Below are 144,179 nucleotides of genomic sequence, written 5' to 3'. Positions count from 1 at the left end.
TTCACGCTGTGGAACTTTTTTGAGGTCACCTAATGTTATCAACAACAAAACAGTGGTGATTTCGCGTAACAAGGTATTTACATGTAGATGTTATTTACAAACGCAGATTATTCATCATCAAATATTTGTTTTGTTTTTTTATCACTACATACATATAATTAGACATCGGATTTTGCATATTTGCATATTTTGCATATGCACAAAATATGCAAAAAAAATATGCAAAATATGCAAAAAAAATATGCAAAATATGCAAAAAAATATGCAAAAAATATTCAAAATATGCAAAATATGCAAAAAATATGCAGAATATGCAAAAAATATGCAAACAGATTTTGATCGGAAATCGTCATAAAAGTTGTAAAATTGTCATTTAAAGTTGGAAAAACCATCAAAAAATACATAACAGTGTTCTTAACTAAGAGTGTTAACCGTTTAACGTCGATTTTTTCAGCAGATTATTATGTCATTGAGACCATTTATGACAGTGTGGATAGGGTATAAAAATATGGTATCGTAATACCATTTTTTTTATTATTAAACTATGTAAAAACATAAAATTTGATAAAATATCAAACGTTTTATGTAAAATTCAATATTTTCTTTGTCTTCATTTGTAGCATTGGGCTGGTTTTAACTCGAAGGATCAAATCGATCTCGGATTTTTTTAGCCAGGGAGCCGCTCAAACCTTTAGTATTGTTAGATTTTAAGATTGCCTAAGTTTGAGCACAATTGGAATATGTTAAAACGTGCTACTGGGGCCTCGAAGTTATGAAAATCCCATTTTTTTGCTATTTGGCGACTTCGACGACCCATATATGTGGAACGGTTAAAGCTATTTGCCCGTATTATGCGTTCAATTAAAGGCCATTCTGTTCTTTACATTTCTTGCTGAACAACAAAGTACGTAAGTGTTCTGAATTCGAGATAATAAAGCCAATGTCCCGAAAAAGGCCTTAGGGCAAAAATGGAGTCTATTAAAAAAAATTCTTCATATATTATCAATTTTTGGGAGTGAAAACGAATATATTTTACTTTATTTGAAAATGTTGTCTATTAGGGCGAATATCTGTTTTAATTTTAATTTATTTCACGTTGGAGTCGAGCTTAATGACCGGTGATGTTTGCAAGTGAAAAAGGAAAGCCGAATATTCGAACCCACACAACCACCATGTTTCGCCTTTGTAGAGACTCATCAGACATATCGGCCGTGGAATGGCTTCGCTATCCATCAAACATTTCCTTTTTCAAATGCAATTTTGTTTTTACAAAGATGGACATTTGTACATTCATTGTATGGCCTCAATGACAAACGCTTACATTTTGTTCATACATATTTAAATTTACATAAGGGACTGACATAATGTGGGTTTGGAGCCATCTGGGTACTGATGACAACTTGGTGATGAACTCGACTCCTTGCTATGTCGCTCACAATTTTCAAGTGTTTTTTTTTTTTTTTGTATTAAACTCAATCTATTGTATCTATTTCTTTTCAACCTATTGATAATGTTTACCCAATATAACCTATATTATCTATATTAATAAAAGAGTAGAGTGACTGATTCACTGACTGACTGACTGACTGATTGACTGATTGATTCATCAACGCCCAGACGAAACGGCTGAAGCTAGAATCATGAAATTTTGGGTGAGGGTCACTCTTGGTCCGAAGGTGACAGATAAGGCTTGGTTTTTGGAAATTCGAACTGGAAGGGTACTAAAAGTACTAAAAGGTACTAAATATGGTACCGTTTGTATTTGGCGAACCGGTAAAGCTAGAACTTTGAAATTTGGAATGAAGGTCACTGATGGAGAGTTAGAAAGGTGTACCAAAGGGTTTTTAGAAATTCGAACTATAAGTGTACGAAAAGTACTAAAGTGTACTAAATTTGGTGCCAATTCGTACTTTGCGAACGGATAAAGGTTATAGGTTGAAATTTGGTGTGAGAATCAAGGTTAAAAGGTACGGTTGACATAAGGAGGTGGTTTAGGAAAAGTGTACACATGTGTACGAAAAGTACTAAATGGAACTAAATTTGGTACAATTATGATTTGTGCGAACGGATAGAGCTGGAATCCTGAAATTTTGAATTAAGGCTACTGTTGGAGAGTAGAATGGACGTAGTTTTGAAAATTCGTACTTATGGGTGCGAAAAGTACTACATGGTACTAAATTTGGTACCCTTATGATTTGGGCGAACGGATAGAGTTGGAATCCTAAAATTTTGAACTAAGGTTACTGTTGCAGAGTAAAATGGAAGTAGTTTTGAACATTCGTACTTATGGGTACGAAAAGTACTAAAGGGTACTAAATTTGGTACAATTTGGATAAAGGTTGAACGGATAGAGCTGGAATCCTGAAATTTTGAATTAAGGCTACTGTTGGAGAGTAGAATGGACGTAGTTTTGAAAATTCGTACTTATGGGTGCGAAAAGTACTAAATGGTACTAAATTTGGTACCCTTATGATTTGGGCGAACGGATAGAGTTGGAATCCTGAAATTTTGAACTAAGGTTACTGTTGGAGAGTAAAATGGAAGTAGTTTTGAACATTCGTACTTATGGGTACGAAAAGTACTAAAGGGTACTAAATTTGGTACAATTTGGATAAAGGTTGAACGGATAGAGCTGGAATCCTGAAATTTTTGAATTAAGGCTACAGTTGGAGGGTAGCATGGAAGTAGTTTTGAAAATTCGTACTTATGGTTACGAAAAGTACTAAATTGTACTACATTTGGTACAATTACGACGTGGGCGAACGGATGGAGCTGGAATCCTGAAATTTTGAACTAAGGCTACTGTTAGAGGGTAGAATGGACGTTGTTTTGAAAATTCGTACATATGGGTACGAAAAGTACTAAATGGTACTAAATTTGGTACATTTATGATTTGGGCGAACGGATAGAGTTGGAATCCTGAAATTTTGAACTAATTTGGAGAGTAAAATGGAAGTAGTTTTGAACATTCGTACTTATGGGTACGAAAAGTACTAAAGGGTACTCAATTTGGTACAATTTGGATATAGGTTGAACGGATAGAGCTGGAATCCTGAAATGTTTGAATTAAGGCTACAGTTGGAGGGTAGCATGGAAGTAGTTTTGAAAATTCGTACTTATGGGTACGAAAAGTACTAAATTGTACTAAATTTGGTACAATTACGACGTGGGCGAACGGATGGAGGTGGAATCCTGAAATTTTGAACTAAGGCTACTGTTAGAGGGTAGAATGGACGTAGTTTTGAAAATTCGTACATATGGGCACGAAAAGTACTAAACGGTACTAAATTTGGTACACTTATGATTTGGGCGAACGGATAGAGTTGGAATCCTGAAATTTTGAACTAAGGCTACTGTTCGAGAGTAAAATGGAAGTAGTTTGAAAATTCGTACTTATGGGTACAAAAAGTACTAAATGGTACTAAATTTGGTACAATTTGGATATAGGTTGAACGGATACAGCTGGAATCCTAAAATTTTTGAATTAAAGCTACAGTTGGAGGGTAGCATGGGAGTAGTTTTGAAAATTCGTACTTATGGGTACGAAAAGTACTAAAGGGTACAAAATTTGGTACAATTTGGATATAGGCTGAACGGATATAGTTGGAATCCTGAAATTTGAATTAAGGCTGCTGTTAGAGAGTAGAATGGAAGCAGTTTTGAAAATTCGTACTTATGTGTACGACAAGTACTAAATGGTACTAAATTTTGTACAATTTGGATTTAGGCTGAGCGGATAGAGCTGCAATCCTGAAATTTTGAATTAAGGCTGCAGTTGGAGGGTTAAATTGAAGTAGTTTTGAAAATTCGTACTCATGGGTATGAAAAGTACTAAATGGTACTAAATTTGGTACAATTACGATTTGGGCGAACGGATAGAGCTGGAATCCTGAAACTTTGAACTAAGGTTACTGTTGGTGAGTAGAATGGAAGTAGTTTTGAAAATTCGTACTTATGGGTACGCAATGTACTAAATGATACTAAATTTAGTACAATTATGATTTAAGCGAACGGATAGTGCTGGAATCCTGAAATTTTGGATTAAAGATATAGTTGGAGGGTAGAATGGAAGTAGTTTTTAAAATTCGTTCTTATGGGTACGAAAAGTACTAAATTTGGTACAATTACGATTTGGGCGAACGGATGGAGCTGGAATCCTGAAATTTTGACCTAGGCTACTGTTGGAGAGTAGAACGAAAGTAGTTTTGAAAATTCGTACTTATGGGTACGAAAATTACTATATGGTACTGCATTTGGTACAATTACGATTTGGGCGAATAGATAGAGCTGCAATCCTAAAATTTTGAAATAAGGCTACTGTTGGAGAGTAGCATGAAAGAAGTTTTGAAAATTCGTACTTATGGATACGAAAAGTACTAAATGATACTAAATTTGGAACAATTACGATTTAGGCGAACGGATAGAGCTGGAATCCTGAAATTTGAATTAAGGCTGCTATTAGAGAGTGGAACGGAAGTAGTTTTGAAAATTCGTATTTATGGGTACGAAAAGTACTAAATGATACTAAGTTTGGTACAATTACGATTTGGGCGAACGGATGGAGCTGGAATCCTGAAATTTTGAACTAAGGCTATTCTTGGAGAGTAGAACGAAAGTAGTTTTGAATATTCGTACTTATGGGTACGAAAAGTACTAAATGATACTAAATTTGGAACAATTACGATTTAGGCGAACGGATAGAGCTGGAATCCTGAAATTTGAATTAAGGCTGATGTTAGAGAATAGAATGGAAATAGTTTTGAAAATTCGTACTTATGGGTACGAAAAGTACTAAGTGGTACTAAATTTGGTACAATTACGATTTGGGTGAACAGATAGAGTTGGAATCTCGAAATTTGAAGTTGAGACTACTGGTGGAGTGTAGGATTGAGGAAGTTTTGGAAATTCGTACTTATGTGTACGAACAGTACTAAGTGGTAGTAAATTTAGTACAATTTGTATTTGGGTGAACGGATAGAGCTTGATTCCTCAAATTTAGACTGAGTGTCGCTGATGAAGTAACCAAAGTACTAAATGGTACAAAATTTGGTTCGATGGTGATTTGAGTGAACGAATCCTGAATTCGTAATTGAGATTATTGTTGAAGTATAGAATTGAGGTACTCTTGGAAATTTTTACTTATGTGTACGAACAGTGCTAAATGGTACTATATATAGTACAAATTGGATTTGGGTGAACGGATAGAGCTGGAATCCTCAAATTCGGAATTGACATTACTGTTGCAGTGTAGAACTAAGGAGTTTTGGAAATTCGTACTTAGAGTACAAAAAGTACTAAATGGTACTAAATTTTGTACAATGGGGATTTGGGTGAATGGATAAAACTGGAATCCTGAAATGTGGAATTGAGATTTTTGTTGGAGTGTAGGATTGTGGTTGTTTTGGAAATTCGTACTTATGAGAACGAAAAGTATTAAATTTCGTACAATTGGGATTTGGAATCTGGAATCCTGAAATTTGGAATTGAGATTATTGTTGAAGAGTAGGATTGAGGTAGTTTTGGAAATTCGTACTTATGGGTACGAAGAGTACTTAATGGCACTCAATTTGTTGTTGGGTGTAGAGACAGTGCTGAAATCTGTATTCTTTGGATTTAGGGTGAGTATTGGTGTGCAAAGTTGGTATCGCTGTTAATATGTAAGGGTGAGATACTGCTGATCTTTTTCAAATCGAACTAAAGAGGATTCGAACAGTACTAAAATAACAATAAATATTGATTAAAATTGGTATTAGTGCAATAAAATTTTCAGTGTTCGCCATTTTCATATTTTATACTGTTTATTTGTTTTTTATATCCTTTCCGCATACGAAGTAGCGGGCACTTTGCTAGTATCTATATAAACATTATCTTGTTCATTATACGTTTAGTAAAATCAATAACCCAAACTCTCACTTATAACACTCAGTTGTTGTCGTGTGGGATACCAAATAAATAAATAAAATAGAAAAAACATTCTAGGGGCATTAAACCAGTCTCGAACGATTTAAACGCAATGTGCTTCCCTCTCAACAATTTTTCTAACAAGTTTGTACAGTGGTACAGAAGTTCTCGACCTAATATCTGCTTGAGCTGTTGAGACCCCATTATTCTAGGCATCTGTACACTGCTAGTTCTTGTTTCTCCCACGAGCTACTGTCAGTTTCAGGAACGCCTAGGAGTTGTTCTTTACCTCCATGTGATACCAGAACAGCAACCAGTTTTTTCTTCTCTGTTTTGAGAATATCTGGTAATAGTTTTCCATGCCAGTGCACGCCTCGTTCCTTGAAGTTGTTGCGTGTATTTTTCACGGTTTATACTCCGCTGTTCACGGATGAAGCTTATAGAGATCTTATATTTGTAGGATCCTCTCCGATCGCTTCTACTGTTGCCAAAATGATACTAGTAACGTTCCTGTACACCTTACAGGGGTTCAGCATAGTCACGTTTTTCGGGACATTGCACAGTATATCCACTTCCATGGAGAAAGTGGCCAAAAATATTTAGATTGTAAAAATCAAGCCATTGTACCGGTTACAGCTTTGTGCTGCTGCGAAGAGTGTTTTAAGAAACCACGAGCGTGGCATTCTCCCCCCTTTCCCCTCTGGAGGAGGTATACGGTAAGAATTGTTTTATGTTATTAATACAAAATGACACGAACAAAGGTCCCGATTATCTTATGATGCAACAATAGGCTTGGGGAAACAAAACAATCTCCAAAACAACATAAAATCCAACCAATTTAGCGGATTAATTGCTAAAATTTTTAATATAGATCTTATAGCGTTCTTCCTGGAAGGCACGCAAGACTAATTCGGAAGAAGATTTCTTCATCCTGGCACTGATGCCAATTACGTTTATGTAAGTTATCACATAACAGAGTTATACGCTAATATATCTATTGAAACCTTATTCTAAGGCAGCTTTAGTCAGCGACCCACCATTTATAGTCTGGCACTAGACTGATTTTAATACAGAATAATCTTAAACCCATGACCTACTTTGGAAAATTATTCCCGAGAGGAATCATGACTAAAACCTTAGGTCAAATTTAAGTATATGATCGAATTGGCACTACAAAATACACTAAGAAAATATGCAGCTAACTAGAATGAAAATTAAGCTATTGCCTCCTCCCTCCAAATCCACTATAATATTTTGCAATACGTATTAGTTTTGTGATATTTTTAATCTACATATTTACTTGCACTTAAAATATTGGTTGCACTCACAACAAAGAATATTAGTCAAATTTTCCGACGTTTGAAGCTATTCTTAAGAAGATCGCGTTCAAATGAAGCAAAAACTAAAATATTTTTAAAAAGGTCCATGTAATAGCTGTCAGAGTTGCCAAATGTTATACCAAAATTTGACATTAATTTTTTTAGTTTTGGCTAATGGGTGGATCCACTGTGCATTGGCTTTATTATCTCGAATTCAGTAATACTTAATTAGTTTGTTGTTCAGCAGGAAATGTTAAGAACAGAATGGCCTTTTATTTAATGCTTAATACGGACTAAAAGTTTTAACCATTCCAGAGAAATGGCTCGCCGAAAATAGCCAAAAAATCGAGATTGTCATAACTTCGAGGCTCAGTGGCGCGTGTTAACATATTTCAATTGTGCTCAAACTTTGACAGTCTTAAAATCTGACCAAACTAAAAACTTTATGCGGGTGTCGTCTTAAAAATCCGACATCGATTTGTTTCCTTTGAACAATAACCAGCCCAATGCTACAAATTATGACAAAGAAAATATTGAAGTTTACATAGAACGTTTGATATTTTATCAAATATTATATTTTTACATAGTTTAATAATAAAAAATGGTATTACGATACCATATTTTTATACCCTACACCACACTGTCGTAAATGACCTCAATAAAATAATAATCTGCTAAAAACATCGACGTTAAACGGCCAACAGTCTTAATTTAGAACACTGTTATGTATTTTTTGATGGTTTTTCCAACTTTAAATGACAATTTTACGACTTTTATGACGATTTTCGGCCAAAATCTGTTTGCATATTTAGCATATTTTTTGCATATTCTGCATATTTTTTGCATATTTTGCATATTTTTTGCATATTTTGCATATTTTTTGCATATTTTGCATATTTTCTGCATATTTTGCATATTTTTTGGCATATTTTTTGCATATTTTTTGCATATATTTTGCATATTTTTTGCATATTTATACCCTCCACCATATGGAGGGTATAATTAAATTTGTCATTCCGTTTGTAACACATCGAAATATTCGTCGGAGACCCTATAAAGTATATATATTATTGATCAGCATAAAATTCTATGTCGATTTGACCATGTCCGTCTGTCCGTCCGTCTGTCTGTTGAAATCAAGATACAGCTCGCAATTTTAAAGATAGAGAGTCAAAATTTGGTACAGAAGTTGCTATTACTTGCAGGATGGTTGGTATTGAAAATGGGATATATCGGTCCACGCTTTGATATAGCCCCCATAGAACGGTACCTCCCGATTTTCGGTATTTTTAAGGTTTTAGCTTCATTATCACACCGAAATGGCTGAAATTTGGTACGTAGTCTCCTTTAGGGGTACAAAACTTTCTCCCAGAATTTTGTTGGTGTCGGTCCTTACCTTCATATAGCCCCCATAGAACGGTACCTCCCGTTTTTCGGTATTTTGAAGGTTTTCGCTTCATTATCACACCGAAATGGCTGAAATTTGGTACGTAGTCTTCTTTAGGGGTATACAACTTTCCCCTAGAATTTTGTCGGTGTCGGTCCACACCTTCATATAGCCCCCATAGAACGGTACCTCCCGATTTTCGGTATTTTGAAGGTTTTAGCTTCATTATCCTACCAAAATGGCTGAAATTTGGTACGTAGTCTTCTTTAGGGGTACAAAACTTTCTCCCAGAATTTTGTCGGTATCGGTCCATGTCTTCATATAGCCCCCATAGGACGGTACCTCCCGATTTTCGGTATTTTGAACGTTGTGGCCTCAATATTCCACCGAAATGGCTGAAATTTGGTATTTAGACTTCGTTGGAGGTACTCAAACTTCCCCTTTAAATTTGTCGGTATAGGTTCACGCCTTTATATAGCCCCCATGGAAAGGTACCTCCCGATTTTTCGTGTTTTGAAGGTTGTGTCTTCAATATTCCACCAAAATGGCTGAAATTTGGTATTTAGTCTTCAATGTGATATAAAACTGTTCGCCAGAAATATGTCTGTACAGGTCCACTCTTTCATATTGCCCTATTTCTGACTAAAATTCGTCGGTATAGGTCCACGTTTCGATATAGCCCCCATAGAACGGTACCTCCCGATTTTCGTAATACTGAAGACTGCGACGTCAATATCCAACCAAAATGGCTGAAATTCGTTATTTCGTCTTCCAAGAGTAATATATCCTCATAGAAGCGTACTTCTTGATTTTCGGTATTTTTTAAGTTTTAGGCACATTCTCATACCGAAATATAGGAAATTTGGTATTTATCTTCTTTGAGCCTAAAAACTTTCCGTAAGAAATTTGTCGGTATAGATCGACGTTTTGAAATAGCCCTCATAGAATGGTGCCTCACATTGTTATACCGAAATTGCTGAAATTTAGTATTAAGTCTTCTTCACACACGAAAGGAAACAAATTATTCCATTTTACTTCAATACAACTGGTGGTGGAGGGTATAACAAGTTCGGCCCGGCCGAACTTAACGCCGTTCTTACTTGTTTTTGCATGTTTTTGATATGACCCCAAATATCGAAAAATTGACCCTTAAAACGCCTAGATCCAAAATTTGAGTCCAATCGAATGAGAAATAAAAAACATGCAAAAATCCGATATCTACATACAATATTTTCATTGGTGAGCCCACGAAATTTGATGTTATCGACAAGTGACAATTTTAAAAATTAAGTTTCTATTAGAAAATCAACAATAAACAATCAATGGTTCTGGGTACATATATTTTAAATATCAAATCGGTTTTAGTTAACAACTTTGGTCGTTGTCGAAAAACATGCAGCAGTTTTAATTATAAAAAAATTTTAAAAAATTTCAGCTTAATATTATACACAATATTGTTTGATTATGAATAATGGAATTTGAATTCTTTGCGTAGATCAGCCAAGATTATCCATATACGTTAACGTGACTGCAACAACAACATATGTTCTCTTTATTCTCATCTGTCGCGGTTTGGCAAAGGAGAGACTCGCTCAGAGATACTAATGCACAAAATATTTTGAGGACCACCGGCGTAGATGCAAAAGTATTCCTAAAATGTCTTAATGGATTTTCAAAAGTAAAAATCTCCAGACGTATACGAACTTCTTCGAAACGAGTTTTCCTATCTTTATGTTTTAATATTCTTTATCTATGGTTAAATAGTAAAATAAAACTGCTAATGCATTTTGTCCAATCTTTACTATTTTATTTATATGAGTGAAAGACAAAAAAAAAAATAGTTTCCATGAAGCCAAGATTTGTACTATTATAATACGCGAACTATTGTAGTTTAGCACCGTTGAAGCTAACTAGGGTTTTTACGTTGCTTTTAGATTACTGGTTAAACCATTCAAATGACGGACATCTGTCCAAAGTAAAAGTAGAAGAATACAAAATGAAGATTACAATTCTAATGTATCACTTTTCAAAATATCCACTGCATCCACCTTTTATGGATGCTGACATTTTGGTGTTTTTTGTATTTTTGATTTAACTGGGATGCGCATTCGTATTTCATATTTCGAAAAAACCATAATAGGATTAAAGTACTCGCGATTACGCATAATTTGATATGTATATTAACTATGTAGCCCACACAGCATTACAGTAATCTACTGCCAAAATCCAAAATTTAGTGCGATATTTTTTCTAAAAACCCTATTTTTTGGGTATAATGTTAACAATATCCTTTTGAGTGTGCTGGTACCCGCGATATTTTAGTTTTTCGAAGGTCCGGATCATACAAATCATAGATCGTGAAAAACCACCCACTAAAACGGCGGAAACGGCTACTGCAAAAATTTAAAAATATGCGAAAAAGTGTTTTTGAAAATATCGCGAATTAATTCACGTTATCTACACGGTTCTTGATGGATTTTATTTATGTATTTATCGACGTATTGCTCTATGTATTTTTTCACGGTTGACCAGATGCGCATTAAAAAATGTATGCACTTTGTGCAAGTTATATGAGTTATACAGGATTTTGCACACTTAACTGTAGACGATGCTACATCGCAGCCGCCAAAGTAAATATTGGTAAATGTATACAAAAATATACAAAGAAAACAATTCGTTGTATCGGGAAACCGCACACGCATCAAGTGATTTTGAGGATTTCGCGATTTACACGCATTTCAAAATGTATATTACGAGATACAGTATTCCTTTAAAATGATTCCCCACTTAAAGGAACCCAAAATTTATTTGAAACTCTTCCGTATCTTCCGCAAGATGTTGGCGTGGATTCGGGAAGTGATTACGATAATAAATGTGCGTCTTCGCGTGAATTTTACTTAAAATAGATGAATAACTCGGACCTATTTTTCCTACATTTTCTTCAACTAACTCACCAAATAAATTAAAAAAAAAAAATATTTTTCATGAAGACATTTTTTAAATTTGCTCGATATATTTTTGTTTTTGCTATAATATGCGACAAGTTGCAAACTACCAATTTTTTTATAGTTCTTTCTCATTATCCGCGCAAATTTAAAACTTTTGTACTAAAGCTGTGGGACCTCAGTAATCATATAGTACGTAGGAAGCCATTACGAGTAATTAACAGTGTTTCTAAATATAATGAGTAGCGTTTTTAAAGATGTTGTTCTTATTATCAGAATTGATACCACTATAACATTTGCGCACGATAACCGAAAATCGTATCTCTAACAGATTTGAGAATGGGATTTTCTTTTCATTCCATGTACCAAAAATCTTTGATGTAGCTTAAATTTTTTTAATTTTTTTCCGATGGAAAAAAACTCTCGAACAGTTGAAATATATAATATGTTTTGAACATATTTAGGTAAAATAAAGTGTTTTAGCACGATTCCATCGATGGATTTGCATTTAATAGTATCATTCGCTATGTTTATGGCTTGCGTAGAACTCAGCATATATCGCAATATAGTAACTCGCTTTATGGCATCAGTTTAAACTCTCTTCTCCATGTGAAAGCCTTAATATTTCTCCAGAAAGTTATATATAAAAAAACACCTAAATATATTTTTGAACGGCTTAATTTTTTTAGATCTGACAGAGGAAAAAATATTATAAACTTGAGACGGCAGAGCCAGGCATCAAATTGGCATTTCTTTATAAGTACTAAACGTCTCTGGAATTCTCTTCCACACGAATTGCAAAGCATCAGTAACGAACATACGTTTAAATATAAAATTACTAACTATTTTCAGAATTTGGAAGCGATTTCACAAGTGTAACCGTTAAATTTTTTATCTTCTTTATCACATATATATTCTTTTTTTTCTTTTTTTAAACATTGTTTCACTAACTTTTTATGTTGCATCAAAATCAATTACTGTCTAATATTTCATTTGTTAAACACATACAAATGTAAACCCTTAATTTTAAGATGGATATGTTTTCTCACTATATAATCCTGCACTCTAACTTATAAGATTTAAATCTTGTTGTGTAGGAATCAAAATAAAAATAAATAAATAAATACGCTTACTATATATTTCTTAAAATAATAATTAAAGCGGAAGCTGTGGTCGTATTAATGTAAAAAATATGAACAATTCGCTGAAAGAAATGAATTTTTATGCTGATTTCTAATTAGTTGTTTTACAACTCAAAGAACATGTTAAAGAATATACTTCAAAGATAAAATGTCTAATGTATAAATTATTAATACACCTACACGGAGGAAAAACGCCTCTCTAACTTATGTCCCAATCATATTTTGCAGCAAACATATATTTTTTTGCAATCAGTCCCAAACATAATAAATTTTTGGGTAATGCCAACAAATATATGTTTGAGTGCAAACAAATTGTATGTGTGGGTACAAACAAACGCAAACCCAAAAGCCACAAAAAAAAAAACAAACAAGCACATGTACCAGTGCGCGCTTTCTGAGAGCAAGGGAGCGTAAATGTCAATATGAAACACACTGAAATGTATGCTCACTTGCTTTCAGTAAGCACTCACTGGCTATCTCTTACATATATAGTGGGCGCCTTCTGAGAGCAAGGGAGCGTAAATGTCAATATGAAACACATTAAAACAGGGGTGAGCTCGCCTGTGTGCTAGCACACAGCCAAATTGTGAAAACGTACTCTTAGTTTTTCGTGAACCATTAACAATTAAAAGTTTATGCAATTTTTTATTTATATTTTTTAATAATTTGCATTGTGGACGATTTTAGACAACATTAATGTTTAAAAAATGTTGAAATAAGTAATGAAACACCAAGAAAAATTAAATATTAATTCTCTCTTAAATTTCCCTCTCTCTCCATTTTGCTCAGCCCTACATTAAAATGTATGCTCACCTGCTCTCAGTAAGCGCTCACTGACTATCCCTAATATATACATACATTTATAAATTCCAAAAGCATCAACAGAGACATACATAGGTACATAAAAAATTCCAAAGAAATACATAACGGACTTTAAAAGAAAAACTGAATGAAATAATTTATAAAAAGTCGCACTTAAAAAAAAAAAAAAAACATTATGTAGAAACATCGTATAAGGCTTCTCCTTAGTTTTGAAATAAAACAAAACAAAGTTTAAATCATCGGCGGGAAATCGGAATCAGAAATCAAATGATTATATAATGTATTAAATAGGTACATCCATATTTCAAATATACATTTGTATGTATGTATGTATGTATATGAAAAATGAATTGATGTAATTACCACTATTAAATGCGATTTCTTCCTTGTCAAATAAAATATTTTCATTCACCTTTTTTATTCAATTATAAAATGTATTGGACATTAAATTTACCAAAAAGCACCATTTCTTCAAGAAGAGATAAAACATTGATTTATTCACTCACTTTACCGTCTTTACTTAATGATTATACTTAGAAGACTGAAGAAAAAAGAACAACGTAATTAATACCATTTTTTCTTTTCCTCTTCGCTTGCTTCGTTGGTTAACAACAACAAAGCACGAAACACACGTGTGCATACACAAAACCAAAGCTTCTGCGTCTCCTATTACACCATACACACAGCTCTTTAGAGAGAGCCCTGTTGTTACTCTCTTTGACGAAAATCCTCTTTCCACCCATAAAAATATGTTCTAACATAAAAAATATGTTGGTTCCCAAACAAATAAAATTGAAATATGTTAAAAAATTTTGCAAACACATATTTTTTGGACACAAACAAATTATGTTTGGATCCAATTGGATCCTCAGCATTTATGCTATATACACTTTCATACGGGTAAAATGTGCCTCATCGAAATAATGGTTTTAGACCCCAAGTATGTTTGGACGAAATGTGTTTTAGACAATTTGGAGTCGATTGAGCAATGCCCGTCCGTCTGTCTGGCTGGCTGGAGCCGATTCGGTTCAAATTTTGGCTCTCGTAATACTTTGTCCAAACTTAGTTTAAGTTCGAAGATGGGTTATATCGTTCCACTCCTTCCGATACCTCCCCCACAAAAGTTCGAAAATGTTCCGAAAATTTGTGCGCACGATAACTCTTGAAGGGAGTAACCGATTTGGTCCATACTTTGCTCGTCGTGAAATATGTACCAGACTTAGATAAGATTTCAATATGGTCTCAATCGGTCCACTCCTTCGGGTACCTCCCACACAAAATTTCGGAAAAAATTAGTATACGGTCATCTCGGCCTCCATACGACGGTACAAGTTTCATCAGGGGCAAGTCCATACTTCCTGAGAAAATAGCCTGAAAGTTGCAAAAAACCCTATGACACCGTGTGAGGTGGTTGGATCGCAAAATTTGGCCTTAGTAATATTTTTTTCAAATATAGTTTATGTTCGAAGATAAGCTATATCGGTCCACTCATTCAGGTACCTCCCCACAAAAGTTCAAAAATGTTCGGACAAATTTTTCGTACTGTAACTCTTGAAGGGAGTGGCCGAATTGGTCCATACACATCCTAATATATCTACCAGATATAGATCAATTTCAAATATGGACTATATTTGTCCACTCCATCCGGTACCTCCCTGATATGGCATCACTTTGATTTTTGTTGAAGCAACTTGCATTCGCTGCCTCAATTACGGTGGTAAAAGTTTTTTCAGGGGCAAGTCCATACTTCTTGAGCAAACAGCCCGAAGGATGTAAAAACCCCCTATGGCACTATATGTAGTTGCTGGAGATCCATCCTTTTTAGTATCTTCTCCGCAAAACTTTTGATCTGTTATCCTAATCAACATTTTTGTCGGTTCAAACGCCCCAAATTTTTAAAACCCCCTAAATACAAATGTTTCAATATACACAGGCTGAGGGTGTATCTCTGTCGGCAAAGCCGACTGATACTTTTTTACTTGTTTTACGTTCTGAATCTAATAAGCCATGGAGCGTCTAAACCCATCCTCTACGTCGACGGATATGATACCCCTAAAATTTCGAATATCTGCAATTTTTTTGAAAATATCGAGTATTTAAACGTATGTTGTATGTATCATTTCTACTTAAATAAACAGAGCTATACGTAGAGATGGTATTTACCGGGTAAATACCCATTTGTGGGTATTTATTTGGGTATTTACTATATTGAATCGCCAATACAACATCTTACACCCTATCTTTGGGTTTAGGTTGTGAAATCGTTTCAAAATGGATAGTTTTACAATACTTTAAACAAGTGGGTAAATACTTGGGTAAATACCCGAGTATTTACCCAAATCTTGGGTAAAAACCCTTTAACTACCGAACCACTTGACGCAGCCTGACGAAATTTGGCTCAGATCTTACTTATATCAAGACAACATCTGGTATTGAAAATGGTACCGTACCTCCCGATTTAAGGTATTTTTCACCTATTAGCCGCATTTTACAACCAAATTGGCTGTAATTTGGCACAGTGAGTCTTCAATGAGTATAAAATATCTTTGCAAAATTTTGTCAACGTAGGTTCACGTTTTCATATAGCGCCCATATTAGGGTACACCTATTTCGAGTATTTACCCAAACCTTGGGTAAAAACTCTTTAACTGCCGAACCAATTGACGTAGGCTGACGAAAATTGGCTCATATCTTACTTATATCAAGGCAACATCTGGTATTGAAAATGGGGTCTCTGGGTCCATGTTTTGATGTAGCCCCCATACAACCGTACCTCCCGATTTAAGGTATTTTTACCTATTAGCCACCCAATTTACCGGGTATTTACCCACTGTCCATCTCTAGCTATACGCCTGTATAGAATGAGCGAAAAGGGATATATAAAAACTATCGCAAATTCGGAAGTATTTTTTCTCAAAACTGAGTGCGATGCTACGGCTAAAGCGGCATAAAATGATGTATTTTTTAAAGGTGATCATTGAAATCGAATTATATGCATTTTAAGTGTTGCAATATTTAATATAACTTTATTTTTAATTTAATACCCCAATTGGAAATCCTTATGATTTCATATAACCCTGCATTTACAAATGCCAGTATTGGCAACACAATAGCAAAATTACAAACCTCTTTCACAAATACATTTATAAATTTTTAATATGTAAGAGAAAAGTATGAATGCATTGGTGAAAATGGTTTGTAACTTTGCTATTGTCTTGCCAATACTGTCTATGTGTAAACGCCTAGTAACGATATACGTAAAAATGTTCGCCAATAGGAAAACTATAAGGCAATATTTGGATGCAACGGAATTTCTTCACTATTGTGAGAAATTTTTAAGAAAAAGCGAAAAACTCAAATATTTACCAAGCATAAAAAATAAAATTAAAAAATTGAATTTTTATTTTTTTCCCTCATATTTTCTTCGTATTTTTGCAAATAACATGAATATTATAGCTTCATATATTATTTGAAATTCGGTTCTTCCCGAATCAATTGAGACATTTCAGAATTATTTTCCATCATCGCAAAAATTACAAATTCTCTAAACGGTTAAAGGATATAACAGCGGTTTAATATACAAAAACTGATTTGGAATGACGATTTTTTTCTTAATCTACGAGTATGTACCAAAAATCATACATGTGGCATCTGAAAAGAAAATTACGTTTTGGAAATTTTTCTTGATATAGGAGTTATATTTATTATAGATGCTTCAACTACAGGTAGTTATCAATATTACTCTAACAACTTCGGCGATTTTTTTTTGTTTCTTGATATTTCTCATCTATGAGCATTGTAGTTTCAGAATCTGCAAAAACTACCCAGGTGTAAGCACCTTCCATTTAAAATTAGTTAAGGCTCACCGTGTGCAATTTTTGCGATTTAATATTTGAAATCATTTTTTATCAATGATTGTACTCTTCGATTTTCTTGAAATTTTTTGTATTAAACTACGGTTATTTACAAAAGTTGTTAGTCCTATTCGGTAGTGGGTTCGAATTTTTAATTTTTTAAATTTAATTTTTCTAATTTTTTAAAACTTGTCAACAAAGTTCATCTTTTTTGTAATTAATCGTACTTTAATACATAAAAATTTCAAGAAAATCGAAGAAATTGTCGTCCAAGATCTCTGTAAATTTGTTATACCCTCCACCATAATATGGAGGGTATAATTAAATTTGTTATTCCGTTTGTAACACATCAAAATATTCATCGGAGACCCTATAAAGTACATATATATATTCTTGATCAGGGTAAAATTCTAAGTCGATATAACCATGTCCGTCCGTCCGTCTGTTGAAATCAAGATACAGCTCGCAATTTTTAAGATAGAGCTTTGTAATTTGGGATAGAACTTTCTATAGGATGTTTGGTATTGCAAATATGCTAAATCGTTCCAGGGACGTACGCAGGGCCGGTTCCCCTCCATATTATTGTGGAGAGTATAAACATGTTTGAATTGTTTTTCCAATAAATAGCAAAAACGGTGTCTAGCAAGGTTTTTAATATCACCGAGTCCAAAAACTCGTATAATTAAGAAATTAATATCGCTTCTTCTGAAACATTATACCAGAAGTAGACAATGCTGTCTGAATAAAAATCATGGAGTTTTTAACTTGCAGTATTTTGTCAGTACTTAGCAAAAAGGTTTTGAAAGTAGGTTTCTGAATTTTTTTCTGAGATATTTGTTCAACCATGTTTTGGCAAAGGCTCAAACAGTAATGCGAGTAGGATTCGGAATCTATGAACCAATAGTCTGTATCTCCCGACTCCATGTATAAACGCTTTCCTATTTTCTTAATGTAAAGTTCTGCATTTTTTAGGTGGCTTGCACGGACTTTATCAATTCTGGTAAAATATCAACGTTTTAATGTTTTGACGACACAAAAGAGTATTATTTTATTTTATCAACACACTAGCTGGATTGGAAATATTCGACTTGTACAATCTGCATTGGCGAAATCAAATTATCTTTTTGGAGGTATCTAATTCAAAGAAGTCGTCTAGGTTGCACTCAGGGATTAAGGAAAACCATTCAGATAAATATTATAAAAGTACCCAGTGGGAAAATTGGGAACATATTACATTGAAAATATATTAATTAACACATTATAGGCAATACGTTCCAAAACGTATCCGTAAGAATCGAGAAAAGAATATAATTGGACAAAAAGTTAAATTATTAAATATATTATAGAAGATACGTTATATAATATACCGTAAAGAATCGAACGAGTAATTCCACTTGACAAAAAATTCATATTAATTACCTCTTACATTCCCACTGGATACGACAAGGGAATGCAATGTTTCTTTTTGTATATTTTTTTTTATCCCGTTATCTGCAGACGCCTTTAAGTCGCAGCATAAATTTGCCAGTTTTGTTTGTGTCGTGTTACAATAAAGACGTAATTTTGTAAAAAAAAATGTAATGAACTATTTTAATTTCGGGTTTTAATGAATGAATATTCTTTTTTTGTATTCTATGAATACTTTTTTAAGTACATAAAATCCTTATATTTCTAAATATAAATAAAAAAAGAATTAAAATTAATGGTTTTCTATTTTAATCCAATAAATTACTTAAGACATACGGGGGAATAAATTACTTATAAAAAGAGAATACATACATAATACGATGCATTCCAGTATATGAATTCCATTATATATTACTAAAGAACTATAAAAGAATATACCCATTGATTACACGATGCTTTCTATGGATACTATAAAGGAATATATTATTTTCCTAGGACATGCACCGTGTTACGAATAATGTATTCGGTAATCAATAAAACATAGTGGCTCTGTATTACCCGTTCGATTCCCATCGATTACATTTTCCCACTGGGTAGTTTATAGAGAGAAAAATACTGTGTTAATAAAATATCACGACAGATTGCTGTATACCGAATACCATTCAAAGGTTTATAAGATGTAATCAAGGTTAAACAGTGGTGGATATGAAATTCTTAAGTTCGACTCAAATTGTAGGGTAATCAGCTTTAGGGCCATACAGCAAATTTCTCATTTTGTTTAATTTGCTGGATGGGCTTATTGACCTGTTTATCGATACAGAGTCGTCGGAAAAGGGAACTGATGAAGTTGTTTGGTGACAACTGAAACTATAGTATCCTCCGCCCACAACTAATCAATTTCATATCCACTTTAAAACATTTTGTTGTTACTCAAATACAACAAAATATGGACTCAAGCTGAAATAAACACAAAAATCTAAAGGTTAAATATTAAAGATTTATTCAATTAAAAACATTTTGAAATATGGGACTGAAGTTAGAGTGTGATAACTGGATGTAAACTTTAAAGAACAGAACAACGTTATGTTCAGACCGAACTTTTCATAACAACCACGACATTTGTGAATGGAATTATATAGGAATTACATTGAGGTTCTGCAAACCGAAAGAAATCCCAAAAACCAGCCGATGTTCTTAAAAATAGGCTAAGATCTTCGAAATACTCAAAATCTTGCAATAGCGAAAACAAAGACAATTCACCGCCGAAAATAGAACATAAAATGAACATAAAGGACTATACCTTGTCCGGTATGGTTCAATTTCATTTGGTGCTATGTTCCATTTATTAAAATTGTATCTGAAATATTGTGAACTTTCTCTATTGCATTTATAAACTTTGTGTCAATAATTCATATAAAATCAACTAACTATACCTTAATGTAGCTTTACGTAACGTTACACAACATTTTAAAATTTCATGATTTTTGGTCAAGTTAAAACTTCCCATATGCAATTTGTCGGTATAGGTCCAGCCTTCATATAGCCCCATAGAATTGTACCTCCCGATTTTCGGTATTTTGAAGGTTGTGGCTACAACAACCCATCGAAAGGGATGAGATTTGGTATTTAGTCTACGTTGGAAGTAAAAACCCCAATAGAGAGGTACCTCCCGATTTTCGTAATTGTGAAAGATGTGACGTCAATATCCCACCGAAATGACTGAAATTTGATATTTAGTATTTAATGGGGTTATAAAATGTTCCAGAAAAAATTAGCATTATTGGTCCATGTCTTCCTATATTCCCCATAGAAGCATAGCTCTCGATTTGCGGTATTTTTTAGGTTTTAACCACATTATCTTACTGAAATATCCAAAATGTGGTATTTAGTCTTCTTTGAGTCCAAAAACTTTCGCCAGAAATTTGTCGGTACAGATCGACGTTTTGATATAGCCCCCATAGAACGGTACCTCCCGAATTTCTGTATTGAAGGTTAACGACATTGTTTTACCGAAATTGCGGAAATTTGGTTTTAAGTCTTCATAAACGAAAGGAAACTAATTTTTCCATTTTACTTCAATACCACCCGTAGGGTGGGTATAACAAGTTCGGCTCGGCCGAACTTAAAGCCGTTCTTACTTGTTTCTATTTTTATTAGTAAGCTTATAAAAGAACAAAATAAACAAAAACTATTTTTTACTAATATTAAAGACGTTATGAGTAATTCTTTGCACACAGTTTTTACAGAATTAGACTTCTTCAAGGCGCGATATCTCTGGAACCCTTAGTCAAAAAAATGAGAATATACTGAAATGTTTTGCATCAACACAGTAAAGAGTAAATGAAATCAAAAACCACTTTTTGAAAAAGTGTCCGATTTTACTAAGAAATCCCCATATACCCTAAATCGTCTGATTTAGAAAAACATGTAGTTTATTTGACCCATGTATACTTAACGGAATTGTTAATTTAAATGATATACTCATATACAAAATGAGTCGTAATAATTGCAATTTTTAAAAAAAATCAAAACTTAAGGACTCCTTAAAGAAACCTAAGATATGTTAATTTTTCGCAAATATTTAGTAAACAGTAGCTGTTTGACTATGTCTATTTTCACCTATCCAATAATGAGAAACGATCTGGCACATAAAGTATAATCGTCCAGGTATAGGTACGAAAGACTTCTATAATGGGTTCCATTTCTAACATGTGGTAACGTTCTGTTTTAAGCGATGTGAAACTTCTGAATGTCACGTTTGAACTAGCAGCTCCAGTAACTCAGTTCATCTATCTTCTTATGTATCTTATCTTTCCCTATTGCTGAATGTTAAATAGAGATTGCATTTCCTCAGAGTGTCTCAGTCTCCTTCACTTTGCCGTAACCCATGTGTGTAAATTTGCAAAATGTATGATAGATAGAAGTTAAAAAAATAAACATTTGAAAAAAGCCTCAACAGTTATGAAGTCCCTAAGTGTTGCTATTTCAACTCCTTAATACCGATACAAATTCCCTAAGACAGTAAATTAAATTATAATTATTTGTAGATTAATAACTAAACTCAATCAATAAATGATAAATCGTATAAAAACAAATACGTATTTCTTGTTTTTATTACTATATTTAAACTTAAAAATCAATTAAACGGGCATTATAAAGATAACTTATTGGAGATACGCAAAAAACCTTAGACATGTTCAAAAACGTTTTTTTCACATTTTTGAATCCACAGAACATTTGAACGTGCTTGATAAACTATCATCACTCGTTATCAATGTCAATAAACAGAAAAACTACGAAATGAGATAACCAAAAAATAAAAAAGCTCTCTTGGGATTGGATATCTGATTTTCCAATGTTTGTCATAACATTATTCTAAAGGAAATTTCCAACCCAAGAAGAAATTAAATGTGAAAAATTTCACTTACACACAGCCAAAATTTCAAAAGAGGCCTATTTATTATGACATTGTCGATTAATTGAAGTAATATCCGCCTTGAAGTCTGTAATATGGCCGACAATAACACTTTCAAATAAGTGTGGTTGCCTGGGTAACAACAAACAAAAATAATTGAAATCTTATCGCTGATATTCGAACGAGACGTAACTTTTGAACGTCGTTCAGTGAAAGTTCATAGTGTAATTACAAATGTTAAAATGTCTTTCAAAGTCATTTGGGAAGTGTTCAATAAGATACATATGTATGTATATCCATTGCATTATACATTTATATTTTAAATACATAAACGAACAAATTCAACGAAATACGTTACCAAAATGAGGTACTTTATTGAACATTTCTTGCAACGTGTCTAAGAAAAAGAAATGTTAAACTGCAACTAAGATGAATTGAGGTTTTAAAAAGGTATATATTTTATATTATTCTAGATCTCTAGAACGTTACTATAACCACATCAAAACTTCAAGAAAAACTTGGCATCACTTCGATATTTTCATGTGATTGTAGTTCCAACGCATTAACGCGACGCTCAACGGATTGCGTTTGACACATAAGATCCTGATTTTTTATGTCATTAATATCTGCAACATCTTGTTGCATCTAAAAAGGTACTGTAACAAAAGATCGAAAATTACTTAGTCTCAATATCCATTGGAAACGTAACTAAACGTCTTCAAATCTGAAGGTATGTTATTATGGAACTGTGTTAAAGCGAGTGCCTACAATGGCAAGCATTGTTGGAAGAATGTTGTTATTTTTTTTTTTTTTTTTTTTTTTGAAATATTGTAAAATTTACTAATTTCGTGTGACACGTCCGAGTTACAAAAATTGATTTGTAATGAGTATTTTTTCCTAAAGGTCATTTAAAAACAGTAGAAATGTGTTCATTCTATTCTCGTCTTGGGGATATACGAACTATGTCGTAACTGGTATAAAATCACATTACTGGAAACAAGAAAGCACCCAAAATGGCATATGTTATTTTTTTTAAATCACAGTTCTATAATTATTGAAAAACGTATGCGACTATTCAGATCATCAAGAAAATGTGAATTTGAATGTTGATATGTACCTATGTAGAATTAAATTTCCTCACGTTCTACGTGTGGTAAAGCCCATCTCCGGTTTTCAATAACCACCATCCCTTAAAGTAGTATGTGTCGTCGCTCCAAAAGGAAATTGAAAAAATACCTTTTATTAAGATATCAGTAGTCGATAACACGAGCAAATAATAAAGGTGAAACAACGATTAAATTTCATACGCTTCTTTGGTTCGACAATAAAATATAACTACATTCATATACCATTCATGGTACTGAACTTGAACTGAATTTAAAGCGCTTTATTGAAATGCGCGTACGTATGTATCTATTTGCACATACGGTATTCGATTGAGTTTCATTAAATTGTTTGTTGATTGCTTGAAGAGAACACTTTTGAAAACAAAGGTGTTTTTAAACATTTGGAGTGTTGTGTTGAAAATTATGTAAAAAAAAGTAACAATTCAAACATGCACATACTGTGGTAAATGTATATATGAAATATTATAAATTAATTAGTAAATTCGTTAAACAAATAACAAATGTTCTCATGTGCAACGATGGAAATAAACCATGAAATTGGTGCATGAACGCACTCCTATATGTACAGTTACACTGTTGGAACAATGTACCTAAGTGTTATTGATGTTTACAGACACACGGTATGTATTTAGATATTGTTGTTTCAACTCGCAGCCATGTACTGTATGTAGGTTTTGTAAGCAACAAACGGTGGCATCAAGTGCACTTAAATAGATCTAGGAAATCATAAAACATTCTTATCGTCTACGTGTTGCCGGTCGGTAAATATATTAAGACTTTTGCAGAAAAAATTCAGACGTACGATTACTTTATCAATACGTTTGACACCTTTATAGCTTTGTCAAATGTTAATGCCACCTCACCTATTATTGTTATTATTTATATTTGAACCAAAAGTTCGTTAACTCTTTGTTTATACTGTTTATAGATAGTATAGTGTTTTTTATGTTACGTATCTAGGAGTTTCCAAAAATTCTACAACTTTGTGCTTAGTTATATTCATATTTTTTATCAAATTTTTCCTGGCTGATTTCAATAGAAAATATTTATGTACAGTGTAAATCAGGATTAGAGATGGACAGTGGGTAAATATCCAATGGGTAAATATCCGGTAAATTGGGTAAATACCCATTTGTGGGTATTTATTTGGATATTTACTATATTTCTGGGTTTAGTTGTGAAATCGTTTCAAAATAGATAGTTTTATAATACTTTAAACAAATGGGTAAATACTTGGGTAAATACCGCCAATAGGTAAAAAATACCTTAAATCGGGAGGTACGCCTATACGGGGGCTGTATCAAAACATGGAACCAGGGACTCCATTTTCAATACCTTTAATACCATTGATATAAGAAAGTTTTGAGCCAAATTTTGTCAGCCTACGTCAAGTGGTTCGGCAGATGAAGAGTTTTTACCCTATATTTGGGTAAATAATCGAAATCGGGTTACCCATATGTGGGGGCTACACGAAAACGTGGACCTACGTTGACAATTGTTTGAAAGGATATATAATACTCATTGAGGACTCACTGCGCCATTACAGCCAATTTGGTTATAAAATGTGGCTAATAGATGAAAAATACCTTAAATCGGGAGGTTAGGCTATATGGGGGCTATACCAAAACATGGACCCAGGGACCATTTTCAATACTAGATATTCTCTTGATATAAGTAAGATTTGAGCTAAATTTCGTCAGCCTGCGCCAATTGGTTCGGCAGTTTAAGAGTTTTTACCCAACATTTGGGTAAATACTCGGGTATTTACCCAAGTATTTACCCACTTGTTTAAAGTATTGTAAAACTATACATTTTGAAACGATTTCACAACCTTAACCCAGAAATAGAGTGTAAGATGTTGTATTGGCGATTGAATATAGCAATACCCAAATAAATACCCACAAATGGGTATTTACCCACCGTGTGGATGAAATTGAAAACAGCTTTGTAGGTACATTGTATATTGAAGATCTGTGGTGCACCAGAACATCATATTTTAGGCCACTTTATAAATGTTAGAAACATTTTCCGAGTACACCAAGATCTTGCTTTGCGTCATCAATACGTTCCAAAAACGCGACACAAAACGAATTATTATTTTCAATGGAAACCCATGTAAAGTTCGAAAAACGGTTCCAGGGTAAAGAAAACGGTACTTCTTTAAAAAAGAAAGTTACTGCGGTAGTATGTCAGTTTTCATTCACTATAGCAATAATATTTTGTATCTACTGATTGATATTTGTATCTACTGCCGGGAAACCCTATTCTCAGTCTGCATCGATTTTGTACTCTCAGCCTAACAAGGGCTGACGAGGGTTTGTAAACTTTGACACGACCAAAAATGTGCGTTATCGAAATGATGGTTTCAGGTTAGAGCTCACCAACAACTACAAATGCAACCGCTCCGTTTGTGTTGGGCACACACACGAGATTATCTCTCCCTCTCTCGATAAACATCGTGGGCGTTAATTCATTGCTTACTTGTTAGAAAACAAAAAAGATGATAGGTGGTGAGATTTACGTTGAAACTCACTACAAATGAGATTGTGTGTTCACACAGCAAGAGAAAAATATTGTTTTAGACCCCAAGTATTTTTGGACGAAATTCGTCCGTCTGCCTGTTATATCGGTCCACGCCAATGGGTACTTCACCCACAAAACTTCTAAATTTGTCTGTAAAATGGTGTGAACGATAACTCTCGAAGGGAGCAAGGTTTACATAAAATTTGGTCTCGCCTCGGAACTATTTACAATTTTTTGAGAAGGTAGTTTCCACGGTGCCTATAACAACTTTACAATTTTTTCCGGAATAAGTCCATACTCCCTGACATAACGGTCCAAAAGCTCCAGAAATCCTGCCGCACATACTAAAAATTTTTAAAAATTTGTTCCAAACTTAGTTTAACGTAATTTAATATTTTGAGTTTTCTAAGAATCAGGCGTTAGCTTACAAAACATTTTTGGTACATGTCAATGATTTAGTATAACCCCATAATACGGTACCTACAGATTCAACGTATTTTGAGGCAAATTCGTGATACAATATCAATATATTTTATATATCCAGCTGAGAGTATATCTCCAATTAGCACAGCGCACTGATACTTTCTTAGGTGTTTTGTTACAAATCCAGTCAATAAAATAACCCGCTTTGAAATTATGTTTGGAGGTTAAATTTTGTTCATTGTTCATTTTGTTATGTACGGTTATATGCTAGTATTTTTGACATTTTAAAAATTGCAGAAAAGTTATAACCCTAATGTTCACCTCAAATTCGATTTTAGAAGCTAGCTAACAGTTGAAAAAAGTGATTTTTTGTATTTTAAGATGGTTGAATTTTATATAAATTCCTGTTGCGTCTGTATGTTGTATCCAATTGAAATATCACGGTAATACCCCTATGTGTCAACTGATTTTCCTTAAATTTCATATTTAGCGGTTTGGGAGTGTAAAAAACTAGTCTGTATAATATTTATAAAAAAAAATCAAATGTCGTTCTATCAGTTGAGAACGGCTGGACCGATTTGCATATATTTTATATTTGTTCGTCATAAAAAGTTGGTATGAAACCAACTTGGGTTTTTATGTATAGAAAATGGAGACTGCATAGCAGAGCAGGTGTATTTTTGATATTTGCAAAAATTGCCAATAAGTTATATCCCTAATGTGTATACATATGTAAATGGTTGAAAGTGAAATGTTTGCTATTTTTAAATCAATCTAAAAAAAATCCTTTGAGACCAGTAAAAAATATTTTGATTTTGCCGGTTTAGATTCTTAATTAAAAAATACGCGTTCTTGCGAATATCTGTATAAATAGAAATCAAATGTCGTTCGTTGGTAATGACATCAGTTGGCTGGACCGACTTGGATAATTCTTTTTTCGAAATGTTCGTCATAACCCATCTTAGGTACTTATGCCCACTTTTACGCACACTTTTTCAATTTTCAATTTTAATTTTTCTACAAAAACAACTGAACCTATTTTTGCAATTGTCAGCGAATTTACAGGGATGGCCCCCGGTGAAAATATGCTACATATTGTGTTGAATTTCGGATGGGGCGGGGTATTAAATATGTTAGTTATATATACAAAACTACTGAACCGATTTTAAAATTTTCAGGCAATGTACAAGGCCCTTGTAAGAATATGCTGCATATTTTGTTAAATATTAAAAAACGCTACATTTGCAAAAATAACGATTGTATCGGTTAGAAAATTTACGAATTATTCGAGAATATAGGTACTTCTTTGGAGCTTAAAGATCCGACCACACCTACTTTTTTAATTTGCACAAATGCTCAACGTTTACCGTTATAATGTATGTATATTTTATGAATTTCTTTTTAATGCTATATGTATATGGTAATAACCAAAATTCCTTTGCAATTCCATTTGAAAAAAATTGAAAAAATTTTTGGTGAGCACATCTACGAGGTTAAGAAAAAATTTGATATCAAATCCGTTCGCGTTCACAAAATTGGCCAATGCGCGCAGAAGTTATAGCGGTTTTTATTCTCATATAAAGAAAACATATTTAAAAATGTCTTATTTTTTCTTATGAGAAAATATATGCATATATCGATAACAGCATTCCATATCTATTCTATATGTTTAAAAATGTACAACATTTATTTTTATTTTCGCGGAAAATCAACAAATAACACTGTGCAACATTTTTGAGGTAATCGCGTGCAAACAACTTCTGTCGAGAATTTTTTGAAAGTAGAGGACCAATAGGCAAAAACCATATTTGGGTTTTGTATTCTTAGATCGGGTTCGGATTTTATGGCCTCATCTAAACATGGTTAAATATCGACTTTTTAACGCAAATCGCGGCTGTATCTCAGAAACCAATACGAATCTTGTTTTGACCACTGCAGCAAACTCGTGGATAAGAGCAGGAAGAAAATATTTTGAGGAATAAACAACTCCAAAAACTGCATTTATTGCCTCAAATTTTATAATATATCTAAAAATTACATCATTTGTATATATTTCGCAGCGTATCTCCAAAACTGTTAAATTTTTCTTAATGTTATCTTTGGGAAAAATATTCGCTGAAATGTAATACACAACTCTTCAAAACATTTCATTGTTGCGTTCTATTGCGTTCTTTCTTGCATAGTTTACAACTACAATTTGATAAATATTTCAACAATACATTGAAATCTCAAATATGAGAATAAACTGGTTGTATGAACATTGTTTGAAATATGTTTTGTAGAAGGTATGTTATTAAATACCGCGTAAACAACGTGAAATAATCATTTTAGGGTTTCAGAATGTTCTAAAGAATTGGTGGGCACATTATTTGAAATATTTTGCGAAAGGTTACTTGGTTCAACTCCCAACACTTTAGCTGCTACTGACCAGAATTTCAGAAATTGTGTAAACTTTTATATATTTTAACGATTTTGATGCGCTAGATGCAGTTTTTCGAAGATTACCTACTTTACACATAAATTCTACTACTTTACGGTTACAATAGTGCTAAAGACTGCAAAGTAAAATTCTTATTATTTTCTGAGATAAAACCCAGACCAATGGAAAAAAGTGTCGTTTTAGCCCGGTTTAGATGAGGCCATAAAATCCAAACCCGATCTAAAAACCCGAAACCCAAATAGGGGTTTTGTAGTCTTAATATGTACTTTCAGAAAATGCCCATTAGAAGTTGTTTGCATTTTCAGTGTTGCACAGTGTAATAAAAAAATCTTGAAGTAAATCCAAAGTATCCTGCCCCAGAGTCCGCACAAAGCTTAAAAAATAAATTAAAAATTTCTACAGAATCTAGACAATGCGTAGAAAAATATGAAACCAAATTTATAGAGATTGGGTGTATAAATTGCATATTATAGCAAAAACAAAAGAGAAACACTTATTGTTTATATATTACCAGTGGACCCGGCGAACTTCGTCTCGCAGTCATTAAAGGTACATTGAAGTTGATTATTTGCCCTGCAATTCATTTATACTTAAATTCGAATACATTTTATATTTGTTGTTATGTATGTATAAATTTTTTTTTATATATTTAAGCACAATGGAGATGGAGGGTATAATTAAAGTTGTATTCCGTTTGTAGTCCGTTGTAACGGGTGCCACCGTGGTGCAATGGTATGCACACCCGCCTTGTACGCAGAAGGTCAGTGGTTCGATTCCCCGGCCAGGCAACATCAAACATTTTTCAACGGTGGCAAAATACCCCTCAGTAATGTTGGCGACATTTCCTGAGTATATCAGCCTTGAAAAACTTCTCTAAAAGTGGTGTCTTAAGGCACGCCATTGAGCTAATATGAATCGGGGTGCACTCATTGATATGAGAGAAGTCTCCCTTGTCCCGTATGGGATGTTGTGGAACAATGTCTTTTTTTTTTTTTTTTTTTTTGTTATTCCGTTTGTAACACTTCGAAATATTCTTCGGAGACCGTACAAAGTATATATTATTGATCAGCATAAAATTTTTAGTCGAAATAGCCGTTTGAAATTAAGAAACAGCTCTCACCGAACCGGCTTAAAAAATTCGTATTAAGTCTTCTTTGGAGCTACATAATGTTTCCCCATAAACTTTTCAGTATAGATCCACGTTTTGATATAGCCTCCATAGAAGGTACCTCCCGATTTTCAGTATTTTGAAGATTTAACCACAATATCCTACCGAAATGACTGAAGTTTGGCATTTAGTGTTCGATATGGGTAATAATTCATACCGAGTATTGTAGGTATAGGTAGTGGGTATAGGTCCCATAGAAGAGGTACATTCGATTTTGAAGCTTTTGACAAACATTATTCATTTTAATACACTCCACCATAAGATGTTTGCCATTCCGTTCATTCATTCATTACAGCACTACATTTTGTCTGAGAATAAAGTATATACATTAGGGCTATAACCCAAAAAATACCACCACATAGCCGTGTAGAGCATGGAAAACTATTATGAAATATGGCGTCAATTTTTCTCTATCGCGAAAAAAGTTTCCGCACCAAATGCATTGAAGTTCAGTAATGCATTTTTTAATTTTAGCTGTTATGACAACATATTTGCTTTTAATTAAAATTTTTATTTTTTTGTAATCTAATTTAAAATCATTATCAAAGCGTTCTGGACCAATTTGTTCTCAAATCGCGCCATTTCGGAGCATATTAGGAACTTTTGATACTATTGCAATTTTTGCTTTTTCTTTATAAACTCGTGAATTTTATGTTTATATTTTTTGTACCTACCGGACAAAAGAATATGGGGTCATTTGCAACGAAGTCGCGAAAGTTACAGGCTGTTTTTGTTGACTTTGCCTGTGAGAATCGTATATGTTTTTTAAAAAAATGCAACACCACTACCACGTGGGGAATTTTGTACTAATAATGAAAACGCTTTTCTAAGATCGATTCGGTGAAAAAAGTTTCCGCGCCGACTGTAATTACTAAATCTCTTTTGGTATTTTTTCTACTTATAATTTTAAATTTGCTTTGTTTGAATAAATATTTATAGACAAAAATATATTTCTCACAGGCAAAGTCATTAAAAACTGTCTGTAACTTTCGCGAATTTGTTGCAAATGACACCATATTCTCTTGTCCAATAGGTACAATAAATATAAACATAAAATTCGCGAGTTTATAAAGAAAAATCAAAAATTGCAATAGTGTCAAAAATTCCTAAAATGCTCCGAAATGGCGCGATTTGAGAACAAATTGGTCCAGAAGGCTTTGATAATGATTTTAAATTAGATTACAAAAAAATAAAAATTTTAATTAAAAGCAAATATGTTGTCATAACAGCTAAAATTAAAAAATGCATTACTGAACTTCAATGCATTTGGTGCGGAAACTTTTTTCGCGATAGAAAAAAATTGACGCCGTATTTCATACTAGTTTTCCATGCTCTACACGGCTATGTGGTGGTATTTTTGATATTTGCAAAAAAGTGCAAAAAGTTATAACCCTAATATACATATGTATATTTTTGATCAGCATACACTTCTAATTCGATTTAACTATGTCCGTCTATCGGTCTGATGAAATGAACATAGAACTCACAACGAATTAAATTTTATTTAGTCATTTGTAGTAATCCTAAGATAATTTTCTAACTGAATTAGCTTTAATCTCACATTTAAAGTTTCCAGTTATCAGAAAACTCCACGAAAATTTGTTGGCATACATCCCCATTTCGGTATACCCTAAACATTTGTTTAAAAAATTTTAGACATTGGTCCATATTTTCTTCTGACCGAAAGTGCAGTAATTTGGTATTGTGGGTTGTCAGATTGGAAGGTACAACCATGCCGGTCGATGCGATTCTCAGTGGGTAGAAAACCTCGACACAGAAAATGATCAACATAGGTTCTTATTTTCGTATATATCCCAATTGAAGGAACCTCCAGTTTTTATGACCTTTGAAGGTTGTACGCGCATCGTCCAAATGGAATGAACGTAACATGGTATTTCGGATTCAGAATGCGTAGAAAATATTGGTGTCTCCTTCGTATTAAACCTGGTTTAAAAGAAAGTTAGCAGTTAGCATATTCCACGGCTCCTGGAAATAAGCCGTAGAGTTTAGTATTTTCAGAATCGAACAGAAACTAATGGTTCCGTTTTATTAAGGTACAACTCGTGGTGGTGGGTATAAAAAATTAGGCCCAGCCGAACTTGCTTCCTTTGGTTTAAAGTACCATAATGAAGAGAATTTAAGGCATGCATTGATCTAATCAAAAGCTTTGGAAAGTGATGTACATTGGACGGTTTTCTCAAAAACATCCGATCACAGAATGGACATACCTTCAACCAACCTTTTGCATTTATTATCTGTCTTCATAACCACCTCGGATTCGAATATCGTTATTCATATTAAATATGGATGCTTCGATTACGCACGAACTCTATGTATTGATGTGAATAATGCAAGTTGTTGAGTTGATGAAAATAAAAATGTGGTAACAAAGATCCAATTCGATGGTAAATTTGGCCGTGGGTATGTGGGGTCGATGACAACGAACACAACAATCAATTTTAGGTTACGTAGATAATTATAACCACATCAATAGAATGGCCAGTTAATGTCAGGTTCAATCCGCGTTCTTCAATAATATTAACTGCCAGCGTTCCAGCGTACTTCCTATTAGATATTCCAAAAATAACAATCCAGAGAATGGTAACATCAATTGAAGCTGCTAATAACCTCTTAAAATTTTCGCAATTAATTTGCACAAAGAATTGTTTGAATAAAATGAAAACTGACATTTATTGAATTAAATAAAACAATTTTTTAGAAAAATTGACATAGAGATCTTTTAAAAAGTCAATAGCATGTGGTGCATTTTCGCCAAAAAACTGTAAAAAAGTGACACGATATAATCCGAACGCAAAAGCTGGAGAGAAATGTGTGGAAAAATTGACATTCTTCAAAAAATATTTTTGCACATTTTTCGCAGATTTTCGCGATTTTTTTAGGTTTTATCCTTTTCTGCCATGAGACCATTCCGAATTGGTGCGAATTGTCAAAATCTGTTCAGCCGTTCTTTAGTTATAAGCGTAGTAACTAACATCATTCTTTTATATATATATATACTAGTAGACCCGGCGAACTTCGTCTCGCAGTCATTAAAGGTACATTGAAGTTGATTATTTGCCTTGCAATTCATTTATTGTCGTGGTTATTGCGAGCCGAATTTGAAATGAAAATACTTAAATTCGAATACATTTTATATTTGTTGTTATGTATGTATAAATTTTTTTTATATATTCAAGCAAAATGGAGGGTATAATTAAAGTTGTATTCCGTTTGTAACACTTCGAAATATATTTCGGAGACCGTACAAAGTATATACTGTTGATCAGCATAAAATTTTTAGTCGAAATAGCCGTTTGAAATTAAGAAACAGCTCGCAGAGCTTTTATTTTGGTACAGAAGTTTATATTACTCCTAGGATGTTGATATAACACATTTTCAAGGCTAAATCGATCCATGTTTTGATATAGCCCTCATAGAACGCCACCTCCCGATTTTAGGTGTTTTTAAGGATTTTAGTCACATTTTCTCACCGAACCGGCTTAAAAATTTCGTATTAAGTCTTCTTTGGAGCTACATAATGTTTCCCCATAAACTTTTCAGTATAGATCCACGTTTTGATATAGCCTCCATAGAAGGTACCTCCCGATTTTCAGTATTTTGAAGATTTTAGCCACATTATCCTACCGAAATGACTGAAGTTTGGTATTTAGTGTTCGATATGGGTAATAATTCATACCGAGTATTGTAGGTATAGGTAGTGGGTATAGGTCCCATAGAAGAGGTACATTCGATTTTGAAGCTTTTGACAAACATTATTCATTTTAATACACTCCACCATAAGATGTTTGCCATTCCGTTCATTCATTCATTCATTACAGCACTACATTTTGTCTGAGAATAAAGTATATACCAAGCTTTTTGTAGAAAATTAACTTATGTTGAAACTGAGGTATGGGGTATTGTAACTCGCGATCAGTTTTACTATACCATAACTTTTGACCGCATTTCGGTAAAATAAACTGTTTTAGCCCGATTCACCGAGGGGTTTCTTAAAACAATAATTTGAGCGGAAGCTGTGGTCGTACTAATGTAAAAAAATCGGAAAAAATCGTTGAAAAAAACGAGTTTCATTATGTTATTTTCCAATTAGTGGTTTTACAACACAATGTAGAGCTTAATGCTCAAAGGAGAAGTTAAAGAGTACACTTCAGAGTTGAAGTTTCTAATGTATGATTTTTTAATATATCCACTGTATCTACCTCAAACGGATGCTGACATTTTGAAACCAGAAAAATGGGGTTTTTTGAATTTTTGCTCTAATCGGGACGCGCAGCTGGATTTCCCTAAAAGCATATTATTTGATTATAATACTCGCGATGTCGCATTTTTTAATGTATAACATGAGGGTGTAGCCCTCACAGGATCACAGTCATCTGCGCCCAAACACGAAATTTTTGTGCGTAAATTTTTCTCAAAAACCTATTTTTTTGGTTTAAAATTTACAAACGTCAATCGATTTCCGTGGAAACCCGCGTAAATTTAGTTTTTTTGCGTTCTGAATCTAACAAGCCACGACGCGTAAAAATCCACCCACAAGATCGGCGGATATGATACCCCTCAAATTTCGAAAAATTGCAAAAAAATATTTTGAAAATATCGCATAATAAAACGCGTTTTGGATGTGTCAGTTCTACTCAAATAAATAGATCGATACGCGTGTTTAAACAGTGCGAAAACAGATATTTTAAAACTCTCGTAAATCCAGAGATATAATAGATTTCTTCTAAAAATTGAGTGCGATTGAAACGGCATAGAATGATGTATTTTTTAATGGTGATTATTGAAATCGGATGCGCATAAAATGTAAATGAACTTCGCGGAAATTATGACCATTTTACTGTGTTTTGCACCCTAATATGCAGCAGATGCTACATCGTGGTCGCCAAATAGAATTTGACAAACTGTACATCAAATAAGAGGGATTGATTCGCTGTGCTGGAAAATGGGATGCGCATCATGTCATTTTCATAATTGCGCGGTTTATATGCATCTCAAATGTTGTAATATTCAATATAACATTATTTTAACGTTATGCCACCATTGGAATTCCTTGTGATTCGATATAAGGTTCTAATAATATTATCCAATAGGAAAACTATAAGCGAAAAATTTGTTACAACGAAATATCATCATTATTGCGAGAAATTTTGACGAAAATGTCGAAGAACTCAAACATTTTTTCTCCAACTTTTCCTAGAAAACCATAAAAAAATAAAATTAGAATAATATGATTTTAATTTTTTCGTAATATTTTCTTCGTATTTTTGCAAATAACTTGAATACTAAAGTTCCAACCTTCACAACTTAGGTTTCATTTTACTCCTCAAAATGTCTGGATGCTGTTATAATTTTTTTATATATTTTTCGTAAGTATGAGCACTATTGTTTCAAAAATATGTTTGTAAATACGTGAAATTATTTAACAAATTTGATTTTTCGCGAATCCATTGAGACTTTGCGATTATTTTTTTGCATCATCGCAAAGGTTACTAATTCAGTTCACGATAATAGGATATAACAGCTAACAATATTAAGCCGCGATTTTTTTAGAATTTTTTCTAATTATCATAATTAAAACAGTCATATCTTTTGCGCGCAACGATCAAAGTTAGTAACGAAAACAGATTTGGAATGCTGATTTTTTTCTTAATCTATGTACCAAAAATTATTGATGTAGTATCAAAAATTTTTTTTTGGATTTTTTTGAAATGAAAAAGACAATTTTAGACATTTTTCCTGATACATATGTATATTTTTGATCAGCATACACTTCTAATTTGATTTAACTATGTCCGTCTATCGGTCTGATGAAATGAACATAGAACTCACAACGAATTAAATTTTATTTAGTCATTTGTAGTAATCCTAAGATAATTTTCTAACTGAATTAGCTTTAATCTCACATTTAAAGTTTCCAGTTGTCAGAAAACTCCACGAAAATTTGTTGGCATACATCCCCATTTCGGGTATACCCTAAACATTTGTTTAAAAAATTTTAGACATTGGTCCATATTTTCTTCTGACCGAAAGTGCAGTAATTTGGTATTGTGGGTTGTCAGATTGGAAGGTACAACCATGCCGGTCGATGCGATCTCAGTGGGTAGAAAACCTCGACACAGAAAATGATCAATATAGGTTCTTATTTTCGTATATATCCCAATTAAAGGAACCTCCAGTTTTTATGACCTTTGAAGGTTGTACGCGCATCGTCCAAATGGAATGAACGTAACATGGTATTTCGGATTCAGAATGCGTAGAAAGTATTGGTGTCTCCTTCGTATTAAACCTGGATTAAAAGAAAGTTAGCAGTTAGCATATTCCACGGCTCCTGGAAATAAGCCGTAGAGTTTAGTATTTTCAGAATCGAACAGAAACTAATGGTTCCGTTTTATTAAGGTACAACTCGTGGTGGTGGGTATAAAAAATTAGGCCCAGCCGAACTTGCTTCTTTTGGTTGATGAGAATTTGAGGCATGCATTGATCTAATCAAAAGCTTTGGAAAGTGATGTACATTGGACGGTTTTCTCAAAAACATACGATCACAGAATGGACATACCTTCAACCAACCTTTTGCATTTATTATCTGTCTTCATAACCACCTCGGATTCGCATATCGTTATTCATATTAAATATGGATGCCTCGATTACGCACGAACTCTATGTATTGATGTGAATAATGCAAGTTGTTGAGTTTATGAAAATAAAAATGTGGTAACAAAGATCCAATTCGATGGTAAATTTGGCCGTGGGTATGTGGGGTCGATGACAACGAACACAACAATCAATTTTAGGTTACGTAGATTACATCAATAGAACGGCCAGTTAATGTCAGGTTCAATCCGCGTTCTTCAATAATATTAACTGCCAGCGTTCCAGCGTACTTCCTATTAGATATTCCAAAAATAACAATCCAGAGAATGGTAACATCAATTGAAGCTGCTAATAACCTCTTAAAATTAAATTAAAATTTTCGCAATTAATTTGCACAAAGAATTGTTTGCATAAAATGAAAACTGACATTTATTGAATTAAATAAAACAATTTTTTAGAAAAATTTACATAGAGATCTTTTAAAAAGTCAATAGCATGTGGTGCATTTTCGCCAAAAAACTGTAAAAAAGTGACACGATATAATCCGAACGCAAAAGCTGGAGAGAAATGTGTGGAAAAAATTGACATTCTTCAAAAAATATTTTGCACATTTTTCGCAGATTTTCGCGATTTTTTTAGGTTTTATCCTTTTCTGCCATGATACCATTCCGAATTGGTGCGAATTGTCAAAATCTGTTCAGCCGTTCTTTAGTTATAAGCGTAGTAACTAACATCATTCTTTTTTATATATATATATATATATATATATATATATATAGATTCCAAATATATATCTTTTGGTTTGATTAGAATAAAATATTTGGGAGTTCTCGAAATATTTCGAAAAAATCCCACACAATAATTAATGTATCCTTTTAACGCTTCATTAGGAAATATAGTTTACCATAGCGAAAGCTTAGTTGCTTACTGAAATAACTTATAAAGATAGGAAAATAAGATTAATATTGAAATTACAATCATTCAAAATATATGAACATTAAAAATCCTGTTATTCGCGAATTAGTTAAAGTCAGTTGATGCGCATCCGATTTTGGATACAGCGAATCAATCTCTTTCAATATTTATGCATATTTCGATGTTTCACTCAGCGACCATTGGCTGCCGTCAGTTGCATCTCACAATGCCAAAAACCTTAAAGTGGGTGTTTAAACTACGTTAAAACTTATAATAATATAAGAATTTCCAACCCTGTACATTTATTTTAAATTTGGCATCATTGTACACTTATTGCTCTATTCTTTGATCTATCTGTCACTTTTTGTAAACATCAAATGTAACGTAATAAAAATCGGCCTCTTTTACTCACGGCCACCGAAGGAACCACATCTCAGCTCAAAGGAAAGTAATAAAACACTAATACAAAACTTACTTGGTATTTCTTTTTGTTCAACCCCGCTAAGGTAATCATTAGCCACACTTCGATGGCTTTTGTAGTGATTCTCCTATCTCTGGAAATTGCGTGCCTACTCTTCTCTCTACCAGGTTTTAAAGTTTTCAAACAGTACCAGAAAGTACCCTGCAACTTTCTTCATGGTCCTTCGAGCCCTCCTTGAAACAGCCCGTGGTGACACATCCTTCCAAAAAAGGTGCTGTGGTGGGTAATTGAGCAAAACCCCAAAATTTACATAACTCAATGTAAATATCTCAAAAAAAAAAAAAAAAAAAAAATACAGTCCACTCTCAACTCTGTGCAAAAATTCAAACAAAAAAGTGCAAAACAAATTAATCAAAAAGTGCAGTGCTAAAAATAACTAAACTTTTCTCTAATTTCTTTAAACCCGCATACATTAATCTCAAAAACCACAAATTGCAATGGTATTACTCACCGCATACGTAAGCCGGTGGTGCAGTGCAAGCATCTTGGATTCCCAGTCATAAGGACCGGGGTTCAATTCCTATCTCCGCTCAATTTTTTTCAAATATTATTTTTTCCCCTTAAAACAATGCAAAAAATGCAATAATAACTAAAATGCCGTAGTTTTTTTCTCAAAAACAACAACAAAAACCTATTTTTTGACCTGGTGTTTAACAAAAGTGAAAATTAAGCAAATTCTCAAAAAAAAAAAAATCAACAAAAAATCTGCACTAATAATGTTCAAACTCACAAATAAATCGTTGGCACCATGGATATGTCGAACATTCCGGGTCATAAGGACCGCGGTTCGACTCCCGTCTGCATCGAGTTTTTTTCTTTTTTCGACAAATATTTTTTTCTTTTTTCAAAAAAGTCAAAAAATACTTAACCAAACACAAGCCCAATTTTTATACAAAACAATCACAAATATCTCTCAAAATTACAAATGCAACAGTTTCAGTTCTCACGTGCTTAAGTGTTAGCTCCAAGCTAGCGTTCCCGATTTCTAAGCGTAAGGACTGGGGTTCAATTCCCGTGGGCATCAGTTTTTTTTTTCAAAAAATAAAAACAATTTTTTTTTCTTTTTCTTTGCAAATATTTTCCTTTTTTAGGAAAAAGCAAAAAGAAATACATAACCCAGTCATGTTCTCAAAAAATAGAAAACAAAAAACAACTAAAACAAGAAAGAATCTCCTTTCTCCCAAAATTGTGGTTAGCATGCGGCTAACGTAGTTAACTATCAAGCACTAGTTCGGGGGTTCAATCCCGGGGTCCGCAAAATTTTAAAAAAGTGACTTTTCTGAATTCTTATTAAAATTTTGTTGGAATGTGATTACAAAAATTAACGAAAAGAAATGCGAAATAACATATAACTGTTATCTTCTCCCCTTGTTCGGAAAGAACAACCGTAAAAGTTAAACATACAAAAAAATTCTACAGACACGAAAATATATAATTATTGTTGTTTCCTTCCAATTGAAGTGTAATTAAAATATACAAAAGCCACTCCCTATGGACAAGCATACTCAACTAATAATAGAGCTACCGATTCCGACATATGGTTGTAGCCTAAAGGATGTGTTTCAGGTTTCCATAACCGAGGTTCGTGGTTCAACCCCTGCAGCTATAGAATCTCGCTTTGAATTTTTCTGTGGAAAATTGTTAATATAATTCGAAGAAAACTTAAAGTTCTAAAATTAGAACAAAGTAATAACCAACGGCCTAATAATTACAAAGTGAAACATCATCACATCCTCCGTCTTCTATAATCCTATCTTTCCTCACACGAAAGATCCCGTCTCGTCTCATTCAAAATGCACAAACCCATCTCGTCTCATTCAACTCAAACTTGTTGGCCCCCGGAGGGTTTGCTGCATTTCACACAGCAAAATCAGTTCAATTACAACATTAATAACAATAAAATAAACACAAACAAAAATATTGTCTCTTTTCTCATTTCTCCCAGCACCGAAATAGGCAAATGGAAACACATTAAATGCTGGCTTGCTGTATCGTATACGTCCATCCTATGGTCGGACCAGGTCATCGCATTAAGTAAATGGAAGCACCTTCTCTTGTTTTGGGTCCCAGTATCAACATCAGCTGTGACGAGCCTTTGGATAATAAACTTCACCATAAATAAACTTCAGTAATTGGATTCCTCTGTAATCTTTCATGCATCTACATCTACTACATAACATATATATTGTCCATTCTGGCCAAGGCGGGGAGCATGTTTAAACTACGTTAAAACTTATAATAATATAAGAATTTCCAACCCTGTACATTTATTTTAAATTTGGCATCATTGTACACTTATTGCTCTATTCTTTGATCTATCTGTCACTTTTTGTAAACATCAAATGTAACGTAATAAAAATCGGCCTCTTTTACTCACGGCCACCGAAGGAACCACATCTCAGCTCAAAGGAAAGTAATAAAACACTAATACAAAACTTACTTGGTATTTCTTTTTGTTCAACCCCGCTAAGGTAATCATTAGCCACACTTCGATGGCTTTTGTAGTGATTCTCCTATCTCTGGAAATTGCGTGCCTACTCTTCTCTCTACCAGGTTTTAAAGTTTTCAAACAGTACCAGAAAGTACCCTGCAACTTTCTTCAGTGGGTAAAAGTCGCGCAATGTGCATAAGATTTTGATGCGCATTCGGTTTCATTAGCGCCCATCAAAAATACGTCAATATTCACCTATTTCAAATAGATTCTTTAAGAAACGCGGATGTGCCTCCTCATTCTAGTTTGCGTAAAAAACCATATTACTCGCATCTCTGTAATTTATGACACGCGTTTTCGCAAATAATCGCGTGTAAAGGATTCCATTTATGTAAAAATTTTTAAAGAAAATCGCGGTTTAGTACTCGGATTTGTCAAAATATATTTTTACGGATTTTCCTTTTTTCAAGTTATCTATATCCGCGGTTTTAGTGGATGGATTCGATCTCATTAGATCCATCGCGTAAAAACACTAAATTCTTGCGGGGTTCAAAGGAAGTAGAATGACACTTGTAAATTTTAAACACAAAAAATAGGTTTATTAAGAAAATTCACGCATCAAATTTTGGCCTTAGGCTCCAATTACTAGGATTCTGTAAGGAGAGTTCTATAATCCTGTTATGAATTTGGAATATCATCTTGTTGCGCGTCCGAAGTTCCGGCCCCGAAGTTCCGGCTTCTAAATGTCTACATCAATTTTAGGTGGAAGCAGTGGATATATCGAAAAATCATACACTAGAATCATGTATTCTGTCATTCTTTCTTTGGGCATAGGCCTATAAAATGTGAGGTTAAGCTAGAAATCGGAAGGGAACATAAAAAACTTGTTGGCTTCAACCCATTTTTACCAATTTTTCTACGTTGATGCCAACACAGCTTCCACGAAAATTAATTTTTATGATTTATATTAAAGATTTTCTGTCATACTATATAGAATATATTAACAGTTTGCGAATTCTGAATGGGTGAAACTCGGATTCATTGATTGTAAAACATTTTTAGTTTTTACCATATGCCAAACTTATGAGTATATCGGTTTCAGCATTAATTTGGGAGACAATGGGATTGTGTCTCTGACCGTAGGTATATATTTAGAGCCAAAATACCAGTCCACGCCCACTTTTTTATATGTTATTTCTTAAAAACTTATGACCACTCCCACTCTTTTCAATATATTATTTTTCCAAAACAAATGAACCTAATTTCATGAAACTTTCAGAACATGTTCAGGAATATCCCGTGCTATATGAAATGAATTTCAGGGTCTTATTGTTTTATAATCGCCATATTGCTTAAACTTATGAATTTCAAATTAATTTTCGAGACAACGGTGGTGGCGTCCCCGACAAAATTTTCTTTCTTGGTGCCCAACGCCACGACCACTGCCCTTAAAGTATGTTATATCCCGAAAACAACCGAACCGATTTTCATGAAATTTTTTGGAATGTGCGGTGGTATAGGTAGGCATGAATTTCGGAGGTGGCACGGTATCTCCCCTATTAAAAAAAATCGATATATTTACAAATGTCCTTAAATGGTGAGGTTCATCGGTCCATCAGCCATGAAAAACTAAAACATATGTATAAGTCTCAATAATCGGGAGAATTCGACTTTACCATTTTATAACTTTTAAAATTAGATCGCTTTACGATAAAGATAGGGGACATGGGCGATAACAAATCATAAAGAGCATCAATGGGCGAATAAATCCGACAAAGTCCGTAAGAGAAATGAAAGGTTACAGACAAAATCTATTGATAAATTTAAAATCCTCAATCAATAACTCGGTTCGAATTGTAAAGCATAAAGTCTATAAGAAGTTGATATAAAAACTCAATTCGACGGGCCAGGAACGCGGACCAGAGTCTGCCAGTTTTTTGTATAAAACCTTTTGTCGTAGCCCCACTTAACGGTATCGGCCGATTTTATATATTTTGGGAGTTTAGAGACACTTTATAACCGATACGGCTATAGTTCGGTATTTCGACGCCTTGAAAGGTAAGAATCATTCGTACACAAAATGTTTAAAATAAGTCAATGTTTTGGTTTTGACACCATACAACGGTAAATAAAATTACACATCTAATATTATAAAAGAGTTCAGTAATGATGACTGACTCACTGTCTGACTGATAATCAACGCCCATGATAAACGGCTAAAGCTAGAATCTTGAAATTTTGGGTGAGGGTCACTCATGGTCCGAAGGTGTCAGATAAGGCTGGGTTTTTGAAAATTCGAACTAGAAGGGTACGAAAAGTCCTAAACGACGAACCGGTAGAGTTAGAATTCTGAAATTTGGAATGAGGGTCACTGATGGCATATACGATAAACGTACCGAACGGTTTTCAAAAATGAAAATGTACTAAATTTAGTACCGTTTGGTATTATCTGAACTGATAGAGCTAGAAGCTTGAAATTTGGAATGAAAATCAAGGTTGAGAAGTTAGGTTGATACAAGGAGATGCTTTTGGAAATGTGCACTTATTTGTACGAAAAGTACTGAATGGTACTAAATTTGGTACAATTTTTTTTTAGAAATTCGTACTTATGTGTACGTAAAGTACTAAATGGTACTAAAGGTGGTACAATAGGGATTTGGGTAAACGAATATATTTGGAATTGAGATTACTGTTAGAGTGTAGGATTGGGGAAGTTTTGAAAATTCGTACTTATGTTTATGAAAAGTACTAAGTGGTACTAAATTTAGTACAATGGGGATTTGGGTGAACGCATAGACCAAGGATCCTGATTTCGTAATTGAGATTACTGTTGAAGTGTAGGATTGAGGTAGTTTTGGAAATTCGTACTTCTGGGAACAAAAAGTTCAAAATGGTACTAAATTTGGCACAATGGGGATTTGGGTGAACAGATAGAGCTGGAATCCTGAAATGTGGAATTGGGATTTCTGTGTAGGATTGAGGTAGTTTTGGAAATTCGTACTTATGGGAACAAAAAGTTCAAAATGGTACTAATTTTGGTAAAATGGGCATTTGGGTGAACGTATAGAGCTGGAATCTCGAAATTTGGAATTAAGATTACTGTTGGACTGTAGAATTGAGGTAGTTTTGGAAATTCGCACTTGTGTATACGAAAAGTACTAAATTTGGTACAATGGGGATTTGGAATCTGAAATCCTGAAATTTGGACTTGAGATTATTGTTGAAGTGTAGGATTGAGGTAGTTTTGAAAATTCATACTTATGGGTACGAAAAGTAATAAATGGTACTAAATATGGTACAATTTGGATTTGAGTGTACGAATAGACCTGGAATCCTTAAATTTGGAATTGAGATTACTGTTGGAATGTAGGATTAACGTGGTTTTGAAACTTAGTACTTATGGGTACTAAATGGTACTAAATTTGGTACAATTTGAATTTGGGTGAACGGATAGCGCTTGAGTCCTGAAATTTGAAATTAGGATTACTGTTGGAGTGTAGGACTGAGGTAGTTTTGGAAATTCATAGTTATGGATACGAAAAGTACTAAGTGGTACTACATTTGGTACAATTTGGATTTGGAGGAAAGGATAGAGCTGGAATCCTGGAATTTGGTAAGACTAATGTTGGAGTGTAGGATTGAGACATGGAGGTAGTTTTTGAAATTCGTACTTATGGGCACGAAATGTACCAAATGGTACAATTTGGATTTGGATGAACGCATAGAGCTGGAATCCTGAAATATGGAATAAAGATTACTGTTGGACTGTAGAATTGAGGTAGTTTTGGAAATTCGTATGCATGGGTATGGAAAGCGCTAAATGGTACTAAATTAAATAACAAACAACAAAACATTGTTCCACAACATCCCATACGGGACAAGGGAGACTTCTCTCATAGCAATGAGTGCACCCCGATTAATATTAGCTCAATGATATGGGACCTACAGTTTATCGCCGGGTCCGAACGGCGTGTCCTACGACACCACTTGTAGAGAAGGTTTACATGGCTGAAATACTCAGGAAATGTCCCCAACATTACTGAGGGGTATTTTGCCACCGTTGAAAATTTGATGTTCCCTAGTCGGGAAATCGAACCCACGACCTTCTGCGTGCAAGGCGAGCGTGCATACCATTGCACCACGGTGGCACCCACTAAATTAGATACAACTTGGATTAGGGTGAACGAATAGAACTGGAATCCGGAAGTTTTGAATTAAAGTTACTGTTGGAGTGTGGGATTGCGGATGTTTTGGAAATTCGTACCTATGGGTACGAACAATACTAAATTTGGTACAATTAGGATTTGAGTGAATGTATCGAGCTGGACTGCTGAAATTTGGAACTAAGATTACCCTTGGGCTGTAGGTTTCAGGAAGTTTTGAAAATTCGTACTTGTGTGTACGAACACTACTAAATTTGGTACAATTTGGATTTGAGTGAACAGATAGAGCTGAGGGAGTTGTGAAAATTCATACTTATGGGAACGGAAAGTACTAAATTTGGTACAGTTTTGATTTTAGTAAACGGATTGAGTTGGAATTCTGAATTAAGGTAACTGATGGAGTTTAGGATTGAGGAAGTTTCGTACCTATGGGTAAGAGAAATACTAAATGGTACTAAATATGGTACAATATGGATTTGGGTGAACGGATAGAGCTGGAATTCTGAAATTTGTAATTAATATTACTGTAGAAGTGTATGATTCAGGTATTTTTGGATAGTCGCACAAAAGTACTAAATGGTACTTAATTTGGTTCAATTTGGATTTCGGTAAATTAATAGAATCCTGAAATTTGGAATTACGGAAGAGTACGATTCGGATAGTTTTGAAAAATCGTAATTATGGATAGGAAAAGTACTAAATGGTAATAATTTTGGTACAATTTGGATTTAGGTGAACGGGTAGCGGTGGAATCCTGCAATTTGAAATTATGATTATTGTAGGCATGTTGAATTGAGGAAGGAAAATTCGTACTTAATGGTACGAAAGTTCTAAATTGTTTTAAATTTGTTACAAATTATATTTGGTTTAATGGATAGAGCTGGAGTCCTGAAATTTGGAATCAAGATTACTGTTAAAGTGAATGATTGAGGTAGTTTTCGAAAATATTATTTATGGGTACGAAGAGTACGAAAGGGTACTATGTTTAGTACAATTTGGAATTGGACGAACTGCTACAGCTAGAATCTCGATATTTGGAATTACGTTTACTGTTATTATTTCGTATTATTTTCAGTGTGGGGTTGAGATATTTGTCGAAATACGTACCATAACTATACGAAAAGTACTTAATGGTGGACAGTGCTGGAATATAATTTTTTGGATTTAGGGTGAGTATTGGTGTGCAAAGTTGGTCTCGCTGTTAATGTGTAAGGGTGGGATACGGCTGATCTTTTTGAAAATCGAACTAAAGCGGTACAAACATTACTAAAAAAAATTAAATATTAATTAAAATTGGTATTAGTGCAACAAAATTTTCATATTGTATATTTTTTATTTGTTTTTTATACCCTTTCCGTATACGAAGTAGCGGGCACTTTGCTAGTTAATTATAAATAATAACGTTGAATGATTTCGGCCAGAAAATTTAGATTTGAGACAGAAGTGGTATGGAAGGAAAATGTAGTTCTTTACACACGAACAGAAAATAATGAAACGCACTTATATATTATATAGTAATTCCGTTAACTAACCGTTTTGTTACTGTAATGTACAGCAAGGGAAAGATCGAGCATTTTTATACCATATATAATTTACTTTGCCGAAATATGTCCTGCCTAAATTAAAATATGGGCCGAAAATGTAATTTACCGAATTCAGTCCCATATTCCAAATTTCGTCAAAATCGGACATAGCGTGTTTCGTGCAGCAAATACGTGAAATCGGCCCAAAAGATATATGGGAGCTATATCCAAATCTTAACCCATTTCGATGCAATTTGAGCCTATTTCGATTTCAGTCACACATTCCAAATTTCATCGAAACGGGACATATATAGCGTGTTGAGTGCAGCAAATACGTGAAGTCCGGCGAAAATATATATGGGAGCTATATAAATCTGAACCTATTTCGATATAATTGTGAACATTTATTTCTAGACCGAATTCAGTCACATATTTAAAATTTCATCAAAAACTGACACATATAAGGGCCTATATAATCTTTCTGTGTTGGGGCCCTTTACAGCTTTAAACATATAAAAACTGACACATATAACGTGTTTAATGCAGCAAATACTTGATATAGGCCGAAAATATTTAACCAGTAGTGCAATTCTCTAACACATTTTTTGAGTTACCGACAAAAATCGGTAAAATGAAAACGCAAAATTATGAATGAAAAGTTCAAATAAAAGTTGACAACACTCTTGCTATCGGTAGAACTTTACGACTACTTTCTCTTGGTAGCTAAATTACCGAAAAATATCGTTAATTACCGAATTTATAATCATTTTAATTTTACCGACAACTGTCGGTAACTCAAAAAATGAGTTAGAGAATCGCACTACAGGTCCGTTGAATTCCAGATACAGCTCTCAATATTTAATATGGAGCTTTTTTATTTGGTACAGAAGCTTCAATTACTCTATCTCTATCGGTTCACGTTTTGATATAGCTCCCACACAACGGTACCTCCCGATTTTCGGTATTTTGAAGGTTTGAGCCACATTATCATACCAAAATTGTTGAAATTTGGTATTTAGTCTTCGTTGGGGCTACAAAACCCTCTTCCAGAAATTTGTCAGTGCGGGTCCACGTTCTGATATAGCCCCCATAGAACGGTATTTTAAAATTTTAGCCTCATTATCCCATCGAAATACCTGAAAATTGATACTTTGTATTCGATATGGATATAAAACATTCCTATAGAGAATGTGGGTATAGATGGACGTTTTAAATGGCCTAGAGCTGGCAAACTATCGTTAGTTCGACTATAGTTTTGATCGCTGTGGTAAAGCCTTGTTTATATTGAACTCTAAACAAATTATTTTTTAAATAGTTCGTGACAAATAGTCCAAAACAAGTGTTGGTGGCCGATATAAACTTTGTTTTTTGTCAGTAATCAAAACAATAGTCAGACTGTCGTTGGTTTTGTAGCACCATATGGCCCCCATAGAAGAGGTATTGCAGATTCTCATATTGGAATGTACTTCGATACCGCTCGATGTGAAGTCTTTTAAATGATTAGCCTACCGTTGTGACTGTAACTTGATATTTTGGATTCTCAAAGGGTGGAAGAACTCCACAAAGAAAATTGTCAATATATTTTGGTATGTTCCCAACATATATCCAGATTTTTAAAATTTCTAGTAAACTTATCTTGAATTTACCATTTTTAGTTCCACATAAAATTTCTCTAGACTATAGCATGGAAATGGTACTTAATTGGCCGCGGGGGTACTTCTGTACTTTTTATAGTGAAATGGTACTGTAAAAAGTACTATTGTACTGAATTTTCCATCCCTGGCGTAGCTTAAGCTTAACTCTAAACGAGAAAATTAATAAAAATCATTAAAAATGATCTTCGCCCTAACAGGCAAAAATTCAAAAAAATAACAAAACAGGCTGAGACCGGCTGGGATTTGAACCCACGTCCTTGAAAACATATCAAAAATTTTTGTCACGGCGTGTTAGCGTTCAAAGCCAAACTCATAACTTCAAAGGCAGCGCAAAATAGCGTTTGTCATGAAGAAATACATTTCAACGGCCAAATATCCGTTAATGTATAAAAACACATTTGCATTTAAAAAACGAAAAGTTCTAAGACAGAGAAGCCATTCGACAGTCGATACGTCTGAAAAGCTGCTTAACCAACAGCGAAACCAGGTAACGTAATTTGGTGACTGTGTGGGTTCGAGTCCTTGGCTTTCCTTTTTCACTTGCAAAAAATTTTCCGATCATCAAGCTTAACTCTAAACGAAAAAATTAATTAAAATCAAATCAGTTTCAAAATCATTTTTATGCAATAATAATTAAAATATATTGGAGAACGCCGAAATTAAATGCAACATGTTTGTCAGATAGCAAATTTTCTATAGAAAATCTGTTAGAATCCTCATTTTACAATTCATGCAAAGCAATTTACTTAATTCTTGTACAAAAGATGATTTCAAACAATTTGTTTTACAATAAAAAAAAATATTTGTATGCATATATATGTATATGTATATATGTATATATATATATATATATATATATATATATATATATATATATATATATATATATATATATATATTTTTATACCCTATACCACAATGTGGAAAAGAGTATTATAAGTTTGTTTTGGTAAAAATTCATGTAACACCGCGAAATATTCGTCGGAGACCCCCAATGTCATATACCAATCTTCATATCTCGACGAGATAAAGCGATTTTGAGATGTGTGTCCGTCCGTCAGTCCGTCCGTCTGTCCATTATAAATTGTAAACACGCTCCAGGCCGCAATTATGGACTGATCGTCACGAAATTTTGTATGGAGGTCGGGTTCAGACCAGAATAGATCCCTATTATTATTATTGGTGATGATCGTGAAGTATTTAGCGTGTGAAATGGATCAAAAACATAATATTTATCCAATTTTCTAGCGGCTCTGTAGGTCTCAATAATAGTCCAATCAACACGTAATTTTAAATAAGGTAAGAGTATATCACAAAGGAGAAGCTTGCAATTTGAGATGGCGATCGGATAATATTTAGAGGGTTAAATGGACCAAAACTTTTGTGTGAAAATTGTGAAAATTTTTAATATACAGCTTATATCTTAATTCCTGGAAGTGACATTCCGGACAAGTGAGATATACTTGAAAGTGGAACGCTTGACCTTTCAATTGATGCCAATTATGTTGGTGTGCATGATCAGATAACAGAGTTACAGCCTAATATATTCCGTTATTAGTTTGTAGTGTAATAATAAACTCGCTAGAAGTCGCAATTATACATAAATAGTCACGAAATTTTGCACCCGGTAAGAGTATAGGTCGAAAAAGATGCCTACAATTTTGAATGATGATCTGATATTCGTTAGCGGGTGAAATGGACCATTACTTTTGTATGAAAAATATAAAAATTTTATTTTTGGTCGATATTTTAATTCCTTGAGGACTACTGACCTTTCCTCTGATGTAAATTGCAATAAAGTGTTTGCTAGATAACGAGCCTACTGTAGAGAACCACATTTTTATCCCATGCTACATATTTTCTCTCCAAAAGTTTATGTAACACCACGAAATATTTGTCCTAGACCCCTTATTTGGTATGCCAAAATTCATATCTCGACGAGATAAAGCGATTTAGCGATGTGTGTCCGTCCATTAAAAATTGCAAACAAGCTGAAAGCCACAATTATGGACCGATTGTAACGAATTTTTTAAAGAGGTTGGGTTCGGGCCAAAATAGAAATGATTAGTTTTTGGTGCTGATCGTGAAATGTTCAGGGGATGAAATGGACCAAAAACTAAATTTTAACCAATTTTGTAGCGGCTCTGAAGGTCAAAATAATAACCCGCAAAATCTTAAACAAAGTTTGAGTTTATGGTGAAGAAGAAGCGTACAAACCAACGTGAAGATCAGATAATACTTAGCGGGTTAAATGGACTGAAACTTTTGTGTGAAATTGGTAAAAATTTTAATAACGTTGCGGTTAAACAACGGAAGTAGTAGTACTACATAAGTGGGTTTCATTACATTTTAGTTTGTGTGAACTAAATTTTCCTTTCCTGCTACAAAAATGTCTTTGTCATGCTAGATAACTTTTTGGTTTTGGTCATAAGTATTATACATTACATCTCTGATATTTGATAATTAAATTTTCACAATCATTGAAAAGAAGTGGTATAGGGTATCCCATGGTCGGCTCCGTCCGACTATAGACTTTTCTTACTTGTTTTTTTTTTTAATTTTGTATAAGAAAAAATTGTCGTTGTCGTAAATGTTACGTGGCCTGTTCGGTTCGAAAAAAGGATAAAAATCTAATATTTTCAAAAGTATTTGGATATTTTCGCATTTAAGAACCGTTCATAGACATTTCGTATGTTCCAGAAAGCTGTTTGCTGGTATCTTTGCCACATTATTGTGGTTTATTGTTTTCTTGAATTTTAAACGGTTTAGTATCTATGGAGCGGAAACCGAGAAAAGTGGATAAAAATCGCATTTGTTTTGCTATTTTTGGCCATTAAGAACCGTTGATACAGAGTTCGTATGTTCTAAAAAGTCGTTTATTGAGATCTAAGAATTATTTTTCTAGTTGGTTGTTTACTTCAATTGTGATCGCTTAGATATCTGCAGACTAAAATGAGAGAAAAAATTATAATGGAAATTTGACCTTGACGATTTTGACCTTGAAGATGAAGTTGAATGGCTTTTATATGTTCACAACTATTATACTTTAGAACGAGAGCTACAACTTTTCTTTCACGAGTAAACCAAATTCTAAAGCGGTGTAGAAGATATGTGCCTTTTGACATCGAAGCCTCAGGTCTTTGGGGGCCCATATCTTCTATCACGCTGCGGTTTCAAAATATGGTTAACAATTTTCGTGTCGCATAGTGTATTAGAATCAATTCCATGAATGCGAAGTACAATTTCGATAAGAATAACTTTGTTGTTTATATTTGTTATGTTTATACCCTCATCATTTATGCTAACGAAGGTATATCGTCACCATAAATGCCCGAAGTAGAGATAGAGTCAAAATGAGTTTTTTGATTGAATCTAATACATAAGACTAAAATACATGCTCTTGCAAAATTTCAAGCTTCTGCGTTAAAATATAACGATCCTATTCAAGAAAAGGCATTTGGGAAAATGGTATAACAGATTTTGTTGTAATGACGGATCCCAAAACCAAGCGTTTCCTCCGTATATTATTCACCTTCATAAGATTAATATTGCATAAAACTGTTTTCATTTTATAACGTTTTTTGCTTCTCCTGAAAATTATTATTTTGTTAGTTACGACTTTTGGCATTTATGGTGACGATATACACTTTCATACGGACAAAATGTGCCTCATCGAAATAATAGTTTTAGACCACAAGTATGTTTGGACGAAATCCGTTTCAGACAATTTGGAGTTGATTTATCCATGTCCGTCTGGCTGGCTGGGTCGCACGATAACTCTCGAACGGATCAACCGATTTGAACAATACTTTGCACATCGTGAAGTTTCTACCAGTCTTAGATTAAGTTCCAATATGAACTCAATCGGTCCACTCCTTCGGGTACCTCCCACACAAAATTTCGGAAAAGTTTAGTTTAGGGCCTGCTCTTGAATCGCGTTGATTTTTGTTGTATCAACTTGTATTCACTGTCCCCTATACGACGGTACAAGTTTCATCAGGGGCAAGTCCATGTTTACTGAGAAAATAGCCTGAAAGGTGCAAAAACAACCAACCCCTATGACATCGTCTGTTGTGGTTGGAGCGCAAGATAACTCTCGGACGGATCTGCCGATTCAGTCCAAAATTTGGCCTTTGTAATATTTTGTCCAAACTTAGTTTCAGTTCGTAGATGGGCAATACCGGTCCACAACTTTCGGTACTTGCCACCCCCCCCCAATATTTAAAAAAAAAATCACTAAATGGTATGCCCGATATCTCTTAAACGGAGCAACAAATTTGGTTCAAACTTTGGATCTCCTAATATTGTGTCCAAATTTAGTTTAATTTATAAAATGGTCAATATCGGTCCTCTTCTTAGGGTACCTCCCCCACTAAAGCTCAACATTTGTGTCTAAGTGCGGTTTATGGTCTGTTCGAAGATCCTTTGGAAATGTATACCGATGCTGTTCGTTGTGGTCCTGATTGGTCCGAAATATTTATAGCTTCAGCCAGAAAATATTCTGAACTTAAATATAATAATTAGTTTTCTTTCTGTTACGAAAGTAGCAAATTTTAGGAAAACATTTCTTCCAAGAAACGACATTATTTTTCACAGGAATCTTGCCAAAAAAAAAAAAAATGGTAAAAATGTTTGGAATTGTTTTTGGAATTAATCTTTAAGTTTTATGACTCGAATAAATCGGCTTGGTGACCAGGACAGAAATGGTACTGGAGGCCTGATATGCAGATATTTATTAGATTCAAGAACTAAGCGAACTTATAACATGTCGAAATTGCACCATGTATATACCAAATGTGTCGTTTTACAGGGTATATTGGTATAATACAGGGTATATTGGTATAATACATATGTATGTATGTATTTATAAGTTTTAATGTCACGTGAGAATTTAAAGGCCTTGAACTTTATACCAAAACAAATTGTTCAAAAATACCACCTACATGAGCACCGACACCATTCGCCTTGTCTTTGAATGATGAATGAGATGAATTTCTTTTCGTCGTAAAAATAATGCTCACTATTTATGGTTTGTTTTTATAGAACAGTTGCACTTTTATTTCTGTGTGTTGGTTTATTTTTGTTTCGTTATAGTTTAAAACTTATTGACAGTGTTGCCTGACGTTTTTAAATTTTGTGCATTGAAATTCGTTATCTTGTGTTCTTTTGTTTTTATTTTTAGAAATGGAAACAGCGGAAAAAATGGTAAAAGTGGTGAACTGTTTTCATATAAATTTTATGCTTTTTAAATAAGGAGACACATTGCGGGTGAAAAGTGGAAAAAACTGGAAGACTCAGGCACGTAAAGGAACAGAGCAAAAGCGTTTCGAGCGTAAAACTAACATTTCAAGTATTTTAAAATATTATAAGGTCGGAAAATCTTTCTTTATAGTTATCATATGCGCCCTCGTTTTGCTAAAAGTCTCATAAAAATGACTCTCAATGCTTTTGAGATTTTTGAACGCTTTTTTCACAAATCAACTTCACAATTTTTCGAAATCGAAGAGTTTTGGTTGGGATCGTTCTCGTTGGGATTTCCAATGCATATGTGGGTTAAGAGGGCTGTTTTTGCATAAAATGAATCTTAACATGGAATAACTCTACTAAACATGCTCCGATTTGGTTGGAATTTCTTTTTCGCTCCTCAAGGAAAAAATATATTTGTTGGGGGACAGACCCGGTTGCTGCGGTAATTTTAGATGTTTCACCTGAATATATGCGTATTTCCCTTATAAGTGCATATAAATGATGTATTTTTTCGGACAGCTATATCTCAAGAATGGTTCCTTCTAGAAAAAAATTATAAAGACCAAAGAGAATTTTACTGTCTACAATATTCGATCAAGTCACTTTTTGACTAGACCCACCGTTTTCAGGAAAAAAATCGAAAACCTAAAAATCCCTAAATTTTGACCTTTGACCCCGAATAACTGTTTTTGCATACATGAGATTGATGGGGACTTTTAGGACATTGCATCTAATGACAAACCACAGTTTATACAGTTGGCCATTCAGAGTTCTGTTAACAACTTTTGACAATAAACATAATAGATTGTTCATTATTGTGATTTGATTTCCTTTGTATTTTATGTCACAATAATGTATTTGACAGCAAACTAAATAGTCAGGGCTAACTAGTTTGGGCTGAATGGCCAACTGTATAAACTGTGTGACAAACGCTAGTTCTCCAGCAAAATTCAGCTTTGTAGGAATTTTTGCTCTTTCAATGTCTATTTCGACTGGACTAATAACTGAAATTTTTGTAGAGAACAAATGAATAATCAGTTTTTAAAATCAATATTTAATAAATAAATTAACTTCAAAAATGACCGTAACATAGATATTATAAAATTAGAAATCACGATAAAAAATATATTTTATGGCAACCCTAAATACCACCCACCCTACAACTACACAACTACAGCTAACTTGAATACAATTTTCTCTTTGGTGAGAAATTTATATTGCATGTGATAAGCAAACGAATACGTTAGCCGAACGATAATGCGGGCGATCAAACTGAGGGGTTTTCAATGCTTGTCAGAGGAAGTAGGCGAAACAAAAAACACTTCGTCTTTCCAAGAGGCATTTGTACTCACTCAGTAGGAAATGTGAACGCACCCGAGAGTGATCACCCATTTGAACTTCTTTTGTTGTAAATCGTTAAAGTACAACAAAACAAATGTAAATAAATAAATCGGCACGATTAGGTGATAAACACGTCTGCTAACAATTGAATAAGCGGGCGCTTAGTGATCGACAAAAACAAAACTCGGTGGTAATCTACAGTGATGACGATTAGAACACTATTTATGTGATATTGTGCGTAAACTATGAAAAATGTTATGCTTCGCAGTATAACGGCCGTGTATTCATATGAAAGGTGATAAAAGAAAACATACACTAGCCAACAAAAAAAATAAGTGAAATGTATTAATATATCCATATTTGTTTTTAATTACAATATAATATATGACATGGGAGTGATGACCAGTAACAAAAAGTTAATCAAATTCGCTGACAAACTTAATTGTCGTACGAAATCAAAAACCTGTATTTTAGAAGAAAAAACAAACATTTTGAATAATCACAACAGTCCAACAATTACAAATTGAGTTACAAGCTACTGATGTTAAATTTTATAACAACCAAAAAGTGTTTAATCAGAAAATTGTTTGTATTATGGTTTTCTACAAAAACCTCAATTTGAAAAACGAAAAAATGTAATTAGGTGTTTCTGTTTCTTTGATGAGATAATTCCAAAAGTTACCCAGATATGTAAACTGGTGTTTGTGTGCTTTCCTTCAATTCAAAGTTATGAATATTTATAAATGAGTGTTTCAAACTGAGAAAAAGCACCAAACAACTACTGTTGTTACATGATAATAACTCTATGTGAAGCAACAATAGTTTTAAAAATAATTTTCAGCAAAATAAATGAAATTATATTTTAAATAACATGCAATAAAAGAAAATAATTCCAGGAGATGGATTAACAAAACGAGTACGTACATATAAAGGCATATAAAGTCGAAAGAGTATTATTGTAATAAGAAAGCTAAAAGGTTCAAATATTTTAATAAAACCAAAAATTGGGAAAATGTTTTATTAAATATTTTCGTTCAAAGTGAAATTTATGTTTTAATTATATTTCGAGTACATTTCGATAATTACAAAAGAGCACCTCAGGTAGTCCCTGATGCTATAACAAAAAGTTAGAGAAATGGAACAGTTCCGTATCAAGTATTGGTATTTATACTTATTCTCCTGTTAGAACTCAGTAAATAATTAAATTAAAATTTAAAATGCTGTAGAACGCATTTATAACAACTCATAGTTACTATGAATATCGATAAAAAACGAAGGCGACAGGCTAATGTATTTTTATTTTAATACAAAATTTGAATAAAATACCAATTTTTTTACTTATTTTAAGCTTAAAAAAATGTTTCTAAAGGATTCGTTATATTCATGTTTGACTGTACATTGTGTTCTGGTGAATTAGCAATAAAAAATAACAATAATTTATAACAACGAATGTACGAAAAAAGTTCCTATGAATAATAAATTAATGAATTTAATGACAACACGGTTAAACACCATACAACAACAAACAGAGTGTACAACAACTTTATAAATATAATTGTGAAAAATGATAAAATAAAGAAAACAAAAGCCAACCAAAATTTATTAACTTGCCGATAAATTGCCAGTGTAAATTAATAAAATTGTTAATGTCAATAAATAAATAAATGAAAAAAAAAACACGAAACATTCAGGCATTTACAACATCTCTAACTAGAACATCGGAATTGTGGATCAACAACTACAACACGCAATCATGTCAAAGTACCAGAAATTAACAAACAACGATTCTACGGCAACACTAACTGACGATGAAAACTTTGCCATATTCCCCACAGATGACGACGATGATCATCATCATCGTAGTCGTCACAACGATGACAACAACTATTATCAGGTGGTAGATCTCATTCAGTATACCGACAACGATGTAATGGAACGTAATGCAAACAACCTGACCAACAGTACAAACACTAGACACCCCAAACCCAACAACAACGATAACAACCGCATGAATGGAATCAGCAGCACCTATAGGCAGCACAAAAATATTAATGATGGCGGGGAGAACAGCAACGGTAGTAGTAGTAATTTAATTATATCAGGTCTCGACTTTGATGACAGTACTATGGAAATTCCGTTACTGCAGCGCGGCAATGGCGACGCTAACGGCTGTATCAACAATAATCATTTCGAAAGCTTTATTAAAAAGGTAAATAAATAACATAAATAAAAATATGTACAAAAGTATGTATGTATGTATGTACACTGCCGCTCACTTGAATAGAACCCACTACAAATTTTTTTAACCTTAATTTTTTTTTCGAATAATACAAGATATGAAGTGTTTAAGTTTTGTTATACTTTGCTTCATGTGTTTGGAGTAAACTTAGTCTTTCATTTGCATTCAAACCCAACTTATATAAGAATTATACAACGAAAACAAAATAAAGTCAAACATTGAAGTAAAAAATTTGGCTCATTTGAATAAAACCCCTCTTTAAAACTTGGGAATACATAAAGATTGTATTAGAATATCGATGCATATTCACTCTATATTAAAAACGAAGTCCTTTCAGTAATATTCAGTAAAAGTATATCATTCCTGATTAAGGATACACCCGTATATCCGGCTTTGTCACGAATTCTTTTAATAATCAAGTGTAATGCCTAACTTGGAATACAAGTTTTAAAGGGTGGTTCTATTCAAATCAGCCAAATTTTTTAATTAAATTTTTGACTTTATTTTGTTTTCGTTGTATAATTCTTATATAAATTGGACTTTAATGCAAATGAATGACTAAGTTTACTCCAAACACATGAATCAAAATATGTTAAAACTTAAATATATCTTTTAAAATTCGGAAAAAATGTAGGTTGAATAAATTTTGTAAGGGGGTTCTATTCAAGTGAGCGGCAGTGTATGGGGACGTGAGTAAAGTTTATGCATCATTCATAAATAAGTTTCATTTAAGGAATTCAATTATTCGCTGGAATTTATTTAATTTAATTTTAACTATTATTTTTTATTGGAAACTTCAGAAGCTTTACTATAATAGCTATGTCTGATTACTGGTAGTTTTTAATTGAAAATGTCTTCCAGTAAGAGCTAGAATTTATTATTATTTTCAGGCAATTGGTAATGCAGAAGGTTGCTTAATTATTTCTTACTTAATGAAATTTGTCCGGTAAAATTTGAAAATGTTACTACACTTTTCAAAGTACCAACTTTAACCAACTGTAATAAAACGTGCACATATGGGTTATAACAAAAAATAGCACTGCTTAAATCGACTCAAAAAGTTATTCAATGTATATCCCTAAAATAAACTTTGGGTCTATCTCGATTCCTTATGTATGTTACATACAAATACACAAAGACATAATTAAATGTCTACGAATAATTTTCCGTTTATTTTGGGCGAATAAAATATCGAATCAAGATCTGTGGAACAAAAAAAAAAACGAAGAATCCATTAGGCGTCAAAGCAACAGGAGAAAATGGAAATAGATCGGGCACACCCTACGAAAAGGTCCCGAAAGCATTGCCAAAATCGCTCTAGATTGGAATCCTCAAGGCTCCAGAAGACCAGGTTGTTCTAGAAATACGTCACGCAGAACCGTATCCCCAGAAATAACATATTTATATAAATCATGGGAAGAGATTAAAACTATTTGTCATAATAGAGTAGAATTGAATTTTCTTGCAAATGCCCTGTGGAATAAATAAAGGAAAAAATCTATAGAGAAATGTCAAATTACAACTAATTCGGATGTAAATCCGAATTTACCGTTATGTGGAAGCTGTATCAAAACGTGGACTGATATGGTCCATCTTCGTACTTTAAATAAGTTGGGAATATATCAGGGTTTCGGAGTCAGAGTCTACGAGTCGGAGTCGAGCAATTTTGCTGGAGTCGGAGTCTGAGTCAGAAAAAATAACTCGTCTCCGACTCCGGGCAAAATTTTTTCAACGTTATAGAAAGATAACATTAAATTCGACATACCAACTTCAAACAGCATTACTTATTTTAAAAGAAAGCTAAAAGAAAGCATAAGTACAACGGTAAATTATAGTAAGTTAGAGGACAATTCACAGGATATTTACTTTCCTCTGAAGTCTATTCATCCCTATTAGTTGGTCCAATTGATCCTTTAATTTTTTTCAAACAAAGGTAGAGTTCTTTGACAATCGAAATAAGATTAGACCTTTAACCTCTTTCCAGAAGACTAACTGGTCTTCTGATCTTGTTTTTTACGATAAGTCATCCTTGCATTCTATTAAAGACTTTGTGGTCTCTATGGGAAATCCTACTGAATACCCTGTGACACATAAAGCCAGTCAAGGAAGGTCTATGGGTGGAAAATTCCCTTTCGGAATGAGAGCCCTATTGAGTATATTAAAAACCCCAAAGGATAACATAGCTGAAATTTCTGAGTTATGTCGCAAGGTATTTTTGATTGACCCCAACAATGATTGAAAAAATAGCTTTATATCTTTGTTTGTTTGTTTGTTTGTTTTGACATCCTTGGGCATTTCTTATACCAACTAACATTTGATATTACGTGAACACCTGGCCACAAAACTGGATTTTTCTCGCTAGATCCAGCAAAATTTGGCAATCACTGAAAAAAGGCTCTTGTGGATTGGTGCAAAGAAATTGTGAATAAAAACAATCGCAGTGCTTCAACGACATTTATAAGATCGTCACAGACGGCGAATCTTGGATCTATGCTTAGGAGTTCGAAACAAGACAGGAATCGACCGTTTGGGTCTTCGAAAGCGAGCCAAATCCAACGAAAGCTGTTAATGGAAGAAGACCTTAGAAGCAAATGGTCGTCTGTTTCTTCGGCAAAACTGAACATACGGCTTGAGAAATATAGGACGGTTGATTCTGAGTTTTACACTACAATTTGTTTGCCTGAAATCTCCTGAGGAAATCGAAAAACTAACAAGAGAAGAATAACACTATGCAACACTGAAAATGCAAACAACTTCTAGTATTTATTTTTTGAAAGTACATATAGAGACTACAAAAATCCTAGTAGGGCTTTGTCCTGTCAGATCCAGTTGGGATTTTATGGCCTCATCTAAACCGGGCTAAAACTACAGTTTTTTTGCATTTATTGGGCCTTTATCTCAGAAACTAATTGGAATTCGACCTTGACTAGTAGAACTTCCCAGTTGAACAAACTACATGGGAAACCAATTTTACATAATTGCTGAAATTCTGGTCAATATCAGCTAAACTATTGAGAGTTGAACCAAGTACCCATTGCAAAAACCTTCTAAATAAAGTTCTCAGCAATTCTTCAGAACATTCTAAAACTCTAAAATGCTTACAGTGGTATTTTGCATCATATCTTTTACAAGACGTATCAAATCAAACACAGTTCACACCAACAGTTTATTCTCGCATTTCGGATTGACCACATTAATGACATATTTATTAAATCGTCGTTAAAAAATGTACTGAAGACAACGCGATAGAGGCATTTTACAACAATGGCATGTTCTGAAGAGTTGTGTATTACATTCCAAAAGAAAACATTAAGAACAAATTAACAAAACCCAACTAGGATTTTTGTCGTTTGGGTCTGTACTTTCAAAAAATACCTAACTCAAATTGTTAGCACGAGATTACCTAAAAAATGTTGCACAGTGTAATCGTTTTACATCATGACAAATCGACTCAAACCAGCGCCTCATTGACCTGACAAACGTGAAATTGATAAGTCGTGAAATTGATAAGTCATGTGCCGTATAACCCTGACTGGGGATCCAATGACTTCATCAGATTTCAGCACATCAAGAAAAAATGGCGTGGTCAACGATTTTCGTCGCCAGTAGATGCTGTAAAAGCGTTCAAAAACCATGTTTGGAGGTGTCTCAATCAAGCCACAGTAAACAACCCAACACATGGTCGTATGTCAAATTGTTCTGAGCCTAAGCGTAGGTCAAAAACTGACAAACTTTCAAAAATAAATGTCATGTGACTCCTGGCCACACTGCGTTTTGCCTAGACAGGAAGGTGTTTAGTGCCCCTCGTAGCATAGAATATGTGGTTAAATTATCAAGTTGATTGCAATAATATTGCCTTACATATAAGCGTTGGAAGGGAAAATGTTTTGTATTTTGTGTGCAGCATATAAACTAAAAACGTGTTTTTCTCGAAATTACATTCAGAAATCGGCCACAAACATATATGACAATCGGTTTATTAGTTTTCGTGCTAGAGATGGCATTGCAAAACGCTTTAATAAAAACAGTGTTTCGTAGAGGGTCATTTGTCACAAAGCTTCGTAATATTTTTCTCTTTCAGATGAAGAAATAAATCTACCAAAAAAGTTTCGTAGTTTTCTCGGAAACAATTCATAAAAAATGGCTTTTATTGGGCTTCACAACTGTGGGCCTCCCTTTAAGGCTAATCACATTGGCGTACATCCAGTTTAAAACTTGGCCATGAGTTGCTTATAATTTTTATCGAATGTTGTCCTTACGATTAGTATTGCCAACCCATTTTCATATATTTTTAAAGCTTAAGCATGAAGAATTCCGTCCAGAATACTGTATTTTGTTGTATTTTTCAAATGTAAGATTCAACAACCATATATGTATATAGTTGCGGACAGCTAATAAGGGACTATATATTCAGTTTTATAGATTACCCGATTACATTTATAAATATGTAGGTTTTGATGAAATAAATTTTGCATATAAGGTATTGCTAGAAGCACTATCGAGTGATGTAAAAACGTACCGAGATTAACCAGATGTGGGGGAAGTACAACCCACGGCATGGAATAAAATTTGTGTGTACCATTTTAAAACTATTCAAATAACACCAACTGTTTCTTTATACGCATCGGATAATTTTTGCACCAACATAAATCTATTTGCTCCCAAAAATGAGTAGTATCTATTGATTTCGATGTGAAAATGTACTTTGTTCCATACAAAAGCTAACTCAAGGATCCCTAGGGCTGCCATCAATGCTGCGTGTTTTTCAGCCTTTTTAAAAATTGTGTATGTAAATAATACCTCATCTAAATTCTGCTCAATTTTATAGGTAGCGGAAAAATATTTTTTTACATTATGCCGGCATACTAATAACCATATTACCACATTTTGTTGACTTAAAAATGCCTCATAACTAAGCCTAAAAATATGATTTTCACCTTATTGACTTAACCAAATTGGTGCATAAGTAATTTAAGGATAAATTTACACCCAGTATGGAGCGGCTATTGAAGTGTATGGTTCGGAATGATGTCTTGGGTTAATAAAAATATAATTTCTGTTATAAAGAGCCAAATAAATATGCATATTTTTGGTGCATAATCGGAAAATAATGTCTAAAGCATATTATTAGGGATTATAGTAATACTTCGGCTCCTTTAAGGACTTGCGGTGGGGATAAAGCATGAACTCAGTGGAATACACTAATACGAGTTATTCTTGTATAAAAAAGTGCATCAATTAACCTTAAAGTTGATTTTACTACTAATGTCCCTAATTAGCTGGCCAGGCTAATATGGACCATTTTTAGAAAAGTGGGCTGTACTTGCCCCAAATAAGGAGAATTTCCGTACGTTTTGACATCACTCGATAGTGCTTATACCAATACCTTATATGCAAAATTTATTTCATCAAAATCTTCTCATTTTTAAATGTAATCGAGTAATCTATTAAACTGAAATTTATCGTCCCTAATTAGCTGGTCGCCACTGTATATGAATTTTACTCCATATTTATGTTCTGCATTTGAGTATGGCCTATATAGGCCAAAATATATGAAAAAGTTTAAAATTTGTGCACATTTTATTGATTTTAGTGGTATACGAATTCACACTCGGAGTCGACCCGGAGTCGAAGTCGGAGCCGGAGTCGTGAAAAAAACTGATCTGGAGTCGGAGTCGTGCCAAAAATATCTCGACTCCGAAACCCTGGAATATATTAAGCTATACAAAAGTTGAACCAAATCAGTTACTGCGTTTGAGAGTTTTCATTATTCTGGGATCTTAGAAAATGGGAAATTCACCAATGGTTTTTATACCCTCACAATTTATGTTATCGAGGTCCTCATCCTTCCTCCCCCACAAAAGTTCGAAAATGTTCGGAATAATTGTGTGCACGATAACCTTGAAGTGAGCTACCAATTTGGTCCATCCTTTGCATATAAAGAAACTTCTACAAGACATAGATGAGGTTAGAATATGGTACCTCCCACCCAAAATTTCGGAAGGGCGCAGTTTAAGTTCTGCTCTCGAATCGCTTGAAGTCTTTTTGCAACAACTTGTATTCGCTGCCCATTACGACGGTACAAGTTTTTCAGGGGCAAGTCCATACTTCATGAGAAAACTGTCCAAAAGTTTTTAAAACCCCCTATGACACCATATGTAACCGATTAGGTCAAAAATTTGGCCTTCGTAATATTTTGACCAAACTTAGTTGAAGTTTGAAGATGGGTCATATCGACCCACTCCTTCGGGTACCTCCCCTCAAAACTTCAAAACTTTTCGCTAAAATGGTGTGCACGATAACTCTCAAAGGCGGTGCCGGATTGGTCCATGCTTTGCACGTCGTAATATTTCTGCGGTACATGGATTGGGTTCAAGTATGCCCACAAATCGGTATGATTTGTTTGTAGCAAATTGAATTTGCTGCCCCCATCACGACTGTACAAGTTTTTTCAGGGGCTAGTTCATATTTCCTGAGAAAATGATGTATATAGACAATTTTCGAAGTTAAACTACAATTTGACAAAATATTACGAAGGTCAAATTTTGGACCCAACCGTCTGATCCGTTTGAGAGTTATTGTGCGCTCCAGCCACTATACATTGCACCATAGGGGTTGCAATGTATAGAGGCTAGACCGCACAATAACTCTCAAACGGATCAACCGGTTCGGTCCAAAATTTGACCTTCGTAATATTTTGTCCAATTGTAGTTTAATAGGGGTACCCCCCCCCCCCCACAAAAGTTTAACATTTTTATTTAAGTTCAGTTTAGGATCTGTTCGAAGATCCTTCGGAAAATTATACCGATGCTACTTCTTGTGGTTTTGTTACAGCGATATTATGTTTTTTGTGGGCAAATCCTTGCTTCCTGACATACTGGTCAAAAACTTTTAAGTTATACGGTGACCAAATGAAATGACTCCTAAAATCAGATTCACTTCCAAAATGGAATCCGTCGGTCCATTCCTGATGAAATTGACCATTACAAACATTAGGGATTGCTTAAACACATAAATAATAAGTCGTATTTTTGCTTACAAAAAGTTGTCTCCCGACGGTGAGCGTTGAAGTCACAACTAGCTGTTTTATAGTCGAACAATAAGGTTATGGTCCATTATTACATGTGTTCTTTTACTATATGATGGATTTGAAAACGCAAAATAAACCAATTTGGAGGTATTAAAAATATAATTTTTACATTGAAAGTTAATGCCAAGCAGCTACTCCTTGAAATTCAATCATCACTTTTAATTTTAAGTTAACCGGAACGCTATAAATCCGTTCGGTAAATCCAAACTATAACAAAAGAATACTTATAATAATGGTGGTATGAGTTATATAAATGTTTTTGCCTTGTACAATTTGAAAGAAATAACCCATTATTTTTTAGGCAATTGTTAATGCAGAATATTGCTTGTTTACATTACATTGTAATAGGTTAGGCGGCTTACGTGGATGCGGCTTATAATAAAAAATCCATTATATTTTACACAGATTTAGAGCAAAAGCTGCAGAAAGGTGTCCCATATATGCAATGCGGATAAAACCGGACTATTTTTCCGTTGTCTTTCCGATAAAAAATGTGTAGCAGCAGGCGAAAAACTGCTCATACATTTAAAAATCAAAAAGAACGTGTTTAATTTTACTTTTTTTTCAAATTCTGATGGTTTACATGCATACATTAAATTCACCGTTCAAAAACTCTACAAACTAATCACAGTACAATGTTTATCTTTTAAAAAGAGATTTCTAAGATTTTACATACATAATTCTTATGATCTCCCCCTCATATTTACTCTATATACTTTTAAGAATATAAATTGATTTATGTGATTTATTTAAATTTTAGGCATTTCAATACCATAAATGTAACCATTGATAACATTTATTTGTATAACAAGTAAGAATGGGGTTAAGTTCGGCCGGACCGAACTTTTTATACTCTCCACCACGAACTTTATTAAGGTGAATAAGAACAAGCACTTCCTCTTATTGCAGGAGTAGTATATTCCAACTGATAATACTCCCTTCAAAAGAGCTCATATGGGACGTCATCGTAGTTCTTTCCAAAACATGGATCAATATTTACAATTTTTCGAATTAAACTTTGGAACTCCTGGCAACACACAATATTAAATTACAGCAATCTCGGTTCGAAGATTTGACGATAACGCTCTCGAAATACATAAAAGTAGTTTTTCCTTTTATTTGGTTAAGCAATTCTTATGCATTTTGTAATTTACACTGATGGGCCGGTTGGCTTTGAAGTTAAATAAAATTGAATTGACAAAAAAAAAACTTGGTAATACCCGCTAGACTTAAACAAGGATTTGTATGGACAGTTTGTATGAGAGTAAGTTTTCTATTTTCCGGGAACACAGACGTTTCGGTGGGATATCAAGGTCATAGTCTTCAAAATGCATACCGAAAATCGGGAGGTACCGTTCTATGGGGCCTATATGAAGACATGGACCTATACCAAATTTCATGTGGGAAGTTTTGCACCCCAAACGAAGACTAAATACCAAATTTCAGCCATCTCGGTTTTATAATGATACTAAAACCTTCAAAATACCGGAAATCGGGAGGTACCGTTCTAGGGGGGCTATATCAAAACGTGGACCGATATGGTCCACTTTCAATACCAAATATCCTAGGAGTAGTACCAAATTACAAAGCTGTATCTTGATTTCAACAAACGAAAGGACGGATAGAACCAAAACCGCGGAAACGCTTGGTTTTGGGATCCGTCATTACAACAAAATCTGCAATGTTACTCCTTTTTCCGAAATGCCTCTTCTTGAATAGGATCGTTATTTTTTTAACGTAGAAGCTTGAAATTTTGCAAGAGCATGGTTTTAGTCTTATGAATTAGATGCAATCAAAAAACTAATTTTGACTTTTTTGGAGATACGACTTCGGGCATTTATGGTGATGATATACTTTATAGGGTCTCCGGCGAATATTTCTATGTGTTGCAAACGGAATGACAAAGTTAATTATACCCTCCATATTATGGTGGAGGGTATAAAAATGCATATATACAGTGGTGGCCAATACATTTGCAACAAAATTGCATGTTTTAGTAAATTTTATTTAAAATAGTTTTTGAAAGTAAAATTAAGTATTTTTTGCAATTATTTATATTTCCTTTGGTGCCACCGTGGTGCAATGGTATGCACACCCGCCTTGTACGTCCGGTTCCCCGACAACATCAAATTTTCAACGGTGGCAAAATACCCCTCAGTAATGTTGGCGACATTTCCTGTGTATTTTAGCCATGTTAAACTTCTCTACAAGTGGTGTCTTAAGACACGCCGTTCGGACTCGGCGATAAACAGTAGGTCCCATATCATTGAGCTAATATGAATCGGGGTGCACTCATTGATATGAGAGAAGTCTCCCTTGTCCCGTATGGGATATTTGTGGAACAATTACATTATTATATTTATAGTTCATTGCTTCAAATATAAGAAAATAAATAGTTTTGACCCGTTATACAACAAATATTTTGAAAAAAATATGAAAATACATAACACGCCTAAAAATTCAATGGTCTAAACATATGCAACTAACCAAATCCCATGCAAAAATCTTCAATATTTTGTAAACATCATTTTTTGTATGATTCAAATCATTTGTATTTGTTTTGGGAAGATTAAAAGTAAATACGATTTTGAAACTGATATCACGTACGCACGTACTTCTTCGGGGGATTGGCGGGTCGTACGGGTGAAGCATGGACGTGGGTCCAGGGATCAACAACTTCAAAAGTAATGGACATTTCTTCACATATGGTTGTCAATTTGATAAAAGTCAGAAGTCTGAAAAACATATGATCGTAGGGATTCGGTCCAAATCAGAATGATGGATACTGATTGATTGAAGTTATAATGGGCGGCATCATTGGAAATTTTGGATTCTATAAACATAAAAAGTTTTAGGAAGCTCATCAAATGATAACAAAACACAAACATTGAGTATATAGGCACTTCCAGAAAAAGGAAACGCCAGTACCAAAAAGAAATTCTTTCAAAAAATTTAGATCTCGCAAGAGCCCATTAACTTTACATTATAACTACAGTGTTTTATAAACTTCTGAGTGAATTTTTGATTGTATTCTTGTTTTTCCTCAATAAAAAACTGTTTTTGTCATCTTATTCCATTATAAACAAATTTTTGTACAAATTTTTTGGATATTCCTCATGCCTATTAGCAAAGCCTAATTGTCTTAAAATATTTTCCTTTTGATACCGGCGTTTCCTTTTTCTGGAAGTGTCTATATACTCAATGTTTGTGTTTAGTTATCATTTGATGAGCTTTGTACAACTTTTTAAGTTTATAGATACCATTAAATTTTAAGGCGTGTTATGTATTTTCATATTTTTTCAAATTTTTTTGTTGTATAACGTGTCAAAATTTTTTATTTTCTTATATTTGAAGCAATGAGCTATAAATAATTGCAAAAAAACACTTAATTTTGCTTTCAAAAAAATATTTTAAAAAAAATCTAGAACGTGCAATTTTGTTGCAAATGTATTGGCCACCAATGTACATGCACACGTATTTAGTTTACTTTGAACAAATAATTACTATTGTTTTGTAATAAAAACATTTACATCGAACAATTGCATCAATTAACAAAATTGGTTATTTTAATTTAATTCGTAAAAGGACAGACACCATTATAATGAGGTTCCTTGCCCGTGTATTCAGTGGATTTCAAAATATTGTATAAACAATTGCTACAGTTTCAGCTGGTATACAAATAATTCAAAATAAACATTTGTAAAACTATTTGAATGCATACAAATGTTGAAATGAGCAAATTAAAATACAAACAAAAGTTTTGTTAGAAAGCGAACCTTGAAAAAACATAATAAATAATTCGAGTGCTGTGTCCTCCAACAAAGGACGATAAATTCATATGCATTTTCGTTTACCAAAACTGTGAACTGCTAAATATTTTATTTAAATGTTCCTCTAAATTTACATACATATCTATGAGGAGTCAGTTAAGAAGTGAATGACTTATCATCGATGCAATTTTTTGCGGACACTCAGTGCGCAAGGCGAGGGCTTCTGAGTCGAGCCATTTTTTTCTAGACTCCGATTCCAGCTAAATTTTTTCACGACTCCAACTCCGGAGTGCCAAAAACCTATGTTAAGATCGACTGGGCCGAACTTTGTATTCACTTCCCCGTCGGAAAACCTTTAATCTTTCTAAATATGCCAAATATTAGGGTCAATAAAAACATAGATATATATGTATTGGATTTATATTTTCATGAAGGGTATTCTTTACCCATTAGGAACTGATTCGATTGTATACAAATTCTGTGCACAATACGTGAATATTTACCATCAAAAATAGTTTTATTGTTTTCTTACGTAGTCTCCAGCATAATTTATACTCTTTTCAAGCTCTTAAACCATTTGTTGAATAACTTTTTCCACTCCGATTGAGACATCTCCAAAACATGGTTTTTGAACGCTTCATCAACATCATCTAGCGACGAAAATCGTTGACCACGACTTTTTTCTTGATATGTTGGAATCAAATGAAGTCATTGGATGCCCAGTCAGGGCTGTACAGCGGATCGATTTGAGAGAGCTCGCCTGGTCATGATGCAGAATGATTCGTCTTCTCTTGTTCATTTTTCGAATTTCTCAGGAGACTTTTGGCGAACAAATTGTAGTGTTCCACTCAGCAAATTAACGTCCTACATTTTTTAAGCCGTATAGTCGTTGTCAGTTTTGCCGAAGAAACAGGCGACCATTTACTTGAAGTGCTTCTTAGATGAACAACTTTCGTTGGATGTTGCTCGCATTCGAAGACCTCCACGGTCGATTACTGTTTTGTTTCGGGCTCCTAAGCATAGATCCAAGATTCGTCGTCTATGACGATCTTATAAACGTCGTTTGAAATACCGCGATCGTTTTTATTCACAATTTCTTTGCACCAATACACAAAAGCTTTTTTTGAGCGATTGTCCTATTTTGCCGGATCTAACAAAAAAATCCATTTTTGCGGTCATGAGTTCATGCCATATCAACTGTTAGTTGGTGGAAGAAATGCCTAAAGTGTGCCTCTATCTCACGATATATAACATGACACGATTTTGGGCGACCCTCGTGCCGGCCCCGATTGAATTAATTAAACCAGTTTTTAATATATCGATATACAAAGATTTAATTTGATCTTGCCGTGATTATTCACGTCGAAAGTTGTGAGAAATAATTGGACGAAAATGTTCACAAGAAAATTCCATTTTTTGCAAAGTGATTTTTTCAAGTCACTGTAAACAACAAAACACATGGTCATATGACCGACTGTCCTGAGTACGTTTAGGCTAAAAACTGTCAAACATTAGAAACAAATCAAATGGCGCCTATGCCTGATAGTTTTCGTGCAGCCCTCGTATGAAAGAACTACTCTAAACTCTATTTTGATTTAAGCAGACAATCGGAAATGGCTAAATCGACATAGAAATAATATAATCTTCATCTTATGGATGAGGCGAAAAAGGGAGTGAGCCTATAGAAAGGACACCATGAGGTCTTCTTCTGCATAAATCTATTGATAAATTATCACCACGGCCGGATATGTACGAAATTGTATGTGATCTATGAGAAATAAAAAAATCTTCATAGACGATCAGTAGATCTTCTCAACAATATTTTTTCTCATAGAAGTAACAGGTCTTTTCTTAGAACAACAAAAATTCTGACCGAACATCACTTGGTAATTTTTTATACAAAAAGTAGACTTCTTCCTAAAAGGGGCATGGTTCCACCAAAAGTCTTTTCTTAGGAGATTAATTACTTTCATCATAGAATATGAACAGGTTTTCTCTTAAAAATGACAAGGACATCAGCATATAGACGACTCCAACTATTCTCATAAAAAATCAGCAGGAAGTTCAGTAGGAGGAGAATAATATTACTTTTGTAAAGTTCCAATTATTCTTCTTATTAAAGATCAGCAGATTTCTCTAAAAATGCCACAATATCACTCATAGAAGTCTTGCAGGTTCTTTCGTAGAAAACCAGAATGACATCTTATAATAGACAAAATCAGCTGACCAGTGAGACTTCTATAAGAAGAGCAGCAGGTCTTCTATTGGACCAAATTGGACCAAAATGATTCGGATAATATTTTGTAATCTAAATAAAGATTAAAAGAGAAAGTCCTCTAACTGAACTAAAGAGTATAATATAGTATCTATAAGAATACATAGGTTTCTTATAACATGAACAAATTGTATATTCCTATTTTGTTATAAAAGGGGAAATTTTTTAAATGTGGAACAAATTTTTCCTCGTAGTCGCAGTCTAGCTTTTTTCACTATTACATCACTGCGGCATTTGCTACATCTAGGGAAATCTGTCTAGAAATAAGTTTGGCAAATTATTATAAAATCGGTGTATATAGCTTCCATATATCTAAATATATTTTACATATTTTTAAAATAATAAGACTTTTTTGAGCTTGAGGTCATTGTTTGAATTTCATTTTTATTGCATTTTATTTACATTCCCAATATTTCGCAATTTTATAATTGCATCTTCAGGGGTGATCTATAGAAAACATAATAGTTGTATATTTTAATAATTATTATCACAGCTTTAGATAAATACACATTTTTTGTAGGTACAAGATTTGTAGGTACACAATTTTTCTTACATTTGTATAAAAATAATAAAAACAGTCAAGTTAATCTATCAGCTATTGTAGTTTTTACCACCATTGTCTGGTGTTGTTATTGCACTGATTTCTTGTTGTTGAACGATCTCTTCTTAGTCAAATGCCGATAACAGTAAGCTGCATTATCTGTATCGCTTTTGTAGTTGATTCTCTTGTCTGTTTGTATGTTATTAATATGTAGCATCTCTAATGTTAACCTTCTGTTGTAATTGTTTTCAGTTTGAAGTATTCGTACGTTGTCAAAATTTGGCAAGTGATTGGTCAGCTTACAGTGTTCTGCAAGTGCCGTTTTTTGGGTATTATTTTGATTCCTTAATTTTATATCCGATTTATGTGCCGATAATCTAGCCTTCAATTTGTTTTTAGTTGTTCCCACATATCTTTTACCACAACTTTCATCCACTTTTCCATCACATTCAATACTGTATATTACATTATGTCTTTCAAGACTCGGAATTTTACTTTTTGTATTGGTAAATAAGCGTTTTAGGGTGTTGTTAGTCCGAGTTGCCACTTGGATTTTATCCTTATTGTATAGATCTGAATTTTGAAATCTTTCAGATATTCCTGGAAGATAAACCATTGATTTGTAGATCCTTTCGGGTTTCCCTTTATTCGTGGGGGTGTTATATTGGTTTATTAGCTTTTCTATTAATGGTTTTGGAAAACAGTTTTTGGTCAGAATCTCTCTTATTTTCATCTTATTACTTTCATGAAACTTTTTATCGCTAATATTTAATATTCTGTTTACAAGGTTTTTTCCTGTGTTGATAATCATTTGTTTTGGGTGTTTGGAGTAAAAATTCAATATACGACCAGATGCCGTTGGCTTTTGATACCAATTTATCTCCAATTTTCTTTCATTTCTTATTACGACCGTGTCCAAATATGGAATGGAACCATTTTTCTCTTCTTCCATAGTAAATTTGATATGACTATCGAAATTATTAAATTTTAACAATGTATCTGTTATTGCGTTTTCCTCTATGATTATAAATAAATCGTCCACATATTTTGTCAGAATCACTGGTTTCGTCAAAAGTGTTTCCATACAGGTGTCAAGTAGTTTCTCCATCACTAAATCAGCTACAATCGGAGAAGCCGGTGAACCCATTGGCAGTCCTTTCTTTTGTTTGTATATCTTGTCTTCGTATTGGAAATAGCGGTTGTCTTTGATGCAGAATTTTAGAATGCTGAAAAATAGGCTCTTTGTCATATTTGTTATTTCTTTAATCTCGTTCCACTTTTCCTCTATAATTTTTAGACCTAAGTCTACCGGTATACTTGGGAAAAGTGATACAACATCAAATGACACCATTCTTTCATTTTCCCTTATCGTCAAATTTTCCAATTTCTTTTTAAATTGTACCGAGTCCTTAACATTATATTTTGAGTTTTTGGTCAGATTTTTCAAAATGTTTACTACATATTTGCATAGTCGTATCGATGGTGAGTTAACCGATGAACATATCGGTCGCAAGGGGTAGTTGTCTTTATGGACCTTTGGCAGTCCATATAATCTCGGTGCTGTAGCCACGTCTGTTTTGAGGTTTTTCCTATCTATTGCCGAGATAATGTTATTTTTGTACAACTCTTCTACGAGTTCATTGTTTTTCTTCGACAAATTTGTTGTTGGATCTTTAACCAGCCGTTGATAAGTCATCATGTCTTTTAAAATGTCATTCATTCTCTTTTTATATTCATCTTTATGCATAGCGACCGTCACATTACCCTTGTCTGCATTTAAGATTAGAATGTCTTTATTCTGTTTAAGAAATTTTTGGCTGTGAGCAACTGTTCTATCGATAAACTTGTCCCTGGGACTCTCTCTCATTCTATTTAGATGTGTGTCTAGCATTGTTGTAAACTTCGTTCTCTTGATTTCTTGTTGTTCCTTATCGTGGTCTGTTTGTATGATGTCGTCACCATCGGCAATGAGTTTGAAAAGTGGAAAGTTAGATTTGTTAGTGGGAAGTCCGAATTTTTCTCCTAAGGAGAGTAACCACTCAACATCTTGTGGGAATTTTGTATTCGTTTTATTTACGAACCAACTTTCGTTGTATGTAATATTCAGTTCTCTCATTTGGTTTTCTTTAAGTCTATCAAACTTTCGTTGTTGTACGGTTTTGGATTTGTCGTGAATTCTTGTAAGAATTATGTTTTCTTTGTTGTTAATGTCTGTAAATTCTTCTTTTGGCACTCGTTCTTTGAGCAGTTCATCCAGTGACTCTAGTTCTTTGTTGTTGTATTCAATTTGTTTATGTTTTTGTTGTATAACTAAATTAAGGATTTTGTTCTGGAATACATCAATATGTTTTTGTAAAATGTTGTGGATGTGATGAAAATGTGGGGTTTTGAAAATATTGTAAATATTTTTTTTTTTTTTTTTTTTTTTTTTTTTTACATATTATATGTAGGTCGGCCCCGCCCAGGGACGTACGCAGGGGGGGGGCACGGGGGGCCCGGGCCCCCCCCGAAATGGTTTGATCTGACTAGATTTTTTGAGCTACTTTAACATATTTTTACGTTTTTTCTCTAAAATAATTTTTTGTTTTTGAAATTTCAAATGAAAACGTATATTGTTCTGAAGGTTATGTACTGAAAATGTACTTTATTAAGAAGTTGTCTAAGAAATATTTAAACATTTTTTCTTTAAATACTCTTTTTGAGAGAAACTTTCAGTAAAACTGAATTCCTTCTTTTGCCCCAAGTCAGTGTTGTGGAATTCTGTAATGAATATAAAAGCCTTGAGGCTTTAAACTCATTGCGTATTCAAAACGTTTACAAATTCAGTATTGTACGGATTAGAAGTACATGAAAGGAAATGTCTATTGGACAATATGTACGACATATCAAGGTTTCTCTGTGGAGTATATCTCGAAAAACAATTAGAAACTTGTTTTACTGTCTTAATCAAAATTTTGTATTCCTATTTTATATCAACTTATTTCTAAATATTGTGAGAAAGTAATGGAGAAAAATTTATTAATTATTAATTTATTGTTGTGTATCATAAAGTGATAATATCTGCTATAAATAGCATTCACATCTGATTTTTTTCCAATTTGCAATTTGTATTGTATGTCATGGCGCTCTTGAACCAACTTTAAATGAAAGAAGGTTACACCTGTTTTTATTGGTGGTTCATAAATGAGAAAAATAAAAAACAACAAAATCGCCGAAGCGCTTTTTAAATAAATCGCGGTCAAAGTTCACATTTTTTGGGGTTTTTTAGTTTTTTTTGTATGATTTTGCTGTGAAATGGAACTAAAGAAAATTGCAGTAAAAATTCTCTATAATATTGTCCTTTATGATATTTTCGTAGGTTTCATTTCACTGACTGTATCGTCTTAAACTTATATATCTCAAAAATGGTACTACCTAGAAAAAAATTACGAATGCCAATCTTGTAGAGAATTTTAGCAGCTATAAGATTTTTTCTAGTCCCATTTCGATAAGACTTGCCGTTTTCAAACAAATCGCGAAAACTTAAAAACTTTGGCCGTGATTTATTTAAAAATCCCTGCAGCGATTATTTCTTAGTTTTGGATTTTTCTCATCTATGAACATTGCTGTTTCAGAACCCGCAGAAATTCCCAGTTGTAAGCTCCTTTCATTTAACGTTGGTTCACGGGCACCGTGATAGTGTACCCTCAGCCGTTAGGCTAATGATAAAAATGTGCCTCAGCGAAATAATGATTTGACGAAACCCGCGTCAAACAATTTGGAGTTGATTTATTCCAGTTCATCCGAACAGATCAATGGATTTGGTCCAAATTTTGGATCTCCCAATATTTTATCCAAACTTTAAGTCATATCGGTCCACTCCTTGGACATTTTCCCCGCAAGACTTCAAAAAGTTTCCCTATAATCTTGAGCACAATAACTCTCGAAAGTCCAAATCGATTTTTGTGAGACATAGATTAGGTTTGAATATGGATTATATCGATCAACTCTTTCAGGTTCCTCCAACACAAATTTTCAATTATCCGATTTGACCGAAACTTTGAACGTCCTAAAATTACTTCCTTAAGTACATATATCAGGACCAAGAGAGTCAATTCGGGACAACATCTTCGGATACATCCCTCACAAAATTCAACATAAGTGTAGTTTAAGGGCTATTCGAAGAGTCATTGCACATTTTGACCAATGGTACTCCTTGCTGTCTTGTTTACAGTGATATCGTATTTTTCGTGAGTAAGTCCATGGTTATGTCAGGAGTGGTCCAAAAGCTCTAAATCTTACGGCGACTAACTAAATTGACGGCTTGACACCATAACTATCAAAAGGAATGACTTCCAAAATGGACTATATCAGTCGATTCTTTAAGGTATCTTCTGTACAAAAGTGCAAAACATTTGGGCTTTCTTTAAGCCAAAGTTTTGAGCACAACATAAGCATTTATCCGCAACGCCAACAATCGTGAAATTGTATACCCCAAATATTATCCATATTATCTGAAACTTCCTGGATATACAATTAATAGAAAAATTTTTGGCTATGTAGCCCGTATTCGATTCGATATTAAAGTTTCAACTCACACAGGCTGTCACTTTTTAATTGTTTTCCGGAAAACAAAAGTTATGAATTTTCATAAGTTTGCCTCTGCTGTGCCGACAGAAGTGATTGGTCTTTGGAAAGTTTTTATTATCATCGAGTCCATAAACTTCTAGTCGTACAATTCAGATATTAATAAGCGGCAACAACAACCATTGAGGTATCAGATGGAGTTTTTCGACTTAACCCATTTTTTCAGGACTATCAAACAGAACTGCGTGTTGGATTCGGAGTCTATGAGTCGAAGATTGTATCGCCCGGCTCTTGATAAAAATGTTTTCTTTTTTAATTTAATTTTCTGAGTTTTTAGTTGGATTTTACGGACTCTATCGCTTTTGGTAAAATAGTAAAGTTTTGGTGTCATTAATGAAAATTATTTTCTTACAATAATAAAAAACTTTTTTTAATGGGACTGAAATTAGTGTGTGATATCTGGATATGTACTTTAAAGAAGAAAAGGCTTTCGGGCCGAACTGTTTATATCCTCCAACCACTGTATATCTCTATTCGACATATTCGCGATTGCAATCCCTGTATTCGAAGGTGGATCTATTTTCACCACTTTTTGCTTGGAGGTTCTCCCACAATGAAAATTAAGCTATTACCTCCTCCTTCAAAATCCAATATAATATTTTGCTATACGTATTAGTTTCGCGACATTTTGAATATATTTACATGCACTTAAAATATAGGTTGTACTCACAACAAAAAATATTAGTCAAATGTTCCGACTTTTGAAGCTATTCTTAAGAAGATCGCGTTCGAATGAAACAAAAATTAATATATTTTTAAAAAGGTCCATGTCATAGCTATCAGAGTTGCCAGATGTTATACCAAAATTTTGACATTCATTTTTTTATTTTTGGCCAATGGGTGGATCCACTGTGCATAGGAAGAACACTATCGCTTTTGGTGAAAATCGGTTCAGATTTGGATATAGCTCCCATATATTTTTTCGGCCGATTTTACGTAATTGCTGCACCAAACACGCTATATACGTCCAATTTTGATGAAATTTGAAATGTGTGACTCAATTAGGTCAGTAATAAATGTGCCAGATTATATGGAAATCGGTTCCGATTTGGGTATAGCTCCCATATATATTTTAATATATTAATATTAAGCAAATATCATGGGTTGCGATCATTTTAAGACTCGGAGCAGCGTTCCTGTCTACCAAATTCAATTCAATTCTTCCAGCGTAATTTTTTTGTTTCAAGGATATAAACTTTGTAGCCCCTGTATATATATTGATTTCCCATGTCCATTCTACATAAGCCTCTTACGACTCGCGATAGAACTTCTGAATTCAAATGCGCTCATCTCATTATGGTGAATATATTTTAGCAATTTCTATGAACATGTCGTCGTCTAAACCAAAAAAAAAGATATTGTTTTATATAAATGTTATAGCGTACGAATAAGACACAACCACACGACACACAACAATCCATAGTTACCGGTGATTTTGAATGTCAAACAAAAGGAGCCACACGAAATTTTTAATAATTTATTGAAATTTCTATAGAAGTCTCAACTCGTTTCCTCGTTCAATTTAAAATCATGATAAAAAACTATCCTATTAATTCCAAAGCTGTAAATGATTTAAAAATTTATAGATAAAATATCCTTGGAATACATTACATGCTCCCAAGGAACATTGTCACTAACCGGATGGCTAAATGCCGCTTGGCAGAACGGCTAGGCTCGAAACCTTTTGATTAGCCCTCGTACTCCATACTATGAAAGAAGCCTCAATGAATGAAAGTCCCAATTTACATTAGGCGAGTTTACTTGCGGCAATTGTCAGTTTGTAGGTGAGAGAGGGTGCTGAGAGGCAAAGGGTTACCATATGCCTCACCTCTCTCTCCTACAAAATGACAATTGCCGCAAGTAAACTCGCCCAATGTAAATTGGGACAAAGAAGCATCGAATATGAAGTGTCAAACGCCTTTATAATAACATTATTTTTATTGTAATTTCTCCAACAACATAAAGAAAATTTTGACATAACATATTCAAAATTTTACGATACCACTACCTGTTCAATTTACATTAGGTAGAGAATATAATAGTTGTTTTTCTATTTAAATAAATAAGTGCGCCAACAAATAATAATTATCTTAAGTCCACTTTTGCAAACGAGACCTTTTTATTTTAGGCTTAAGTCATCCGCACATTTGAAGTATTTGAGTTTACTACGTAAGTAGTATAAACTTCATTTAGTAATTATTTCCATAATACATTTCAGTTATATTCACTAAATTTGAGAAGCTGTAATAAAATTGTGACAATGTTTACAAATACGCCTGTCGCATATTTAGTATAAATATTTATTTTATGAAATAACATGTGTTTAGTTGAATACATTTATAAGTAGTTTCCGGCATTTAAAGCTGAATTTAATGTAGTCTGATAAATTATCTTCATCTTCACCCTTAAGTATTATTTCCACTTCATCTAGCATCAGCTTTTGGAATGTCGCGATTCTAAATTCTCGAAATATCGGACAATCTCTGTTTACGTCTCCAGAGCCGAACTTTTTATACTCCAAAGGGATTATTCCACTATGCGCTTAGAAGCTCTATGAAATTTTCACGTGAGTGTACCTTTCATTTAAGTAAAATTTTCCTCTATTTGGGTTTAGATGTCTATAAATTCGTTGGTTCTTACTATCTCCTTTTTCCAAATTCGTTTTTCATAAATTTCCTGGCAGAAAATCATCCAATCATTTGCGGAAATCATTGCCTGTGACCAATCCAGATTAAATTGTTGGGCCAATGATTTTATTTCGTGTGCCCAGAATATGTTTTTACGATGTATGAGTTGAGTAAGCTGCTGTGAAAGCCTGTTTTGAGGGTATTGAATAAGCGTTTTACCTACATAGTTAAAATGTAGCTCCAGAGTATATTTTTTCGTATCTTCTAATTCTGTTTCTGACATCAATACGTAAACCGTAAAACTGGGAAAATTCAGAATACGTTTCAAAAATAATATCAATACTGCATTTACTTCTTCGAAATAGGCAACACCCCAAACCTGGGCAGCATATGTGTGTATGGATCTACAAACCGCTAAAAATAATTTCCATTTTGTGTTCATACTTATTTCTGGCCTAATAATTAATGGTTTCCATGTAGAATTTATTGCGTTTTTATACCCTCAGCATTTATATGACTTATATACACTTTCATAGGGGCAAAATGTGCCTCATCGAAATACTGGTTTTAGACCCCAAGTATGTTTGGAAGAAATCCGTTTCAGACAATTTGGAGTTGATTTAGCCATGTCCGTCCGTCTGTCTGGCTGGAGTACACGATAACTCTCTAACGGATCACCGATTCGGTCCAAAATTTGGCTTACGCAATATTTGGTCCAAACTTAGTTTTTTTCGAAGTTGGCTTATATCGGCCCACTCCTTTCGGTACCTCCCCCACAAAAGTTCGAAAATGTTCGGAAAATTTGTGCGCACGATAATTCATGAAGCGATTAACCGATTTGGTTCATACTTTGCACATCCTGAAATTTTTACCAGAATTAGATGAGGTTCCAATATGGACTGAATCGGTCCACTCCATCGGGTACCTCCCACACAAAATTTCGGAAAAGCTAAGTTTAGGACCTGCACTTGAATCGCTTTGATATTTGTTATAGCCACATGTATTCACTGCCCACCATACGACGGTACAAGTTTCATCAGGGCCAAGCCCATACTTTCTGAGAAAATAGCCTGAAAGGTTCAAAAACCGCTATGACGCCGTGTGTAGTGGTTGGAGCGCAGGATAACTCAAGAACGGATCTGCCGATTCGGTCCAAACTTTGGCCTTCGTAATATTTTGTTTGAATTTAGTTTAAGTTCCAAGATAATTATAGCAAGTGGTTTTATCTAGGGCTGAGGTAGGCTCAGTCGCTGCCCACAAACCTTAAGTAAAACACGAGTGGTTACAAGTTTAATCTTTATTGTGAACTCTTGGTGTTTAATGAACGAATAATATATGTGTGTGTGGAAAGTGGATGCAATACTAGTTATGAATTGAGTTCGTTTCTGTGTTTTTCGGCGGCTGTCGGATCGGCAGTGGCTCGGTAATCGTCTGGTGTGGCTAGGGGCAGTCGGGTGGCTTTCGGCTCGGCAGCTGTAGGGTGCGGCTCGGCTCTACAAGACTCGGGTTGCTGTCGGCTCGGGGCAATCGGGTAGCTTTCGGCTCGGCAGTTGTCGGGTGGACTCGGCTTGGGCAATCGGGATGCTGTCAGCTCGGTAGTTGTCGGATGTGGTTCGGTAATGCTTTCGGGTGGCTGTCGGCTCGGCGGTCGTCGGGTGTATGACACGAGTCGATGGCATTCGGGTTGCTGTGGGGAAAGAGGTCGGTCAATATTTAGGATCTGGCTATGAGCATTGAGCTGGCTATGAGCGTTGAGCTGGCTATGAGCGTTGAGCTTGCTAAAAGCTTGCAGCTTGCTAAGAGACTTGGAGCTTACTAGGAGCGTGCCACACGTCTTGTCGTACTTTGTCGGCTGGTGAGCGACCACTTCGGTGAATAAACCCAGAATACATATTCGGGTGGCTGCACGAAGTGAATGAGAATTATTATTGAATGGGATTGTTGTTGACTGCACTGAACCCAACATATGCTATATGGTGGACGATAGGCCACTAATGAGTATGGGGTAAATTTGATACTGACGGTATAATGGAAATATTAAGGTGGGATGGATATCAATACGGGTCGAATGAGATGTAAGAATTGTATGAAACGGTCACGTTACATAATCCATATCGGTCCACTCCTTCAGGCACCTCCCCTACAAAAGTTCAAAAATATTCGAAAAATTGAGCGCACAATAACTCTTGAAGGGAGTGACCAATTTGGTCCATACTTTACTCATTCTAATATATCTACCAGATATATATCAGAATGAAATATGAACTATATCTGTCCACTCCTTCAGATACCTCCCACCCAAAATTTCGGTAAGTTCACTTTAAGACCTGCTCTCGAATCACTTTGATTATTGTTGAAGCAACTTGCATTCGCTGCCTCCATTACGACGGTAACTAGCCGTTTACACACAGACAGTGGCAAGACAATAGCAAAGTTACAAACCATTTTCACCAATACATTCATACTTTTCTCTATACATACCCAGCAAACACAATGTCGGACGTCCGACGCGTCTGCTCAAAGTCGGAAGTTTTTTTTCGACGCGTCTGACCTTCTTCGCTCCGAACTCTGTCCGACTAGTCTGCATGATACTGTTTAAATGTTATTCATAGTGATCGGTTGCATACATATTTCTTTATTTTTACGAAGTTAATGAAAGTAAAGATTTACTTCGTCAAACTTCAACACTATTCCGTGGAAAGTCATATGTTTTATATTTGTATATGCCAAAGTTAAGTTTCTTAACACTTTTATGTGTATCAAAATTTTTTGCATGTGAAGACATGTATTTTTTCATATATTAATAACAATTGTTTTACATATTTCACAGATCGTGTTGACGAATTTGTTGTTCTCCACAGTTTGCTTTTCCACCAAGTCGCGCATTTAACACAGCATAATATGATATTAAAACCTTTAATATGTTTATAGAAGATAAACTTTTATATGATTTGGATATTTCATGAACAAACTGTGTATTTTCAACATCTTTTAATAATAAAAACAAATTCTGGTCGAATGCTGTTAAATAAATCAGAAGTTCATACGATAGTTCATCTGACTTCGGACCAAATTCGGTCCGAAAGTCGGCAAACACTTTCGAATTTCATAAGATTTTACTTCCGAATTCGGACCGATATCTGTCCGAAAGTCGGTCGATAAATCAGAAATTTATACGATAGTTCATCAGAATTCGGTCCGAAAGTCGGCTAAAACATCCGATTTTCATCCGAATTTCGGTCAGAGAACATGTCAACCACGCCATATGACTTTCGGTCAGAGCTCGGACCGAATTCGAATCCGAACTCGGACGTTTCATCCGATTTGGGTTTGCTGGATATTGAAAAATTTATAAATGTATTTGTGAAAAAGGTTTGTATTTTTGCTATTGTCTTGCCAATACTGGCATTTGTAAACGCCGGGCAATAGTTTTTTCAGGGGCAAGCCCATACATTATGAGAAAATAACCCGAAAGGTGTAAAAAACCCTATGACACCATATTTCATAGACCCTAAATACATTCGATCTGTCCGTAGATGAAAGTTTCGATTCATATAGGATGAGGGTATATCTCTGTCGGCAATGCCGACTGGTAATTTTCTACTTGTTTTCCTCATTACTCCGTTTCTAAAAACCATTATTTCTGATTTGGACAAGTTAGCTTCCAAACTCCATATTTTGTAGTATCTTTCAACTTTATATGTCATTTTTTGAAGTATTTTAACATTATCAGGCAGAATCAGAATATTATCAGCATATAAAAGTAGTCTGATGTTAATATTGTCCACAAGCAGTCCACCATCAAAGTGTTCGTGGAGATCATTGATATAAAGGGCAAACAATATCGGCGAGAGAAGACAACCTTGTTTTACACCTTTAGTAGTTTCAAAGAAATTTGAAAGCTCTTTCCCGTTTCATACTGCCGATTAGGTGTTCATCCTGCCGATTAATGTTATGAGATTCCCATTTGGAATAATTTATCGGGTATGTTCTGTGGGACACTTCACCTCTCACTGCACGCCTCAAGCATTTTGTTCAGCTCCCTAAAGTATGCAGAATAAAATATTTAATAAATCAATACAAATTGGTCTGTGCTGGTTGTAAAATGTTAGAGTTTTAGCAAAAGGCGGAAAGCTTTCACGTTTAACCCTCTACCGGCAAATCTGCCTTCTAAACAGCGTACCGCTCACGGAAAACATTTTTTTTTTTGTTTGAGTGCGATTTTTTCACACTTCAACTACTATAACTTAACTATTTGTTAACCGACTTCAAAAATTTAGGCCGTTGTCTACAACTAAATGTTAAGAATTTCATAATTTTATTTTATTGCTAATACTTTCTTAAATAAGGTGTATATAAATATAACTAGTCCAATGCACATTCCTTTATCAGTGTAGTAATACCATTTAAAAGTTAATGTTTTTTGTTTCAGTATATGTACATTTAAGCTAATGTATCGCATGTGTGTATAAATATGTTCCTGCCAGTGGTAACGTATTTTTTATTATTACTTACACGTACATACATAGATATAAGTACAAATATGAAATTCTCACAAAGCTATTCATAAATTCCTCCAGCGCGTGATGCCAATTAAACTTTACGTTACGTTTGTTGTAATTACGTTTTTATTTGCAATGTAGAGTAATTCTTTGCGCTATTTTAATTGTGTTCTATTCCATAACAGGATGATTTGGAATATGGTTGCCTGTGCCAACAAAAAGGATTTGCATCCAACCTCAGCAGCAATTCCACAAAGACCGCTAAATCAAAAATCCTCTGGGCCGTCGGTATGTGTTGCATATTTATGGTAAGTGCTCCCAGCTCTTTGTTATGGAAGATCAACAGCATATCCATGCTTACTACATATGCATATAACTATGTATGTACATATATTTGTGTTTGTGTTATATGTATTGTTCTTACTTATCGATGTTTGTTTGTTGAACGTTATTTAAACACTCTCATCCTCAGATACGTGGACATTAAAGTGATGCCAGATACGTGAGAAGTTTTTAGTTATATTTTAGAAAAATGCTCATTTGTTATAGGATTATTTTACAGAACAAAATATGTCTATAGATTTGGAAGAATTTTCTTCAATATTACTTTTAACTTTAACATAATCTGAAGACTAGAAATATGTTATAAAAATTCAAACATTAACATTATATAAAATGAAATACAGGATGAACAGTTTAATAATTCTTTAGTACCACAATAATGACGTCATACATCTTGTTTTTTATGTTTTTTATTTACGATTTGAAAAAGTCCAACATATAAGAAAATAAATAATTTCAGACATTAGAAAATATAAATATGTATATATAAGTTATAACTCTAATGCTTACAAGTATTGTTCATAAATTTTTCTTTGTCAAATTTTAACTAACACGATTTAAGATAAAAAATAATCTTGTTTTTTGCGGTATTTAGTTGTAAATAGCAATATTTGGACCTTAAGCTAAAAGTCGAAAAAAATCAAAAGTGCATTTGCTTTACAACATCATAAAAACTGTAAACAATTAATAAAAACAAATGACGAAATAAAGTACATTAATGTGAACAACAGCATATAATAACACGGGATATGACGGCTTAGGCTTTTGGGAATAGAATGTCTCTCTTTGGGGCAATACAATGTCTGTTCCAGAGCCTGCAAGAATCTACAAATTTATACTTTCATAATAATGTTTCCTTTATGATATCGAAAAATTAGTAAAAATTAGTACATTCTTGTAGTTCTAAAACAGACATACAATTAGAATAAAATTAATAAATCATTCAGTTTCGTCCCACCTTAATATACGTGAATGTGTGTTTTTTGCATGTTCATATTCCTTAAATATGTGTGTGTGCTTGCTTACACAATGATTGTATGTGAATGTTCATAACATAACCACCGACCACCACCTACATTTCTGTGAACATACCACAAACATGCTCAAATATCCATAGATCCACTCATATTTATTGTTTTCGTTTTCAACAACAATTTCTTCTCCAATGCTTTCGACTCGTTTGTTAACTTTTTCTATTGCCCTTTTCTTCCTATGCCATCCTCTACTGACGCTTATTGTTGCCCTGCATTACATTGGCGCTGGCGGTCATTGTGATACTACACTGCTATTCCATGTAGATTGTGGAATTCCTGGGAGGCTATATAGCCGGAAGCTTAGCCATTATGACGGATGCCGCACATTTAGCATCAGATTGCATTAGTTTCGTTATTGGTCTGGTAGCAATCTGCCTAGGCAGCAGACCACCGGATGCAAAAATGTCATTTGGATACAAACGCTTAGGTACGTACAACTCTGCCATAATCGCCTCTAACCAACAATCAGAAGCACAAATACTGGCATTCATATTTCTGACCATTACCAACACATATTACTTAATTTTAAGTGCATTTTAGTAAATTCTAACACATACATATGTACATAGGTATATGAGTGAGTAAAGAAGAAAAACTATGCTCTAGCGATAAAGATACATATATACACGATATTTACACGATTCCAACCTTAAACTGGTGGTTTTAAAGTTAAAACAAAATACAATGCCCATGTGATGAAACATTAACTTAAGTATGGAATGAAAAAAGAAAGAAAATATAAAAAAAACAAAAGAAATGTAGACAGAAAAAACTCAATCATGACTGACATAATCTCGTTTCCATTACAACAGTAAAATAGTGTGAAGTAATCCCAAGTTAACTTTACGATGAAACCAAACCAACCAAAAACCAAAAAAGTTTTACTGTCGATAAATCCGAGTTTTACACTTTAAGAATTGTGCGAACTGTTAACATATTCTATAGGGTAAAGCCCCTATTACCGGCCAGTACCAATAGTCGGCCATTTTTGTATTCAAACTCAAAAAACTAATAACACTGTACAACAAAATGGAGCTCAAAGACTGGGGGGTGGAAAATTCCTATTGGAGATGAAAGCCCTTGGTGAGTATATACAGAACCCCGAAGGACAGATTTGCCATGAGTCGAACTTTCGCGATATGGCGTGATGAATATTTTACTGGAGACCCTAAAAGCCACCTGAAATCAGCGTTATATCTTTGTTCGCTGTTGTTTAAGCTTATATTTAAGATGACATGTCTTCAGTCAAAAGAAATGAGGACTTTTTTGTAGAACATTTCGACCTTCTAACTCGCTTCCTTCAATGTCCTTTTCGTCCTTTATATCAAGAACCGTAATAAAAGTGGCACAAGATGACATTTTTCAGCTTCCCAGTAGAACCCTAATCCCACTTGAAATTCAGTTACGTAACTTTTTACACTTGTAATAATGGGTCACCATCCCAGAATTCAAACCGCCATAACTCAAAGGTTCGACTCACGACGGATCTGCCCTTCGGGGTTCTGTATGTCCTCACCAAGGGCTTTCACCTCCAAAAAGAATTTTCCACCCCCAGGTCATGATCATAATTTTTACACGCACAGAAATGTATCCTCACAAACGTTAAGAAACGGTTCAAAAATACGGTTTTTTGTTGCAGCACCAAAGCCGCTTTAAATGTCTACTGAATATTAATCATATCTGATTGACAATTTTAATTGCCTTCTAATGATATACATATACGGTTAATCGGTTCATAAAAACCGGATAAAAATTCGGTTTTAATATCAGAATAACCGGTTCCATAATTCGGATATCCGGATCTTTATTCCAAAAAATAATGAAATTAACGTGATTAGCAAAACGAGATCCAACTGTTTAAATTACACCGAGAATTCTAGGTCATCAATAGGTTAACAATAATATATTGAAATAAATGGTGCCGTGACATAAATCCCAAGGACATAGCTCCCAAAACGATTTTGGGATTTATGTCCGCTAGGGGGGTAGGACATAGCTCCCAAAGAATTTGGGAGTTATGTCCGCATACCAAAGGGGCCACCTCCCTATATCGTAGGGAACGCGTACACCCCATAGACCGGACTATGGAGGGTTAGTAGAATGATGGGATGACCGGCTACATATTAAATCAGCCTACAGACAGTAATATTAAACAAGTATATATACACTAAAACTAATTAAAATATGGTTAGATGAAGAAGTATTAAATTACAAATCATGCATACGTGTCTGGCACTCACTACATACGCATAATAGAATTTTTATCATGTTTAAAGGGTCAGTAAACGATATACTATTATATATATTATTAAAGGATTCACATAAAGCTATCATGGGATTATTAGCTTCATAATTGGTTCTAACGAGTGGCAAATTTATTGGAATAAAGTTACGAGTTAAACGAGATGGGAAGTCAAAGTCGCCTAATAAAAATGGAGAATCGATTAATCCACGAGTCAGTTTTATAATAAACATTGATTTCAACATGAAACGTCTTCTCTCGAGTGTGGGCAGGTCAATTAATATAAGACGACTTGCATAAGTGGGAGCGGTACAGATATATCCCAATTTAATCCACCGAGAGCAAACAAAAAGAACAGATTCAATTTTATCTGTCCTTCATACATGTGTTCTCCATATAATACAGCCATATTCTTAAACCGGACGAACCAAGCTAACGAATAGACGTTTGGCCACTGAAGGATCCTGAAATTCTTTGGACCATCGCTTAATAAATCCGAATAATGACTTGGCTTTATAACACAGGATTCAATATAAAGATGAAATCTTAGTTTATTATCCAAGATTACACAAAGATCAACGAAAGACAAAACATTTTTTAATTTGTATGAACCAACGTGGTATTCAGTGCAGATATGTTGAATCCTAAATAGTGAACGTTTTTTTAAGATTTAAGGACCCTCCATTGACGCTACACCAGTTAGCTAAAGAATGTAAATCGAATTGTAATTGAAGTTATAGCGCCCATGGTTCGGCCATAACCTAAAAATCGCCATGAAGACTGCTAAAGGAAAATCATTTACCAGTGATATCATTACCACATAAGCCATTTGCTTTTCAATGACAGTCTTCATGATGATTTTTATGTTATGGCCGAATCATGGGCGCTATGAACTTTATATTATATATTTGAATGCTGGACTATATAGTAGATACCCTAAGCATATCCGCATTGCCATATGAAGATCCTATGACTTCCCCCCATGACGTAATTACAGCTTAAAGTACCCAAAATATGCAATTTTTACAAGGTCCGTCGTATGTTTTCTATATTTTATTGATATATATTCACCATAATTATTTTAAAAACTCTTTGTATCGAGCATACAGCATCTCCTTGATATATTAGTTCGAAAAATCCACAAAAAAAATTTGTTTGTATCCGAAAATAACGAAAATAACGGTAAAACTCGTAAAAAAAGATTTTGAGCTATATCTCAAGAACAAGAGCTGATGGAGAAAAACCGATATCGGATTTGAAAATAACTCGCGGATTTCAGTTAGAAACGATAAAAAATTCGGTTGAAACAAAAGTCGTGTTGACCAGTATTATCAACCCAACATCTATTACCAGACTTATGAAGTGGAATAATATAGCTAGACCGCCACTGGAGTGGAAAATATCCTTGGCGTAAAGATTCGTTAAAAATCCTAGTAAGTTGTAAGCAAAATTCATTTGCACAAGATTTAAGAATAGATGTGGGAACACCATCCGGTCCAGGTTTATTAGAAATACGTAATGAATTTAAAGCCGCTAAAACCTGTTTATCAGTTAAAGTAATACAGGGAAAATTATTAGGTGTTTCAATAGAAAAATTATATTTGCCATTAAATCCTATAGAGGAATAAGATGATTCAAAGAAATCAGCAAACATGTTTGAGATTTCTATGCTATCAGAGGATTCTGTACAACCAAATCACATGTAACTGGGAAACGTTTGAACTTTACGTTTAAAGTCATATTTGATCATATTTGATTTTGGTAAGATAAACAGAATACGACTTTGAGTTTTCAATATTATATTCATTTCTAGCAATTAAGTATTTTGAGTAATTGATTGAGCTGTTGCATTTCATAAACTTCTTGAACAGTCTGCTCTTAATGTTACGTAAACGTCTTAACTTCGGTGTAAACCAGGCAGGACCGTGGTCAAATGCTTTCTTTGTTAAAAGAACGGCTGTGGAAAAGGCAGTGTCAATTTGACTATAGAATCTTGACACACATAAGTCTAGATCATCATTAAAATACCATTCAGTATTATGTAGCTTGGGTTTCGGTTGAGAAAGATCGACATTAGCGAAGTTGTATGTAGGAGAGGATTTAGTTTATTTGAACAATTTTTTACTTGTTCTCAGGTAGTACAAGTGGAGAACATGTATTTAACGAAATATTTAACGTGGTTGAAAAAATAAATCCAAAATCAGTTCTTTTTCACTTACAATATTATTAATTTGATATAAGCATTTATCATAAAATTTATTCCAAAAAATATCCAATCCGGAATTACTTACTGAAATCTAATTTATTATCACCCGCCACCCATGAAACATTAGGTAAATTAAAATCGCCCATGCAAATTAATGTACAGGATTCAGAGAGTGTTTTCGAGAGGTTCCTAGTATAAATTTTAATATCCAAATTAGGAGCACTATAGCAGCAGGTTATAAGAAAACTGTTACCGAGATGCTTTAGTTTTACGCAAATGAATTCATCGGTAGAGTTACTTTGAGGGTTTACAAGTTCAGAAGAAATAGAGTTATGGATAGCAATCAAAACGCCACCACCAGTTTTATTTAACCTGTCTTTCCTATAAACTTGATAGTTATCGGAAAAGATTTCAGAATCGTTAATATCTGGTGTTAGCCATGTTTCTGTGAAAACTGAAACTTTAAAATCACAATGAAAACTTTTTATATATAAATTTCTGAGTTTAGTATTTTGGGCCTCTAACATTTTGATATAGAAAAGACAAGATAATATTATCCTCTAGTTTTTTGATCTCGATGAAATTGCAACACGATTTGCACGATTCACTCTTGCTCTAAATACATACTCTCATACTATAAGATCATCAAGCCAAACTGTACTATTGATCATTGTACTGAACCATTTACCAGGAATAACAATTCTAAAGGAGATGATATCGCGAGGTTGAGAGGGACTAACTTTAAAAATGTGTATGTCATTATCAGAAAAATTTGGTATTTTTGACTTTAAATACGATCGAATGTTCTCGGTCATGGTAGAAGTGTGTAACCTGGAAAAAATATGGTCTTACGCAGCGCGACAGCAATAAGTTGATCGGTAAACGAAGGTATAGACGATTCAGTTAAGTTATTACTTTCTGCAGGATCAGAAATTTCATTAATAACGAGAGAAGGTTGATTACCAGAATTTGAATGAGTATTACTATCTGCAGGAACAGATTCTTTATTACTAGAAATTTTTTTATTATCTGCAGTAACAGATTTATTAATAGTAGGAGGAGGTTTATTTACTAAAGCAGAAGGATTGGTATCTGCAGCCACGGACCTTTCCTTCGCTTTTAAAACAGAGGATGCGGTTTTATGATTATTCAATTCGGTAGGTTTATTGACCATAGCTGGAGAAGATAGGGTAGACGGAGAATATAACTAATCAAATTATCCGAACTTACGCCGGAATTATCAACAACAATGGCCGACAATTTCATTAGAGAATTCAAATTTATTTAACAGCTTTTCAATTTTATCAAAATTCAGTTTTAGTTTCTTTAAATTTTCTCACGGAAACAAATAACATATTTTTAAATTTGTTTCTTTATATGAGAATAAAAACCGCTATAACTTTTGCCCGCATCGGCCAATTTTGTGAACGCGGACAGATTTGAAATTGTAGATCTGCTCGCAACATTTTTACAGTGTTTTATTTAACTTGCTTTGGTGTCCGTTTAGTTCATATCTGGTAACTCATCTGGTAACATAACACAGTTGCAGTTGACCAATCGCACTAATGAATATGAATGAATAAGAAATCAAAACCAATATTGGTCCATTTTTACAGTGTTTTTACATTGTTTCATTTATCTTGCTTTTCAAATCTGTTAACTCATTTTTGACACAGTTGCAGTTGACCAATCGAACTAGAACTTTGCCCACTTTTTAGATTTGGATGATAATACATGAATTGGAAACCAAAACCAATATGGGCCCATTTTTACCTACAGCCCCCCATATAACGGTACCACCCGATTTCAGGTATTTTGAGGATTTTGTCTTCATTTTTAGACCGAATTGGCTGTAACTTGCCATTTGGAGTTCGCAATGGTCCAGGAATTTCTCCACTAAAAATTGTAGACATAGGTCAAATTTTGGTATAGCCCCAATATAGCGGTACCACCCGATTTAATTCAAATTTAGTAACTCATTTTTAACACACTTGCAGTTGACCAATCGAACTGAAACTTTGCACACTTTTCAGATTTGGATGACAATACATGAATATGATATGCCACCCGATTTAAGTTGTTTTGAGGATTTTGTCTTTATTTTCAGTCCGAATTGGCAGTAACTTGGCATTTCGAGTTTCCAATTGTACAGAAACTTTCCCACCAAAAATTGTGTACATGGGTCAGATTTTGGTGTAGCCCCCATATAACGATACAACCCGTTTTCAGCCAATTTAAAGTTTTCGTCAACATTTTCGACATAAATTGACTGTAATTTGGTTATGGACTTCTCAGTGGTCAAAAAGTTTATTTACTAAAAAGTTAAAAATAAAAGATAATTAAAAAAATTAGGTTTCAGCGTTTTATTTATAAATTCACTAACGATAAAACTAGAAAATAAGTTGTCGCTTAGCCTCAATAAATATATTCTTCCACATGGTGAAATCTCTTTAAATTAAAAATGGTGGCAAAATGAAACGGCAAGCGTTTTATTTGAGAGATTCCATCATGTGGAAGAACATACTTATTGAGACTAAGCGACAAATTATTTTTATTACTTAATTTTTTAATTATCTATTATTTTTAATTTTTTCAAATGGAATTGCAAGGGAAATTTGGTTTTTACCATATACAATGCAGGTACACGTTTTGATATAGCCCCCATAGATCGACACCTCCGATTTTCGATATTTTGAAAGTCTTATCCTCATTATCCCACCGAAATGGTTAAAATTCGGTATTTAGTCTTTGTTCGGTCTACAAAACTTTCCCAGCAATTTGTGCACGGGTATATTCATTTATCGGGTATGAAACATTTTTACATTTTTTTGAAGGTTTTTGCCACATTATAATAATTTTAGGAAATCGTTTGTTTTGATAATGTTGAAGGTTCAATCATATGATTGGCTTGGCTTAACTTCATTAGTACTCTCTATTATAGAGAGTAACGTTTAAAAAACGTACTTACAGTAAGTAAATTTAAGTAAATTTTGCAAGGCTGTCAGTGCATTTTTTAAACGTTACTCTCTATAATAGAGAGAAATAAAGAAGTTAATCCAGTGGGGGAATACTCCAGACTTTTATAGGAAAGCTTGAGGATTTTGTGGAGATTGTTCCCCACTTTAGCTTTCTCAAATGTACAATTCAGCTTAAATTTTAAATTCTTCTCTAAAATTTATAACGGTTTTTGTCAGATCAGTAGAAAATAATTGAAGTAAATTTCAAAATTAAGAAAACAATAATTTTCAAATTAAAAAAAATCGTTGGGACTTATGTCCGCGTTTTTTTCTGTGAGGTTTGTCCACAAAGTAGAGCGGACACAACTCCCAAATCATTTTAGGAGTTATGTCAGTGGGAGTTATGTCCAGGCATTAACTTTAACACTGCATCCCTAATTTTGAGCATATCTGTGAACGTTTATTTGTATGTTTCCACATGTACATGTCTATGCACACTAGAATTATGTTAATTTTACGATAGAATGCTAATATTTTCTATTTATTTAAGAAACACATAAATGAATTTTGGAATTCGTATGCTGCAACAAACACCTACATATGTATGTTATGAAGTTGTGTATACTGAACAGAATAATGCTGGTGTGGCATAGCTGTCGTGTGTTGTTGTTTGTTACAATTGCCTGTGTAATGAGAATTTGAACTCGTTTTGCTTTTGTTTATTTTCAGAGGTTATGGGCGCATTGGCATCGATCCTGGGCATTTGGATTTTAACCGCAACTCTAGTTTTGGTTGCCATACAACGCATCTATGCCAACGACTATGACTTGGATGCCAGCACAATGATGGTCATTTCTGGCATTGGAATTTTAATTAATATCATGTAAGTGTAGATACACATCCTATTTTATTAGATGAGCAAAGTTTTTTTTATTGTTTTTATGTGAAAAATTACAAAACATTGTCACAGTAGAAACGTAGACATATACAACATTGACAAAATATATAGTAATACATATTGTTGAATCGAAATAAATAAGCATTAAAATGTTTTCTAAAATCTGAATGTAGAATACAAAGAGCTGTTTACACGTAACAGGAAATCTAATAGTTATGTGTAGTAGAAACGCCAAAATTCACCATTAAAGAACATGACAATTTAAGGGAGCTGAAATTATTGAAAATATAAAAAAATAATTATGTGACCACTGAATTGTTAACATTTGTCAAAAGATGGAGTTATGCTTAGTTCTAACGATATCATAACCATGTTATGACACACTGTTAACCAATTTTAACCGCTAAGACAACATTTAACCCACTTAAAGTCATGGTCGTTTTAGCATATTATTGTGGTGTTGTTTGAACATTGTTATAGTATTGCCTCTTATCTGTTATTTGGCCTAAAATGCAAGCAATTCAAAAAAATCGACCTTTTTGTAATTTTCGAATTTTGATGAAAAATTTAAATTTAATCAAGGCAGTCATAGCACAATTACCAAGGTAGTGGTATCACACCAGCTGTTCGAATATGAAAAGTCAAATCCCTTTATAAAAAATTATTTTTATTGTAATTTCCCCAACAACATAAAGAAAATTTTGACGTAACATATTCAAAATTTTACGATACCACTACCTTGGTAATTGTGCTATGAAGGCAGTTTTATAGAAGGTAGAAGTGATAATCAGCTGTATTTTTACTTATTTTGTAAATATGGTTTTCAAAATGTAATAGAGTCTGAAAATTGAAAATTCGAAATTTGCTACCATAAAATCCTTCTTTTTATCAAAAACGTGTAATAAAAATGACCTAGGCCAGTTCTGAATGCATTATATTAACATTTTGATTCAAATTTGTTCAATTTCAGAGGATTTCAAAATGTATTTATGTTTTTCCTGAGAAAATTTTTAGAACGACGCACAGTGGTGCCGCTCCCTTGTAAACGTGGACAAAAATAGAAGGAGTTGACCTAGGTCAATGAATTTTTGTACAAGTGCTTATGAGCGCATAGGAATGAAAAATTCAAACTTTGGTCCAAATCGGTTCAGATTTGGATATAGCCCCCATATATATCTTTCCCCGATTTTGCTACATTTCAGTCAATTTTGATTGAATATCATTCAAATTTACCCACGTGAATGTATTTCAAATTCATTAAAAATGGTAGCTTACTTTTAAATCATTTTTTATTAAATACTCTTAAATATCGGTATTGCATAGTAACTTAAAAATAAATAAAAGTCTTATTACATATTCAATCGTCAATAATTGAATCAACTTCTTTTATAACATATGGTTCAATGTCCGTATCATCTGCGCAGCTTCTTCTTGTTTGACTTAAAATACTAAATGTTGGTTCTGATTGTAAAATCATATATGTAAAAAGATCCATATTAATTTTTCTCGGTCACATTTTCGAAAATGTCAAAAATGTATTAACAAATATAAAACGAATTAGTCAAATAAAGTGAATTGGTAAACTGAGGCAAAATAAGAAAACATTGATTTTTAGTTCAAACTGTCAAATTTTGTCGGATGTAATTTTTGCATAATTTTATTCGAAAGGGATGTCTGTTTCATGTACCAAATGGCCGAAGCTACAATTTGCTGCAATTTTTAGATACGCTCCATGAAAGAAACGACATGCATTAGTTTTGTATAAAATGTTATTGCTTCAATCAACATAACGGTACTTTATATATAAACATTTTATGTAAACATTTTTTTCAAAAAGAGGAAGTCCATTGACCACTCTTTAATTCCCATTTCAAAAGATGTAATAATTCCATTAACTTCTTTAAATACAGTTCCTTGAACATGTGGTCCGTTTCTATATAAATTTCAATATAAATTCCAACGAAAAATGTTCTATGTTTGAGGGGCTATAACTTTATATTAACACCATATATCGACAAAATTCTTTCAGAATTGACCTATTTGAAGTGTTCTCAATAAAATGAAATCATACAATTTTAAAAAAGTCAACAACATATTTTTCGATTTTTGTCCACAAAGGCACCATTGTGCGACGCTATTATTCAATATTTTCTTTGACATTTAATTTTCAATAACAAAAATGTTGTTTTTATAAATTTTTTAGTTACTGTAATTCATGCATTTACCTTATATAAATGTGCCTTGAATTTAATCAAAACCAAGGGATTGGCCTTTAAGCATACATCTATATTACACTTCAAAGTTTTTGGCATTTTTTTCAACATTAAAAAATATGAGCGGTTAGGTAAAACGTTGTTACGTGAAATACACAATTAGCTCAAAGAAGGTAATTGATAAACATTTACAATTCCGTGGTTTTTTGCAACCATTTTTTATATTTTTCTGGTTTCATATAAATTGTTGTAAATTCTGAAACGGATAACAATAATTTTCTAAAATGATAAAGTATTTCATTGTAGCTGGCAGTGCTCGTGTTTCTAAGTTCGCCAAAATCCACCGTTAACGCTAATATCAAAGAATTTTTCTCTCAACCATTAACATCCAGACTAGGGTTGATAAAAAATGTTGAAATAAGTAATGAAACATCAAGAAAAATTAAATAATAATTCTCTCTTAAATTTGCCTCTCTCTCGATTTTGCTCAGCTCTGATCCAGACCTTGCCTAACAGAGGGGGAGAGTACCTAAGAGATTCGGATGTCGTAATCTATAACAGCATCCGGCAAAAAGGGGCACACGTGCCCTTGATGAGAATAACAACAGAACAACCACCACTCAGTCTTCGTTCAGAAGTCAATGAAGAAGGTTCTGTTGTCGCTTGTTTCAATGATTTTTAATTTTAGCAATACATTAACGCACACGCTGTTTGTGGAGAGAGCGAGAGAGAGTCGTATGCGTGAGGCCGCAAACAATGCGCTTGTATTGGTGCCGATACCTGATCTATAAAACGTTCCTTTTGATCACCAACATTCGACGTTTTCTTTTTTCTCTTATACAGTGGCGGCCATATAATTAAGAACGACATCGTATTAAAAAGTATTTGACTAGCTACGTTCCAAATATTTGAATATTTATATGGAAAAAAATTTGTAAATAAAGTACAGGGTAAGCACTTTCAAATAAAGCCAAAACATGTTTTAATTCTCCCCCGTTTATACGAAAGATACCACGATTTATTAAAATAGTCATAAATCGACCTGGCCACATAATTAAGAACGATATAAGAAAAGGTTACTTTAACGTAATTTTCATACACAATATGTGAATATACCGTTATGTATTTTAGAAATCGGTTACTTTGATTAATTTTTAGTATCAGTTGTCCTTCAATGCTACATATTATTGAGCCTAAGTTTGATAATTAGGGCATAACTAACGTTATCAAAAATGTGTCCATAATTTGACGAATTTATTTTATTTTTGTGATCTAAAGCCACAGTTTTGGCTTCCTCTCATTCCCTCGACGACGCTCTGAACGATACCCTGTGATTGTCGTTCCATAATCGGCGCTTATTTACCCTTAAATAGGCTTTAATCCCACTTGTTTGAGTCCTTTGCGAGGGAATTGTCTGGGAAATAGTTTCGTAAGAGCTATTTCCACCTTATAACGCGGTAGGATTTTTGTCTGGAGGTAGTAGACAGGAAATGAAACAATAATATAACGTCTATACAAAAATTGGAAGAATTCCACACCGAATATAGCATTTATTAACATAATGTTTGGACTGCTCGAATTCCACAAAAATTTTGTGTATGTACATCAGACATTAGTTTATACAAAAATTGTATTTTCATCCATTAAAATTATTGATTTCACTGATTTTGATATTAATATGAGCTTCATTGATTAAAAAGTCTAACATAACTATGCCTATCACACCCACAAAGACATTGTGCAATGAAGGCTTTCAAAATATTGAACCTTTCATTTTTGTTCGGTATACCGTTAGTCCAATTTTTTGTACAAAACGAAATTATTTTTTTATTCCCTGTCTACTACCTGTAGACCACAATCCTACCGATTTATAAGGTGGAAATGGCTCATACGAAACAATTTCCCAGACAATTCCGTCGTAAAGGACTCAAAGAAGTGAGGTAAAAACCAATATAAGGGTAAATAAGTGCCAACTGTGAAACGACAATCACAGGGTATCGTTTAGAGCGCCATCGAGGGAATGAGAAGAAGCCAAAACTGTGGCTTTAGATCCCAAAAATAAAATAAATTCGTCAAATTATGGGAAAATTTTTGAAAAAGTTAGGTATGCCCTAATTATCAAACTAAGACTCAATAATTTGTAGCATTGAAGGACATTTGATACTAAAAATGAATCAAAGTAACCGATTTTTAAAATACATAACGATATATTCACATATTGTGTATGAAAATTACCTTAAAGTAACCTTTACTTATATCGTTCTTAATTATGTGGCCAGGTCGATTTATGACTATTTTAATAAATCGTGGTTTCTTTCGTATAAACGAGGGAGAATTAAAACTTGTTTTGGCTTTATTTGAAAGTGCTTACCCTGTACTTTATTCACAAATTTTGTTCCATATAAATATTCAAATATTTGGAACGTAGCAAGTCAAATACTTTTTAATACGATGTCGTTCTTAATTATATGGCCGCCACTGTACAAAAAAATGTTCATTTTAAAGAATAACTTTACCTTTTCCTTAGAGGAAATAGTGCTGCCGGGTAGGTCTTTTCCGACTATATTCCTAATATATAATTAAATATGAAATTTTTAACAGGTGTTTAGTAAGATAAATATAATACTATTATACAGTTTACGCTACTGTGTTCTATACATATGCATATACACGGAAATACATACATTAAAAAAGATTAGCATGGTTCGTTCCATTTAATTCGAGCGTAAATATTTATCTAGTTAAATTTATTTTTCAATATTTTCCAGTATGATTTCCATTTTACACACTTCGTCAGCTGAACTGCCAGAAGGTGGAATAGGTGCAGCTCATGGTCACAGTCATAGTCACAACCATGGCCACAAACATAGCCATAATCACCATCACGGTCATAGTCACAACACTTCACAGTTCCATTTGCCGGATTCACAGCGACATCAACACCGACACAGTCTTGTTGGCAGTCATCAGGACTTGGAGCATTCAGTGGAACCAGCAGATACAACGGACTCGCTCTTTGCCACTGCCGATGGCACCATAGCTGTTGACAGTGCTCGAGCAGTAGCATCAATAGAGCATCAGCCTACGCTGTGCGGAAATGCCGTGAAACACCAACAAGATGGGTAAGAAATTATTGAAATAAAATTGCTTGCGGCTATTTATTTAAATGTCGACTTTTGAATGTGATAAACACAAACATCAAAAAGAAAAACAAAACCAACTCTCCTTGTTAAATCGTACATAACTTTAAAAGGAATTCTGTTATGTAGTTATTTTAAATTAAGGTCACGTACGAATCGTGCGTAATATGTTATAAATATTGTAACAGTTACATTCGATTTTGTTTCTTTACTTTAATCCAAAATTTTACATTGACGTACAGACTTGTCACATAAAAAAGATAATCCAAAACAAAAGGAATATTTAAAGACTCTACTGTGAAACAAATCAATTTTAAAACATTCTAGCAAGGTCATACCAAATGTTAAGTTGTGAAAGAAATTTATTTATTTGTATTTTCGTTGTAAGTTTGGTAGAGATAATAAATACAACGTAATTGACAAAAATCTTAAAATGAATTTAAAAATATATCACCAATATTTTTGAAAATTTAACATAGCTGAAGCCAAGGTTTACCCTTTTAGAACACGCGACCTGTGATTGTATATTATACAAATTAAATATTTTTGGATGAAATGAAATGTTTTTGGACGTGGCAAAAAATATTGACCTTAAAAGATAATTTGCGTGGAAGCTGTGGCTATATTTATGTTAAAAAATGGGTAAAAATGGGTTGAAGCCAACATGTCTTTTTTTGTGTTCTCTCGATTTGTGAGTAAACCACACTTCTCTCGATTTTTCTGTCAAAGTAAAAGTAGAAGCAAACTAAATAAGGATCGTCTCACTAATGTATTACTTTTCAAAATTTGAACTGCTTCTACCATTAAATTATGCTGACATTTTGAAGCCAGATTTACAGTGTTTTTTGAAATTTTCTTCTAAGTTCATTCCGCAAACAAGTTTTTCAAAAAGTCATGTATAGGATTGTAGTACTTGCGATTCTGAGTTATTTGATACGTATATTGTGAATGTAGTCTGCACAGCTTCACAGAAATCTGCATCCAAAGGCGGAAATTTTGAGCGAACATTTTTCTAAAAATCATATTTTTCGGGTCTAATATTTGCAATTGTCTCTAGAATACCTCGTACTCCATTGCACATTTTAGTTTTTTACGTTCCGGATCCAATAAATCATTCCTCGTGAAAATCCATCTACTAAAACGCGAGCTACGAGAAATTCCAAAGTAGAAAAATCACCTAAAATTGTTTTTGAAAATATCGCGTATTTTATCGCGTTTTCTGCGGGTCGTTTCCACTGCAATGAAAAAACTAGTGCAGCATCTTCGTTTTAGCGGAAACAGAAATTTGAAAACTTCACTGATAAGGAAGCTACATTCATTTTATCCCAAAAAATAGTGTGTGATGCTACATCCACGGTTGTTGATTGATCGCCTTGAAATAATAAATTTGCGCATTTTAGCGATATTTTATAGGGTTTTTAATGCTTAGATGCATCCGATGCTACATCTTAGAGTCCAAATTATATTTCGGAAAATATATAAAACTTAATAGATATGGTCTTGCTATACATGAAAATCACATGCGGACAAAATGATTTTGATAATTACGCGATTTACACGTATTTTAAAATGCATATAAATTAAAATGGGTTATTTGATCTCTATTTCCATTTCAGAAGCTTTGAGATATATCCTCATCAACCCAATTACCTTTCCTAATGGGAAAGCTTTAATATGAATGTCAATAAAGCAAAATCCGTCTATTTTATTGGGAGATTTAAGCAAAATGCAGGAAGTGTTCCTATAGATTTTTACAAAATTTTCTACTACATAATGCATGTGAAAAAATATTTTTTTCTAACAAAAAATTATTTTTTTGACCAAAATATGTGCTTATTTTGGCTGTAACATCGAAACTATAACACCAATCTGTATGATTGTAGTCTCATTTGATTCGCCGTGAAGTTTTGCTTCTATACAAATTTTGTCGTAATTTTATAGCGGGTAAATGGAACTTTATTTTGAAAAAAGATGACTTACATTCAATAATTTATCAATTTATTATACATTTCGCGAGTACTAAGTAACAGTTAACAAATATTATGCAATCTACTAACTCAAGCCAATTCCATATAACTTTTTAGTAGCAATTGCTCGCGGTAAAATAATTAGCGTTTTTATAATAATTTTTTCTTTAAAACGAAAATAGAACCGCCATAACTTTTGTCCGCTTCAACAAAAAACTGGCTCGCGAGCGGATTAGTACTAGGAATTTGTTTCTTAACCTATGTACCAAAAATCTTTGACGCAGCGCGAAAAAAAATTTAACATTTTTTTTGAAATGGAATATGAAATATTTGACAACATTTGTGATATATGTATGTATTTATAGCAAACATATACGATTCTCACGGCGACCTGGCTTAACATCCTGGCTTAACGCCCAAAATTAATTTTGGGCGTTATGTCCGCCCTGATCTCGGACTTAATACCTAAAATAAAATTGGGTGTTATGTCCGCCTTAACTCCGGACATAATAACGCCCAATTTCATTTTGGGCGTTAAGTCCGGTGTCAGCGCGGACATAACGCCCAAATTGGATTTTGGGCGTTATGTCCGTTGGGCGTTATGTCAGGTCGCCGATTCACACAGGCACAGTCATTAAAACAGTCTGTAACTTTCGCGAATCCGTTGCAAATAACCACATATTCTCTTGTTCGATAGGTACAATAAATATAAACATAAAATTCGCGAGTTTATGAAGAAAAACAAAAAATTGCAATATTGTCAAAGGCGCATTAAATGCTCTGAAATATCGCGATTTGATAAAAAAAAATTGGTCCAGAATGGATTGATATTAATTTTAAATTAGATTAAACCTATTAATAAGTTATTACGAAAAGCGTATGTGTCATTTCACTTTTTTCTCGATAGAGAAAAAATGACAATGAGCAGTGGTATTTTTGATATTTGCAAAAATTGCAACAAATTTATAACCCTAATGTACATATTGAAAATAGTAGATATATGGAAGAAGAAAACTAAAGAAAAACTTTCTTTATTTCAGTTTCAGTAAAATGTCTAAAAAATGTTTTGTTCACGATCATTTTTAGAATCGTTGTTACTAACATATATTTTTTTCATTTTCATTTTAAACGCAGCTATTTTATTTAATTCAATATTCTTTTTTACAAAGATACTTAATAGCTAACAGTATATCATAAAATAATAAATATACATATATTCCCATAATCTTTTGAATTTTGTTGGAACTACAACAGTTTGAGGTTAATTGTGCTATCTTTTATAACAATATTTCGGGTTATATTCGTTATTTTTCCAATTTTTTTTGTTTAAGTTGTTGCCAGGAAAATTACAAAAACTGGCCATATTACAAGTTTTTAAAGATAAAACAAATCTTATATACTAAAGGGATAAAATAAACTTACATACTAATTATGATAAACTTACGTGCTAAAATTAATAATAATAAATATATACTTACTAACATATAATTTTCTGTTTTTTTTTTTCAGCAACGACAAGAACCTAAATTTAAGGGCAGCAATGATTCATGCCATTGGCGACTTAGTACAAAGTTCCGGTGTTTTCATCGCGTCAATATTTATCAAAATATATGTAAGTATGTCATATTGTCACCTATTTGCCACTATAAGCAACGGATATACAAAAATGTCTAATTTCTATACCAATTTATTTTTCTATACTAATAAATATGTACTTTATGTATAAGAAAATTTAGTTCCAAATAAGAATGATACCACTATATATTATTGGCAAACTTAAATTACATACATAATTTTGTAAAACGAAAACTGTCGCTAAAACACCAGTGTTATTCTTTTATGTTGGGCAACAATTTAGTTCTATGCTTGTTGATATGTTTGGATACAGTCCTCATTGTAAAGTGACGTCTCTTATTATCACTATTTAAACTCTCGAACGGATCAAGTGTTTCGAACCAAATTTTGCACGTAATATTTTGCCCAATTTTAGTTTAAGTTCGAAGATGAGCCATAATGGTTCGAGTAACTCCCCCACAATACTTCAAACATTTTCTGTCAAATGGTGGGAACGATAACTCTCAATAGATTTGGTCCAAACATCGAACGTCGTATTCTTCCTTCCAAATAATGATCGGTTTCGAATATGGTCTATATCGGTCCACTTTTTGGATACCTCGGATAAAGTGATCGGATAGTTTTTACATATTTTCATCAGGTTGTCCTTGCGACCTCCTTTACGACGACATAATTCTACATAAGTCCATACTTCCTGAGATAATGACCCAAAAGCTCCAAAGAACCCTGGATCGTAAAGGTCAATATTTTCAACGTATTTGCCAAAGGCAAGTGATGTACGGCACGGTGCTCTTGAACCAACTGTAAATGAAAGCTTACACATGGGAAGTTTTTGCGGATTCTTAAACCACAATGTTCATACATGAGAAAAATAAAAAATCGCCGGAGGGCTTTTTAAATAAATCGTGGTCAAAGTTACCATTATCAGGGTTTTTTAGGTTTTCACGATTTTGCTTGGAAACCGCAAGTCCAATAGAAATTGGATTAGAAAAAATATTGTGGCTGTAAAAATTATCGACAAGATTGACCTTAATGATAGTTTCGTATGTTTTACCATTTATGAGATATAGCAGTTCAAATTAGGACAATTCACTCCTTATAAAACAATGTCATATACGGTGCGCCTTAACAAACTTTAAATAAAAACCGCTTACACCTGGGCAGTTTTTGCGGATTCTGAAACAGACATGTTCAAAGATGAGAAAAATCCATAAACAAGAAAAAATCCCCAGAGGGATTTATAAATAAATCGCGGTCAAGGTTGACATTTTTGCTTGGAAACCGAAAGTCCTATCGAAATGAGATTGGAAAAAATATTGTAGCTGTGAAAATTCTCTACAAGATTGACCTCTATGATATTTTCACAGGTTTAACCATTTCTAAGATATAGAAGTTCACATTTTAGGTGTTTTTGTTAGGTTTACACGATTTGCTTGAAAACGGTAAGTCTTATCGAAATGGGACTAGAGAAAATCTAATAGCTGTGAAAATGTTCTACAAGATTGGCCTTTGTTATTTGTTGTAGGTGGTACCATATTTTAGATATAAAAGTTTAGGCTGGGAAATTGCAGTCATGACATTGTTTTAATAGGAGACGATGTAGTCAGTGAATTGTCACAATTTAAACTTCTATATCTCAAAAATGGTAAAACCTACGAAAATATCATAAGGGTCAATCGTGTAGAGAATTTTCACAGCCACAATATTTTCATCGATCCAATTTCGATAGGACTTGCGGTTTGGAAGCAAAATAGTGAAACACTAAAAAAAAACCTAAAAATGTAAACTTTGACCGCGATTTATTTAAAAAGCGCTCCGGCGATTTTTTTTATTACTCAGGCCCGCGTGTCGCTTAATGTCATCTTACAAAGCGTATGTGCTGTGCAGGGATACCAAATTAAGACATGACTTGGAATGATTTCGATAAAATATGATTAGAGCAATGATAGGCAATGGGGCTCCCATTTGTGGTTGTGTGTGTAAAAAATTCTCACAAACACAATTCAATTCAAAAGATATAAATATGTACATTAAGATTGGAAAACTCAATTGTTAACATTTTCAATAGATGGAGTTAAGCTTTGTTGTTACGATATCATAACAACATTCTGTTAAGTAGTTAACAATTTCAGGCGTTTTTAACCGCTTAGTTCATATTCAATGAACTGGAATACAATACTGAGTCCAACTTTTTGCTTTTCTACAATTTGTATAGGTCGAATTGCGCTTTAATGGGGTTTTTTAAATTAGCTGTGTCTTTTTACGTGATAATTAGTAATAATTATTACTAATGTTGCAGATTTTGACAGTTGTATAATGGAAAAGTTGCCGAATAAATGTTTCAGCAACATTTAGTAAGTAAAAAGACACACCAATTAACATACCCCTGTTGTTGATAAAATGTTTATATACTTTGTTTCATAAACATATTTGCATTATGCATCTTTTTCTATGTCTTTGCACACAATGACACCCCCTAAAGTATGCAATAGAAAAATATTTTGCCTACCATTGGATTAGAGTCAATATGTCAATATCCAAAAGATTGTTCAAGACAAATTATTCTTTAAGGTATTCCTTCTGCCATAGAGGCCAGAACAGAATCAATCGTCGCTTGCTTTGAATGCTTCCCCAAATGTCAAATTATAAAGCCTCTTTGCAAATCCGCCTGCGTTCTCCTTTAGGAGGCTCTGGCATTCCTTTATAATTTGACATTTGGGAAGCAAGCAAAGCAAGCGACGATTATTTCTGTTCTGGCCTAAAGGTGTTTACTTGCGAAACAACGTCTTGAAATAGCCCTAATGGGGTTTCTACACGGTATGTTTTTACATATTTGTGCATACCAACTGTCACTTTTTACAAATCTGAATTTTGTACACATGGTGTGATCCATACAGAAATTTCAATGCATCAAAGTGTTATGTGAACACATATGTATATTTGTCGAATAGAACGCGCTCTATTCTCGTCTGTACAACCAAAGGTGAACAGCTGTTTTGTTTGTACGCGATATAAATAAAGAAAACAACTGAAAACGAATGAAAAATAAAATTTTGCCGTGCAGAAGGAATTACATATGGGCGAAAAAAGTGACAGTTGCTATGCATGAATATGTAAAAAACATACCGTGTAGAAACCCCATAAAGGTTTTAGCCACATTATCCAACCGAAATAGCGGAAATTATATATAATTTGGAACAGAAGATTCTATTACACCTAGGATTTGGTGATGAAATTGGGCTATATCGGTTTACGTTTTGATATGGCCTCATAGAACCATACCTCCAGATTTTCGGTATTTTAATAAAAAGTTCGGTTGGCCGAGCTTAACGCCGTTTTTTACTTGTTTCACACGCAGTCTTTGCTTGTTTTCTCCAAAAAAGAAGAAAAATCTTCTTCCCGCTCGCATCTCTTAGGTAAGAGCGCAACACTTCTGTTGTACCACAAATTCATCGGAATGAGGAGTGCATTAATTAAATAGTTAGATAAGCTCAGTCACTTGACTGAGCTGCATATTGATTGATAGTAGCATTCCAATGTTTAACTTTCGCGTTTTGTCAGACCGAATTGTAGTTTTTATGTTCATTGGAGTTGCTCCAAGTACGTCGTTTTTACGTCTAAAAAACTACCTACCATATAACACAGCATAATCAATTTGGTGTATGTTTTTCTTTAATTTACCGCCTTGGTAATTCTGGATATGAGGTATTGTAGTCTCTGGCTAATTAGAAACGTAAACATATATCGTGGAATTTTAAATAGAGCGCGTCTATTTTACTTGCCGTGTCGGTAGATTCTACTCGGCCAAATTTGTCTAACAGAAAATTATTGGCTTTATTTTCTATTAAATGAAGGTGCCCTTTTGAGTTTTTGGAATACGGGAACGTTTTCTATGAAGAAATTGGGAAAATAGTACAATATGGCACCATATTACAGCTTCTGGAACACAACTATTATTTATGGCTCACACTCAGACAACAACAAAAAGAATCCCACAAAAATATCTGTAGTTTTCATTTCTTTTTTTAACGCAATTCAATTTATGTTTACAGCCCCAAGCAGAGATTCTCGATCCATTGTGTACTATTCTGTTTTCGGCAATTGTTATACTGACAACTGTTAATCTCTTCAAGGAGTCAATTTACATATTATTGGATTCAGTGCCTAAGGGAGTGTCATTGAATGATCTCGAAATGGATTTACTCAATATCGAAGGAGTCAAGTAAGTCACAAGTCGATTCTAAAGTTTTCTGTTCAATAAAAACCCCTAAATATTTTTAGATCTGTTCATCACCTAAACATTTGGAACCACACCTCTAATCATTGTGTTTTAATGGTTCACTTAGTCATAGGTAAGTAAAGGAAAATTATACAACACTCTCGGTTAGTTACTGCTAACATTTAAATTCTATGCAATTTCGTTCACAGATTTTCTAGCCGACAGCAATACAGTATTGGCGAAAGCTACACAATTGGCCAGCAATTCAAAGTACAAAGTTAAACACAGCACCATACAAATAGAACGTGTCACCTCATAATTGCAGATGTGTTAAACACAATAAATACAATTGGTCGGATATACATAGCTACAGAAAGAAGTGTGTATGTATAAACGACTTGTGTAACTAAGCTGATGTTTATGGGAAGTCAGATGTAATGATGATAAAACCCCATAATCATTGTATGGAGAAAATGTGCATTGAAACAATTGCTACAAATCAAATGTCGAAACCAAAGTAAATTATTTAAGAAACCTTATTGACAAGTGTCATCAAAAATGTATTATGGAACCGGACTATATAAGAGGCAATACGTTTTTATGACGTTACAACATAAATATATTTTCATCTAAGATAATACGACTGAAATGCAATCTATAAAGACAATAATATATCAAAACTTTTGTTTTTCTTAATGCAACATAAAGGTAATAATAGGCTTCAAGGTCAAGTGTAGTTACTAGAGTGGTTATAAAAAATCGATGTCGGATTTTTTATGCGACACGCCCCCTAAAGTGTTTAATTTCAGCATACGGGACAAGGTAGATTACAAATGCAATAATTCGAATTACAAAAGAAATTATTCGAATAACAAATGGAATTCTATAATTACAAATGAAATGTTACGAATTACAAATAGAATTCTCGAATTGCAATTAAAATAATTCGAATTACATCTGAAAAAGGTGTATTATGTACATTAGGGTTATAACTTTTCGACATTTTTTCTCAAAAATGATTTCCTGTTGCACGGATGAATGAACTTTTGCCTATTAATCACTATAATACCGTTTATTCGATTGAAATAAAAAATTCACGCACAAATCGATTTTAAAAAATGTTTTTTAGGAGGGTTGGCGTTTTTTTGTTTGCAAGTGAAGTTGCTCGAGTTTAGGTAGTGCCAAAGAAATTCTCGATCAGCGTGTTTCTTATTGAAAAACAAGAAACAAGGGAACTGATGAAGATCTGTGGCGAGATCTGAAACTATAGTCTTCCCTGCCTTAACCCTTGGTAAACATCTCCAATTTTTCCCACTAATAAATTAAAGTTGTTTTAATAAAATATTAAAACAACGACTATGGGATTAAGGGCCTGTTTATGTATGTCGATAAGAAAACGAATGCGGAAGAAAAACTACCAAATTTGAGTGTGTATTTCAAATTTGTTTTTTGTTTTGAAGCAAAAGCAAATGAAATAATATTTCAAAAACTAAAGTTTGGGTGTCTTTCATGCGCACACATTTTCGTTTCCAAATACATAAACAGGGGTTTTGTCTGACTATTTTGAAAAACAAAAAAAATATGTTTTTTTTGAAAAAAATTTTGAAATGAAAACAATTTTTTTTAAATTTTTTCTTTTTGCCCGAATAAATAAACTTAACCATACTAATAACTAAAATAACGTTTACTCCAATCAAATATTGAAACCACAAACCACTTTGAAAAATTTTAGATTTTTTAATTTTTTGTTAAAAAATTATATTTTGGAAAAAAGGGCTTACGACATTTTTATGATTCTCAGAATTAAAGAAACTTAGTAAGAAACAAATGGTCTGTCAGTTTGGATACCTCATGTAGCTCTAAATTTTATTTTCACTTATATATCTGCTTACAGTGACTTCAAAAATATTGCCATAATTCTGATAAATTCAAATTTTAAAATCATTTTGTAAGTAAGGTTTTTTCACCGAATCACCTTATAATTAAGATTTTGTGTAATCTTATGTAGAAACTAATCTCACTACGATACAGGGATATGAGTTTGTAAAAAAGTCGTAACCCTAATGTACATATGTCCTGATTATATTAGGAAATTTTTGGCGGCAATTGTCAGTTTGATGGAGAGAGAGATGATTATGAAATTAATGTATGCATCATGGAGTTCTTACATCATGTGTATGATTTGTGTTAAGGAAGTTTTCTATTCACTGGAACTTAATAACATCAAGTAAAAGTTACAATATATTATTTTAAATCGTCGAAAAATATTAAAACAGATGTCCAAATGTATTCGAATGCTAAAGTATTTTTATAGTTTATGTACAGGTGAATCAACAAAAGCCACATGAGCCGGCAAAACTACTTACTTTACTAAATAATGAGTAACGGTGGCACAGAGCGTGTGTGTATAAAACAGAATATTGTGAGCTGAATGCACATTGTTTTTTCAGTTCTTGATAACAAAAATAGGAAAAAGTGTTAGGATGCTTTTAAGCAACGTACGCTTCGCTACAAATCAGAAGTTGGCATGTTCAAATAAGGCTGAGGGCAAAATAAAAACGTAGTATGTGTTAAAATTGAATATAAAACACCTTACGATTGTTAAAATAATGAATAAGTAGTTGATTTATAAGTGGTTACGACTATAAAAAAAGTACTATAAAAACCGTTATTTAGTAAGTGTAGTTTTTGCTGGGTAAATACGAATGGGTCACACTTAGTGTGTCATCTTTATTTTACCTATTTCAAACCTTTATATTAGCTAGCTAATATCATTGGCATATATCAAGATATACAAATACAAACGAAGATTCAATTTACAAGTGACCGTGAATGTAATCCGGAAAGTGAGATCGTGGAAGATACAAAGCAACGGTCCTGTCCCGTTTTAACATGGCGAAGCCCAGAACTTGTCTTGGTCCCCCTTTCATCTCAAGTGGACATTGACCTCCCCGTGGTGTCACTGGGTAACTGCCTTTTACACCCGTTAAAGTTAGTGAGCTAATTTGTGCCGCGCGTCCTTCCATAAGAACAATAAAAACTTGGACAGGGCGTTGGGCTAATGTACTTGATAAGTCGGATGTACTTGATAAGTATAAAGCTGATTTTGTCGTCTTACAGGAAGTGTGATGGAATCCGGCAGACGTAAAGACCACAAACGCTTACGCATTGTATTATAGTTGCTATGAAACGAAATATGACCTAGCTCATGGATTTATACTAAATCGGAGTGTCCAGACTCATTCCGCCCATGCGCCCGACCGAAGAGAAAGATGAACAGACCAAGAATATATTCTACGAGCACCTCGAGAGAGTGAACGACCGCTGCCCTGGCCATGGCATTAAGATTGTTCTAAGATATTCAAATGCTAAAAATGGGAGAATAAATATATTTGTTCCCACGGTCGGCAAGTTTAGTCTTCATGAAGTAACATCCGACAATGGAATGAGGCTGATCGATTTTGGAGATGCAAAAAAACATAGTAGTTAGTAGCACCAGGTCCCGACACCTCGACATACACAAGACCACGTGGATGTCCCCAGATGGAAAAACCAGAAACCACATCGATCATGTTGTGATAGACGGAAGACACTTTTCCAGGGTGCTAGATGTCCAATCGATTCGAGGGTCATTCCCCAGTTATGTTATTAAGGAAAGACACTCTCAGAGATGCTAATTAGAGTTGGGTAATCTAGTTCCTAGTTCCTTGTACTAGTTCCAAAACGTATGAGTAACATCATGGAATATAACGGGTGCTGTTAAGTATACGCAGTTTGTTCAAAGAAAAAATGTGGGTCATTGGAACTGTAGTAAACTAGATAGTTCCATATAGTTCCTTTGGCACAACTCTAATGCTAATGCATAAAATATTTAAGCACCACTGCACTTTAGACAACAGCAACAGAACACTCCAACAAGTGGGAACGCCAAGTCCTACAACCGAAATGCTTTGCTAGAGTATGTATCTACAAATGTACCACTTTTAAATCTCCAAAAGTTACGTGTACATATATAACACAAATAATAACCAAATATGAACAATGCTTCAGGAGGTTTTAGATCTCATTCATGTATAACAGCTACATTATTACAAAGTGGAAGGTGCCAGTGAGAGTTCATTTAAATGAAGAGCACATGTGCAACATTAAAAACCAGCTCTAAATAGTCACAATTTTAAAAACATGTAAAATTGTGATCATGGACAAATGTGCGGTGGACATATAATTTCCCTACAAGCTATAGATCGGTCCTTGAAGGATTTAAAAAACAATTCACTTTTAGATTTCAGCAAACACTTCCACTTATCCCACGTTCAATTCCTTCAGATGGAACAACTTTATTTACATTATACCTGTCACAAGTCCTCAGTTCTTCGGCGGTATGCTAAAAATTGAACTTGTTATACCCTCCACTAAGAACTGTATTGACATTTGGGAGGTACCGTTCCATGGGGGCTATACCAAAACGTTGATCTATACCGTTATTAGACTCAAAGAAGACTAAATACCAAATTTCAGTAAATCCTTCAAAATACCGAAAATCAAGAGGTACGCTCCTATGGTGGATATAGGAGCCCTGTACTGATAATTCTTTTCTCAAAAATTGTATAACCCCATGGAAAACTAAATAACAAATTTGAGTCTTTCGGCGGGATATTTATGTCACAACCTTCAGATTCACGAAAATCGTGAGGTACCGTTCTATTGGGGCTATATCGAAGCGTGAACCTATACCGACGAATTTCAATCAGAAAGGCTTTTACCTCCAACAAAGACTAAATACCAAATTTCAGCCATTTCGGTGGTTTGCTGTGGCCACAACCTTCAAAATACCGAAAATCGGGAGGTACCATTCTATGGGGGCAATATGAAGGCGTGGACCTATATCCACAAATTTCTGGGGAAAGTTTTATACCCCAACGAAGACTTATACCCTAGACAGACGGCAGCGTTAATTTGCATTAACTGCCTTAATTCAAATTAATTCGTGCATTATCCACATTCTTAATGCGCAAAATCAAAGGAAATTTAAATTGAATTTAGGTATTTCAATATGACAATGCTGTAAAAGAGAGCACATATTCATGTAGGAGAGAGAGCATATTCATGCTCTAAGACACAATTTGCATTGAAAATCAATTGTCTTTTGTCAAATTTCCATTTTTAATAAAATAAAAAAGGAAACAAATCAGAAATTTTCGCGTTTCTTTCAAATAAGTAGTGGTCTTTCTCGAATAGAATAACAGCTAATCGTCTATCAAATCTATCTTCTATCAAATCTATTTTCAAAATTTTTATTTTCACAATCATTTCATTACCCACCATACCAATTCTATCGAAAATAATATCTTCTTCAAATGTTCATTTAGAGTTTTGCGACATTTTTTAATATTAAAAAGACTAAAAAATATCGCGAATAAATTAAATTTATTTTTGCATTATCGTGGTGAAAAAGTCAATGCTCGAAAGTATATTTATTTCGCATATTTTGGCGAACTTTTGTAAAACTTTATGAAATGGTCTGCTGGGTATAAACAAACAACACAAACAGCTGTTTCATAAATGCAGAAACTATCGTCTGTCAGGGTAAAAAGTTAATTCAAATTAAGGGATTTTTAATGCAAATTAACTCTGCCGTCTGTCTAGGGTATTAGTACCAAATTTCAGTCATTGCGGTGTGATCATAAGGGTAAATGAGAACCGCCTTTTCATTCATAAATATTTTATTCACACTCTTTAGTACAAAAATAAAAAAAAAAACGAAATATTACGAAGATAACGGTATAAAAGTGTTACAGCTGCTAAATTAGAGAACCAACGAGTATGCGTTCACTTTGTATGCTGTAATAGTACAGTTAGCTTTTTGAAATCTTTTGCAGTTTTCTCCCATTTTTAATCAATATTAGGTGTGTCTTTTTACGTGATAATTAGTAATAATTATTACTAATGTTGCAGATTTTGACAGTTGTATAAAGGAAAAGTTGCTGAAAAAAATGTTTCGGCAACATTTTGTAAGTAAAACGACACGCCTATTGTCACAACGGATCGTTCTGTGAGGTCGTTTGCACATTTAACTTAAAAGAGTAAATAATTACAAGATTGCAAAACAAGGGCAACGAATGGAAAATTATGGAAAAGCTATCGAAAGTCTATAAAATTCACATCACTGGCAAATTATAGAAGAAGCTGAAGACGTCTACTCCTGAAGCAACTAAAGAAAAAAGGCTTCAATCGATTTACAATCATTTAACGGACCTAGCACATTTTTTAATCCAGTCAACATTGAAATTTTACCAGCAAATGACAAAATTCCCAAAGTTATACGTGCCGGACTGATCCAGACCTCCTCAAGCATGCCCATAGCGCAGTGTTCAGCATTCGGTTGCATTATATCCGGAAGCTGCCAATTCTAAGGGGGCGGCATGTTGAACGACTTAGTTACTAAGATCAAAATTAATTAATCCCTACACCACCGACGTAGCCAGGGGGGGCCCGGGGGGGCCGGGCCCCCCCGAAATGATTTTCGTTCCCATAGGATATTGGCTTATGTTACACAAATTTTTTTTTTAATTTTTGAGTAAAATGTTAAACTGTTTTAAATTTTTCAAGAAATATGTAAAGTATTTAAAACAAATTTTACAGAGAATTATTTAACTACATTGGTATTCATTATTGTCCAACATATTGGAAAGTATAAAAATAAGGAACACGTTAGGCTTTTTTGAGCAATTTTGTTACTGTTACTGAGTTCAGAACTAGACGTTTATTTGTATTTGTTGAACGTTTGCAGCATATTAGTCCAATACTTTGGATTTAAAAACAACATCTGGAAAAAAAATCTTCCGATCTTTTGCTTTTGCAATTTTTGAAAAGAGCAATAAAAGATAAAATTTTTTTCTGTCGAATTTTTATGTTTTGTTCGACCTTTTGAATTATAATAAAATCAAGATTATTGAGCTTGAGGTCAATGTTTATATTTTACTAGCTGAACCCCGTGCGCTTCGCTACCCCGAATAAGGTAAAATATATTTTGACAAATTTATTTGTAGGCCAATTTTCGTCACTGTGTTTGGTTTATCAAATACATGAAATCGGAAGAAAATATATATGGGAGCTATATCCATATCTGAACCGATTTCAATATAATTTAAAAAAATTATTTTTAGACCCAATTCCGTCGCACATTCCAAATTTCATTGAAATTGGACATACATAGCGTGTTTAATGCATAAAATCGGCGGAAAATATATGATTTGGCAAATTTATTTCAAGACCAAATTCCTGCACACATACAAAATTTGGAGACATTATCTGTTACCATTCTATAGATATTTGCATAAAAAATCTAAATTTGTTGGAGGTAACTCCGATTCTGATGCTATATCTCCAGATCAACGCGGAATTTAAAAAATTTGTATAGCCTATGTTACCTTCAGGCCATGTAGTGATATACTCTGAAAATTTCAGGAAGATCGGTTCAGCAGTTTTTGAGTCCATAAACTTCAAACAAACATTTTTCTACTTTATATATATACTAGCTGAACCCGGTGCGCTTTGCTACCCCTTTAGATTGATATGCATTTGAAATTTTACGGATTTTTTGAAATCAGAAAGAAATCAAAATCAAAAATTTAAAGTAAAGTATTTATTGTAATGCTTTAGGATATACAATGTTTTTTGTTTTTCCTTCAGGAGCGTAAACAAACAAATCGGCCGGTCTACCAACACGTGAACATGCAACGTAGAGCTGACCATGAGAAAAGCAAGAACATGCTAAATTTAGGCCGCATAAACGAAGAGTCTGTCCTTGGGATTTATTTATAGTCATTGCAAATGCCAAACATACAGGAAACTGCAATCTTTTAAAATTGAAGGGCGTTTCTGTTGCTATTAGAGGGATTCGAGGTAGAAGTACATCTGAACCTATATACTTCCCAGTAATAATCGTTGCCTCAATTAAATAGTTATGTAGTTTTTAACCTTGGACCATTGCAAAGGCGAGGTGGGTCTATGTTTCTTAATAAAATAATAGGAACACCAACTTTTAGCACTAAATTATGTGGTGGAGAGCCTGAAGATCCAACGAACTTAGGAATTCAACTGGATAGTTAACCGCGTCGTCTTCAGTTGCCACAGTATCAATGGATTTGTACGTTCGTGCATTTCCTGAAATTCTATTGATTGAAATTCTTTCAATATAATTTACCAATTTGTTTTGTAGACCAATTCCCGCCACATATTCCAAATTTCATTGAAATTGGGCTTACATAGCGTGTTTGGTGCATCAAATACATGAAATCGGCCGAAAATATATATGGGAGCTATATGTAAATCTGAACCGATTTCAATATAATTTGACAAATTTTTTTGTAGATCAATTTCCGCCACATATTTAAAATTTCATTGAAATTGGACAAACATAAGGTGTTTATTGCATAAAATACATAAAATCGGCCAAAAATATATATTGGAGGTATATCCAAATCTGATCCGATTTCAATATAATTTGGCAAACTAATTTCTAGGATCAATTCCGTCAAAGATTTCAAATTTCGTCAAAATTGAACATACATGGCGTGTTTGGTGTAGAAAATACATGAAATCTGCCGAAAATATATATGAGAGCTATATCCCAATCTGAACCGATTTCAAAATAGTTTGGAACATTTATTTCTGCAATAAATTCCGTCACACATTCCAAATTTCATTGGAATTGGGCATACAAAACCTGTTTTATGCATCAAATGTATTAAATCGGCCGAAAATATATATCCAAATCTGAGCCGATTTCAAATTACTTTGGCAAATTTATTTTTAGACCAAATTCCGTCACACGTACCAAATTTGAAGACTGTATCGATAATCGTTCGTTAGATATCAGCATACAAAGTCTACAGTTTCTGGAGGTACTTCCGATCCTGAGGCTATATCTCCAGATCGGGCGGAATTTTTAAGATTTATATAGCCTGTGACACTTTCAGGCCATGTGGTAATATATTCTGAAAGTTTCAGGAAGATCGGTTCAGCGGTTTTTGAGTCCATAAACTTCAAACAAACAAACGTACAAACATTTTCCTCCGTTATAGATATACTCGTAGATACCGCACAAATTTCATTGAAATAAATATGGGAGCTATAGCCAAATCAACACCGATTTCAATACTTATTTCTACTCCAAATTTAGTTACACATTGGACAACCATAGCGTGTTTGGGGCATCAAATACATGAAATCGGCCGAAAATATATATAGGAGCTATATCCAAATCTGAACCGAATTCAATATAATTTTGCATACTCATTTCTAAAACAAATTTAGTTACACATTTCAAATTTCATTGAAATTGGACATACATAGTGGGTTGGGTGCATCAAATACATGAAATCGGCTGAAAATATATAAGGAGCTATATCCAAATCTGAACCGATTTCAATATAATTCGGCATACTCATTTCTACAACAAATTTAGTCACACATTCCAAATTTCATTGAAATTGGACATACATAGTGGGTTGGGTGCATCAAATACATGAAATCGGCCGAAAATATATATAGGAGCTACATACAAATCTGAACCGATTTCAACATAATTTGGCATGCTCATTTCTGCAAAAAATTTAGCCACACATTCCAAATTTCATTGAAATTGGACATACATAGTGGGTTGGGTGCATCTAATACATGAAATCGGCCGAAAATATATATAGGAGCTATATCCAAATCTGAACCGATTTCAATATACTTCGGCATACTCATTTCTACAACAAATTTAGTCACACATTCCTAATTTCATTGAAATTGGACATACATAGTGGGTTGGGTGCATCAAATACATGAAATCGGCCGAAAATATATATAGGAGCTATATCCAAATCTGAACCGGTTTCAACATAATTTGGCATGCTCATTTCTGCAAAAAATTTAGCCACACATTTCAAATTTCATTGAAATTGGACATACATAGTGGGTTGGGTGCATCAAATACATGAAATCGGCCGAAAATATATATAGGAGCCATATCCAAATCTGAACCTATTTCAATATAATTCGGCATACTCATTTCTACCACTAATTTAGTCACACATTCCAAATTTCATTGAAATTGGACATACATAGTGGGTTGGGTGCATCAAATACATGAAATCGGCCGAAAATATATATAGGAGCTATATCCAAATCTGAACCGATTTCAACATTATTTGGCATACTCATTTCTGCAACAAATTTAGTCACACATTCCAAATTTCATGGAAATCGGACATATATAGCGTGTTTGGTACATCAAATACTTGAAATCGGACGAAAATATATATGGGAGCTATATCCAAATCTGGACCGATTTCGATATATTTTGGCACATTTATTTTTAGGCTAAAATCCATTACACATTTCAAATTTGGTCTGTATCTGTAACCGTTCTATAGATATTTGCATACTAAGTTTAAATTTTTTGGAGGTACCTCCGATTCTGATGCTATATCTCCGGATCAGAGCGGAATTTCGAAACTTTTTATAGCCTATGTTACTTTCAGGCGATGTAGTAATATACCCTGAAAATTTCAGCAAGATCGGTTCAGCGGTTTTTGAGTCTATAAATTTCAAACAAACAAACAAACAAACATACAAACATTTTTCTATTTTATATATATAGATTGATTTATTACATATTATTTCCAATATTTCAAAATTACAATGAATTTCATCTTCAGAGATTTTTCTGTCGATTACTCTTTGAATAAGACCAGAAGAAAATGACATAGAAACCCACAGCAAGTATTTTGGGAAGTACTTTCAATGGATGCACATTTCTAGAAATGTTAATTTTTCCTCCTTCGGTAAAGGACCTTGTGACGACAAACGAAAGCTAAAAACTGATCGGAAACAGGTTCTTCTTCGTTAAAATCTTAACAAGTACCACTCGACTTTGCGGACAGGAATATACCCTGAGCCTGTGTGAATTGAAACGTTCATCTATAGACAGATCGAATAGCGGCTACACAGCCAAAATCCTAAAACCCAAAAGCTATGCATTAGGAAATTTTCAGAAATTTGTAGCCATTTTCGGACGTATGAACTTGCAAACAAAATATGGATTTGTATCATTGATCACAAGTGTTGCGGAGGAGGTATGGAGAAATGGACCGGACCGAAATAGTTCAGTTTGGAAGTAGATCTTATTTTGGGAGTCATTCCTTTCAAAAGATATTGCGCCCACCAGTCATTTCAGTTCGCCACAGTATAATTTTCACCTTTTGACTCTTATGCCAGGAAATATGGACTTGCCCACCAAAAACAAAATACCGCTCTAAACACAAGGAATACCTTCAGTAAAAATGTCTAAAGATCCTCAAGTAGACCTAAAACTGCACTAAAACAACCATTTTCGAGCAAAAACTAATTTTGAAAAAAATATTACTAAATCCAAAGTTTGGACCAAATCTGTTGCTCCGTTCAAGAAACATCGCGCATACAATTTTAGCTAAAATTCTTGAAATTTGGGGAGGAAATACCAGAAGAAATAGACCGAAAAGCACCATCGCTGAAATATTGCGATAAACAAAGTTTGGACCAACGCAGTATCCGGTTCGAAAGTTGTCGTCGCACTAGCCACTACACATGATTGCCTTAGGAGTTCTTTACAGCTTTCGTGCCATTTTCTCTGGAAGTATAGACTTGCCTCTGAAAAACTTGGACGGTAGTAATAGGAGCTCGATAACACTTGTTGCAAAAAAAGCAAAGCGTTTCCAGAGAGTTTTTTTTCCTTTATTAATTTATTACTTTCATATTTTTACTTATAACTAAATTATTAGCATAAAGGAAGTGAAGCCATTGAGATCTTAAGCTTACACAGCTTATCCAGAGAGGTCTTAAACTGCACTTGGCTGAACATTTTTGAAATACTCTGCGGAAGTATGCCGAAAGAGTAGATCGGTATGGCCCATCTTCGAAGTTGATCAAAATATCACGAAGGCCAAATTTTGGACCGAATCGGTAGATGTGTTTGAGAATTATAGTGCTCTCCAGGCGGCTACCCAGACGATCGGACATAGCTAAGTCAACTCCAAGTTTTCTGAAACAGATTTCTTCCAAACACACTCTGGACAGGATTCCAGAGTTTCCCTTGTTTCTGATAAATCTATGAGAAGATCCAGAATTTCTATAAGTGAAGACCGACGATTGGACGCCAAAATTAGTCTATTGACAGATGCACGATTTGGCGACAGAATTTGCTAGAATTTCTTGATGGATAGACTAACTATTGCTCAGCATTAGTTCCCGGCCTTCAGAAATTCTTTGTGATAAGTAGACATCGGATGTTGCAAATTTTGGAAAATTATAATGTTAAAATATTTGAAAATTAAATGATATTTTAAGGGTTTCCATTGTATTCGCTTTCTTTTGGTCTTAACGAAGTGATATAACTGAATTTCATAACATTCACTGTAGTTGTGAATTATTTGATAAATGATACGCCCAAAAAATACGGGATTATTAATATTTTCATTGTTTTGACAATATATTAACTGTCACATATTGTCAAAAAAGTTCTAAAAAGATAATATTGACCAAGAAGTCTTACGTTATTTGAAATAAGAAAAGGAATGAAAATTATTTCATCAGTAGAATAAGTCTAAAATAAGGTTTACATCTTTGCTAAATAAGACATGTTCGCTAACATGAACTTTCAAAATTTTGGTCAGGTGGGCCCCCCCCGAAATGAAATCCTGGCTACGTCTCTGCCCTACACCACTACGTGGGGAGGGTATTATAAGTTGGTTTTGGCCAAAAAGTTTGTAACGCATCGAAATAATGGTCGTAGACCCATACTTATATATACCAAAATGAATGTCTCGACGAGCTGAGTCGTTCTATGTGTGTCCGTCCGTCAGTCCGTCCGTCTGTCCATCTAAACATTGTAATCACGCTACAGGTCGCAATTTTGATCGGATCGTCACGAAATTTTGGATGTTGATGGGGGTCCCGGAGGGGAAGAAGGCTATTGATTTTGGTGATGGTCGAATAATATTTAGGGGTCGGAATGCGCAAAAAACTTATGTGGATAAAAAGACAAGGTTTTTTTCCAAAGCGAATATCTCAGCTTCTATATGGGGTATACTAAAAGCAAAACCTGACAATGAAAGTAGAAAATATCACCTTTCTAATGATGTAAAGTAGGTTCTCGTAGGTGATCAAACAACGAAGATATCGCAATAGTAGCAAATAAAACCCAAATTTTCATTTTTGCAATTTTAATTATAATTACACAGCTTTGGTTGGAAACTTTCCAAAAACAAAGCCTGACTATGAAAGTAGAAGATCCCATCTTTACAATTATGCAAACTAGGTCGGCGTAGGTAACCAAATAACGGAGATATCGCAATACTCGTTAATACATCCAATTTTTGTATTTTTTTGGAAATCACGCAACAGGTCGCAATTTTGATCGGATCGTCACGAAAATTTTAGGGTTAATGGGGTCTCACAGATGAAGAAGCCTATTGATTTTGTTGATGGTCGGATGATATTTAGGGGTCGTAATGAGCAAAAAATTTATTTGGAGAAAAATCTAACATTTTATTCCAAAGCAAATATCTCAGAGTCTATAAGGGGTATACAAAAATCAAAACCTGGCAATGAAAATTTTCCATTTTCACCTTTATAACGATGTAACGTAGGTTGTCGTAGGTGGTCAAACAACGAAGATATCGCATTAGTCGTTAATAGAACCCAACTTTTCATTTTTGCGATTTTAATAATAATGACGGATATCACACCTTTGGTTGATGACCTTCTAAAAGCAAAGAAAGTAGAAAATCGTATCTTTAAAATTATGCAAAGTAGGTTGGCGTAGGTGGTCAAATAATAGAGATATCGCAATAGTCGGCAATGCATCCCTTTTTTCCACTTTTTCTGATATCACACTACAAGTCGGAATTTTGATCGAATCATCACGAAATTTTCTCACAGAGATAGAAGCCTATTGATGTTGGTGATGTCGATAGTAGTCAAATATAAAATTAAATATTAATTATTTTGGCTCAGTTCGCCTTATGTCATTTGGTATAAAAACATATAGGTGAAAACTTTCGTATCTCCCTAAAATAAATGTTTTCGAGTGAAAAGATTATGCACAGAGGTAGTGGTGTAGGGTATCACATAGTCGGCTCCGTACCGACTATAGCCTTTTCTCACTTGTTTATAATCTGAAGTAAATTTAATATCATATCAACTGACACTAACGCCAGAATATGGCAAACTTATATGCGTGGCATTTTTCACTCAATGCATGAAAGGTCACCATTCCTTGTTTAAATACCATTTGTTTCTTCTGTCTAAAATGAAGAAAATGTCTAAAGCTAGCCATTTTTAATACTACTTGCATTAAAACTGTCGAACGATCAATAAGTCAATAAAGTCTTTGTTGCTCAACCGCATAGAATCCTTTTCATCACCAATCCTACTGCCTTTTATTTTTCCGAAAAAGAATTACTTTCGAATGGGTTGCCACCGCAAATATTCGAAAAGCTACAGTCCACTTACTCGGCCTACTCCCGAGCTTGTACAATTATACACTGTGGCCAAATTCAATATTTTGTGCCAAATATGCCAAAAAATCCAAAATCCCCAAAATTTTTACATGAAGAGATAGAAAAGCTAGCTAAGAGAGAAAAACAAAAATTTCGTTGGTTGTACCGTTATATTTGAAGTAACGGTACCTATAACATGACCTTATTTTCTTTAAAACAAAAACTCAAAATCACAAGGAACTTCGTCGATTTTGTGTGGATCATATTATCACGAGTTATTGGAATTTTTTAATGGTTCTTTGCTACCCGATATTATGAAGCCTTCTAATAATACACACAGTTCCAATGGTACACACATTTAGAGGAGCTCTCGAACTATCAATTTCTCAATAAATTAGCTGCGACCATGTGCGACGCACAGTGTTGCCGCAGTGGACAATAATCGAAAAATGTGATGTTAATTTTATCCCTCTCATCCCCGATGTTGCGTATATGCAACATTGTCTTTATGAGCGTCTAAGTACCGCTATTTCACATATTCTGCTTTGAATCTTTCTCAAAAGTATACACAGGAGGCTGTTTAACCTTTTTTTTTTTTTGGTGATGTGTATAGTTTTTACATACAAAATTTTAAAACCTTTATTTAGGTATTTACCTAATGATGAAATTAAATTGGGCGGTGTTGTTGTTTAGGGGCTATACCAAAGCAATTGGCAGAGAAGTATTTTGATCACTATGAACCCTTAATGCTAAATTGCACCCAATGTGTAGAGCAAATGTACATAAAAACAAAAATTTTGAATGGGAGGTACCCGAAGAACAGGATTGATATGGACTATATCCGACTTGATACATGACTGGATGAAATAATACGATGTGCAAATTTTGGACCAAATCGATTGCTCCCATCGAGAGTTATCGTCCACGCCATTTTTCAGAATATATTCCGAAACAAGCGAAATATACACCTAATGACATTTGATGCACATTCTCTTGTGGTTCGAGCATAGTAATTTTTTAACAGAAACATATAGCAAACCTAGATAATGTTAATATATGTATGTCTCTGTTTACCTGTTTAACCCATATCGTACTTGGTGTTCGATTTTTTGAACAGTAAACTAATTTGAAACAAGTATGTATTTTATGTCTTATCTGTCAACAAATAAAAAAATTCTTCCCTTGTAAACTCCCCCTCCTCCTAGATGGTAGTGGTACATTTTTGAAACCTATATTTTTGGATACTTTTTAAATTAATTTAAAAAATTAAAAAAAGATGAAATTTAAAAATTAATCACTGTGAATTATAGCCAATTTATGGAACCGTTCCACAAAATATAAAGAAGATGATTTAGATGCTCAAGCACGACTTTACATATGTGCAAAGTTGACTGATCGAAATTTCGAACACTGGTACTTATCATAAATGTCAGTGGCTATATCACAACGTGGAAATGTACTGACAAATTAGGGGGAACATTATTAAAGCCCCATAGAAGACTAAATACTAAATTTCAGCCATTTCTGTAGGAGAGTACGGCTAAAATCCTGAAAACTCCTAAAATCGCTATAGGCTATATAAAACATTGATCAGTGCTGACAAATTTCTGAAGGGATGTTAAGTAGCTCCAAAAGAGACTAAATAAGTATTAAATTACAACCATTTCTTTAGAATAATGCAGCAAACTCCCTGAAAACCCTCGAAAATCGGGCGGTACCGTGGGTAATAAAAAACGTGGACCAGTGCTGACACATTTCCGGGGAAATGTTTTGTAGGCCCACAGAAGACTCAATACCACTCTTTAATCATTTTTTGTTCAAAAATGATAAAATAAATCAATAAAACAGTATATAAATCAATTTTTTTAATTCTACACAATTTCGAACACCAATTTCCATTTTACTATGGTAAAATTGATCATCCACAAAAATTGAGATAGGACACTGAAGTTTTGGAAAGATGGAATTAGCTATTATTTGGCATTTAGGGTGTTCAAATCTGCACCAAAAATTATGGACATAGGTATAGACCCCATATAACGGTACCGCCCGATTTCAGTTATTTTCAAAATTTTATCTACAAATATATTTGCTTTAATTTTGTTATTAAATTGGCTGAAATTTGGCATTCCAAGTTCAAGGTGGTCAAAAAATTTATCCACAGAAAAGACAAAATCATCCTCAAAATTGCGAACATAGGTCCACGTTTTGGTATGGCATTTTTATGCCCTGAGCCTTTAGGCTAACGAGGTTATATACACATTCTTACGATCAAAATGTGTCTTGTCGACATAAATATTTTATACCCCAATTGGGGCGCTCAGCACCAAAACGGCCTATCCCACATGCAAAAAAAAAATCAAACAGACTGTAAAGATTTAACTGAAACCTTTTGAAACAAATTCTAAAAAATGCCATATTGCATTATGCATTGAAGGAAGTATTACCTAGTGTTAATCAATGCAATATGGTATTGTTTTAATAGTTATTTCAAAAGGTTCTGGTTAGATCTTTATAGTGTATTCGATTTTTGTGGACATGTGGGTTAGGCCGTTCTGTCGCTGAGCGCCTCAATTATGTTTGGACGAAATCTGTTTCAGACAATTTGGAGTCGTTTTAGATATCTCCTTCCGCCTGGCTGACTGGACTCGCAATAACTCTCGAACGGATCAACCGCTTTGTAATATTTTATCCAAACTTAGTTTAAGTTCGAAGATGAGCCATATCGGTCCAACTCTTCATAAACATTCGAAACTTTTCGCTAAAATGGCTCGCACGGCAACTCTGGTCCATACTTCGCACATCATAATATTTCTACGACACATAGATCGCCCAAACATACTATACTATCTATGCTTATTTAAATAAAACCGTTCTCAATGATTAAACAAAAATATCTATTTAACACAGTTTGACATCACAAATAATTAAAAGGTGGACCGATATGGCCCTCTTCGATTTTAATTTCGACCGATATGGTACTCGCCGATTTTAATTTCGACAGACTGACTGACATGACGATATCGACTCAGAATAGGGTTGCAAATAAGTATTTCAATGCGTCACAAATGGAAAACCCAACTTTATATACCCTCCATACTATGGTGGTGGGTATAAAAATTACATATCTCATCTATTTTTCAACCGAATTCATTGATTTTTCCAATTTTCGAAATCTTACTTGCAAAGATATTAGTCACGCATTTGCCGTTATAAAATAAAAAAATAGTACATCAGAACATCTGCAATTTTTTTTCAATTTTTGTATAACAGTATAATTTTTCAAAACCTTTTTGAAAGATCTAGGGGGGGGGGGAGCAGCTGCAGTCCAGTGGACTTTTTGCTCAGTTCAATTCCAGGAATCAGAAACGCGAAGGGCTCATGAAGGTTTTCAAATCGCCCCGGCGTAGTATCCATACTTGTCTGTTGTCGATTCAATAAATATATGTAAGTTGGCCCACTCCAAAAGCTGCCATACACCCCAAACCATAACACCACCGTGTTTAACCGTGCCAAACTAGATTTTGTTTTTCAAGCGCTGTTCCAGCTTTTCTCCAAACTATTTGACGTCCTCTTGTTGCAAAGATACAGAACACGCTTTCGTCCGAAAATATTACTTGTTTATGTATTCAAGGCCAAATTCACTTCTGCCTGTTCACTAGTGATATGTATGGCATTCGCTGTGCGAAATTGGAATTCAAATTGAAATTGAATTCAGTTTAAAAGTACATACAGTTGCGCGAGATAAAAGCTACGTAAATAAGGAATCCGCTATCATAATCGGAAAGTTTAAAGTAACTAATTTTTCAATTCCTTTGATTCCTATGAATTAAACAGGTTTACGGTTTAATTTCAAAAGTGTTCAATTCCCTGACATTTGCCATGACAATCACTACACGTTTGTGGTTTAAGCTAAGAATGTCTTTGCTTTTCTTTCGGACATTTATATGCTGTAATTTCATCCTACTTACATACACATATATTTGCTCTCGAAAAAATATAGATTTTGTATATCAAAAAACACTAGAATATTTCTATTTTTTTTTCTTCTTATTTTATATTGTGTAAATATTACACCGTGCTACAATTTTCAAAAAATTGCTTAACACATGAACCGGGCTATATACGTCTGAATCTATAGGAAAAATTGAGTAAAAACTTAAGATTTTTCGCTTTCTCATCGTGTTGACCTTTTGAAGGACATATTTTTTTTAAAAAAATGTTTTAAATACTTTTACTCATCGAACGATGCTGCTGTTGGTGTCATATTAAACAGGACAATATTGGCTCTATATAATAATTTTCTTTTAGTGCATTCAAGGATAACAAGGACATCAAAAATTAAAAACTAAAAATCCTTCAAAAAACATCCAGCTTTTGTTTCAAAAAATTATATGTTAATATCCTTTATGTAGTGCAAGACTTCCCGAAATTTCAATATCCTAGCTTTGTAAGTTATTTTTATTAAATATTTACATTTAAAAAAATACGAACAAACCATATTCTGACACCGCAGCATGATAGAAGACCATAAATAAGAAGACACGTGTCCCGACGTTTTTAACCATCACTTCCACTTTCGCGGTTATTGGCCCCCAAAAGGTTTGAGGCCATTGTTGTCACAAGGGATCATTTTGCCAGGCTCATATTTCCTACACCGCTAAGTATTTTAATTTGTTCTCGGAGGAAAAGTTGTAGCTCCAGTCTTAAAGAAATAATTCTGAACACATAAAATCCACCCAACCACATCTTTAAGGTCAAAATCGTCAAGGTCAAATTTCCTTTTCTTTCTAGAGGTTGGTCTACAGTTATCAAACTGATCAAAATTGAAGCAAACAACCAACTACAAAAATGTTCCCTAGATCTCAATAAAAATGTTTCTAGAACATACGAACTCTGTAGAAACGGTTCATACAGGTCGAAATATCAAAACAATTTCATTTTTTATCCTTTTTCCTCCGGTTATAAACCGCTAAAAATTGAAGAAAACAATCAACAACAATAACGTAGCAAGGATATCAGTCAACAACTTTCTGGAATATACGAACTGTCTATGAACGGTCCTTATCTGTAAACCAAACCATAGAAAAAATGGAATTTGACCTTGACGATTATGACTAGAGATGGTATTTACCCGGTAAGTACCCACACGGTGTGTAAACACCGGATAAATACCCATTTGTGTGTATTTATTTGGGTATTTACTATATTGAATCGCCAGTACAACATCTTACACCCAATACGTGGTTTTAGGTTGTGAAATCGTTTCAATATAGATAGTTTTATAATTCTTTAAAAAAGTGCGTAAATTCTTGGGTAAATACCCGAGTACCTACGCAAATGTTGGGTAAAAACTCTTTAACTGACAAAATTTGGCTCAAATCTTTCTTATGTCAACTGAACTTCTGGTCTACACATATTGATTTTACAAACAAGGCAGTGGCGTGTTGCCCAATATTTATAGATGGTACACAAGTCCCCTATGCAAATCCAGCTAAGTATCTTGGTATGACATTGGATGCAAAATTACGCTGGAGCGAGCTCGTGAACTACAACTTAAGTGGAAGTGATTGAACTGGTTGATTGAAAGAAAATCCAAGCTCTGAATAGAAAATAAGATCATGATATATAATCAAACTTTAAAAACCGTATGGACTTATGGTGCACAACTGTGGGGGTGCACAAGCAAGAATAATATAAATATAATACAACGCTTTCAAAACAAAGTTCTTAGGTGTATATTAAATGCACCCTGGTATATCCGTATGGAGGACTTACATCGAGATCTTGAAATAAAGACTGTTATACAAGATATCGAAAATATTGCCATAAAGCACAATAGCCGATTGAGAAGTCATGTCAACAGTGAAGCGTCTAACCTTACTAATCCTGTTGATATAGAACGCAGACTGAAAAGAAGAAAGCCTTGCAACCTAGTTGCAGGTTAAATTTCTCCAGAGAATTGATGATAATAAATTAATGAATATCATTTGTGTATATATTAATATATGTTGTGTTGTAAATTGCTTGTTAATTGATTAGAAGAAGAAAAAAAACTGAATTTCTGGTATTAAAAATGGTGTCTCTGGGTCCATGTTTTGATATAGCCCCCATATAACCGTTCCTCCCGATTTAATTTTTTTCTATTAACCACATTTTGCAATCTTATTGGTTGTAATTTGACGCTGTGAGTTCTCAATGTCTCAACTTAGGTCCACGTTTTCTTGCAGCCCCCATATATTCCAGGATTGAGAACTATAAGCAATGTTTACCGCTAATGAGCCCTAGTACCTGTTTGCTCTGTATAGTAACCCCTTAGTCGCGCTCTTCTATACCTAATCTTTTGGATGTTTGTTGGTAGCTGATCCCACTAGCAAAAAAACTCTTAAATTTCACGATTTTTAAATATTTACAGAAGACACGGCGTATTGAGGAACCTTCATTACATTTTGAAAACATTTGTTTGACACCTTGAATTACATATTTAACATTTGGAATTACATGTAACTAGTTTTTGCGATAAACCCAACATTTTCATCATAACTACTTGTAACTTTTCACAAACTAATACAAGAAACGTGTTTGTTTTCTTAGTTTGAAAACATTTCCTTGACAACTGTATATTTGAGGCTTCCAATGCTATCCATACCAGTGCTGGCGGTCTTAGAATGTTTTCCACAATTCAGAAAAAATTCCGCAGATTACGAAAAAAGATTTCACCTTATTTCACCAGAAAAGTTAATCGTCTCACCAAACATATGTTACCTCCGTACTGTGACAGTTTTTGCTTTCAAATACAATCACAGCATAACACTCAACATAAACTGGAGCCAGTTCAGCATAGTTTTCATTTTGTGAATTTTGCACACAGCATATAGATTTTGTTTTGACTATGTGCTGTCCTGTAAAGTTCAAAGCACATCACAGTAATAGTTTTCTGTCTGTAATTGATGATTGTAACTGTCTGCTGTGAAATTTTCGCAGTAACAATTAAAGACTATGAAAAACTGGCAGTAATTCCAATTTCTCTATGTAGGTAGATGTATTGTAAAAAAATATATTCTTAAATTTTGATATATGTATATTTCCTTAAACTTCTCATTTTCAATAATAATTACGCACATTTACTAAAAGAGTGTCATAACACAAAAAATGACTTTAAATAGTGTCAAAATTTCATGTTGAAATCTAGGGAATGCAATGAACTCTTTACTTGCAAAAATTAACAAATAAGTTTTTGGGATTTACGAACGCCTAAGAAACTTCAAACCATGATTAATCTTGCATAGAAATTTATCTCTGCTATTTACTTAGCTTTGTCCAAATGATGAGGTTTGCAGTTATACTGCAAAACTGATTTTTTGAGTTATGACATTCTTTAAGAAAAGGAGCGACATATTAATATGAATATCCATATTAGGGTTATGACTGTTTTACAACCTCGTATCCTTGTATGATATTTTGATGAGTATATACCTAAGGTTGCATCAAATCCTAATTATAAAGTGATTCGATTAAAAAAGCTTATGCACAAAAAGCTTTTAAAGTTTTAATTTTTCGGAAATTTTGATTTTTTTTCTTATGACAGAAAAGGATAAAACCTAAAGAAATTGCGAAAATTTGCGAAAAATTTGCAACAAATATTTTTTCAAGAAAGTCAATTTTTCCACAAAGTTCTATCGAGCTTCGCGTTTGGAGAATACCTTGACACTTATTTGGACAGTTTTTGTCGAAAATTGCATACTGTGAGAGTCCATTGTACGCCTCTGTTTTGTCAATTTTTGAAAGTTGTATAGAATTTTTTATTCACAAGCGTCTTTTTAGGAAATTAAGAGGGCTTAGTTTAGAGTTTATAAAGATTAGTGGTGGTTTCGGCCAGATTCCGATAGAAAAGATGACGATGATAACGCTGAAAGTGGTTTCCACAGTTTTGAGGAAAAAGTTACAAATCCACAAAATTGGTGGGTTATTTGAAAAATCAATAGCTCCGAGGTAATTTCATTGGAAGTGAGGTTGTGGCATATATGTGTACTTTAAAAACAGATATATATTGATATTGTTCAGATCCTGTCATGATACTAAAAAATGATATCTCGACTGAAAAGGAGTAGGAATTCAATCAGTTTAGTTCCCGCAGAGCTGGAATGCAATTACAAATGGCCACTGTACATCGAAAAAGGATGATATTCAAAATTGGAAAGAAAAAACAAGAAATCGGAGGTACTAGAGATTTTTTGGTCGAATTATCTGACATATATTCTTTATCGGGCGACATAATTAGGTAAATACTTATACGGCAACTAATTGAATAGCTCTGCTAACAAGGATCAATGTACTGGTTTGTACAGTCTCAGCCAAAATTAAATTACCGCATTTGTCCGGGTTACCAGAGCCATTGCATCTAATTCCGATCTTGCAATGCAAGTAGAATTCAGGAGATCACGTTAAACAGAAAAGTCAGAAAAAAACAGACGAAGGTGGTTACCTGATAACGATCGGATCCCTCTGCTCAAAATAGGCTAATTGATTAAAACGCAAATTTAAATAAGCACTATATTCAGCATTAAATTCAAATTCCTACGATCGCATTCCTTCCTTCGTATTCAGTGGTGGAAACAAGAATGGCAAAAACCATCGATTATGAAACGAATAGGGGCGTTATGATATTATTTTGCTTCAACTGTGCTACCAATTATTTTTATTTGCATCGCAAAACGTTTTATTTGATTAAAAAATATATGTTAGTCCCGATTTTCAGTTGCTTAATTTTTTCGAGCTATTGTCAGTTTATAGGAGAGAAAGTCGATGAAAATAGAAACACTTTGCCTCTCAGTACCTTCTCTCTTCGTCAAACTAACAATTGTCGAAAGTACAGTTATGTAATGTGCATCTGCTTCAAAGATCGTCCTAAACAGTTGAAAACAAAGAAATATTTGCTATTGAACAAGGTGATAGTATTATAGGTTTGAACCAAAGCCATCAGGTTCTGTACCTAACAAACTCCGAGACGAAGTTCGCCGGCTCCCCTAGTATATCATTGTTGTAATAATGCTGTTGTACAGATACTGTTATCACATACTCCACTTTGTTATTATTCTCAATAACAATCTCACTCTACTCATTACTCATATCATATTAGAACATAAATCATATCTCTCTCATTTTAGAACATAAGTACTATCTCACTCATTTTAGAACATAAGTATTCTTCCTCAATTGTTAAACCTAGAACACATAATAAAACAACCAGTTATGAAGTAAACGTCAAGTAGTGTGTTTCAATTAACATAACATGGTGTCAGGTGTAAAGAACCTTAGAAGAAATAAAACTAAAGATCATTAAAAAGGAATATTCTTTAAAAATGGAAAAAAGTGAAGAAACTAAAATGGGTTTACATGAAAACAAACAAAACGCTATGTCTACGGGTGGCAATTTGTGGTTGAGCCACATGGATTTCAAAGCACCTAACCTTAAAATGGCTTGGCAAAATTGGTTTGCCCAATTTAAAATTTATTTAAGGGCCTCCAATCTGGAAGGTGAAAGTGATCAGAGGAAAGTCGCCTTGTTGCTTCATCACATGGGACCAGACGCTATGGTTATCTTTAATTCTTACAACCTGGATGTAGACAAAACGTCATACGAGACTTTGGTGAAGCAGTTTGAAGCGCATTTTGTGCCACAAGTCAACATTGTTATGGAACGCCACAACTTCTTTTCAAGAAAACAACTCTATGAGGAGTCTGTAGAGGAATATGTAACTGCATTGAAAAATTTGAGTTTGTCGTGTGAATTCGGAAACATAAGGCTTGATCTTGTAAGAGACATATTCGTATGCGGCTTATCATCAAAATTCTCAAATATAAAAGAGAGACTTCTAAGTGAAAGCAAGTTAACATTAGATAGAGCAGTCCAAATAACGAAAAATATGATAAGTGCACATGAGAATGCAAACAATTTACAAACTGAGTTACCGGAATCTATCAATGCCATTAAAAAATTTCAAAATAATAGCAACAGAGACAACCGAATGTGTTTTAAATGTGGATTAAAACATGGTAGCAAATGTCCAGCATATGGAGCGACTTGTTATATTTGTAAAAAGCTAAATCATTTCTCTAGAGTCTGTCGTCAGTCCAAGGGTCAGATGCCGGTTGTAAAAAATATTCAAGAAGAAGAAGCAGTGTCGTCTACAATTAATGTGATAAAAAAACAACAATGTAAAGAGTGTGGTGAAATACATAGAGTCCGCTGTCCAGCTGAAGGTGTCATTTGCCATTTATGTAAAAAACAGCATCACTATGCAAAAATGTGCCAAAATGTACCGTCATTCCAAAAACAACAAGAAGATCTATTTGTAGGCAGTCTAGAAACGGCTGTTAATGAAATGTGCGGTGCATCAGAAGAGGGAGACCAAAATATTGAAGAGGCGTTAAACAGTACTTTCGTTATAAATAGCATAACAGAAGAAAAAAAAGACAACAAGGAATGGAATGTAGAGGTAATTATTAACAACAACAAAATTCAATGTCAAATAGATACTGGGGCTCAAGCCAACGTTATATCAATTAAAACAGCAACTAAATTGAATTTATTAAAAAATATGTTTAAGTCAAATATTAATGTTACTACATTTAGTGGTGAAAAATTACCAGTAATTGGTATTGTTAAAATTAATTTTAAATATAATAATCAAAATTTCTGTGCTAACTTTTATATATTAGATATGATATGTAATAATATTATCGGTTTAGAAACAGCTAGACAATTAAATTTAATTTGTCAAATTAATTTAATCTATGAAAAGTCAGTATTTAGTGCTTATAAAGATGTTTTTGAGGGTCTAGGTTTGCTATCAAAAAAAGTCCATTTACAATTAAAACCAGAAGTGGAACCCGTAATTGATCCGCCGCGTAAGATACCTTTTGGAATTTATAATGAAGTGAAGAATGAATTACAACGTATGGTTGACTTAAATGTTATAACTCCAGTTGATGAGCCTACTGACTGGGTAAATTCAATTGTTGTTGTTTTAAAGCCAAATAAAAAAATCCGCTTATGTTTGGATCCAAGAAACCTGAATAAGGCCATCATGAGACCTCATTATCCATTTCCAAATGTTAATGACTGCAAAACCCAACTAAATGGTTCTAAGTTCTTTACATCTTTAGACGCAAATTGTGGGTTTTGGATGCTTCAGTTAGATGAATATTCTTCAAAATTATGTACTTTTAATACAACTTTTGGTCGGTATAGGTTTTTGCGATTACCATTTGGTATAAATGCGGCTTCAGAAATTTTTCATTCAGAAATGATAAGGTTATTTGGTGACATAAAAGGTTTAATTATTTATATCGACGATTTTCTCATTCATTCGTCTACTATTGAAGAGCACAACAACATTTTAAAAAGGGTCTTAGACAGAGCAAGAACTACAGGTGTCAAATTTAACAAAAGTAAGTCAAAAATATGTGGATCATGTCACATCTAGTCCTTATTTCCCAAGATCAAATGGTTTAGCAGAGAGGTCAATACAAATAGTGAAGAAAATGATGAAGAAATGTAAAGATAGTCATTCAGATATTTATACAGCGTTGCTTCATTACCGCACTACACCAAAGGGAGATTTACCTAGTCCGTCTCAATTGTTAATGTCTAGAACATTAAGAACAAAAATTCCTGCAGTCCACTTGAAGTATAAACCCAAACTTATTGATTGTGAAGAGTATGAAAACAAAATAAAACAAAGCGTCAAAAAGGTGTCAAACAGTTATAATAAAAATGCAAAGAACTTAGAAAGAGTCGAAAAAGGTGAATCAATAATGTTTAAAAAATGTCCCTCTTCTTTTTGGATTCCAGGAGTAGTCACTGATCAATGTCAAGAACCACGAAGTTTGATTGTAATGGATGAAGATGGCAAATTTTATAGAAGGAATAGAGAACATATTTTGAAAAAGCCTATCAAAGAAGAAAATGAAACTGAAGAAAATGAAAATGTGCTTAACAATAATGAAAACAACGATATTTTATTTAAAAATAACACTAATACTAATGACAATGAAATCAATTTAAATCATACCAATGAAAATATATATGTAACTGAAAACCAAAATAATGATACTAATCAAAATGTCATTCAAGACCAAAATAAACCTATTTTAAATAAGGAAAACAATGCTTATGTTACAAGTCGTGGTAGAAAAATTTTACCACCTGATAGATTTGCTTATAATAAAAAATAAAAATTAAATTATTTTTTTATAAATCATTATAATAAAAGGAAGATGTTGTAATAATGCTGTTGTACAGATACTGTTATCACATACTCCACTTTGTTATTATTCTCAATAACAATCTCACTCTACTCATTACTCATATCATATTAGAACATAAATCATATCTCTCTCATTTTAGAACATAAGTACTATCTCACTCATTTTAGAACATAAGTATTCTTCCTCAATTGTTAAACCTAGAACACATAATAAAACAACCAGTTATGAAGTAAACGTCAAGTAGTGTGTTTCAATTAACATAACAATCATAAAAATTAAAAGTGGTGTGCGCGGGATCTTTTTTAAAATTTAAATGGAAGAAAAGTTATTTTAGTCATTAATACACGCAGAGAAATATATGTCAGAAATATGTTTTGGGTCCAAACAAACTTTTGTTTGGGACTGGTTGCAAACAAATATATGTTTGGATCCAAACATAATTTGTTTGTATCCAAACAAATATATGTTTGCAACATATTTTTTATGTTAGAACATATTTTTTATGGGTGGAGAGGGGATTTTTGTCAAAGAGAGTAACAACAGGGCTCTCGCGGCTGCGGAATGCTGTTTTATAATAAAGAGCTGTGTGTATGGTGTAATACGAGACGCAGAAGCACCACCAAAGCTTCTGTGTAAAACACGTGTGTTTCGTGCTTTGTTGTTGTTAACCAACGTAGCAACCGAGGAGGAAAAGAAAAAAAATGGTATTAATTATGTTGTTCTTTTTTTCTTCAGTTTTCTAAATACAATCGATGAGTAAAGACGGAAAAGTGAGTGAATAAATCAGTGTTTTGTGTTTTCTTGAAGAAATGGTGCTTTTTAGTAAATTAAATGTCCAATACATTTTATAATTGGAAATTTTATAATTGAATCAAAAAAGTGATGGTATATTTTATTGGACAAGGAAGAAAACGCATTTAATATTTGTAATTACATCAATACATTTTTCATATACATACATATGTATAATTGAGATATGGATGTACCTATTTATTACATTATATAATTATTTGATTCCAGATGCCGATTTCCCGCTGATGATTTCAACTTTGAGGAAAATGTATTTTATTTCACAACTAAGGAGAAGCGTTCAAAGATGCTTCTATATATTTTTTTTTCTTTTTAAAAGTTTGACTTTTATAAATTATTTCATTCAGTTTTTCATTATTTAAAGTCTGTTATGTTTTTCTTTGTGTCTGTGGTTGTTTTTGTGTCAATAAACCACCACCATTTATAAATGTGTGTAAATGTTAGAGATATCCAGTGAGCGCTTACGGAGAGCAAGTGAGCATACATTTCAATGTGTTTTACATTGAAATTTACGCTCCCTTGCTCTCAGTAAGCGCCCACTGGTGCATATGTTTGTTTTTTTGCTTCTGGGTTTGTATTTTTTTGCACCCAAACATATAAAGCCTACCTTACATTATGTGTATTTTTTTTACATCTACATGGTGTACACGTAGTGTGACCCCTACAAGAACTATCGTAAATCAAAGTGATATGGGAACTCATATGTTTCCTTTTTCGTTTAGAGCACTCCCCATTCGGTTATGTATTCTCGTGTGAAGGTGGTAAATAAATTGATGAAGACAAGAAAGACAATTTAACCAAAAAGCGAAGAAAATCAGTACAGAAAATGCAAAAGTGAGACATTTTAGCAAAATATATAGTGTTTGTTAGTTTTTTTACACTATGTTGTTTACATTTATAGGTTATGTCAGACGAAAATGTACATGCGAAATGGAAAATGCGAAACATTAAGAATACGATATGGATAAAAAGAAGTGTCATAACATACGAGATTAATGCTAGTGTAATGTAGCCTTAATTTGTTTGCACCCAAACATATAATTTGTTTGTACCCAAACATATATTTGTTTGCAGTTATATGTTTGCTGCCAAATATGTTTGGAACATATGTTAGAGAGGAATTTTTTCCCCCGTGTAGGCAAAGGACCTTTCATTCGTACAATAGGAAATATTTTTTTGAGAAAAAAAATTTTTCTTCATTTCATAGAATTTTTTTAATTTTTTTTTCAAAGTGGTTTGTACGGAACCTGTTTTTATAATGAAATGGAATGAATGTTATTTCAGGCATTAATAGGCAAAAGTTTATTCATTCTCACTACAGAAAATCATTTTTGAGAAAAAATTTCAAAAAGTCATAACCCTAATCCATATATTAATATTAAGTTTAATGTATACCAACATCCTTACAAACGAACAAAAAATCTTAAATGACAACTCAACAGCCTTCCCAAGCAGATAATGCAAAGCTTGCAATTATGAATTACAAATGCAAGCATTTTTTGCTTTTGTATGTTTCGTTTGATGCACACTCTACCAAAGTGAACGGTATAATTAATGCATATGTATAGAAAATGTGATATATAAAAATTATATGCCTGTGAAATTGAAACGTTCTTGAAAAAAATATTAAACATAATTACCTTTTATACATATTAATTTTTTTTATTAGATCAATTAAAAAATGCATCGTTTTTCATTAAATATGTATAAGAATATTAAGGGAAAAAACTGTAGTAAACATTGAAATCGACCAGAGCTACAGACATTTTTATATTTTATTTTGCCATGAACATTGGAAAACAAATTGCATTTCAACTGTAATAAGTTCGCAGATTATTGACATGTAAGCGGCGCAGAAAAACACGACAACATGTGTGACAGTGTAAGTGGTGGATGTGTAAGTGGTGTGGCTTCAGGCCAAAAGTAAATGCAAGATTTAATTAATACGTTATATATTAACATGTAGGCAACAACGATAATCGCAAAATATCACGGTTTAAATACGCACATCGAGACAGTACGCACATTGAATATATTCACATATGTATATACATTCATACTTACAAACACGACAATCGACAATTCTACCAAGGATGATAGTCCCAAATACACATGCATATACATATTAACAAACATACAATAACAAAAATACATGTGTGTGTGCATCATGGATGGCAAGACTTTTTTCAACCGAAGTATATCCCGGGTCATGGGACATGTTGCCACAGACATTACCATTGGTTTCATCCTACTTACTAAGTTACCCTGTCAGGCAATCCGGGATAATTTCGGTTAACGAATAAATTTGGTATGATAAGTAATGAAATTTACAGTAGTTTTTTTAATTTTTATATAAGAAGTGCATGTATTTTCACAATATTTAAGTTATAAGAATTTTATTTATACATAGTATTCATACATATAGGCAACACTCTGCCTAGAGAAAAATATACCCTGTTTTGTGTTAAAACTTAATATTTTCTTTTTATTAATTTCTCGTTGGAGGTGAGTTGAATGATCGAAGATTTTTTGCAAATGAAAAAAGAATGCCGGCAAGAATCCCACACAACGACCAAATTATGCGACCGGCTTCGCTGTTTTTTACGCAACTCATCAGGCATATCGGCTGTGTGCGGCTACGTTTATATAACGCAGTCAAAAGTGAAGAGTGATTCTATGGACTTCAGAGGGGAAAACTGCAGATTGTCCTACTAAAATAAATTGGCGATTGTGTATAAATAGCAGGATATTGTAATAATTTATGTTAACAAACGTTGGACGAATAAAAACACATATTGAACAAAATAGGAAAGAGGCATTCTCAGAAATTTGAATTTTTAACCTCAGAATTCGACAAACGCTAAGCGTCTGTTAAGGTACTTGTCACGTAAACGCATGACAACATTTTGGAACTCTGGTCAGTGATCCCAAGTATCAGGCTTTTTAACATTAGCATGGAAATAAAGAGGTAGGGTGGTCCAGTGGTATCCACACAGAAAAAATGCTAACCATATTATCTGAGTCTTGCGGCTATAAAAAACTTTTCTATAAGTGGTGTCATATTCTACTATATTCGACACGTCGCACGGTGGTCGAAAGCACTGATCTAGCGGCGCGAAATTAATAACTTGCAAACGAATTGAGATACGTCACTGAAATTTGGCACAAACTCAGCTTGTACCTGTGGGTACTAATGGGCCATATATGAACAATATCGGCTGATGTTTTGGTATAGCCCCCATATAACGGTAACTTAGGATTTTCGTTATTTTGAGGATTTAAGCCACAATTTCGTAGCAAATTACCTGTAATTTGGTACTTAGGGTTCCTAGTGGTCACAAAATATTTGATATAGCCCCCATGTAACTGTACCTCCAGATTTAAGGTATTTTGAATATCATGACCACATTTTTAAACCAACTTGGCTGTAATTTTGCATTCCGTGTTCTCACTGCGTATAAAATTTTCTTACAAAACATTTTCAACACGGATTTATGTTTCGATGTAGCCCCTTTTATGGTACCCCCGATTCGTTGAAGTTTTACTTGTTATCCCATATTTAATAACATATTTAGCTATAATATGGTACTATAGTGTCTCCGGGGGTAGAAATCCTCCTTGCAAAAATTTCTCAAGATAGGTCCATATTTTGATTTAGCTCCCATACAAATGCACAGCTAAATTTATATGAATTTCATGCAAAATCCCTTATTTTAAAAGTGCAGTCATCAAAAGATTTGCAAATATTTGCAGCCCTAATGGGGTTATTCCGTATCCAGAGAGCCCAATTTCATTCCCCAAAAAATAATCGAACCTAAGTTCGGCCAAGTTTACAAGATGCACTCTATGGAACAAGCGCGTACAACCCATAAAAACACAAAAAATTTAATTTTTTGAAAATGTATTGCTATATAACTAAGTGCCTCCAGACCTCAAACTAATTTTTATAATTTAAATCTCACCCTCTGCTATTAATTGAATATAAATCTTGTCCAGTTTCATTACGAATACATTTAACATTTAAACAAATATGAAGTTAATTTTTTTGCAACAATTTTAAAAATCTTATGCAACAAAAACTCTTGTATTTGATAGTGAATAACTGAGTGAATATTTACAACAACAAAAATTAAAAAAACAAAATCTTTGTCTGCAAAGTGTCAGTAATCGATACAATGGAAAATATTTCGCAATTTTATGGTTCGATTTTTTTACTTTCGCGCCGCTAGATGCGTGGTTTCGACCAGTGTGCGTCGTTGAGATAAAATAGAATCAGACTGCACTGATTCATATGAGAGAAGTCTCTATTTGGAGATATCCATGGGAACTTATATATGGAAAAAACGTCTTTTGATTATTTTACTTCAGTGCATGTGATGGAGATATGTTTAGTTTTAACACCTCCGCTTGTTGCACACTTCGTTTTACGATTGTCTGCATAAAATGTTGTTGAGTTACCGCTGGATGGAAATCTAGTAATGCTACTTGAAGAACTAGAAAAAGCTTGTAGAATAACTGCTTTTACTAAGAGAAAAGGCACTGGAAGAAATACTAAAGGATGAAATACAACAGGAGTGCTTGTCGTATTAAAGAATGAACTATTGTCTCTACAAGACAAACATTTTGATCTTTTGCTAAAAAATGCCTTTATTAGAATAACAAAATGGGTTCATATATTGTTAACTTATTGTTTCCGTGCCAAAAGAACTGATCCGGTTTTGAGGTAGTCCATCTATAACATGTATTCACGCTACAATTTCTCAATTATGATCGGACCGTCACAAAAATGTTGGTGGAGTTGGGGATCCCAGAGTAAAAGTACTCTATCGTCTGCCTCGCAGGTAAAGCTCATAAGTTCATTTTTAGAAATTTTTCAAAAGGAAGAAAAGACATTCCAGCGTTTTCTGTATTAAAGATTTTATTATGGAGGTAAAGGCAGTATTCTTCGGTTATTTATTCCGCTTCGATACCTGTACTGTGTTTGAACAAATTTCGTCGCGTTTGGGAGGTAATTGGATGTCTTTGGACTTACGACATTTTCCTCGTAAAGTTTTGTATTTTTGTTCGGACTGACGACCTTTTCCTTTAATTTACGGATTAAAAAAATATACTTTACTCAATAAAGTGGAAAGGGTTTTACGAGTTTCATTTGCCCAATATTCATGCCATATTTTATATCACGACGAGTCAAAGCTATATAACTACGTGTGTCCGTCCACACTAGTGTTTGGTGATTATCATAAGGGGTGAAATGGACGAAAAAAATCTTATCCGATTTTAAAGATGTCCTGTAGGTAGGAATAATAGTCCGATTTTAGGAAATGATTGAATTTAAGACAAGCAGCGCAAACTGCTTTTGTAAAAACAGTGTTTCGTAGGCGGGCATTTGTCAGAAACTATGCAATATTTTTCAACAGAAAAAGTTTCGAAGATAGCTCAAGGTGCTACCTTTGAGAAAAAAAGAAATCTTCTAAAAAGTTTGATATATTTCTTGTAAAAAATCATTGAAAATTGCCTTTTTGGTGCTCAGTAAGTGGTCATAACCCCTTAAGAAGAAGATTTAACATAACTATCAGATTATAATTAGCGGGTTTAATGGACCAAAACTTTTGGGTGAAAATTGGTAATTTTTATAATATGATGACTATATCTTTATTCCTGAAAGGCACGTTCTACCCACGTCAGTTATATTGTGGAAGATGATCGGATAGTAGTTTGCGGGTGAAAATTACAATATGGTATTTAAAATAGGCAAATTTTATTTTTTGGTGCATATTTTAGATTATGCAGCACATATTTCGGTAAAATAGCTTAATAAATATATGGAAAACGAATTTTTGACCTTTCCATTGATGCAAATTAAAGTAGCGGTTAAGTAACGGAACTGCCAAATATATGTATATGTGGATGAGAACTCCAATGCAGTTATACCATTATTAATTTTTTGATCCGGAAAGTTCAGTTCCAACAGTTGATCTCAATTTGGCATGTTTTAAAATGACACACTTTTGCACCATCAACCAAATCGAATAATTTTAAGAAATGGAACTTTCTTAAAACTTTTAAAAAATGTATGATCCGAATACAAACAAGTGTATGATCACATGGCTCAAGATTGACGTATTACTTAAAAAATACAAATTGGGATTTTTTTTACAAATTTTATAATATGCGTGGTATTTGAACATATACATCATCAAAATTGGCATCAAAGGAAAAGCCAGGAGTCCACCTTTCATAATCAGGGCGCTTATAAAGAAAAATAGCTCTCAAGTATAAATTTTCGTTGCAAAATAGAAATTATCAGTTTTTTATGCAAAAGTTTGGTCCATTGGCTCCACTAAATATAATCCGATTATCATCCAAAGGGGGTAGGCTGACGTCTATCATTACATCTGAACTACATTAGCTGTATTATTCTTTCAAAATATAAATTTTCCTGTGGACTTACGTGCCTTTCGTACTCAAATTTCTACATTTTGTGGATTTGCGACCTTTTCTGACAAGAATAAAACATATATAAAAACTCGACATAATACAATTTTCTTTGTCTCCTACGACGTGTCTTCACTTATACTTTAATTCTGTTACAAAAACGCGGTTTTCACAAAAAGTGGACTTACGACCTTCTTTGCGAGGCAGACGCTATTGATATTGGATCATATTGGGCGAAATAGTAAACTTTTTATTCATATGGCAATATCTTGGCTTAATTTAGCGATGTCAAAAAAAAATAAAGTATTACAATGATGCAGGTAAGTTGGCGTAGGTGGTCATTAGGGTTATGACTTTTTGACCTTTTTTCTCAAAAATGATTTACTGTGACGGAAATGAATGAACTTTTGCCTCTTAATGACTAAAATAACGTTTATTCTGTTTAATTATTAAAAAAGGTCACGAACAAACGACTCTGACGCTTTTTTTTTTTTTTGAAAAAAAAAAAAAAAAAATATTTCCCGTGATCCCGCACAAACCCCTTTTTTATTGATATGATTCATATATCATGCACTTATATGTGATATAAAATTATATATACATGTGTAATTATAGGATGATAAATTTAGTGAATAGCAAAAGGTTATGCCATTTTGGTTATGTCGTGTGGCTATAGTAACTTCAAAAGTATGTCAGCGTGAGCTTTTTTATCGAATCGCCTTATAATTAAGATTTTATCTAATCTAAGGTAAAATCTCATCAAAATATGATACAGAGATACGAGGTTGTAAAAAATTAGAAATAGAAAAATATATGTTAGAAATAAACAAATATATGTTTGCAACATTTTGTAACATACTTCAATTTTATTTGTTTGAGTACCAACATATTTTTATCTTAGAACATATTTGTATGGTTTGAGAGAGTGCTCTCGCTTTCTTATAATAAATACCTGAGTGTATGAGAGAGTGTAAAGAAGGCGCAAAAACGACGACGGGAGGATGAAAAAGGTTGTTTTGTCTTTGTTAGTGTTTATGTAGTCAAACGCTTGTGTTTCTTTGTTGTTGTTTCGATTTATTCTTCCACAAACAGACATTTTTTCTGTAACTCACAGTTAACCAACATAGCAAGCGAAGAGGTAGGCAGGGAGCAGTTTTTTTCAGTTACTTCAAGAGTAAAGGCGGTAAAGTGGTGAGTAATTAAATCAGTGTTTTGTGTTTTCTTAAAGTAATTGTGCTATTTGCAAATTTAATAATTGAATCAAAAAAATGAATGGAAATATTTTATTGGACAAAGGAGAAATCGAATTTGATATTGGTAATAACATTAATACATATTTCATATACGAGTAAATGCATATCGTCGGTGTCATGCTTAAGTGTTCCATACGCCATTTGACTTTTTGAGATACAGGTGGTTTCTAGGGGTTTCCGGTATGCTCTTTCTGAATTTCTATACGGCTTTCTCCTATCTGCTCTAGGTTCCGAGATATCCATGCATCGACGCGAAATCTTAAGCTTTTTTCAGTTATGAAATTAATATTTCAAAAATTTACAAGTTTAAAAACACATTTCAAAAATCAGAACTTGAATTTTCGCTTTAGAAGTATTTAATTTATTGAGGCAAAGATAGAAAAAAGTAGAGTAATGAGGATGGTTCAAAATCCATTAAAAAACTCAAATTACAAGTCATATAGTAATTAAAAGTATCAAATTACATATCTTAAGTAAACAAATGGGGTAAAAAGTGTCGCAGACTCATTTATAAAGTAAACAAACAGCATACCATGAGATGGGGTGACCGTGGGAAATTCTTGGAATTCCTTATGCTGGGGGGGGAAGCATGTCTACTATCAACGTGGGTGGCATCGTTTGTCCGTCCGTCTGTCCGTAAGCATGCTGGATCGTGTCCATGATCAATGTGGGTGGTCTCGTTTGTCTGTCTGTCTGTTGATTGATCTAATTATGAAGCATTGACCATTGTTGAGGCATTGTGTTTATTGTATGTTTGTGTGTATGTCGTTTGGTTCTTTTGCTTAGCATTGGATCAGCAGCCACGATAGCTTCATTATATGTTTGTGTGTATGTCGTTTGGTTCTTTTGCTTTACTTTAAGTCAGAGGACAAGTGTACTGAGTATTTACTGTGTGTTTGAATATGAATTCGATCGATCTTTTCGATTTGTTTATTATTATTATTCGATGAAGGCGACAAAATCTTTAATATTGAATTGAAGGGTGGATTGAATTTTTGGTTGCTTCAAATTGATCTTTGCTATGGATTTGGATATGTATGCGAATATGATTAGGGGAGTTAAGGGGGAAAGGGAACCAATGTGTACAAATGAGAAATCGATGACCATTGTTGAGGCATAGCGTTTGTGGTGGTACACTGGAAAAATATGTATGCATGTGTGACCGTGGGAAATTCTTGGAATTCAGTCTGTCCGTAATGTAACAAATAACACGTGTTTCCATGGGGCAATTCTTGGAATTCCGTCCGTCCGCGTGACCATGGGAACTTTTGGAATTCCGTTTGTCCGTCCGTCTGTCCGTGGGCATGCTCAATCGTGTCCATGATCAACGTGGGTGGTCCTGTTTGTCCGTCCGTCTCTCCGTCCGTTTGCCAGTTAATTGATCTAATTTCCTAATGTTGTGAAATAAATGACGTCATCATTTGGGTTTAAATAATTATGATTGAAACTGTACGCAAAAAGAATTTCTTTGAGTGCAGAAATGGAAACAATCCAAATGAATTCATTTGGATCTTTTCGATTTGTTTATTTCAGAAGTCAAGTAAAGAATTAGCAAAAACTTGAATATTGGATTGAAGGGATGGTTTGGGATATTAAAGCATATGCGGGTGCGTGTGTATGTTTGATTCTTTGCAGTTATGAGGAATGTATTGGCATTAAGTTGTAGCAATTCGTTATGAGTAAGAGGTTGAAAGGGGAAGCAAGCATCGAATGCTTTAAGATTAGCTAGAGCATTAACCATATGTTTGTATGAATATTAATTACCCTTCGATTGAAGCAGTGACCATTGTTGAGGCAATGAGTTTATATGTATGTTTGTGTGTATGCTGTATGATTCCTTTGCTTTGCAATGGATCAACAGCCACGATCGCTTTATTTTATGTTTGTGTGTATGTCGTTTGGTTCTTTTTCCATTCCTTTAAATCAACAGGCGTAATTGTCGCCTTTAACGAAAGCAAAAGGCGACAAGCGCCTGGGGCTTTCTGCTGTGTTTGAATATGAATTCGATCGATCTTCTCGATTTGTTTATTATTATTATTATTACTCGATGAAGGCGACAAAGTCTTTAATATTTAATTGAAGGGTGGATTGAATTTGTGGTTGCTTCAAATTGATCTTTGCAATGGATTTGGATATGAATGCAAATATGATTGGGAGAGTTAAGGGGGAAAGGGGAACCAATGTGTACAAATGAGAAATCGATGACCATTGTTGAGGTATAGCGTTTGTATGTACGTCAGTCCAGCTTCCTTTAAATCTATGCTGTGTATGTTTGCATTAAACCAAAAGGAGGAATCATTGAACTTTCATTCAGTATTACACAATATCGGATTTGTTTTGATTAAATGTTATGAATCTGGGTTATTGGACTTTTTAAAGACGACATCACGTCTGGTTCTTTAAACCCGGTATGTATGTATATATAAATATACATATGTATAATTGAAGTCATATTGACCTTGAAAAGGAATATGTTAAGATTATAACGTTGATTTCCTTACATCTGTGTATGGAAAAGTAAAGATAGGTTTATTTTAGGAGACTGAAAGGGGAAAGGGAAATAGCGAAAAAATCAATCTTTACAAATAAGAAATCTACAAGAACTTTTAGTTGCTTAACATATGTATGCTTAATGAATTCCACAATATTGTGAAATTCATGTTCTTTTCGATTTGTTTATTTCAAAAGTCAAACTAGGAATTGTCAAAGACTTGAATATGGAATTGTAGGGATGGTTTGAATATATGTAAGTGGATCTTTGCAGTTATGAAGAATGTACGGCATTAAAGCTCCCCATGAATTCGTTAGATCTTTTAGATATGTTGATTTTGGAAGTCTAATTAAGATTCTATAAAGGCTTGAATATGATATTGAATATTGGTTTGGGTTATTGGAACATACAAATGTGGGTGCATGTGTATGTTTTATTCTTTACAGTTATGAGGAAAGTATGGAGTTATGCTGCAACAATATGGTTTAAATTATGATTAAGAGATTTGAAGGGGGAATGCAGGGAAAGAATAGAATTAGCTTTTAGCTTTGTTTAAGCATTGTTCTGCGACCATTCGATTGATGCAATGATCATTGTTGAGGCATTATTATGTATGATCATCAACTTTATGTTGTTATATGTTTACATTAAAACAAATGAAGTAATCATTGAACTTTCATTCAGTAATACTCAATATCCAATTTGGTATTATTGAATGTTCAGTATGGATTATTGGACCTTTTTCAAAGATAAGAAATGTGGCTGGAACATCAAATAGAAACAAAAGTATGCTTCAACTTGACCTTGAAATAACATTTGAAAATATGCTTATGTTGCTTTTCATCACAACATCTAAATGTCACCCCATTTCTCTGCAATTTAATACACAAATTATGAAAAACATATGTCTCACTCTTCATTAAAGTTTTCGATCTATAAATGCACACCTATATTATAATAATTTTATTAGTCAGAAACATACTTTCAAACTGTTACAATATGGATTCTCAATATATACTTCCTGAAATCTTCAAGGAAAGCACATTAAGGGAGTCGAAGGATATCGAAGCAGACAAATATTTGTTAAGAATAACGGATGAAATTCAGGCGGAATTCTATATAACACATGGTTTGAAAACGGACAGAAACAGAATCCTTAAGCTTTTAAAAAGGTTGGAGAAAATAACAAATGCCAATTATAATTGAATTTAAATGATTATTAATAAATAAGAAACAACAACTATTCTTGTTGCATATTTTTTGGGGGGAAGAGAATGCAATGGTTTATGTATAATTGTCATCTTCTGATCTAAAATTTTGTCCCTGTGTTTAGAGAAAATGTGACAACACTATACACAGTTACTATTTCGTGCCACAGCTCGCTTTTCGCTTCAACAAATTCTTATTATAGCTCACCCTATCCCTAATTTGGTTCAACAGCTCTCTCTTAGTGTTCAACCACTTCATATTATAACTCCCAGCTCCCCAATCTTATTCAACAGATCCCTCAACCCTCTTCACTTTAAATCAAACCTTTTCATACAAGGAACACATTTTGATATTTCTCAAACATACCATTTGGTTCAAATTTATGAAAGTTACAAAAATTATAAAGCGTACAGATATCATATTTTCAAGAATATTTATTTCAAGCAAATAAATATTAGTGTACCTAACTCAAATTG

The 144,179-nt window shown here is 33.6% G+C and overlaps 1 protein-coding gene across 7 annotated transcripts; it reads left to right on the top strand.

Annotated features, from left to right (window-relative positions):
• Window positions 1–54,192: 54,192 nt before the first annotated feature.
• ZnT41F (Zinc transporter 41F) lies at window positions 54,193–105,384 on the top strand. Of its 7 annotated transcripts, none has more exons than XM_073988762.1 (10): window positions 54,193–54,536; window positions 55,590–56,450; window positions 82,097–82,219; window positions 83,552–83,714; window positions 91,422–91,575; window positions 96,572–96,925; window positions 100,420–100,522; window positions 104,538–104,707; window positions 104,767–104,837; window positions 104,914–105,384. In XM_073988762.1, exons 2-10 carry the CDS (start codon window positions 55,995–55,997, stop codon window positions 105,021–105,023), a joined length of 1,704 nt encoding a protein of 567 aa, XP_073844863.1. In that variant the 5' UTR covers window positions 54,193–54,536; window positions 55,590–55,994; the 3' UTR covers window positions 105,024–105,384. The 7 variants fall into 7 exon arrangements, with proteins under 7 accessions (XP_073844863.1, XP_073844865.1, XP_073844869.1 ...); XM_073988764.1 differs by having other exon boundaries at window positions 54,254–54,583; XM_073988768.1 differs by having other exon boundaries at window positions 54,255–54,536; window positions 55,771–56,450.
• The last annotated feature ends 38,795 nt before the right edge of the window (window positions 105,385–144,179 follow it).

This window comes from Musca autumnalis, unplaced genomic scaffold (assembly GCF_047663935.1).
Source record: "Musca autumnalis isolate F117 unplaced genomic scaffold, ASM4766393v1 scaffold_5, whole genome shotgun sequence".
NCBI classification, from domain to species: domain Eukaryota; kingdom Metazoa; phylum Arthropoda; class Insecta; order Diptera; family Muscidae; genus Musca; species Musca autumnalis.
The sequence above is the reverse complement of the archived record's forward strand: the minus strand, read 5'-3'. Positions and strand labels throughout refer to the sequence as shown.

Coding starts and splice junctions, on each gene's coding strand:
- ZnT41F (XM_073988762.1), top strand. CDS start 55,995: ATGTCAAAGTACCAGAAATTAACAAACAACGATTCTACGGCAACACTA. Junction 82,220..83,551: donor GTATGTGTTGCATATTTATG/GTAAGTGCTCCC, acceptor TATTCCATGTAG/ATTGTGGAATTCCTGGGAGG. Junction 96,926..100,419: donor GTGAAACACCAACAAGATGG/GTAAGAAATTAT, acceptor TTTTTTTTTCAG/CAACGACAAGAACCTAAATT.